Source organism: Nuphar pumila, chromosome 4 (assembly GCF_984573655.1).
Source record: "Nuphar pumila chromosome 4, dmNupPumi1.hap1.1, whole genome shotgun sequence".
Lineage (NCBI taxonomy): Eukaryota > Viridiplantae > Streptophyta > Magnoliopsida > Nymphaeales > Nymphaeaceae > Nuphar > Nuphar pumila.
The window spans coordinates 34039946-34152201 of record NC_143252.1 but is presented as its reverse complement, the minus strand read 5'-3'; the positions used below and the strand labels follow the sequence as shown (position 1 = coordinate 34152201).

Sequence of the window (112256 nt, the reverse complement as noted above, 5' to 3'; positions counted from 1 at the left end):
ATGATCCAACAGTTGATTCCTTGCAAATGGTCCATGCCGAATGCATATGAAATATGAAAGTCTTGATTCATACCATCAAACATATTTGGTTGGTAAATATATTTCAGTTTCGCTTATATAAATCAACATATGTATATATTCATATACATGCACACACAAACACTTTTATAATTTTAAAAGGTTATATTATTTTTTAAGAAATCAAAATTATATTATTATTATTGTTATATATATACTTTTTGAGAGGATTGTCAAACACACTTATATGTTTTTTATGACGAGGAACCTTCGCCAAAGCGAAGAAAACCTCAGGTGGGGCCCCACAACCATCCTGCCTTACGTGGCCCACCTCTGAAAAGCCATGGAGTTAAACACACTTCTATGCTGATTGCATATTTATCATTTAATGCATGTATTTTTGTAATATAAATTGCACATTTTTCATTTATTTTAATAAATTAATTAAAAATCATGATTAACCATATAAAATTTGGAATTTATGTGCAAATACATTTAGATATGTATTCAAAATTTATAAAACAAGTATGTTTTGAATTTATGCTTAAATGTTAGGTGTTAATTTAAAAATTACATTGAGTGACAAATTTTAAAGGCCAAGCGTGTAGTTGAGTTATGTAGATGTTATTGATGTGCAAGAAAGATGGACTAATAAAGACTTCCTCACTAGGATGTCCACCGATGGGGTTTGGGTTGGATCCGCTAGTTGGTTTTGGTACACTGCCCTATTACTAATAGGATTTGGATTTAGTCGATATTTTTATCAAGACTGATTAGTATCCAAGTTCATTTATATGAAAATTACATATTCAAATCTCTAATCTGACGTTTACTAATTAAGGAAAACCTTCGTGTTTGAGCAATTCTCATTATTAATGAAAATGTCCCCCACTTTTGTTAAGACATTTGAAAATGCCACGTCATGTACTTCAAAACTAACTGTAATTATTTTTAATACCATAATCAATTCCCTAAACAAATATCATAGTCGATTAATAGTTTCTCAGTTAGACTAGATTTACCAAAATGCCCCCAATGAACTTTGCAACTAGGGATGCATACCACCCGGGTTCGAGCCGACCTTGGGCCGACTAGGTTCAGCTCGAGAAGAAAATTTTGATTGTTCAAGCTCAAGCAAAGCTTTGCCCAGGATCGGTTCGAGTCCAGCGGGAGCAAGGATCTCCTCGAGTTGAACACCTTTAATTTGAAAAAGATTTTCAAAGGTTTTGAATGTATAAAAGCCTCTTAAAATTATAGGAAAACTATGAGATTTAAACCCACACCACTTTCAAAAGTGAACAATGTTTTACCCATTAAGGTAAGATTTCTTTTTCTTTTTAAAGGCAAAGTGGGGTTAGGAAGACCCCTACCAGTTATACAATTATATACCATTGGGTTTTGAACCTGCATCGTTCTAACCTAAGGTTAGGTGCACTAGCTGCTCCTACTTGACAAGCGGAGCCCCCACATTGGTAGTAAGGTAAGATTTCTCTTTGTGTTCATATTAGGAAGAAAGTGCATACATATATAAAATCTAAATTTTTTATATAACTATGTGAGCAGAGCTTATCTGAGATGGACTCTATTAAAGCTCGGTTTGTTTATGTGTACCGAGTTTGAACCCTTGTTCAAGATTGGCTCATTTATTTTTTTAAATGAGTTCGAGCTAAGCTTAAATGGATCAAGCCCAAGTGTAAAAACCACATTTTTCGAAAAAAAAATATTTGAACCCGGGTCGGATACGGATCTGACCCAGACCTGCTAGGGTTATCGGGGGCGAGGGTTTCTTTAAAACCTTCTGCGCTGCACTCCCCCCTTCCCCCTCTCGTTATACAGGGAAATCCACGAAGGATTTCCCGAATTACCCCCCCTCCCCACCTTGGTGCCTTTAAGAGCACGCAAGGGTGAGGGAGGAGCCCTCACCCCTGCGCTCTTCCCTCTCCTCCTCGTCCCTCGCTCTCGATGTGTGACCGATCCCCCAGTGCCAATGACCTCATGTCTGATGCCTCTTAGGGGAGTCGACACCTCCTCCTCCCTCATTTTCTGATCAACGCCGCCGCCATCGCCAATGACCTCACAGGTACACCCTCCCTCTATTCTACTCTCCTTCCTCGTTTCTTCTTCCTTTGTCTTCTTCTCCCTCTCCCTCTATGTTATCGGAGGGCCGACAGGAGGTCGATAGCCTCTGTCGTGCCCTCCCTCACGCTCTGTGTGCAAGAGGGTTGGCAGGCGGCCGACGGCCCCTGCCGTGCCCTCCCTGTGCATCGGAAGGTCAGCAGGGAGCCCCTGCCTCGCGCCCCCTGTCGCGCCCTCCCCCCTCTCTTTTTGTGTTCATCGAAAGGCAGACGGGAGGTTGACGACCCCCTGCCACGCCTTTCCCCTCTCTTTGAAGTTATTAGAAGGCCGACAGGAGGTCGACAGCCCCTTGTCTCCCCTGCTCCCTCTGTTGTCGGCAGGTGGTCGACGGGCCTGTCGTGCCCTCCCTTTCTCTTTGTTCCCCGTCCCTTTCTGTTGCCGGCAGGCAGGGGCTCGCCCCCTGCCGCCTTGTGGATTCTCGACAGGCAGGGTTTCGCCCCCTACTGCCTCTCTTTTCTGGCCGACAAGCAGATGTGATGCCTCTGCCTGATTCCCCTTGTTTGGCAGGGGAGTTAGTACACACCACCTTATGTCGGGACGTTGCAAGTTCAAAACCGTATGTTACGTCGTATTGGGGGCCAGCTTAACCTCAACTTTCGGGTTAGTCAGGTAGGACCCACTCATGTCGCCCCTACTTCCTTTGCATGGAGTCGAACTTGGTCAACGCTTCGTGTATTTTAATAAGCACTTTTAATTGTTTGCAGTTCGTACAACAGATCTCGCTCATGATTTACAGCCCGAGTTCTGTATCACCTACGCTCGTAGGCGCACACAGCGATGCAACCTCCCGAGGTAGGGAAAAGTTGCACGAGGACTTTGGATGAATTAAATAAAGTTGTTGAATCCTGAGATAAGAATAACTGATATATTTTCATGCATGCGTAAATATGGATGAATATGACTTGTGATAGCCTGCTCTTTACTTGACTTTATTTATCAGAAATTATGTGTTTCCTCTAGTCGCCACGTCTTGTATGCATAGTATGAGTTCTGGAGTTAGTTACTGCAAGTAATCTTTTCTGCTTGCTTCTTGTTGTCGTCATATTGCATGTCTAGATTGGCTATCACATTTTGTTCTTGTTGTCGCCCTCAGGCAAGCCTCGCATGGTGTGCAGGTACGTGTACCATATTTTGCACCTTTTAGAAAGGTGAAATTTGTGTACAGGAGCTAAGAGCTTGAGATGAGGTGCTTCCTTGTGCAAGGCCAACTTCTCGAGAACAAGAACCTACTTATAAAGCTTGTGTTCCATTTATGCGTTGCTATATGCAACTAATTGTACCTTGAGTCGATTACTCAGAAGGAATGATTGGATCCACGATGATCCCAAGACTTGGTCGAGATTTTCATGTTTTGTAGTGATTATGCATGCCAAGTTATATTATTGATTTTATGTCATACGAAACACAATGTTGGGGTTATCCTTTGTGAAACCCATGATCTACTGTCATCGCCAGACCTTTTTTTTTTTGATAAGTACAGCATGTTCACTACAATGAGTAGCATAAGAGGTTGTTGAGAACCTCGAGCTGTGCAATAAGCACGTTATTGAAATAAATAAAGATAATGATGTTCGCCTCTACTGGCCAAATGCTGAAACAACAATACATGGCAAGTTTTGAACTAAATAGATTGCAACATATTGAATGTCACCCTTTTATCATAGTCGTACCTTTGGACAAGTACGATCGTAACTTTGAACAGATATATCTAGTTTATGTTATGATGATTGGATGATGAGGTTGTGACAACCTCGAAATATGCAAATAGCACAATGTTGAGGTCACATAAAGGATGATCATTTGCCTTCACAGGCAAGATGCTCGAGTTGGTTGAAAGACCAGAGCATGTAGAATGAGACGATGGTTAAGAAACTTCTATTGTGTTCGTTCGACACGATTCCGTCAAAAGAGAGGATGAGAAGGTACAAAACTTCGATGGAAAGACCTTTTAATGGCAGTTATGGGCAAAAGACTCAGATTTTTCAGTCATCAGGGTTAGGAAAAATGGGCTACAAAAGGTAGCTTTAGACACTTCTGCAGAAGTTGGATGTATTCTTTGGAACAAGTGGAACAAATGGCTTTTGGAAAATTCTCTCTCGATCACCGACCGTTCCCTTAGGAGCGGACTCAACTAGCTATTTAGGGTATTGAAAATACATGGCATAATAGACCCCCGAACTAGTCTCAGTTGTTTCTACGATTCGTGTTTTGTGTGTACCCACAAGGTCAGCTAATATCGAAACATAAAATTAATTTGTTCTCATTGCTAGTCTAACTATTTATGCCTATTGTGGCATTACACTTGTTAGTTAAACTATTAACGTCGTTCTTTACTTGTAATAATTAGCTACTCAGGCTAGCTAACTGCTTATAATGATACTTACACCTTGTGTTGTACATGTCCTTTGGTTTAGTTGTTCTTTGCTTATGTTGCTCATGTCAGAATAGATGTAATTCCTCGCAATTCAATTATACATGCTACCACTATCTTTAATGAAATAAACTGCTTATTCTTATGAATGTCATGCTTTATTTATTCTATATTGTCTATTTGTTCACCTACCAGTTTTGTTATGAAACTGACCCATTTCATGGGCATGTGGCAAGTAGGGCTTTACAGACAGCCGATATAGCGATGCAACATGGCTCGAGATCACCCTCTTTCTGCTGGCATCCTGAATAATCTTTGTAAGTAAGATTGGTTTGTAAGCTAATGTGCTCATAATTATCAACTTCTTTTTCTCTCTAGAAGAAAATTCCTTCCGCTTACGATTTGAAAGATCAAAATCTTGAACTTTGAAAGGTTTTTTCTAAATATTTTCAAAATTACAAGTTGAAATTTTGGGGAGTTATACCAAGCTAGCTCGCAACTAAGTACTTAAGAGTTTTAAAATTTTGAGTGGGTTTGGACCATATAAATTTATATGAGTCAACTGTCCAAGCCTCATATAAATATTTTTTTTCTTTGAAATTCTTGGGGGAGGAGGGGGGCTTGACTGCTTCTGCCCCTAGATTGCAAGGTGAACTTAATTTTCAAATTTTCAAGATGGTCATGGGATCATCTCCAATTTAAATTAGTCTTCTTTTGGAAGTCATCTTTGAGAGAGGCGATGACAGCAGATTTGACAACAACATCCTCACAATGAATATTGTTGAAACCCATCCAACATCATTACAAGGATGCACAAGAAGAAGAAGAAGAAGGCTCAGACTAATTTTCTTAGAAACATATGGCTCACCTCTAGGGATGGCAGTGGACCGGGGCAAGGGCAGGGGACAAGGTCTTCATGTTATGGATTTTGGTATGAATTCAGTGTGGCCAAATGAGTCTCATATAGAACCCAATGACTCACTTAGTGGGCCATTGAGATATGCACCACCAGAATAATGGTGGAGCCCATTACACATTGGATTCTCAGCATATTTGGGAATCCAATGGGATAGTTAGGACTGGATAATGGCTACCCAGGTGAGCTTACTGAAGAGGTTCATGGATCTTCCCCTGATGCAGGTCGTTAATCAATCATCAATGCTCTTCTCCTCGAGTCTTCCTTGTGCACACCCCATCCTAAATCTATCAGTGGTATCAGAGCCAAGTTCTGGTGTGCACAATGGTGCCCTACAGATGTTAGACTTTTCAATATTGTCTACAAAAATTGACAGCATAAGTGAAATTGGGCAGCAAAAGAGACTGCATGCCCTGAGCTGCGAAGGATACCAGTGTGGGCTCGTCAAAGTCGAGGGCGACCTCACTGCCAGTGTTGATTGACATCAGAGTTCCAGTGTACACAACATGATCCTAGCTTTTTCGGTGATTGGCAAACATCCAGGTTCATCACCAAAAATCACTGAAGTCTCATCCGATGACACAGAATCCACCATGTTCTGATTTCTACATAAAAAAAGGGGGGCTCACAGAAATCAAAGGGGTGAGATAGATAAAAAAAATCTTTTCTTTGGGTTGCTGGAGGTCGTCGAACGCTGGAGAGGGAAACCTCATAAAGAGGGAAGTACTGTGAGAGAGAGGGGCTACATCGAAAGATTTGTGTGTCAGAGGAGGAAAGTAACCCTCGACGAAAACTGCCGACTGGCCATCCGAAAGAATCACACCCGAGAATGTCTTTCTCTTCGCAAAAAAAAAAAACAAATCAAGTTGTGAAGGTGAAATTGGCTAGAATAACACCCACTAAGGCGTGAATCGATGCTCGTAGTGGTCAGACCTCATCGCCGACCATTGCAACCACAAACCGACCCACGGATTCACTAAATTTTGTCAAGAATCTCAGTTTTTGGCAGTTCTCCCAAACCGCCACATTGTCAGAATCTTTCTGCCTTGACGATTTGATTGTGATGCTCCCTATCGATGAGCTCTTCTCTGATGAAAAGATGATGACATTGCAGATGCTCCTTCCAGCATTGTCTTTGTCGTCGTCCTGCCTAACATCGGTAGGGCCGATCTGCGAGTCTACCATGCCTAAAAAGCCTCGCTATAGATCGAAGATCAATATGCTAGAGTTTTGTGTGCTTTCGCCGACGACATCAAGGTGCTCCAGCTGGTGGTGGGAGATCCTTGGCCTGAAGTGGATGCAGAGCCCAAATCCACTAGTGACGGCATCCGCATCGAAGATCCTGACGACGGTGACATCAATGACAAGGGCTCTAAGGTCGCTGAAGTAGGTCTTTATCGAAGGGCTCCAGGAGCTTTCGGATGTCCTCTGCACTGATCCTTTCGAACCCTAGCAGTGACAATGGCTATGGCCATCGCCCCCTCTTTTTTTTTTGTTTCCCCTTTTCGTAAAAAAAAAAGGGGAAAAACCCTAATTTCTTATGTTATTTCAGGCCTTCTCTCAGTGATGTCGTTGAGGAGCGATTATGACTCAACCTAGAACCTCGAGTCAGAGCAGCGGTGTTGCAGCTCATTGATGGCACAGATGGCAATGGGACGGTGGTGCGAGCCTCGTGCCCCGATGAAGTCATCACCCTTTTTCGATAAGGTGGAGGATCTTCATAAAGATGAGATCATCGCAGGAGGTGGCCGGCGAAGTAGCCAATGCTGCTACTGAGAGGCAGTTGTTGGGCTACCATCATTGCCGGCAGGAGGCTGCTGGCCTGGTGCACCCAAAGCACAACGCTCTGGTTGTCCTCAAACGATGGATACAAAGGCCATGGCGAAGGCGTTGTCACTTTGAGTAGGCAGAGGTGGTGAAGACCCCCTGGCGGAGACACCACTGGTGTTTTCTTTTTTTTCTTTCTTCAGGTGAGGTGGTGGAGAAGGCTTCATTGAAGGGGCATCGCTGCCCCACGAGACGGGTGGGTGCCGGGAACCGCGGCATAGGGCGACCATCGTAGAGGTGGAAGGAAGCTTTGTTGTCGGTTGAATCGGTGATGGTGGCCACGGAGATCCCCACTAGATGCTCGCTCGAAACCTCTGGCCAGAAGATGGTGGAGAACCCTTATTTTTGTGAGGTGGTTGCACCGGCCGAGTGTTTGTCGGATCTTCAGGCAAAGAAGGCAGAGGCGAGGACGAGATCCCCCAACCAGCCATGCGGTTGCCGAATTTTTGGTGGAGGCAGCAGCAGAGACGACAGTCGTCCCCCCCATCCTTCTTCCTTACTCTGGTTTTCCCCTTTTCTTAAAAGGTAAAACCCTAAGAGTTACCCTTTTACGAAAAGGATGACCTCTAATAAAAATAAAAATAAAATTTTCAATACCGCTCAGGCTCTTCCCTGCTTATTACGCATGTGTCTTTCTGGTTTTCAAAATAAGGGCTAGCTCTACTTTTTGGGTAATTCTAGAAGTAGGTTGTTCTCTGAATATTATCCAAGACAGAGTTGCAGTATTTAATTTTTTCAAAATAGCCCCAATTTTTGTAAAATTACTGAAAGTTATCTGAGTTTTTTGTTTAAACTTAGGAAGTTTCAAAGTAAATATTTCTGACTTTTCTGATTTTGCAGAAAAGTGGTTCTGGTTAGCGGAATACCTCAGATAGGTTTGGATCTGGATTGAGTCAAGTTGTTCAGGTTGCTTCTTATAGACCTTGGTTGGATCCGGTAAAACTTTCTAGACCCAGTTATGATTTATATCTCTACACTGATATTTTTTTATCTAGAAATATTATGTCTGTATATGTTTTATTATATACATTAATATTCTGTTTATGTTATATCTGGATCTAGTATGGTTTGATCCAATTTTCTTTATATAGATTATGCTTAATTATAAGATCTATTAAATATAGTGTATGGGTCAAGATTGGATCTGATTGGTATTAGATCAGATGTTTAGATCTAGTAAGATGACACAGACCTTGATTTGATCCAGTAAAATATTATGAATATAGTTAAATATGCATAGATCTAGATAGTTCAAATTATTTGGATTTAGATCCAGCTGAATTAGTTTTTTTTTAATCTACATTTGATCCATATTTTGGATCCAGTTAAGTATATATGGATCTAGTTTGATCTAGATTGGATCCAGTTGAGTGATATGCCAGGATATGGAATTTGGATATAGTTTGATCCAGTTTTGTGATGGATCCGAATAAGTATATATGGGATATGGATCCAGAATTGATTCGCAGACAAATCTAAATAGATATGCATATGTGGATTGAGATTTGATCCAAGTTTTATGTTGAATCTTGATAGTATCAGATCAGATATTTGGATCTAATAATGATATATATTTTTGTATGGATTTGAAATTTACACAGTTAGATTCAGAGAAGTAGAATACTGGATGTGTAATATAGATCTATTGGCATTTGAAATATATGGTTTTGGATATGAATTTGGATTATGGTCAAATCTTGAATGGTCCATGGTTTTATTTAAGCTTGTATGAAGATCCATTTTAATATGGATCGTGTTGGACTTGATAGATAACATCTCAAATCGGATTTGGATATAGAATCCTATAAATCCAATAAATTTGGATATATATATATATATATGTGTGTGTGTGTGTGTGTGTGTGTGTGTGTGTGGATCCGGTAATGTTTTTGAAATTAAATGTTCAAACTTATGGTTTGATTAAAGGTTGATAATTGGCTTATTATATTTGGTATATCTAAATAATATAATAAATCTAGTGCATATCCAAATTGGATTTGGGTATGGGATTTATGACTTACTTCATGATGGAAAAACAACCTAGTTTGGGAATAACATCATGATAGAGATATATCATGAAGAAGAAATCCAACTAGTGTGTATAAAATCACATTATGTCATGGCTTAATGCAAATATTGCTTAAATGTAATGCATTAAAAAAGTGGGAGCAGAATTATAATTTTACACATGTATGTGAAGATATTTATGCGTATATAATAATAAATAATAATGCTCCCTATGGTATGTTTATATAAATATATGAAAAATATTTTATTTTTATACATAAAATTCTAAAGGATGTTGATCACTCATATTTATAACTATTTGGATCTGGATATACTGATCTAAAATGATTAGGTAGTGATCAACATGTGATAATGCACATGAAAAGTGAGAGTATAAGCTATGGTAAAAATTTAAAAAGTATGCGTATTTGCTATGTTTGGCAAATCATATATTTATAAATTAATAACTTTTATATTACTCCACTAGTGTTCATGCTTATGGTATATTCATGGAAGAGCCAAAGAACCCCATGACTATGTGAGACCCACATTACGATGTATTCATTTTACTCTATGGACTACATGACTTAGTATGCAGTGAATGGTGAATACTTGAAATTTATGACATGATGGAAAAACTACCTAGTTTGTGAATAACCTCATGATAGGGATATATCATGAAAGAAAAATCCAACTAGCGTATGTAAACCTCATAATGTCATGAGTGCAATACATAACGCACTGGTTATGATAAATGTGGGTATTTGCCCTATATGGCCAAGTGAGAGATATTGGATCTTGGTATGGATCTAATGTGGCCAAATGAGTCTCACATGAAATTCAATGACTCACTTAGTGGGCCATTGAGATATGCACCACCGGAATAATGGTGAAGCTCATTACACATTGGATTCTCTGCATGTTTGATAATCCAATAAGACAATTAGGGCTGGATAACGGCTATCCAGGGGAGGTTAAATTCTTCAGCCCCTGCCTCTGCAGAGCATACTGAAGAGGTTCATGGATCCCCCTGATGCAGGTCGTCAATCAATCATCAATCCTCTTCTCCTCGAGTCTTCCTTGTGCACATCCCATCCTAAATCTATCACTTCACCCTCACCCCGTCTCAAATTTTTTCTCTCCATCCTCACCTTCATCCGACATAAGTTTTGCTTTTAACCTCCAACCCTGGTCCATTCTCCATTTTATGTCCTCCATCTCTGATCTAAATGGGGCGAGGCGGGGCAGAGCCTTGCTTTTCCAGTCCTTTAACGATTGTCACCTTCCGCCTTTAGAGGAAGAAGATGAGAGAAATAAAAGCTTGTGTAGCTCGTTAGAGGAAGGAGAGATTCGAGAAAGGGTTTTATATTAAGGTTATGAATATATAAGGGTATAATAATAATATTTTAATGGAAAGCTGGGACGGGACGAGGTGGGGTGAGAAGAGACAGGCGCAAGAGTAAGTCCATCCCCTCACAGGTTTTGATTTTAACCTCCATCCCCAATCCATTTTTCGTTTCATGTCATCCATCCCCGGTCCAAACGGGGTGAGGTGGGGCAGGGCCCGTTTTACCCCGGTCAAACCGTGTTTTCAACGGATGGAGACAACTATCACAGCCTAAACGAACTCCACTGGAATGGATCTTTCCAAGACACAGCCCATCATATTGACATGTTTGCATCTCTTCTTTATGATTTGGTACAGTTTGACTTAAGATTCACTCTCCCGCGTTCACCTATGTCAAGCTTTATTTTCATCCAACGATCTGTTTCATTGAACATGTCGATTTCACGTTAACGATGTGTAAAGAGTGAAGCATAGAAGCAGAAGGGGAAGTGTTTGGAAACAATTAAAAATGGTACTGTGGTTTTTCTAAATGGACTGGATCCAAATCAGGTCCATTTACCTTATTGAGCCCAGCCCGAGCTTGTCCTGTCACTGGCCGAGTACCTGACAACCTGTCCAGTATCCAGCCCAATGTCCACTCCTAGTTTTGATTATATATATTGTCCACCAACCACACATAACTACCTCCTTCCACTATACCTTGTTCTCCATTAAATACTTGGGAGTGATAATCTCTCTTAGCATACATCTGCACCATGTTGGTCCTTTACTTGGTGTTGCAATGATGAACAATGGAACCCCCAGTTAGTGGGAATTCCATTAACTTCCATTAGTGGATTGGTAGGTGCATTTAAACTCTAGAACCTTACTGGAATCACCATAGTTAGGGTACTTTTTTAAGTATAAAAACCTACAAGAGGTGCACTACATTGTCAGAGAGAAGAAAAATGGCAACCTATGACTGATTCCTCTGCTTTCTTATCATCCTACTGACTTTTAGTGTGGGTAAGGGAGCTAATGAATGTGGTAGGGCTCCTGTGGAGAGCGAGACTTTCAAGATGGCTCCTTGTGCCAGTGCAGGCCACGACGAGAACACCCCGGTTAGCAGTTCATGCAGGCTTCAGGTGAAGAAACTGGGCCAGAATCCTGCATGTCTTTGTGCAGTGATGCTGTCAGGTGCAGCACGGAGTGCTGGAGTCCAGCCGGAGGTCGCGATCACCATCCCTAAGCATTGCAATTTCGCCGATAGGCCCATCGGATACAAATGTGGAGGTTGGTTGCTGTACTAATGCTCTCTTTTTAAGCAAAATGGTGCCTAATGCATAATTCAATTGCGAACTGGGTGAGCTCAGTTAGTACTCAACCAACGGGGCCATAAACAATGTTTGACCTTGGCTTAGTCAAGTATCTGATACAGTGGGGCTAATGCACGCCCACTGGCCAGAGTTACAGCTATGAGATTCGCTGTGGCCAAGTTCATGAAATCAAATGTTTCTATTGATAGAAATGACAGACTTCATGAACTTGGTCATGTTTCAAATGGTGCCAAGTGTACTTCAATATCACGAACCAATAGATATCAGTGAGTAATTTAAGCATGATGGTTAATCATGGCATGATTCATCAAGCTGCCTAGACAAGTCATGGAGTGGTTGTGATCCACTTTTGTTTCATGCATGTTCAGACTTCAGATGCAGTACTTTGTTATAGCCAGGATAATGCTTTAGCTGTTTCAAGAAACAAAAAAAGATCTTATCCTCTGACATATGATACAGAGGATCCTATCTTGATGCATCTGGACAGAGGTTCAGTCCACATCCAGCTGAGAATGCGAACTAATCCTAACCGTTGGTTGGATGGCTAAGATTGAATGTAGGATGGATTCCATCATATGTCAAATCATGGGGTCCATACTCTTTCAAGAAATCCACATGCATTGTAGTCATAGTACATGATCAGTTCTAAGTTATAATCACTTTTTTTGATATGTTGAATTGGTTTGTGCAGCATACACCCTGCCCTAATGACAGGGTTGATCAATGTTTCCAGTCTATGACTGAAAGGCTCTCTGCTCCGAGTTTAGCAAGCGTTGTTCTGTCAACTTTATAGCAGAACATGTAAGCAAACGCTATGCATGGAAATCAATTATAAAGAAAGGAATCTCTCTCTCTCTCTCTCTCTCTCTCTCTCTCCACAGCTTCCAAAGGCCACATGGTTCCTTGTGTTCCTTGCAACAAAAGCCTAAGAGACAAGATCCAACTTGAATGTGCATTCCAACACGCTTATTGGTCCAACATGATCCAACTTATTTCCAGTTACTAGCCCACCCAAGTTGAAGCAACCTCTGTTCGAAACAACCAAACTTAAGATGTTGAGTTTCTGGGTGAAAGGGATAGATCTACATAAAGTCAAGATCTATGTCACACAGACACTGAAAAAGGGCACGTAGCATGCCATTTTCACATAATTTTCCATTAATAATAGTATATAAGAGGACATGACATGAGAGTGAATTGGAGTCGCTGTGAAATAGTTCGGGATGTTTTTGAATGCTTTGGATCTCAGATTCAAGTATTGCAGCTGATGTGAGGCTCATGCCAATTGAAATTTACGTCTGCTCAAGGCAAACAAATGCATCCTTGAAGAATCACTAGCATCCAACACTAATTGGGCTTCAAAGATTGTACGCTGAATATGGCTGGACTAGGGTTAAGACAGATTGTGATCACATCACTCAGACATTCACATTGGCCACCTACTGTAATGGGCGACTAAAGGGTGAAGCACAATACAGGGATAGCATTTCAGGAAAGTAGTATTATACATAGCATATCTAGGACCCAGACCAAAGCGCATAGCGTGGAACTATGTTACAGGGACATGCTACATAAGTTCCTGTTTCGAGGTGACACAACACAACACATGGACACATTACAACATGTCCATTCTAGTTTTCAGGAAGTGTGTATTCGTGCCCTGTATCCATATCGAGTCTGCATCTGCGTCTGCTGCGTCCACACGACATAGCCACATAATCTAAAATTACATTTCACATTTTCATGCAATGATGCCAAAAAGAGTCCGTGTTCCATTAAAAGAAGGGAAAAGAAAAGAACAAAGGCAAATAACAACTTACAGACTAGCTGAAATTGCCCATATTCTAGACTATGATTGCTGTAGCTTAAAAGCTCAAACCATATTAAGGATATAGTTTCATGCCAAAGACTTGAAGTTTCTAGACATATTGCAGGAAAGATTTGATGAAGGAGGGCTTTCCACCCTAATAATATTAGTACATAATTTCCAAGTTCAGCATGAAATCACAATGGGAAAAGAAAGGAAAAAGAACCTAGAAAAATAATACAATTAAATGACCCTCTCAAATGATAAAGAATACAGTGCTTTCAAACTTTGAGCAGCTAACCATGACCCTGCATTCCTGGTGATACAAATAAATTTTTGTAGTTCAAATGAACGCATCCCCATAAACTAGGGTCTTTTGGCCTTCATGATCCACAAACAATGATCAGAAAACTTTGGTCATCATGGAAAAAAAGCTACCCCTCGCCTTTTTTTTCCTTTTTTTTATGAGGATGTGTTATTGCAAACTAAACTCACAAAAGCAGTCAGGCAAAGCAGATCCTCTTCCCATGACATAATCATCTCTATGAGCATTCCACAAAGATTCAACCAGCTTCTCCCCTTCCATCCCCTTTGCAGTACATTCAGAATACAGCTTCCTGTTCAGGAAAAGTGTTTTTGGCTTCCCATTCAGTGCTCTCATTGCAGACACCATCTTATCCATGTTCCCAAAATATGTAGCCACATAAGCTTCACTATTGATTGAGACAAAATAATCCAGGGCAGCTTTAGTATTCCCATGCATGCTTGCGAAATCCGCATCATTAAGAAGGGATGATTTCATGTAGACGTTAGTGTAGATACTCGTTAAACCTTCAACTTCTAAGAGACCATCACCAGCTGCCAGATAAATGGGTGTATCTTTTGGTATGCCTAAGGACTGCAGGATGAAAGCTGTTTCATTGGGAGTAAGTGGACACTTGCCACGGTTTCTCCACACACGAGCAGCATCGCCCATCCAGGGTTTTCTATCGCCACGAGCAGCATCAATGGCATCCATAGAAGCAGGAGATAGACCTGTATACTCACACTGGCTATAAGCTACCATGTCTGGCTCAAACCTAAGGTGAAGGGACAGGAAAGAATTGGGCAATGCCCTCATCAGCTGAAATCCTTTATCTTCTAAGTGTTTCTTGAGCCGCAGTGCCTTGTAACAAGCTTGACAGAGAGCAGATTTCGCATAAGCAGGATACCTATCACATTACATATATTAGTTGTTCACAGACTATATTCTGACTCCAAAAAACAGAAGCCATAAGGACTTGGTCCAGTGGTAATCCACTACCGCAGCTATATCTGATATAGAACTCAACAAGCACAATAGAATTCACATCCAAATACAACTCTTGAAAGCAATGAAGTTCATAGCAAAGGAAATATGATCATGCACAATAGTAAATGACATATCCAGAACAGTAAATGACATATAACTCATTGTTTCTCATATTAAATGTTTGAAACTTATTGTGGCAAACATAAACTATTTCAGATACAGAATCATCTGGTTTTTCCATCATAGTATGTTGACACTGCATTTCTGAATCTTTACCTAAAAGGGATCAGAACCTTTACTACACTCCCCTTTCCCATTTACATAAATGTTTTTAACTAAGATCATGCAGCTCTGACATTTTGGTGTCCTTGCAGAAGAGGCAGCTCAAATTTGTTACATAGGTTGTTCACTCACATAAGCCACTAAGGGCCAACAAAAACACACTTAAAAAAAAAAAAAAAAAAATATATATATATATATATATATATATATATATATATATATTATTGAGAGAGGAATGCACAAAGAATGCATTAAGAAAAAACATAACAGGACAAGAGGCCCCTATTTATATACAAACAAGAGGGCCAAGAGGACCCATGTAACTGTTGGGAAAGGCCCCAACAGCTATATTGACTAAAAGACAAAAAAGTCAGTTCTGCCCCTGAAGGGCAGAGCCTATTACATGTACAGAATTACCATTCTGCCCAGTGTTGTGAAAAGCGTTGAGGCGTAGGAGGCACTCCACCAAAATCTGAGGCGAGGCGTAAGCCTCGAGGCGCAAAGCGTAAGCCTCAATTTTTTTTTTTTAATTGTACATAAATTATAGTTACTTCTTACAATGATTAAAAACTCACTTTATAAGAGGAAATTCAGCATATCACACTTTGAAAACTTCATGCAAATCAAGCTTCTTAAAAAGTGAAAAATATTGTTTTCCTAATATAAAAATGGATTCTCCTGATGTGGGAAATGTGTCTTTCATGCCAAAAGAATTGTACTTTGGTATTTTAATTGTATGTTTTTTACATTAAACTTATGCATGCAATGATTTTTTAAAAAACAAGTTTTAAAATAATAAAGTCTTTAACTGCATTTTATGCATTCCTTACATTTATTTTCTATCACTACTGAATTTCCATTACTTTTCTTAAATGCTTCACACTTCACGTACATTCTTAGATTCTCGCTTCTCACTTTGCAAACAGCCTCATGCATTGACTTATTCCTACGGTAATAAAACAACGAAATGTAAGGATGTCAACGGGTCGGATCTAGGTTCGACTTAATCGGAACTGACCTAGTGGAATTCGGATTCAGATGAAAAATAGTGAGGTCCATCCAAGTGACTGGCATCTCATTGGTACAGGTATTGGATGTCGTCCATCTTGAGATCAACGGCATCCAGAAGTGCTCTGACGGAATACCGTGAGCACATTCTGACCTGATCCTCTCTCGTCAGTGGGTCAGGGTTGGGCCGTTGGGTGGCATGGACTCTAATTAAAATTGCGTCGGATCGGTTCGGTTCGGGTCGTCCCCATGTCCCACAATATATGAGTGTGAAGAGGCAACTCGAACGTGCCAAAGACCTCAAATGAAAGAGGAAAAACGAGGAGCTGTGTTCCAGCTTTCCAGGTTCTCTCTCTCTCTCTCTTAGATTACCAATATTCTTGCAAACAAATTAACATGAGCCCGTAAACCCCACTTCTGCTTTTTATCCGCTTCAATTTTGGCTATTCGTTTAGTGAGAGAAAGCAGTAATTTGTGCGTTGGTGCTGCTCCACTTGGGTTCTGATTGTTACAAACAATGAGAGGATGAGAAAATTAACCAGTGGGTTTTGAGATTCAGCAATTCTATCACTAATAGCACATGAGATATAGCGTTGCTGAGAGACGAGAGAGGGCTTGAGTGAGAGACGAGCGAGATCTGAGAGACGAACAGTGAATGAGGGTTTGAGGCGTGTACGCCTCACCTTGAGGCGCACCTCGCTCTGAGGCGTATGCCTCAAAGCGTATGAGGCGTACGCCTCGGGGTATTTACGCTTTTATATTGTGCCTCAAGGCACAAAGGCCCTCGCCTTGAGGCGAGGCGCGCTTTTTGTGCCTTGAGGGGCGTTTTTAATAACATTGATTCTGCCTCTAATGGGCAGAGCCTATTACATGTACATAATTACCTACAGGACAAACCCTATTACACGATAAAATTACCAAAATACCCCTAGTGGGTATTTTCTATTGCAAGGTAGAAAAAAAATATCATATATATATATATATATATATATATATATATATATATATATATATATATATATATATATATATATATATATGTGAATACACACATATATATACATGAACATAAAAATATGTACATAACAATATGCATATATATTACTATATATATACATGTTACATATACAACACAACAACAACTACGCCTTCATCCCAAAACAATTGGGGTCGGCGATATGAACCAAAAAAGAAAATCATTCTGGGTCTTCCACATGAATCCTTCTCCTCCAATCATTTCTATCCAATGCCATGTCCTCGGTGAGGTTCAAAGCATTCATATCCTTTCCTATCATCTCCATCCATGTCTTCCTAGGCCTACCCCCACCTCTTTTAACTAATATATTTTCCCAACATGTTACATATACATAAACATATTTTAACAGGTTGATGCCATCTGAATCATAAGATTAAAGTATTGTTGTATTAAGAATGAAAGCTTATTCAAACATAATTGCGTTGTTTCATTAACACTTCTCTTAACATATCTTCTTGAGTTAGGTTCACTCATGATTGTTTTCAAACTAATCATTATCGAATCTAGCCGAATTATGATCTAGCTATTTGCTTAGGATTAATTGGGTAAATCTCATATTAACATTTGGTGAGTATGATGACAACTAATGCTTCTAAATATAGATGTGAAACTATGTAACATGGACACTTCTAAAAGGGCAACACACCCATGTCAGACCCGCACCACTTGCATACAACTTAAGGTGCCATCAATCACACCAGGGTCCATTTTTGTCTGAAACTGGACTCAGTTAGCGCTAACCAAGTCCAATTATTTATAAATATGTACACACACATGAAATTGATGTGTTGGACTCTTCGCACCTGCACCCATGTGACATGGGTGCGAAAGTAAGACTTGGTTTCATCTTGACTTGCTCTAGATTCCAGCTTGGATCATTCAATCAATAGTCAGTCAATCTAATCAACAATTTTGCAACCACAACCATCATGGGAAGAAGTGGTAAAACCATTTCATGTCAACTCCAAGGTTCTTTTAACAGAGAAAACGACGTGAGGGATAATACTAATTTAAGTCCAAATGTGAGTGCTGCGGCATACTGGGGCATAAGCTTTGCAAACACAAGTTACAACATTTACATGATATGGCTGGAAAAAATACAAAAACATTTTATATTTCCAGTGAGAGATCATCCACAATTATGGAACAAGGGCTTCAACTTATGAAAAATAAGTTACGACAAAACCAAAATGATTCAACTATCCTTGAGACCCTATGAACAAGATGTAACCATAGACCCCTGCATAAGTATAGGATGGTATAAACAAATAAGGTTCTCTGCAACATTTAAAAGAAATTTATTCTGATGAAAAATACCAGAAATTAGTAAAATCTAAAAGAAGAAAAAGAGTAAGCACTGAAGAAATTGAGAATATTTGAGGTTAAAAAAAGATGGTAATCTTTGTGAGAATATCATGAAATCCTTGTGCCTTACGTTTTTATTTTTCTTCAAAAAAAACTCGAGTTTAAAATGAAAAAAAGAATTTATTGCCTATATAGATGAGTGTTGATATGACATTCTGCAACATGACTGTCACAAAATATGTAGAAAAATAAAAGAAAAACCACAAAGGGCTTACGATAACACAAACACAATGTGCACATGCACAAGTCCACCGTGAGATAATACAAGGTGCCAACTAAGGGGCAATACTATGCATTAAAGCACAAAAGCAAGAATAAAAATAATAACATTTTATTCATAATATACTCACAAAGTAAGTTAGAATGCTTTAGAAGAACATTGAAGAACAAGAAGGGAGTTCACCCTTTTATACACAAGAGGTAGTTCCAACAGCTCTATTGACTAGTCAACTTTATGTTGACTAGTCCAAAAAGAACCCAACAGCTCTATTTGGTCTTTGACTAAATAGTCTCTATAAAAACAGAAAAAGACAAAAAGAACAAAATAAAGTAAAAGAATTAAAGTACCCCTAATGGGCACAACCTATTACAATATTGTAAAATGATGAAAATACCCCTAGAGGGTATTACCTATTACATCATTATAAATAAAATATATATACATATATATGTATAATATGAAACAAATATATATATATATATATATACAACTTAACACTCCCCCTCAAACTTACTGTGTGATATACCGAAAGTTTGGAAATACAAAAAAAAAATCAATGGGGAGGATCTAAGTTTTCAAGTATCTTCATTGAGAGTCTCCCTTCATCTTTATGACACATCAGAGAATTTTGCAAATATAAGTCTTTGAATGTCTTTATTGGTAAATGCCTTCATCGGCTATCTCCATCTTCATGATATGATATATCAAAGATATTCCTTTTTCAATCTATCGCATCTTTAAGAATCTACAGACAGAATAAAACACAAATTCCAACTACACAAAAAGAAGATATCCTAACCAAATAGTTATATAGTTTAAAAACAAACTAGTAGGTATATTTTGAACAAGAATAACACTAAGTAGAACAAAGTAATAATTTTAAGATTTTTAGAAACATTAGTAACAATTCAAGCAAGATAAGAGGAGCATACCTCAGATATAAAATTTATAAAAACAATTTTAGACAAGCATAAGCCTATAATCAATATATTTTTCAAGAAAACATAAATATTGATCACAAAAAAATTTAATCACTTAAAAACATTTAAATTATCAAGAAGAGATAAACAATCATGTATTAATAATATTCCAAATTTTTAGAAAAACACTTCAAATAAAACAAATCATCAATTTATACTAAAAACAATATGCATATAAAGTATAACACTTCAAAAAAGAACCCTCAAGAAAAGAGAAAACAATAATGTGGACAAGATAATCAATTAGAAACATATATATATATATATGCAATATATTTAATGCACATAATAATGAATGAGAGCTATCCCATAAATCACAACCCATTAAAATTCACTCACACATCCCAGAATGAGTTTAAGTATAGAGGACCAAATAACAATTTTAAAACATATATATGTTATCCATTAAATGCATGATATTTTATAGATAAACATTTTTTCATACAAAGAAAAACAAGTAGTAAAAGTTTAAAAATTTCATGAAAAAATTTTAAAAAAATCCCACATAACAAAGGGAATGATATATGCAAATCAACACTAATTTGCGAAAGATATGAAGATACTTAAAAATCCCATAAATATCAAGAAATGATATTTTGCAAATATCAACAATAGTTCGACCACCACAAGCAATCACCTCACTAGACCTCCAAACTTCAAAAATCAAGTGTATAAGCGATTAGAACAAGAGCATAGACATAATATCATTAAAGGGCGAAAGGCAACACGAAGGTGTGTATAAACATCTCTTGTCTACATATAATGACATTCAAAACAAGTGTATAAGCGATAAGAACAAGAGCATAATCACAATATCAATGATTAGCTAAAATCACACACGAAGGTGTGAATAAACACCTCTTGTCTACATATAATGACACTAAAAAATCAAGTATATCAGCAACTAGATCAAGAGTATAATCACAATGCCAACAATAGGCTAAAAACACACATGAAGGCGTGAACAAACATCTCTTGTTTACATATAATGACACTTAGATGAGAAGTACAATAGGAGGAAGACACGGGGTAAGAGAGCTTGTAATGAAAACAAACTAATGTCATCAAGAAGAATAAGATTATTAATTTTAAGAATCATTTGAAACACCATGGTTTCAAAATAGATAGTCATCATAGATAAACATAATTATAAGCATTCATAATAACAATGGCCAAATAAACAAATAAGTGATACAACACACCCACAACATCAGAGATCAAACAATCATCAATTAGAGCCAAACTTTAAGCTGACAATCTAAACTAATAAAAAATTGAGGTGCACACAACTCACCCCAACAAACAATTCTAGTTCAACAACAAGGCTAAAAATAAATGAAGCATCATATAAAAATCTGTGATGGACAAAACAAATGTCATAAGAAGGCAATACATACTCACGAAAATCAGTTTCCAAATAAGTGAGTTAATATAAGAACCAATTTGAAAAAACAAAGTTTCAAATCAAATCCAATAAAGGTAGATGAAAACTTTAAAATGAGTATAGTGCAACCATATGCATAGCAAGATATCAAATGATGCAATCATATGCAATTATATGCATGGTCAATATAAGCAAGTCTACTATGAGACAACAATGACATACAATATTAAAGATGGCCAAAAATATATATAGAGAGATTTTTAAAGAACCATATGGAAAACCACGAGTATACACAACTAATCATGGATACTCACAAAGAGATCAAAATTCATGTATATGCAATAATCTAATAACTTTAAAGCCACAAAAAATTACGAAGGAACACATAAGATATGCATATGAACACCATGATTTAACATAACATACTAACATACCCAAAATATATTTTGAATTTTCATGCTTACGCAAGAGCCAATAAAACAATAGCTCACTTAAAAAAGGGATTTTTAAGATAAAACTAATTTCAATTTAATTTAAGACCATAAAAGAATACCCAAAATATCTATTTTTTAAACCCAAAATACCAAAAACAATTTTGAAATGGCACATAAAACATGCATAGACATATGTCCACATCACATAAATATGAAGATATATCGATAGAGCAATCTCATGAGAGCATACAAAACATCCATGGCATGACTAATGAACTTAAAATCATGAGGACTCAAGATATGAAACATACAAGAATTTAAAAATGCTTAATGATCACATCTCAATGAAAGCACCAAACAGAATTCAAAGAACATGTTTTGACACTGTGTATAAAATCACCAATAATCATAATGGTGTCCAAGAAACCCAAAATAAATATATATATATATATATATATATATATATATATATATATATATATATATATACACACGAGATCATAAAATTATATATTTTTTGTATTAAAAATAATAATAACATGGAGAACTTACTATAAGGAGCTCAAGAGTAGACTACTTATGAGTTAATGCCAAAACAAACAAACACAAGAGCCATTAAAATAATATTTCATTAAAAGGCATTTCACAAAACTCTAATTCTAATTTATTCAAAAAACATATTTTACATACCCAAGAAATAACCATAATATTTTAAACAAAATTTGAAAAGAAAAGAAAGAAAATATATATTATAAATACCTTTTTTTAATTAAACAAGAGATACATACCAAAATACGAGAGCCTCGAGTCCAAGCCATATATCAATCCAAAATTTTCTTTCAAAGCACGAACTCGAAAAAGATACCAAGATCAAGAATCCCTTGCTCTGATACCATGTCACGAAATATGCAAAAAAACAAAAGCAAGAACTACAAAAGGCTTATGATAACACAAACACAATATGCACATGCACAAGTCCACCATGGGATAATACAAGGTGCCAACATAGGCAATACAAACAGCCACTAAGGGCAATACCATGTATTAAAGCACAAAAGCAAGGATAAAATAAATAACATTTTATTCATAATATACTTACAAAGTGAGTTAGAATGCTTTAGAAGAACATTGGAGAACAAGAGGGCGGTTCACCCCTATTTATACACAAGAGGTAGTCTCAAATAAAATTGTTGGACTGTTCCAACAGCTCTATTGACTAGTCAACTCTATTGACTAGTCCAAAAAGAACCCGGCAGCTCTATTTGGTCTTTGACCAAATAATCTCTATAAAAACATAAAAAAAATAAAAAGAACAAAATAAAGAAAAAAAACTAAAATACCCCTAATGGGCACAACCTATTACAATGTTGTGAAATGATGAAAATACCCCTTGAGGGTATTACTTATTACATCATTATAAATAAAATATATATACATGTACAACTTAACAATGACAAGACAAACTGGCAATGATTAAGCAATCAAATACCCAGCAGGAAGAAAGTGTTTGAAGTGCAGAAACTCCCATACCTATCCCTTCTTTGGCTCATAGCAGGTGTGATTGATATAAAACGATGTTTTTTGAGAAAGGGAAGAAGATATACAATGTAATCAAACTGCCCTTTGCGCTTGCTGCAGTCCACTCTGAAAGGTTCCCTTGATTCTAGATTTGTCGGTAGCACTTTCAGAACTTCTATGTAACCTTTCATTTGATGAATGAAATAGTCGACATCAAATATATCTGCAAAACCACTGCAGCAACTCAACCATCAGTCTGCTGCTGACAAATTCATGACATTAAGCTTCTCAACGTGGAGATGATGAGTATCAAAACAATGTTTGGTTTTGAGTGGGGTAGATACTAGAGTTAGAAGTTAGAACTATATCAAGTATTATCATAATGCAGAAGAAACAATTGGATGAAGCAACCTAGATACCAAAAACCAGAGCATTTCCAATACCAAAAAAGCCAAAGAAAATTGCATAATTATCATCATCAAGGCTTATCCATACTACATGTAATCTGCTAAGGCAAGAAAAATGAATTTATTGGTCACTTATAGCACACTCATAAATTGCTAGCCCTTAAAGTAACACCTATTTTTATAGAAGTAGAAGTTAAAAACTAAATAAACAATAGATTTAAGACAAACAAGTCATCTTTTTGATAAGCTAAAGAAGAGTTGGACAAAACGTGTATTGGCAGCTTAAGCAAAATTTGATAATGAGGTGGTTTCCCTTTTCCAATAACTAATGTGGACAACTAATGGGCCCATCTGTTTGGCTAAATACAGTAGTATACTAAGATTATTTCTGCAAGATAGACTACACAACCTTATAACAAACACTAAAGGCACAACTCCCTTAAAAAATATTGCAACAGAGGCCTCTTGTGTATCCTACCAACATTTATTTCTCATGCTTTCAGTTAAAGTGATAACAAGTCTAAATGACTGCACTTTTATTACAATAACATTTACATGGACAACTAAAGGTGCACACGTCATCAACCTAAAAAAGTGACATCATTGCAGAAGTTTACAGAAAGAAGTAGCAACTTGCCCTGAATTTCATACGGATGCAGTCCCTGCTCTATACTGATGAAAAAATCATAAACATCAGAAGCATAAAGGAACACAGTATACACATATAATAAAAAATTTCTCGAGTCCCATATTTCCATCCAACAAAACGTCATCACCTACAATACACACATATCAAGCTTCCAACCAAATGGTCTATAGACTCAAAGTCCCACATCACCTATGTAGATTTCTCTTTCTGCTTCCTATACTTATTTTTCACACTTTTTAAGGTCGCCTTTTTCTCTTCTATCATTTCTGAAAGAGCTTCCAGAATGAAGCATATACATGCACTGTTCGTTTCTCCATGAAGTGAATTGCAATATGCTCTCCAAATTTGCCACCTTATTTTCCGGTGGAATGCAGTATATAAAGCAACAAAAAATACTCTCCCCCAATACATGTACCATGACAAAATGTACTACATCTGGTCTATTAAGTAAGTTCTAAAAGTCCACACAATACATATAGCATGACAGGCCGAAAAGGGGAAAAAAACAAAGAGGCTCTAAAATTTTAATCAAATGCATGCCCATATCATTTAGAGGGAAGATACCATTCAGTGAGAAGGATCACGATTGGAAACAACTGATAAATTGCTGATGATACAATTGGCAACTCCATCTTTCATTACTCACAATGACAAAGTAATCATCTAATAAGAGCAAATAATAAAGGGTACAAGGAGAGATACCTTGTCTCGTTCCAATAGGCAGCAACCTCAAATTTTGGCAAAACTAGAGTCGAATTTAGCAACCGGGCGATACCAACACCATCACAGAACTGCATATTCCAAAAATACACCTCAACCCATAGGCAAGTAATTCACTTCCTACATGAACAGAAAAGGGAAAAAACTGGGAAGAGAAAAAAAGAAAAAACAGAACAACCCACATGGATGGAAGGAAACAAGTTCAGTATAAATGTTCATACATCACGTCTCATCTGATTAAGACCACCATAGCAATCCACTCTTATATAACCGTTGGTCTCCACTGGTAGAGCTGCATCATTTGAAGCCACAATTTTTTAAGTTTCTGCAAAAATCAAGATAAAAACTCAAAACAAAACAAAAATAATAACCAAAAAAATTGAAAAACAGATTGTTGGTATTTCCTCCTCAACCTAATAAGGGACCATTCTTCCACCACTCACAAGGCCTCCACTCTACAAGACGAAGGACATCCCATATGACTTCTTTTCTCTGCACAGACAGAAAACTACCAAAAACAAACAAGCCCCAAAAAGAATGAGCTACAATTTAGGAGTGTTTTAAAAGCAGATCACTAGACATGAATCAGAAAACGTACTTCTTGGTGGTCATAGAAGGTCTTGACGGAAACAAAAGGATGACCAACAATGTGATGGGAAGAACCAAAAGAGCCACCGTGAAGAATTGCCGAATAGAAGCTACCATGGTCGCACCACCGTCGATCTTCTTCAACCTCTACAACGTTTTTGAAGAACGCCAATCCATGCACGGATCAACAGAACAAGAAGCCACGAAGAAGATCTGGATCTTAGCCAAAATCGGCCCAAAATTAATAAAAAAAAAAAAGCAACCAAACGGGATGTAAAAGAACAATTTACAAAAACCTGTTTGGCATGACCTAACCTTTCAAAAATCACATTTAATTGCTTTATATTTGATAGTCGGTGTAATCGGGTCGGGTCGGGTCGGGTCAGACCGATTTCAAATCGGGTCTAAATGTTAGACCCAAAATCAACCCGATCTAATTCGGATCCGGGTCCAGATATGGCTAGAAAATGTGTACTCATATGGGATACAGGGTTCGGGTATTCCTCTGGTTATGGCTGGGTCTTCAATAGACTGATTTTGATTTATGTTGGTTTGGGTCTGGGTATGACTGAAAAAAGTAAACCCATATAAGTTACAGGTTTAGGTGTGATTCATTCGGGTCTTAATGGATTCCGGGTTTCGCTCCGGTCTCAAGCTTTCTATGGTCTGTCTCTTCTTATTTGTAGAGTTTAGATTTTAAAATTTTAGATGGAAAAGGAGGAAACGCATTGAGTAAAATAGTAGTTTATATTTATAATTTTATTATTATTATCATTATCTTGGTATAAGGCATGTTCGGTTGCCTCTTTTAGAATCTTTCTCCGGGCCCTGAGAGGATGATTGTAAAAGAAGCTGAAAATCTCATGTTCAACCAAATATAGGGATGGTCGTGCTCACTCCACCTTGCGCCCTTTGAATTGAGAATAAAGAACCTGAAACATAGATGGAGGTGGGAATGAAAGTTAAAATCAAAACCAGTGAGAGGATGGAGGCGGGGATGGACTTACACTTTCCTCAGACTTACCCTGTCCTTGGTCCCTGCCTTGCCCAGCCCGTCCCGATCATTTTTTTAGAAATGGCAATGGACCGAGGAGAAATGGGCTTCACCCTGCCTCGCCCCGTTTAGACCAAATGAAACCAAGATGAAGGCAGAAATGAAGGTTAAAATGAAAACCGGTGCAAGAATAAAATCGAGGATGAAAGGTAGGTGGAGACCCTGTCCCCCACCCTGATCCACTGACATCCCTAAGGGTATCTCTAAGGGTATGTTTGATCATTTGTTCAAGGTTGGACAAAATGAACAAAAGGAATGAAATAGAACATTGGTTCAGTTCGTTTTATAACAATTGTTCCAAGTCCAACGTTTGTTTAGATCATACTTAAATGTTATGTTTCAAACGTCCGTTGTTTTGATGACGATGTGCAAATTACTTGGACAGTCATGGATAATGGATCAAATTACTTCGTTTTGGATTGTATGACTCGATCTGTCCACCATTTTACATGTTTTAACAAATTTATTATGGGTTTTTGTGCGAATATAGATCCAATTACGAAATTATATTTAAAATCATAATTTTGGCTTGCGCTCACTGGATTACCAAACCATATTTGTTGATAGATGGGCTTGAGACAAACAAATGGTAAGTTTGATTTTGGCACCTCTGTCAAGGAGGAAATTTTGAATAACTAAAAGCATTACACAAATCATTTTCATCACCAGGTGGTGCTGCTCATTGACTTTGGGCTTGAAATGAATAGTTGAGTGCTTACTCTTGGGCCTTCATATAGCATTTAGGCAAAGGAAGCTAGTCATTTGACTAAGGTTTTTGAAATGTTTATGGTTGGCAAGAATGGCTGACAATGCTCTAGCATTAGTGGAGGTTGTAAATCAAGAATTACTTAAACAAGGCACTCACATAGGACAGTACTATATGTGGAGGTTGCCCATTATTGTTACCAGTATTACGATTCACTTGTGCCTCCGCTAAAAAAAGACCATCCAAATCTTTATTTATACAACAACAACTACGCCTTCATCCCAAAACAATTGGGGTACAATGAATAAAAAAATTGAGCACAAATACTTATGAATCCAGAGAAAACTCCTCAACTAGATCTCCCCAAATCAAGCCATAAACCGCCAAAAAGACTCTACAGTTCATGAGATTCAACTCCATTCATCACGATTCACATATCCGAATGCCAGAAAGCGAAAAATCTACAGGTAGTATTTTAGATCCAAGCAGATCGTGCATAGAGTAACCCTAGTTCAAAAAGACTACACACACCAGACCTCTTTTATGGAAAAAAGCGAGATCGCCAAATCTCACGAAAACATCGGTATTTTGGAAAACAACAAGAAACGATGAAGATTCCGGCGAGATTGCAGTAATTCCAAAGGAGAATTCTCATTCTTACCACCGTGGAAGCCCTGACACATAGGCGGAGAGAGAGAAAAAGAGTTTTTCATATGAGGGATGAGATGAGAGAGGGGAGACAGCAACATGAGCCCACACACTCACACACGATTCCGTGATGCAAATAGATGTATCCACCAGAGATCCCAAATCCTCACCGTCCGACGACGAGAAAGTGACGAACAAGGACCACATAGAGAAAGAGATAGAGAGAGGGGAGAGTTAGGTTTTTTTTACCATTAACGAAGGGTTTCCAAGGAGAGTTGGAGAGGGCGGTGGGCGAGGAGAGGAGGCCTCCATCACGTCGTAAGTCATCGCCAGTCGTCTTCTTCACGCCGCCATCGTCGCTGGACCACCGCACGCAGCGTTAGGGTTAAGCAACCCCATCGTCATCGCTCAGAGTGAAGAGGAGGAAATCCCGTCCAGCGAGTCACACTGAGAGAGTGTGTCAGGCAAGAGAGGCGCCCCCATCGAGAAAACTTCGTTCTCTTCATCCCTGTTACTTTTGTAACAGAAGGAGGGTGGAACGAAAATAACAAGGATTAATGGACGCGGCGGACGCACGAAACACCATCTGTCACGTCCAATGTTTGTTAAAAAACATGTTCTCAACATCTATTTTGTCTCTTGCGACACACGGAACGAACTATCAAACATTCCCTAACCGAACATAAGATTTTTGTTACAGGTCTATATTTTTGACCCGACGGAACCCACGGGTCCCTTAATCGTGTAGGGTTGGGTATAATCCGTTCGAACCTTCGGGTCGGGTTTGGTATACCCGACCCACTTACACCCTGACGACAAGTATGTAATTTCCCGAGATTTTCCCCCAAAAAAAACTTCTATAATTTATCGCGAGATTTTCACGAGAACGAGCCGGGTAGCCCCCATCATTGCTCGTCCTTTCTCCTCGATGGGTCGAGAAGGATGCAGAAACCTCTCGATTCTCTGATGCTGAATTCTTCGCAGATCATCTCTAGAGTATTCATAGATCGCTTCTCTATCGAGAAGCTTCAAGAGTCCTCTTCCCCGCTCTCTATATAAACCTCACCTAATTACCATCGTCCTCAACGCAAAGAAAGAGAAACGAACGCGAAGAAATCACCATAATCAAGAGCTCTGCAACGCTACCAATCGTTTTCGAACACACCCATCTTCTAGTTTTCGCCTTCTGAAGAAGAGTAAGAAGAAGAGGTAGAGAGAATGTCGATCATTCCGAGCTTCTTCGGCCGACGCAGCAACGCCTTCGACCCCTTCGAGGCATTCCCCTTCCCCACCCGCTCCTCCTTATTCGGCGTCGGAGATGGCGAGACTTCCGCCTTCGCCAACGCCCAGATCGATTGGAAGGAGACGCCCGAAGCCCACGTCTTCAAGGCCGACCTCCCGGGGCTCAAGAAGGAGTTGGTGAAGGTCGAGATCGAGGAGGGGAGGGTGCTCCAGATAAGCGGAGAGAGGAACAAGGAGGTCGAGGAGAAGAACGATCGCTGGCACCGCGTCGAGCGCAGCCGCGGAAAGTTCCTCCGCCGCTTCCGGCTGCCGGAAAACGCCAAAGTCGACCAGGTGATGGCCGCGATGGAGAACGGCGTCCTCACGGTGACCGTCCCCAAGGAGGAGGCCAAGAAGCCCGACGTCAAGTCCATCGAGATCTCCAGCTGAGCGTCTTCTGCGACCTCCGACCATTGAATCCGTCGCCTTCTCAGGTCTGATGTGAAGTTGTAGGATGTTGGTCTGGAAAATCTTGGTGGGGTTTGCTTTGTTCTTTGATGGTTAGTGTTGGGTTCTTGGTATGATTGTAACAAGTGGTTTTTGTATCTTCTGTAGACGTTTGTGTATGCTGTAAGCCGCACTCTGTAGTGTTGAATACTTGAATATAATGGAAAACTAGTTGTTTGGAGTGACAATGTAACTCCTGAATTTTGCCCCTTTCTGCTTATGAATTTGCTTAATTTTTTTGATTTTTTTCCCACTTTAGTGTAGGTTGTAGCAGTCTGTTGATTACTTGTTTTGCTTCATATTGTTTGTTTTCACTTCATAAGATGGGTATTCCGTAGTAATGCATTTTCTTAGGTGGTTGATGTACTTCAGGTGGGGACGCCCTGTTCTTGATTATGTCTTGTTTATTACCATCCTCATAGCCAAAGCCTTCTTTGCGTACTACTTCCAGTGAAGGTGCATTAACATGCCTATTGCTGTGATTTAATCGGACTGATAGAATTTTAGTCTTTTCCATCTTGGGTGTTGATGAATGCTTGATCTTCTTTGTGGTTAAATGTGTCTCTGAATATCTGATTAATGGAAAGGTGACTTCTAGAACATAAAGCTAACATGAATGGAGCACATAGTGTCACCAAGTTTCTGTTGCTTTCCAGCCATAAATTTTCTGTCTGTTTGATGTTGATGATCTTGACCGGCATAAAATATCGAGGATGATGTTCAGGGAGATGTTTAGAGGTTTGAATGTGGGCATAGTCTCCTGGTTTTCCAATTTTCTCCAGATGTCGGTACTTATCTGTTGCTGGTGCCAGTGTTCAAATTTTCATTAGTGCTGAACTTTCCTTGATATGTGGCTTTGTTACTTATCTGTTGCTGGTGCCAGAGTTCAAATTTTCATTAGTGCTGAGCATTCCTTGATATGTGGCTTTGTTATTCGAATTATGAAGTTGGATATGTTTTGTATTCAGAATGTTGGAATTGCTGTTTGAAATTGTAGTAGTTATAAGAGCTATAAGAGCATACTAGGGTTGTATCTGTATGCTGCAGAAAGCCCTTTCTGCAGAAGTGCACTCGCTGCGGATGTTGCTGCAGGCGCCACTGCGCCAATGCTAACACATGGCTCTATTTCTCCACGGGGAAAGAGAGCCCTGATTTGAATGGGAAACCACTCGGTGGGCAAGGAGCAGTGGATGCAGTTGTGCGGGAGGTGGACTTGAACAAATTCAGCTCAGAATACCGAAGCTATGTCACCTGGGTACGAAGGTATGTCACCTGGGTGTGGGTACGGGTTGTCCCTAGGGGTGGCAATCGGGTCGGGTTGGCGGGTCGGCATACCTCAACCCGAACCCGACCCGTTCATTAAACGGGTCGACTGTGGCAAACACTAACCCGACCCATTTAATAAACGGGTAACCCGACATGACCCGCCAACCCGTTTAATAAATGGGTTGGGTCGGGAAAACGGGTTGGCGGGTTGGTGGGCGGGTTGGCAGGTTGGCGGACGGGTTGGCGGGTCGGTTAGCGGGTTGACCCGTCCGCCTAACCCATTTATTAAACGGGTCAGCCGGGTTGGCATACCCCCAACCCGACCCGTATAATAAACGGGTTAGGCGGGTCGATCCTTTTATTAAACGGGTTGGGTTAAGCCCAAACCTGCCTAAGAGGCGGGTTGGCGGGTCGTGTCAGGTTTTGCCACCCCTAGTTGTCCCCATGCAGATGTAGACAGTCCTGTCCAGACTAAAAGAGTAATGGTCATCGTTTCTCATATCACTTGGATTGATCCTCAGATGATACTTTACTGGAGGGGGGGGGGCGAAATACAAAGCTCTCACTGTGGCTTGCTCTTCATCTTTGAGAGAGCGTACTTGCACTGGGAGATGCTGACCTTGTCTGATTCATTTATCAGTTCTTAGCGGGATGGAAAAGAGACATACTAAAGATGTCAGGGTAATATTCTAAAACTAATGATGATGGTGGTATAAGGAGGTTGTTTGTTGTTATGACTGGTAAGCAAAAAATAGCCGATTCAGGTCAGTATCGTATCGGTTTTCTGGCTAGCGGTATGCACCGATACTGACAACACTGGCATAGATCTTGCCGGCAGATTGCGCAGAGTAATGGAAGGCAAGGAAAACCCAAACGATATTCTGAAAGGAATTTTGAATATTTTGCTTAGTTTTGACAGTTTTTTGTAAACCAGATTTTTTGGCTAAAACTTTAAAGAAATTGGCTAGGCTAGATGGTAGATGACCAGGATATGGAAGGATCACCCCCCGGATTGGCATCCTCTCAAAAGGAGGTGAGTTTACTGTATAATGATCCTTTAGGGCACGTTTGATGGAGCATCTCGCTTGTCATGCTGGATGAAAAATACAAAAGTAACGTAAATCGCAACAAACGTTGGATGCGGTGGACGAGTGGAACGCGGTCTGCCACGTCCATTATAACATGAAATTTTCATTTTACCCGAACAAGGACAGTGAGAAACAAAATAAAAAAAAAAACAGATGCATCGATGGGCGCATCTGTTGCCCGTCTTTCTTTCTCTCTCTTTAGTGATGCTATCCTGTGCAGCTAGAAGTCTTTCATTTTGTCCAATCCTGAAAAAGCCATCAAACATACTCTTAACATACCATTAAGGCAGGGGCGTAGCTAGGATTCATGTGAGGGGGGTCAAACAGGGGCGTAGCAAAAAAAAAATTATTTGTGTGATAGTCGGGGGGTTCGGGGGCAACGTCCCCGAAAAAAAAAATTTAGATAAAATAAAAAATGACTACAATTATTAATAAAAATCTATTTCATATGGACAAATCAAACTATTTGCTGCAGTCAGGGCTGGGCTAGGACTGGGATGGGCTATAAAAATGGATAAAAATCTATTTCATATGGAATCAGGGCTGGGCTAGGACTGGGCTTTTAAAAAAAAAAAAAAAATTAAACTGTTTCGGGAGGTAGGACTGGGCTACAGCCCAGTCCTGCCCCCCCCCCTAGCTACGCCCCTGCCTTAAGGTATTTAATGAACTGGTAGGTCTAGGTTCAAATCTCATAGGTGTCAAACCCTACATAAGCCAAAGCTTGGCAACTCCTATGGGTTGAGGGGTAAGCCCTCGGAGTTTTAGGCCGACATAGACAGGCTATTATTATGGCAGGCTGAGCCAGCACAACTAGGTTTTTGTGCTTCAGGCGGTTTCTTTGAGGATAAAAAAGTATCAAAATGACAAGAAAGGGCACGTGGCCAACACAGCTACCAAGCGACCCTGCCAATGCCACACTCCTTTATGATTTTCAGTTTGCTTTTATTCTTATTAAGAAAGTTCAACAAGTATATATTTCGGCTTCAGAGGTCATTTATTCCATGCACGCGAGTTGTAGTCCTTACTTCGTGTTAAAGCTTGATTTTAATAAAGCATATGATTCTGTGTACTGATCTTTTCTTTTGCAAGTGATAAATGACATAAGATTCGGTAGCCATTTTTTCGATGGGTATCAGAGCTCCTTATCAATGCACAAGTCATTGTGTCTATTAACAGGGTAAAGGGTGAGCAATTTTTATTGTGGTGCGGCCTACGACAAGGATGCCCGTTATCTCCGCTTTTGTTTAATACAACGGCAGAAAGACTTGCGGTGATTCTTAGATGCGCGCAAATAAATGTCTTCCTACAGTCGTTGGATATCCAAGGGTTTTCTGAACATAATATACAATATGCATACGATATGATAGTTTTTTAAAGGGCTTCACTACAGCAGATGCTTCGCGTTAGGCTTCTTCTCATGTTTTTTCAGCTTTGTTCGGGCTGAAGCTCAATGGAAATAATTGTTCGGTCACGCTACTAAATGACGATCCGACCAGTCAAAACGCGATGGGAAAATTTTTCAACTGCGCTTTAGGGACATTGCCGATCAAGTACTTGGGGCTCCCCCTACAAGTCAAACCAACCTCTAAAGTGTCATGGGCACCGGTTGTTGACAAGGTGTGTCTTAAGCTTCAATCTTGGCGTGCCAGATATTTGTCTATTGCAGGCAGAATTACTTTGATCAGGCATATTTTGTCTACGATTTTAGAATTTTTCATGTCAGTGTGTGTCATGCCTGTCAACGTTGAGCATCAGCTTAAGCGAGTCCTGTAGAGGTTTTTGTGGCGTGGTGTAAATGGACCTTATAAGAGGCACTTGGTGGGATGGGGCTCCATCAATATGCCAAGGACTATGGCTAGCTTAGGAATCTTTGCTTTGCTTAAAAGGAGTGTGGCATTGGCTGTGAAGCAGTGTTGGTTGGCTCATACTTCACAGGATGCATGTGCAAACTTTCTCCGGCTGAAATATGGTCAAATTGATTCGCTTGCAGTTCGTCGGGAGGCTCGTGGACCGTCTATATCGCATTTGAGGAAAATATGGTTTAAGGCATTGCATTTGTTTCTCGACAAAGATTTGGATGTGAGGGTAGATGGATCTTGGCTTCAATGGGTAGTCTCTAATGCGGGAGTTTTCCAAGTCTACAGGGTCTACCGTTCTCTTTTACCTCCAGGGCCGAGCTGGCTCCCCAACAATACTTTATGGGCAAAGGGACCATCTTTGAGGACCAAGGTATTGGCTTGGTAGATTCTTCATGACCAGATACAGACCCATAACAATATCAAGAGGATGGGTTTTCAGTTTCCCAGTTGGTGTGTGCTTTGTCGACAGGCTGAAGAAGCTACACAACATCTTTTTTGGTCATATGCAGTGTTTTGAGAATTGTTTTCTAAAACTTGGAGGAGTCCTTCAGTTGTTGTGCAGAAGGGTCACTTTGCGTTGGATCTTATCCTCGGCTCTGCTATAATTAGATGTGAAAAGAAGTGGAGGACTATTTGGAGAGTTTGGTTATTTACAGTGTGGTGGTTCATATGGATGGCAAGAAATGATGTTATTTTTTGGGATGTCCCGTTCAACCTTAACTGTCTGACTCATAGGGTCTTGGTTGATGTGTATGTTATCCTTCGCATATACCTCAAAGACCAGCCTATGCCACCAATCGATCCTCATTTAGATGTCTGTTGTCCTTGATGAGTTTTCTGTTTGTGTTTGGGTTTTTTTGTTTATGGTGTTCTCATGTTGTTGTTGTGGTTATGCTTGTGGGACTCGATGCTTTGTTGAATTTCACTTTTAAGTAATGTTGATCACTTTTGGGCAATACCTTGGGCTCCCTCTTCATCTTGGAGTGTCATGTCTCTCTCATTAGACCCCGCTTGTGTGCATGGTTCAAGAGAAGGGTTCACTCATGGTCATCTAAACCCCTTGTGATTGCATATCTCCTTGTGGTGAGATGGTGCAGGTTCAAACCCCAGTGGTAGGTTTGAATAATAACTGGTGGGGGTGTAAGGCACATAAATTTTCTGAGAAAATTCAATACATGATGAGAATTTTTAGAAATATTTTTGAATGCCTACGTGAATCTTGACGCGCACGCGCGCGCACACACACACACACATATATATATATATATATATGGATGCAAAACCCTAATATATATATATATATATATATATATATTTTTTTTTTTTTTTACACACATATTGAGATAAATATGTATATATATGCACATTGTATTGCAATTTTAATCGAAACCCTAAGTTTCTTTCAAATCTCATAAAATTAATCAAATGGCAAATCAAAAAGTTTAAATGATTTAAAACCCTTTCATTGTACATAATTTGGCAACGAATGTACTTCTAAAAGAATTATGGGTTTTACAGAAATTGAAATTGAGCATTTCAAAAAAAATTAAATATATATATATATATACAATAAATTTAAGAGTAATTTTTTATAAAGCCAAAAATCGGATTTAAGGGGTGTTTAGGCTCAACTTGGAGAGCTCGAACACAGACCCAGTTGGGCGTGTTTGACCAGCTGGGCGGTGGCCCAATTGTAAATACCACAAAGATTTTTAAAAGGAGCAAGTGCTCATTGGCCATAGGGGCGGCAGCCCCATGGCACTTTTGAAAGGATTTCAAAACCAAAAGCAGGCTAAGAGCCTATTGGTCACAAGAGGCGGCAGCCCTGTGACATGTTTTAAAAAAATTCTAAAACCAAAAGGGCATAAAAGACCTAAGGCAATGGCGCTTTTGAAAGATTTTTAAGAAAATTCAAATAGAGGATTCCCATAGAGGGCGTGGGAGGCATGTTTAAGAAATAACAACCTTGCCATGGCCTAGATGGGCGTGAAACAACCCCTAACCATTCATTTTTATGAGATTTAATCACAGCAACACGTTTGATTAAACCCTAGCATATATAAGTTTTGAAGGAAGAGAGAGAAGACCATTTGTAAGGGGCAATTCTCTCTCTCTCTCTCTCTCTCTCTCTCTCTCTCTCTCTCTCTCTCTCTCTCTCTCTCTCTCTCTCTCTCTCTCTCCAAACGTGCAACCTCCATTTCCTTCATCCTCTTCCCCTACCTTGTTAACGTGTATGGTTGGGTACCATCCGAGACTCTCCTCTACACGACCAAGCAAAAAGGGAATTTGTCATTCGTGGTTTCGGAAGAATAGCAAGGTGAGAATATACCTACTATTTCCTTTTTTATTTAGTTTGAAAAAAGAAAAAATGTATGTTTCATATGTTTTGACCAAGCATGAAACCGATTCCTACTATCCATGTTATGACATGCATGATGGATTTTGGTGGATTAGAAGAATAATAGCAGTTCTTTTTGTGGTGTGCTATCTCACGATTTTGACTCACACATGCCCACATTATATCTTTATGTGCCTTCAAACTGGTTCTTTGGTTTTTCGCTTAGCTCAAGCTCACCAGAATTTTGTTTTGGCCGTTTGGCCATGTGATGAGGTCTGGCAGCGTGAGGAGTAGGTTGGCTAGGCTTTTGGCCAAATCCCTGCAGCTTTGGGTGCAAGAGAGTCTGGTTCCAGCACCCCCAGCTCGCTGCCATGCAGGCCCAAACAAGCCTTTTTTTTTAAGTCCTTCCTTTTCTTTTGTTCCCAGATTCGAGCTTCAGCTAGGATACTCTGACCAGGGTCTGAACCACATGGTTCAGACATGGACTCCTTGCTCAGACCAGCAAACCCTTGGTCTGGTCCATTTGGACCAGACCTGGGCGCTCGTGTGGTCAACCACACCTCACCCGGCCACCGGTTGGCTGCCGCATGGTGGGTGCACCCACTCGGCTGGGCCGAGTTGGGTGCAGCCAAACTGAGACCCCGAGCAACCCGGCACACTGGGGTCTGCTCAGTTGCGGAGCTTCCCACACAAAAAAAGGACATTACATATGATCAGCATGCCTCGGGTATTCAACATTTTATTTTTAAGAAAAAAAATAGACGCGTAGGCATTCAGTTGCCTTCTTCCCTCTTATTCCTAGACCTTGAGTCTCAACTGGGAGACTCAGACCAGGGTATGAACCATGTGGTTCAAACTCGGTCAGTTCTTTGGGACCAGCATATCCCTGGTCTGAAACCATTCGGTTCAGACCAGGGCTCCTTGTTGTTCCAGTTTAGGTGGTTGCCGCATGGCAGGTGCACCACTCGGCTGGGCCGAATTGGGTGCACCAACATGCTGACCTTAGGCCAACCCTACTGCCTTGTGGACATGCTCAGTCCTAAGGCCTGCCAGTAAGAGTAGGCTGCAATTGGGTATTACAAAAAAATCTACAAAATATGAAATAACAAAAGAAAACAGAAAGGGGAAGGATCAGGTAGGTTTAGGCAAATCGGTTTGCATGCAAACCGATTTGTAGCTTTTGATTCTTGGTGTTTTGTTTGCGTTGGCTGAGTGGGTGAGCTCAGACCAGTTGGTTAGACCGAGTGGAGGTCTGCCCCTACTTGCTGCAGCCACTAGGTGATGTGGCACCAACCTATCCTCTTACGAGCTACGTCGGCAAGGGATTCGGTTGACCTTCCTCCCAACTACTGTGGTAGGACCTTGCATGCTGCCATACCTTGATAATTTACTTTATCACGTGAAATGAGCATTATGGTATGTTTCAAAGATCATATACAAAAAGAATTTATGGTTGTTTGTATAACAAAATTGGTTGCTAAGGTACGTTTCACAATTTGGCACGATCTTGATGTGAAACATGTATGACACGCTTAGTTGGTATAATTCACGTTTGAGTACGTTTAAGAGATTGTCAAAAGCATGCTGATGGAATCAAAATACTTGCACAAGCACTTGGCTCATGAATGGTGTAAATGGAATTAACACACTTTTTGAAACACACGCGATTATGCCATATCACACGTGCACTACTTGACATAACTGTAAGATTTCTATCATATGCATGATATTCAACATTATGGTATTTTTGAATTATGCTTAATGAAGCACCTTACATGGCATAGTTACAAATTTTACATTATAAGCATGATGATTCAAGTCTCGTAAGTTTTCATAACATGTCGTATGAATTATAAAAATAACAATATGATTCTTGATAGTTTCATGAGCACTTTGGCACATCATGTCACAAAACTAAAATGTGTTGAATTAAACATGTCTGTATATCAAGTGTCTTATTATTCAAGATGTTCTTATCATGCTATGAATGTTTAATGGATTTGCGTGCATTTATAGTTGACACATGATGCACACTTGACACTTGATTCATCCCGAATATGCAAAGGGGACATGGGGTACATAGTAGGGGTATGAATGTCTTTTGAGACAGTTGTATGTTGTAATCTCCGTAGCGAGCTATGTGTGGGCATTGGACTCACCTCGTGAGTTGAGCTTACTTGTTTAAAATATGTCATACATCCCTTAAAATGATAATGTTGATGAATGTCGCCTTCATCGGCGAAGTGCTCCTCTTAGCTTGTTTGTGCTAGAGCACGTGAATGAGCAGGCTAGACCTTTGAGTGAATTTGTGTTGCTTTGTGGGGAACATAAGGCCAAATGGGCTTAAGTACCTCGAAATGAGAGAATATTTACTAACTAAAGCCCTAAAAAGATAAACCACCCGGTCGCCCATTCACAAAATGGTTCACCTTGGAGAGGGTGGATGGTACAACGCTGAGTGACCGGTCGATTTTATGACACATTTTAATGAGCAAAGGCATCCTTTGACCTCCAGTCACTCAGAGTTAGGGAAGTCGAGGTGACCATTTTGAGGTGCATCAACTACTGCAGTAGTGTGGATTGTAATCTGTCACCTATGCGAGGTTTTCTCTCGACTACGGACTGCTCTAATGAGGTTTACTCGGTCTGTAGGTACCCCAGCTATCACATAATATAGAATAATAAAATGCTGACGGTATTTTTCACAGAATATGAGGTTCCTTCGCGTACACGAAGGAGTAATCAAGACAAAATAATTAAACTAACTTGCTAACTAGTAACTTATGAATTAATGCTTATGTCATAGTTCAATTCTTAGTTCTTTAACTACTTAGTTGTTTAGATGCTTAATTTCACTGTCTCAGCATGCTAATTACTTGATGTTATCGCCTATTACTCCCGTTGCTTACTGTCCTTTACTTGTTATTGTTGCACTTGTTTAATTATTGCAAATGTTTCTTACTGTTCCATCATGCTAAGATTACTTATGATAGTTAGCTTGTTGATATTTGCATTCATGCTATTACTGCTTGTGTTTTCATAAATGGATAGTTGTAGATATTATCTCACCAACTCGCAAGAGTACTGACCCCGTTTCATGAGGATACATGTGATGATTGCTAGAGGTGCGATCGTGACGGCTGAGCGGCAGAGACTTTTGACCCACACTTTGGACGTACGCGGTCTTGGCAGATGGTTTGAAAAGAATCTTCTACTTTTGTTTCGAGAGACCTTTTTGTAAATGAATTGATGTGCATTTTTATTGGTCTCATTTTGTAAATCAATTGTGAAAGAAAGTTTTTTTTTGTTGATCACTCTGTAACTTGCTCGCTCAAACTTTTCCAACTGATTTCTCTTATAGTTTTTTCGCTTATGTAATGTTTTCAAAAAAAAAATCTCTAAAAAAATCCAAGAATTTTACAAGTTGGGAATGTGGGGCGTTACAGATCTTGGTATCAGAGCAGTGTTTAAAGTGTGGTTCAAGATTCTGTGTGCATCGTCCATCGCACTGCAAGTATACTTTACTTAGTAAATTTTGTTATTTATTATTGATTACTGCTTTATTTAGCTCATCATGCATACTTAGAAATGTGGTTTGTTAAATGTCGTCGGAAACGAGAAATGAAAAGATTCTTGGAGCCTTGCATGATTTGGTTCGAGGCATAGAAGCTCAGGACTGAGCAATTCATCCGATAGTGTGAAGCGCTCAAGTGATTGCACATCAAGCACCTCCGTATGCAAGATGCAAGCTGGAACATGTGGAACAAATTTGTCCCCATGAATTGAGTGATTGCTCTTACTGTGGCCTTAGAGGGCATATTTAGGTCGAGTGCTTGCATAAATTGGGAGATAAAGTCTGAAAAGGTAATGTTGAGACCAAAGAAGATGTAGCTTCTGAGACCGGTCCGACATCGCTAGAAGTTGACTCTGTGGAAGATTTGGGCACTTTGCCAAATTCTCCTCAATGCTCGCTAGCTTCTTACTCTTACTATGTTTCCCCTCAGTACATGTCAGCTCCTCCTCTATCTCCAGTGTGGAATGAAGTTCCTGACGTAGGCCCTGAGATAGCTCAGCGTACTTCACCAAATTCCCCTGAGTACACACCATCATCTCCTTCTCGTCCGAAGCGGAGATGGTGTGGGAACCAAAACGACTACTGAGACTTTTACATCAGTAGGAAGTGAAGATGATCGCCTTGATATGAGCATTTTGTTGGAACACTGAGTCAATGTTCATTTTTGTTTTCCAACATGGTTGGATATGTTTTTGTAACCTTGTCATAGTGAAAAGGGTATTTTGGCTTTATATGTAATGAAATGCATGAACCTTTTACTTTATAAATAGAATTTGTGTTTTGGAATTGTCCTTTCGCTTATACGAGCCTTTTTCTTATTTAAGATAGCCTGACGAGAGCGTTGCAACGACATCATGGATACACTCAACAACCTGGCAGAGGTTGTTGGTCATCAAGCGAAGACAATGCGTACAATGGGTGACAATCTTCAGCAAGCCACCCAGGGATGTGAGACTCCTACTCCGACTCTAGTTACAGATGTACCATACAAGCAATTCATGAGTATAAACCCTCTGTCTTTTGATGAGAAGTCGACTCTCGAGGTAGCAGAAGACTGAGTCTGAGAGATCGAGTGGATCTTTCGTGTACTACAAGTCAGCGATGATCGAAAAGTGGATTTCAGAACATATCGACTCTGTAAGGATGCTGAAAGGTGGTAGGCGACTACCTTAGAAGTCGAATTCGCGAATGAAGCAGTCACGTGGAAGCAGTTTGTGGAGATTTTCTATGCAGCATACTTTACGATGCATGAACGGAGTAGGAAGATGCAAGAGTTCCTAGACCTTCAGCAAGGGAGCTCTACACTATCTGAATATGTTACAAAGTTCAGAAGTTTAGAACGTTATTGTCCCAATGTCTACGTTACCGAGAAGGACCGAGCGATGAAGTTTGCTTGCGGATTGAAGCTTGCCCTTCATATGAAAGTTTACACTCGTTCCCCCACGACACTAGATGAGGCCCTAGAGACGGCCACTCTTTTGGAGCAGGATTGGTCTGAATCCCAAAAGACCCAACAGTTTAGAGGAAACCAACATTCAGGCCAAAAGAGTTGGCCTAGAAAGAGACATTTTCAGAAGAACTCCGGTGAAAAGAAATTCACTCCACCAGCAAAGAAAAAATGACCCCAAGGCAACAACAATCATCATTAGCAACGTCAGCACCAGCACCATCAGTAACAACAGAAGTCAGTGGCAACACCAGGTTGCCTGAAATATTTTGTTGACCATCCTGGCTGACCGTGTCCTTACGACACCAGAGGATGTCTGTATTGTGGTAAGATGGGCGACTATATTAAGGACTGCTGGAAGAAGCAGTCAGATGATTTGAAGAGAAACACCCCTGGAATATCACAACCAGCGTATCAGTGACCGCCTCAGCAGCACCAATCACATCAGCATAAGGCGGGCAGTCAGAGAACAGTGGCGGGGCAAGCCTACACAGCCACTATAGAGCAGGTGACCAAGAGAGAATTGGTCTAAGGTATCGTTCTAGTCGCTGGATAAACGACATTCACCTTATTTGATTGTGGTGCTTCCCATTCATTTATTTATGTTAGATTTGCTAGAACTTTGCCTATAGTCGTTGAACCGTTGAATTACCCATTGGAGGTTCGTACTTTGACTAGTGATCAGTCATTGTGTGTTTCTTATATTCTGAGCATTGAGGTGTCAGTGACAGGACAGAACTTGCCAACAGATGTAATCCTGCTAGACATGACTGAGTTTGATGTCATTCTAGACATGGATTGGTTGTTTGAGTATCACGCTCAAGTTTTGTGTAGAGAAGGAAAGGTGATTTTATATCAGCTCGATCATCCAGTTTTGGAAATCAGACTCTCTCGACCTATTCAAGACAGTCATTTGATTTCATCTTTCAAGACCCAGAAGTATATACGTAACGGGGGTACTGCGTTCTTGGTCAGTATTGCCCCAGTTGAACCAGAGATAATCTTTATCAAGAACTTATATGTAGTTCGGGAGTTTCCTTATGTGTTTCCTGAGAAACTGCCCGGATTACCTCCGAAGCATGAGATCAAGTTTTGTATCGAGTTATTTTCTGGAACTACTTCAATTTCTAAGGCATTGTATTGTATGGCACCACTAGAACTCAAAGAACTGAAGCGTGAGTTGCAAGAGTTGATGGAACAAGGTTTCATGAGACCTAGTGCATCTTCATGGGGTGCACCTGCATTGTTCGTGAAGAAGAAAGACTGATCTATGAGGTTGTGCATTGACTATAGAATGCTCAACCAAGCGACGATTAAGAACAAATATCCGTTACCAAGAATCAAAGATCTTTTTGATCAGTTGCAGAGAGCAAATATATTCTCGAAGATCGACCTCAGATCGGGTTATCATCAACTCTAGATCAAGGAGGGAGTTATCTCGAAGATAGCATTTCAAATGAGATACAAGTTATATGAGTTTGTAGTGATGCCATCTGGGCTCACTAATGCACCAGCAACGTTCATAGATTTGATGAATCGGATTTTTCGTCCATTTATGGAAACCTTTGTGATCATTTTCATTGATGCTATCTTGATCTACTCAGAGAGTTTTGAGCAGCATTAAGAGCATTTACGTATCATTTTAGGAGTATTTTGGGATCACAAATTGTTTGTCAAGTTCTCCAAATGCGAGTTTTGGCTCAAGCGAGTCACGTTTTTGGGTCACGTGATATCCAGTGATGGAGTGTTAGTTGATCTAGCAAAAGTTGAAGCCGTGTTAGATTGGAAGCAGCCTCAGAATGTTTCTGATATCTAAAGTTTTCTTGGACTATCTGGGTATTACCGATATTTCATTCAAGATTTTTCTAGAATTGCGCTACCAATGATGAAGCTTTTGCGTAAGAGAGTCAAGTTCGAGTGGACTGACTCATGTGAAGAGAGCTTTCAGATTCTGAAGATGAAGCTGACGACCTCTCTAGTGTTAGCTTTACCTTCTGGCAGAGGTGGTTTTGTGGTGTACACAGACGCCTCAAGAACAGGATTAGGATGCGTGCTAATGCAGCACGATAGAGTTATTGCGTATGCATCGAGATAGTTGAAGGTTCATGAGAGGAATTATCCAACTCATGACCTGAAGCTAACAGCAGTAGTGTTCGCTTTGATGTCTTGGCGACATTATTTGTATGAAGATACATTCGAGGTCTTTTCTGACCACAAGAGTCTCAAGTATTTATTTTTTCAAAATGAATTAAATATGAGACAATATCGTTGGCTCGAGTTTATCAAGGATTATGAATCCACGTTGTCTTACCACCCTGACAAGGCGAACGTCGTGGCAGATACACTTAGTCACAAATTGAGTAGTGTTCTGGCTAGTCTTGTGTGAAGCCAGAAGTTGATCGAAGATTTCGTGGCTTGGAAGTCATTTTTGATTAGAGGCAGAACTATCAGATTGTCTGGTTTGACTATTCGATCAGAATTTTTGCCTAAGATCATCGAGGCACAAAAGCAAGATGCATGTTATGAGAAGTTTGTAGAGCGATCACGTGAAGATGGCTCAGTTTTTTGTGTTGATGATGATGATGGTAGTATCCGTATGAAGCATCGATTTTGGGTGCTAGATGACCCTAAGTTGAAGAAAGAAAATCTTGATGAGGCACATCTATCGAAGTATATAGTTCATCGCGGTGGTACTAAGATATTCAAGGATCTTCAGCAAAAGTAATGGTGGAACGGTATGAAGCGAGAAGTAGCAGCATACATATCGAGGTGTTTGACTTGTCAACAAATCAAGATCGAGCACCAACGTCTTGGAGGTTCCATGCAAAGGATCAAGATTTCTCAATGGAAATGGGAAGATGTTACTATAGATTTCGTGGAAAGTTTACAGCGAACCAGACGAAAGCATGATGCAATTTGGGTAATTGTGGACAGACTCACCAAGTCTGCTCATTTCTTACCTATCCAAATCAGTCAGTTGCTTGGGTAATTATAGACAGACTCACCAAGTCTGCGTATATTCAAGAGAGTATATGATTACATGGTGTATCAATGTCCATTATTTTGGACCGTGATCTCAAATTCACGTCGCGACTGTGGAAACAATTGCAGTCAGCTTTAGGAACAAGGTTGAAGTTCAATATTGTCTTTTACCCTCAGACTGATGGACAGTCAGAAAGAATGATTCAAACATTAGAGGATATGTTACGAGCTTGTATGCTTGATTGGAAAGGTGAATGGCATATGCACTTGTATTTAGTCAAGTTTGCCTACAACAACAGTTATCATGCTAGTATCGGGATGGCTCCGTATGAAGCCTTGTACGAGAGAGCTTGTCGATCACCATCTTATTAGGATGATATCAGCGATAGATCCAGTGAATCACCGATTGTTCTTCAGCACTACACTCAGCAAATGCAGAATATTCAAGAGCATTTGAAGGCAACTCAAGATAGACAGAAGAGTTACGCCGATAAGAGACGACAATAACTTTATTTTGATGTTGGCGACATGGTTTTTGTGAAGGTGTCACCGATGAAGATGTCTTTCATTTTGGAAAGAAAGGAAAATTGAGTCCTAGATGCGTTGGACTATTCAAGATTCTCGAGAGAATTGGAGAAGCAACATATTGGGTTGAGCTACCTCAACAGTATGCCTAGATTCATAATGTTTTTCATGTGTCGATGTTAAGGAAATACATTTTTGATCCATCATACAATATCTGATATGAAGACGTAGAAGTACAAGAGGATTTGACGATAGCCGAAAAGCCTTTCAAGATTGTTGATTGTTGAGATCAAGTTTTGCGTACCAAGCCATTTCATTGGTTAAAATGCATTGACAATACCATGGCATCGAAGAATGCACATGGGAGCCAGAAGCGAGCATGAGGGAGAAATACCCTGATTTCTTTGTTGATTGATGTTTGTGATTTCGCACATGAAATCCTTTTTAAGGAGGGTAGGATGTAAGGCCCGCAATTTTTCTAAAAAAAATCAATACATGAGAATTTTTAGAAATATTTTTGAATACCTACGTGAATCTTGGCACACACACACACACACACACACACACACACACACACACACACACACACACACACACACACATATATATATATATATATATATATATTGAGATAAATGTGTATATATATGCATATTGTACTGCATTTTTCATCGAAACCCTAAGTTTCTTTCAAATCTCATAAAATTAATCGAAAGGCAAATCAAAAAGTTTAAATGATTTATAACCCTTTCATTGTATATAATTTGACAATGAATGTACTTCTAAAAGAATTATGGGTTTTACCGGAATTGAAATTGAGCATTTCAAATATATATATATATATATATATATATATATATATATATATATATATATATATATATATATATACAATAATTTTAAGAGTAATTTTTAATAAAGTCAAAAATCGGATTTGAGGGGTCTTTGGGCTTGACTTGGAGAGCTCGAACATAGACCCAGTTGTGCATGTTTCACCAGCTGGGGGTGTTTGACCAGTTGGGCGGTGACCCAGTTGTAAATACCATAAAGATTTTTAAAAGGAGCAAGTGCTCATTGTCCATAAAGGCGGCAGCCCCATGACACTTTTGAAAGGATTTCAAAACCAAAAATAGCCTAAGAGCCTATTGGTCACAATGGGCGGCAACACTGTGACATATTTTGAAAATTTTCTAAAACCAAAAGGGCATAAAAGACCTAAGGAAATGGCGTTTTTGAAAGATTTTTTAGAAAATTCAAATGAAGAATTCCCATAGGGGGGCATGGGAGGCATGTTTAAGAAATAACAACCTTGCCATAGCTTAGATGGCCATGAAACAACCGCTAACCATTCATTTTTCTGAGATTTAATCCCAGCCAAACGTTTGATTAAACCCTAGTATGTATAGATTTTGACGAAAGAGAGAGGAGACCATTTCCAAGGGGCGATTTTTTTGCTCTCTCTCTCTCTCTCCCTCTCTCCAAACCATGCAACCTCCATTTCCTTCATCCTCTTCCCCTACCTTGCTAACGTGTAGGGTTGGGTACCATCCGAGACTCTCCTCTACACGACCAAGCAAAAAGGGAATTTGTCATTCGTGATTCCGGAAGAATAGTAAGGTGGGAATATACCTACTATTTCCATTTTTGTTTAGTTTGAAAAAAGAAAAAATGTATGTTTCGTTTGTTTTGACCAAGCATGAAACTGATTCCTACTATGCATGTTATGACATGCATGATGGATTTTGGTGGATTAGAAGAATAATTGCAATTCTTTTTGTGGTGTGCTATCTCACGATTTTGACTCACACACACCCACGTTATATCTTTGTGTGCCTTTAAACTGGTTCTTCGGTTTTTCGCTTATTTCAAGCTCACCAAAATTTTATTTTGGCCGTTTGGCCATATGATGAGGTCTGACAACATGGGGAGTAGGCTGGTTGGGCTTTTGGCCAAATCCTTGCAGCTTTGGGCACAAGAGAGGCCAGTTCCAGCACCCCCAGCTCCCTGCCATGCAGGCCAAAACAAGACTTTTTTTTCAGTCCTTCTTCCTTTTCTTTGGTTCCCAGATTCGGGCTTTAGCTGGGATACCCTGACCAGGGTCTGAATCACATGGTTCAGACCTGGACTCCTTGCTCAGACCAGCAAACCCTTGGTTTGGTCCATTCAGACCAGACCTGGGTGCTCATGTGTTCAGTCGCGGGTTGGCTGTCGCATGGTGGGTGCACCCACGCGGCTGGGCTGAGTTGGGTGCAACCCAGTTGAGACCCCAAACAGCCCGACACACTGGAGTCTGCTCAGCTGTGAAGATTCCTGACAAAAAAAAGTATAGTACATATGATCAGTATGCCCGGGGTATTCAACATTTTATTTTTAAGAAAAAAAATAGGCGCATAGGCATTCAGTTGCCTTCTTCCCTCTTATTCCCAGACCTTGAGTCCAAGCTGGGAGACTCAGACTAGGGTCTGAACCATGTGGTTTAGACATGGTCAGTCCTTTGGGACAAGCAAAACCCTGGTCTGAAACCATTCGGTTCAGACCTGGGCGCCTTGTTATTTGAGTTTGGGTGGTTGTTGCAAGGCAGATGCACCACTCGGCTGGGCCGAGTTGGCTGCACCAACATGTCGACCTTAGGCCAGCCCTACTAGCTTATGGACGTGATCAGTCCTATGGTCTGCCAGTAGGAGTAGGTTGTAATTGGGTATTACAAAAAAATATACAAAATATGAAATAACAAAAGAAAACAGAAAAGGGAAGGATTGGGTAGGTTTAGGCAAATTGGCTTGATTGCAAACCAATTTGTAGCTTTCGATTCTTGGTGTTTTGTTTGCATTGCCAGAGTGGGTGAGCTCAGATTAGTTGGTTAGACTGAGTGAAGGTCTGCCCCTCCTTGCTGCAGCCACTAGGTGATGTGGCACCAACCTATCCTCTTGCGAGCTACGTGGGCGAGGGATTCGGTTGACCTTCCTCCCAACCACTATGGTAGCACCCTGCGTGCTGCCATACCTTGATAATTCACTTTAGCACGTGAAATGGGCATTATGGTATGTTTCAAAGACGATATGCAAAAAGAATTTATGGTTACATGATATGAAGCAAGAACTAGCAGCATACATATCGAGGTTTTTGACTTGCCAGCAAATCAAGATCGAACACCAACGTTCTGGAGGTTCCATGCAAAGGATCAAGATTTTTCAATGGAAATGAGAAGACATTACAATGGATTTCGTGGTAGGTTTACAGCGAACCAAACGAAAGCACGATGCAATTTGGGTAATTGTGGACAAACTCACCAAGTCTGCTCATTTCTTACCTATCCGGATCAGTCAGTCGCTTGAGAGCTTAGCCGACTTGTATATTCAAGAGAATGTACGGTTATATGGTGTATCAATGTCCATTATTTTGGACTGTGATCCCAGATTCATGTCGCGACTGTGGGAACAATTGCAGTCAGCTTTAGGAACGAGGTTGAAGTTCAATATTGCCTTTCACCCTCAGACTGATGGACAGTCAGAAAGAATGATTCAAACATTAGAGGATATGTTACGAGCTTGTATGCTCGATTGGAAAGGTGAATGGGATATGCACTTGTATTTAGTCGAGTTTGCCTACAACAACAGTTATCATGCTAGTATCGGGATGGCTCTGTACAAAGCCTTGTATGAGAGAGCTTGTTGACCATCGTCTTATTACGATGATATCAGCGATAGATCCAGTGAATCACTGATTGTTTTTCAGCACTACACTCAACAAATGCAGAAGATTCGAGAGTGTTTGAAGGCAACTCAAGATGGACAAAAGAGTTACGCCGATAAGAGACGACAAGAACTTCATTTTGATGTTAGCGACATGGTTTTCGTGAAGGTGTCACCGACGAAGAATATCTTTCATTTCAAAAAGAAAGGAAAATTGAGTCCTAGATACGTTGGACCATTCAAGATTATTGAGAGAATTGGAGAAGCAACATATCGGGTTGAGCTACCTCAACAGTATGCCTAGATTCATAATGTTTTCCATGTGTCGATGTTAAGGAAATACATTCTTAATCCATCACACATCATCCGATATGAAGACATAGACGTACAAGAGGATTTGACGATAGCTGAAAAGCATATCAAGATTATTGATCGTCGAGATCAAATTTTGCGTACCAAGACCATTCCATTGGTTAAAATGCATTGGCAGTACCATGGCATCGAAGAATGCACATGGGAGCCAGAAGTGAGCATGAGGGAGAAATACCTTGATTTCTTTGTTGATTGATGTTTGTGATTTCGCGGACGAAATCCTTTTTAAGGAGGGTAGGATGTAAGGCCCGCAAATTTTCTAAAAAAATTCAATACATGATGAGAATTTTTAGAAATATTTTTGATTACCTACATGAATCTTGGCACACACACACACACACACATATATATATATATATATATGCACATTGTATTGCATTTTTCATCGAAACCCTAAGTTTCTTTTAAATCTCATAAAGTTAATCGAATGGCAAATCAAAAAGTTTAAATGATTTATAACCCTTTCATTGTATATAATTTGACAATGAATGTACTTCTAAAAGAATTATGGATTTTACCGGAATTGAAATTGAGCATTTCAAAATATATATATATATATATATATATATATATATATATATATATACAATAATTTTAAGAGTAATTTTTAATGAAGTCAAAAATCAGATTTGAGGGGTGTTTGGGCTTGACTTGGACAGCTCGAACATAGACCCAGCTATGCATGTTTGACCAGTTGGGCGGTGACCCAATTGTAAATACCACAAAGATTTTTAAAAGGAAAAAGTGCTCATTGGCCATAAAGGCGGCAGCCCCATGGCACTTTTGAAAGGATTTCAAAACCAAAAATAGCCTAAGAGCCTATTGGTCACAAGGGGCAGCAACACTGTGACATATTTTGAAATTTTTTTAAAACCAAAAGGGCATAAAAGACCTAAAGCAATGGCATTTTTGAAAGATTTTTAAGAAAATTCAAATGAAGAATTCCCATAGGGGGCGTGAGAGGCATGTTTAAGAAATAACAACCTTGCCATAGCCTAGATGGCCATGAAACAACCGCTAACCATTCATTTTCCTGAGATTTAATCCCAGACACACATTTTATTAAACCCTAGTATGTATAGGTTTTGAAGGAAGAGAGAGGAGACCATTTCCAAGGGGCGATTTTTTTTGCTCTCTCTCTCTCTCTCCATCTCTCCAAACCATGCAACCTCCATTTCCTTCATCCTCTTCCCCTACCTTGCTAACGTGTAGGGTTGGGTACCATCCGAGACTCTCCTCTACACGACCAAGCAAAAAGGGAATTTGTCATTCGTGATTCCGGAAGAATAGTAAGGTGGGAATATACCTACTATTTCCATTTTTGTTTAGTTTGAAAAAAGAAAAAATGTATGTTTTGTTTGTTTTGACCAAGCATGAAACTGATTCCTACTATGCATGTTATGACATGCATGATGGATTTTGGTGGATTAGAAGAATAATTGCAATTCTTTTTGTGGTGTGCTATCTCACGATTTTGACTCAAACACGCCCACATTATATCTTTGTGTGCCTTTAAACTGGTTCTTCGGTTTTTCGCGTAGCTCAAGCTCACCAAAATTTTATTTTGGCCGTTTGGCCATGTGATGAGGTCTGGCAGCGTGTGGAGTAGGCTGGCTGGGCTTTTGGCTAAATCCTTGCAGCTTTGGGAACAAGAGAGGTCGGTTCCAGCACCCCCAACTCCCTGCCATGCAAGCCCAAACAAGTCTCTTTTTTTTCAGTCCTTCTTCCTTTTCTTTTGTTCCCAGATTGAGACTTCAGCTGGGATACCCTGACCAGAGTCTAAACCACATGGTTCAGACCTACACTCCTTGCTCAGACCAGTAAACCCTTGGTCTGGTCCATTCAGACCAGACCTGGGCGCTCATGTGCTCAGCCGCGGGTTGGCTGCCGCATGGTGGGTGCACCCACTTGGCTGGGCTGGGTTGGGTGCAACCCAGCTGAGACCCTGAACAACTCGACACACTGGGGTCTGCTCAGCTGCGAAGCTTTCTGCAAAAAAAAAGGACAGTACATATGATCAGTATGCCCGGGGTATTCAACATTTTATTTTTAAGAAAAAAAAAATAGGCGCATAGGCATTCAGTTGCCTTCTTCCCTCTTATTCCCAGACCTTGAGACTTAGCTGGGAGACTCAAACTAGGGTCTGAACCATGTGGTTCAGACCTGGTCAGTCCTTTGGGACAAGCATAACCCTGGTCTGAAACCATTCGGTTCAGACCAGGGCGCCTTGTTATTTCAGTTTGGGTGGCTGCTGCAAGGCAGATGCACCACTCGACTAGGCCGAGTTGGGTGCACCAACATGTCGACCTTAGGCCAGCCCTACAAGCTTATGGACGTGCTCAGTCCTATGGTCCGTCAGTAGGAGTAGGTTGCAATTGGGTATTACAAAAAAATATACAAAATATGAAATAACAAAAGAAAACAGAAACGGGAATGATCAGGTAGGTTTAGGCAAATCGATTTGTAGCTTTCGATTCTTGGTGTTTTGTTTGTGTTGGCAGAGTGGGTGAGCTCAGACCAGTTGGTTAGTGTAAAACCCGTGAAATTTATGAAATTCTAAATGAAAAAAAATGGATCTGTTATGTGAAATAGTAAGATTTTAAGTTAGACAGTACAATTTTTATGACTTGTGGTTTCTAGAACGAAACTGATAACAAACTCTCACAAGTGGTTTTGGATCCGGATCTTGGCGAGATCCGATGATCCGACCCGGTTCACGAGTCCAAGTAAGGAAACCCGATGCTTTTGGGATGATAGCGTGAGATCCAAAGCACATTTAAAGTAAGTGAGTGCAAGTTTAAAACCAACGAGTGAAAAATCCACTTGAAAATGGAAGAAATCCATCAACAAGGAAAAACGTGCCAATATGACATAAAAAGAATATTTTCACAAAAGTAAACAATAAGTGGTGAAGTGGAGTTATGGTAGGACGCACAGTGTTGTAGAGTTGCAACCCAAGTTCAAAACCCCCTGTGCACAAATTTATTTTTTTTCAAGAAAGTGATGATTTCTACCTTGGTGAAAAGGGTAAAAACGTGGGCTCAAATTAAACCCTACCTTTTGGTCTTTCTCCACCAAAAACGTGAGCAACTCCTCTCACCTTACCAAAAATAGAGGGGAATCCCATGCATCAGGGGATGAGGGGTACCACAATAAGGAAAAAAGAGAGTGGAAGTTGAAAAAAATGACACATGGAGTAAAGGGCAAAATCGGAAGAGATGCTATCCCAACAAAGATCGTGGGATTTGGAGGAGATTTTTTTTAGGGTTGAGTTTTGAAACTCCACCTAAGAAAGAGGAGACAAATCAAGAAGTTTTTCTTTTAGAAATCGTGAAACACGATTTTCTATCTCTCTCTCTCTCTCTCTCTCTCGGTGGTGGTCGACCTCCATTGGTGGACGGTGTGGACCTCCCTTGCTGAACGCGTGAATATTCATTATCGACGAGGGGTGCCGCTCTAACGAAGAGAAGGGGTTGCAGCCTTGCCGTCGTGAGACTCCAAAGAGGTAAGGAGCATTGCTATTTGTATGTAAGTGCTTGATGCCTTGTTGCACATCTATGTTGCAATAACATGGAGTTTACGCGACAAGCACCACCTATATGTAGGTATGTTTAGGGCCTTGAGACCCAGGTGGCATGAGTTGAAACACCTACTTGCCAATAGGTCAATATGTAGTGGTTCAGCCAATGGTTCTCACCCTTGGCCAACGTTGGGGCACTGTGGTGTTCTTTGTAAGGGCATTTTGTTTCTATATGTGTGCCTGGTAATATGTAGTACTCATATCAAAACCTACAGTTCGAATCTATGTAGGAAAATGCACATATTTTTGGTGTGGGTGTTAGCCATGACGGATTCAAGATCGAAACAAAAATAAAGTAGGCAAATGGCGTGGAACCTTAAGTATCTTGGATTATTATTCATGAAATTATTGTTTGGTTGTATTTTCTTGTTCAATACACCTTTCCTACTTTGTAGATCGAATGGTTTTAATCAAGTCTGAAGTTATGTATACGTGATTGCTATTTCACATCATGGTAAAATAAAGATATATTATTCCTATTGGGTAATTCGATTAGATTCGATGTTTTTGAGTGTGGAATGCACTCATATTTATAGTTGAAAGATTCCATACATTAAGGATGAAAGGGGTGGCAAAAAGAGTTCATTTAGAATGATCAAAATGTTTGAAAAATAAAAAGATACGCCCTTTTAAAAAGTTACAGAAAAACGGCAAAATTAGTCGACTGAGACAATAGTTAGTCGACTGATAATATGTTCAGTCGACTGATAAAAACCTTCAGTCGACTATTGCAGAAATTTCCAGAACACAGACATTCTGTTTAGTCGACTGATGCTAAAATTTTTCTAGAAAATAGACATTCTGATCAGTCGACTGATAAAACCTTCAGTCGACTGATGCTAAAATTTTTCCAGAAAATAGACATTCTGATCAGTCGACTGATAAAACCTTCAGTCGACTGATGCTAAATTTTTTCCAGAAAACAGATATTCTGATCAGTCGACTGATAAAACCTTCAGTCGACTAATGCTAAAATTTTCAGAAAATTGATATTATGTTCAGTCGACTGATAAACCCCTCAATCGACTGCTGCTAAATTTAAAAAAAAAACGGACATTCTGTCCGGTCGACTGATAAAACTTTCGGTCGACTAATTTTATGATCAGTCGACTGATAAACCCTTCAGTCGACTGCTGCTAAACTTTTCCAGAAAACAGACATTCTGTCCGGTCGACTGATAAATTCTTCGGTCGACTAATTTTACAAAAAAAAATAATAATAATGTTTTGCTTAGAAGATTTGAATCCAAAAGGGTTGGTCGACCGGTGAGCCTATTGGTCGACTAATAATCATGAAAATTTGAGTAAAGAGTTTTCTAAAAGGATTTTCATGAAGGGGTTCTTTTAGAAAAGTTTTCTAAAGACTTTTTAGGCGAAATGCAACTGAAATATCTATGAAAAAAATAGTTTTGATGGTAAACTAAATAAGTGATTCACATATGGACTTTAAGATTATGTCCAATACATGAAACACAAATGATAAAGTTGGATATTGCCATGTTGCGGCATAACCAGTGGGGGTACGAAACGTACACTCGAGCTTATAAACAAAACTGAAAATGCCGAATGTTTAAGTACTCGACACAAAGTTGAACCAGAATTATGAGAAATTGTTGTCGGTGCCTTTGAGGCATTCGATGGGTAATGTGCATATACTAAGACCAACCTGAGTATGAATTGGGGTTTTGAAAGTCCCCTGTGGTGCAAAGACTTGCATATAAGAATAAATACACATTAAATATGGGATTCTGGGTATACCTGAAAGATGGTATATGTTACTGGTTTCCCAGGGTTCTAGGTACATCTGAAAGAAGATGTATGTTACTGGATCCAAACAAACAAGAATGAAAATTTATACACATATAAATTAAATATGGGATTCTGGGTATACCTGAAAGATGGTATATGTTACTGGTTTCCTAGGGTTCTGGGTACATCTGAAAGAAGATGTATGTTACTGGATCCAAACAAACAAGAATGAAGATTTATACACATATAAATTAAATATGTGGGATTCTGGGTATACCTGAAATATGGTATATGTTACTGGTTTCCCAGGGCTCTGGGTACACTTGAAAGATGGTGTATGTTACTGGACCCATGGTCTACCTTGGAGAGGGTAGGTGGTACAAGCTTCGTGGACATTCTTGTTCTTGTGAGAGCTAGGCGTCTCACCCTGTCCCCAGTCCACGAAGTTAGGGGACCAGGACTACCAGTATGTCCTAGGTGGTAGATCCAAGTCTTCTGCAGAAGTACAGGGTGCATCCTAATTTTTGTTCTAGCCACTGGGGAGTTCTCTCTCGGTCACTGACCGTCCCCTTTGGATATCCGTACGGCTAGTCATACGGGTTATTAAATAATAGACCCCCGTATGGTCTCGGTCCGCTACGAGGTCTATGCCTGTGCGTACCCACAGGGTAAGAGTAAGATAAGCATTAAATAAATTAAGTTGACTAAAAACTTATCTCTGAAGAATTACATTATGTTGAGTTGACTTTAGTAAAACTTGTGGAATCTACAGCTTGTATTAATGTGGATAAATATACATCTAGTTCAGTCATCCTTTGCACTGTATCATGAATTAGAAAGCATAATCATCTTCTTAGAATGTTATAAACTTTCATGCTAGTTATATCTGCAGTACTTGCACATATTTGTACACAGGTCACTGAGCACCACATATAAATATAATGCTTCTTACGCAGACAGGGGAGTCTGACCCTTCTGCTTTAAATGTTTTTCAGGTAGCAACTAATTGGAGCATCGGGGTGTCGTTTTGGATAAAGCCAAGAGATCTCATTTATTCAGTATTTTATGTTTGAACTCTGATTAGTAGATTTACATTTCTGTTATGGGATGTAATTAATGACATTAATGTTTCAATTAATGAATGGCATGTTTAGTACTTCTCTGTTTTACCCTGTAATGCGCCTGACTTGTGTTTTTCGCACTTTCGCTATTTCAAAAAAAAAAATTTTACTCCAAAATTTTTACTATAAAAAAAGTTGGGGCGTTACAGCTTTGGTATCAGAGCAGGACTGAATAATTTGAGATCTTGGCTCTTCCAACGACCGCGATGACTCTGTAAGTATGTAGAAAAGTTGTTTTGTAATGTAGAAACAAGAAACATATGAGTGTGTACGATTAATTCACAAAAATCATAACTCATGTTATAATGAATTTTATTTGCTCAAATAGATGGCGTGGGCAAATCGTTGCAACAATATTATGGAAACTCTACATAACCTGGCTGAAGTAGTAGGCCAGCAAGCTATGACAATGCAACAGATGGGCGACAATCTACAACATGTGGCCCATGAGAAGAGTACAAACGGTGGGACTATGTCCTACAAGAAATTCATGGACATGGATCCTCCTGCTTTATCCGGAAAGACGGATCCTGAAGCTGCTGAGAGTTGGATCCGGGAGATTGAACGTATCTTTCGTGTACTGGAGGTGCCCGAGGAGCGTCGGGTAGACTTTGGGACTTATCGTCTCAAGGATCATGCTGAAAAGTGGTGGGAAACCACCTGGGCGGTCAAGTTCCAGGATGGTCCTGTATCTTGGACGGAGTTCGTAGAGGTTTTTAACGTTGCCTACTTTTCGAAGCACGAGAGGGCAAAGAAGATGCAGAAGTTCTTGGACCTACAGCAGGGTGAGATGTCCCTCGTCGAGTACATCACTAAGTTTCACAGTTTGGAACGATATTGTCCAAATGTATATACATCGGATGAGGATCGAGCAATGAAATTTGCTCGAGGCTTGAAGGCGGGTTTGAGGAACCGTCTGTACACTAGAGGGCCCAAGAACCTCGATGAGGCTATCCAGGTAAAAGATCATTTCTTTTCATGGTATAAGTTGCATCAAAGTTTACAAGGTACCGTTAACCCTTAGATTGTAAAGGATTGTTCCTGTCTGTCTCGGACATACAGGTGGCGACTCTCCTTGATGACAACTGGAAGGAGGGACAAAAGTCGCAAAAGAACAAAATCGGGGTTCAGAAACCCGAGTTCAAGAAGGGGTTTGGTGGAAAACGTTTTAACCATCAAACCAAGAAACCAAGGCATGACGGAGGTACCCGACACATGCCAAGACAAAATCAAAGGTGTCAGAAGTGCAACCGTTTTCACCCCGGACAACAATGTCCCCGTGAGACAGGAAGATGTCTCTACTGTGGAAAGATGGGGCACTACATTAAGGAGTGTCGGAAGAAGCTGGCCGATGATGCACGGCGCGGCACTGGAGGACAACAGCCACAACAACATTGTGCACCACCACAGCCTCAGGCGGCCCCACAACGCATGACAGGACGTGTGTATGCTACTACAGTTGACCAACTGGAGAAGGGAGACCTTGTGCAAGGTACCGTACTTGTTTCGGGTCAAGCTGCCCTTGTCTTATTTGACTGTGGAGCTTCTCATTCCTTCATTTTATTATATTTTGCAAAACAACTTAGAATCCCCACAGAATCATTGAATCAAGAACTAGTAGTGTATAACCCTATAGGATTCAATGAAGATTGTGTGAACTATATGCCAGAAGTAGAAGTTATTTTAGGAGAACACAACTTATCTGCCAACCTAATCATACTTGATATGACCGAATACGATGTCATACTGGGTATGGATTGGCTCTTTGAGCACTATGCTAGAGTCCTCTGTAGAGAAGGAAAAGTAATTCTGTCTCGACCGGATATGCCGGAAGTGGAATTCCGATTAGCAAAGCCTGGAATCAAGAAAAGGGTTATTTTGACCCTCAAAGCCCAAAAGTATCTACGTCGGGGAGATATGGCTTTCCTAGTTAGTATGATCGGAGGTGAAACAAAACTAACTCCGCTTGAGGATTTGGAAATCGTCCGCGATTTTGCCGATGTATTTCCAGAAGAACTTCCTGGACTTCCTCCTCAGCGGGAAGTCGAGTTTGGGATCGAACTAATGCCAGGTACAAAGCCAATATCAAGAGCACCTTATCGGATGGCACCAGCAGAGTTAGAAGAACTGAAGAAGCAGTTGCAAGAACTGATGGAAAGTGGTTTTGTACGACCGAGTACGTCTCCATGGGGAGCACCGGTCCTGTTCGTGAAAAAGAAGGACGGGTCTATGAGACTATGCATAGACTATAGAATGTTGAACCAAGCAACTGTGAAGAACAAATATCCTCTACCCCGTATCGAGGACCTATTTGATCAATTGAAAAGAGCAAAAGTCTTTTCTAAGATTGATTTGAGGTCAGGTTATCACCAGTTGAGAATAAAAGATGAAGATATCCCAAAGTCAGCATTTCGAACCAGATATGGGCATTTTGAGTTTGTGGTAATGCCATTTGGACTCACTAATGCCCCAGCGGCATTCATGGACCTGATGAATCGGGTATTCAGGCCATACTTAGACTCCTTTGTCATCATCTTCATTGATGACATACTGATATACTCGGAAAATGTGGAGGAACACAAAGAACATCTGAAAATCGTTTTAGAAACCCTTCGGACACATCAATTATACGCAAAGTTCTCGAAATGCGAATTCTGGCTTGAAGAAGTCATGTTCCTTGGACATGTGATCTCGAAAGATGCAGTTTCAGTAGATCCTGCCAAAGTTAAAGCTGTGATGAATTGGTCACAACCAAAGAATGTCAACGAAATCCGAAGCTTCCTAGGATTAGCTGGCTACTATAGGCGATTCATTCAAGACTTCTCCCGAATTGCTATGCCAATGACAAAGCTTCTACGAAAAGGGGTAAAGTTTGAATGGAATGATAAAAGTGAAGAAAGTTTTCAAACCCTTAAAGCTAAGCTTACCACAGCTCCAGTGTTAGCCTTACCGTTTGGAAGCGGAGGATTCGTGGTGTACACGGACGCTTCTGGTACTGGACTAGGGTGTGTACTGATGCAGCATGGCAAAGTCATTGCCTATGCATCACGACAACTGAAGATTCATGAGAGGAACTACCCCACTCACGACCTGGAGTTGGCGGCCGTGGTTTTTGCTTTGAAGGTTTGGAGACATTATCTATATGGAGAGCAGTTCGAAGTCTTCACTGATCACAAGAGCTTGAAGTATCTATTTTCTCAGAAGGAACTTAATATGCGACAAAGAAGGTGGCTCGAGTTCATCAAGGACTACGAATTTACAATCTTGTACCATCCAGGGAAAGCAAATGTTGTTGCTGATGCCCTTAGTCGTAAGGCTGGGGGAAATCTTTCTAGCCTGGTAAATCTTGGATGGAAGATGATTTCTGAGTTCACAGAATGGAGACCTTTCTCAGATGATCACGGCGTACTTAGGCTGTCTAGCCTGACTGTACGATCAGAACTACGAGAGCGGATCATGATTAAGCAAAAAGAAGACTCGCAGTACGGAAAGATGGAGGCATTGGCGTTGCAAGAAGACACTGCTTTCCAGCGCAAGGAGGATGGAAGTATATGGTTTAAAGATCGACTATGGGTACCGAGTGATCCAGAGACCAGAGAAGAGTTATTGGGAGAGGCACATAAGAGCAAGTATACCATTCACCCGGGCAGTACCAAGATGTTCAAAGATCTTCAATACTGGTACTGGTGGAATGGTATGAAGCGCGACGTTGCAAGGTAACCAATTCACGAGAAAAAATTATGTGTTCTAATTAGGTTGTTCTTTCTATGATATAAGATCGAGATTATGCTAATTCTTGCTATCATTCTAAATACGTCGCAAAGTGCTTGACATGTCAACAAATCAAAATCGAGCATCAAAGGCCAGGAGGAACGATGTAGCTGATGGAAATTCCTCAATGGAAATAGGAACATATCACGATGGATTTTGTGATGGGGTTACCGCGAACCCGAAAGAACCATGACTCTATTTGGGTAGTGGTTGACCGACTCACTAAGTCAGCACATTTCCTACCGATGAGGAAGAATCAGTCACTTGAGAGCTTGACCGACCTGTATATCCAGGAGATAGTACGACTACATGGGGTGCCTGTCTCGATCATATCTGATAGATACCCTCGGTTTACCTCACGACTGTGGGGGCAGTTACAAAAGGCATTGGGAACTAAGTTGAAGTTCAACACTGCCTTTCATCCACAAACCGATGGACAGTCAGAAAGGACCATACAGACACTGGAGGACATGCTACGTGCCTGTATGTTGGATTGGAAAGGCGAATGGGATGCTCACGTGGTACTAGCAGAGTTCGCCTACAATAATAGCTACCATGCAAGTATTGGCATGGCGCCCTTCGAAGCACTGTATGGGCGGCCTTGTAGGTCACCAGTATATTGGGATGAAGTTGGCGAAATAACAGTTGAGTCACCAATGGTACTTCAACATTACACTGAACAAATACAGAAGATACGAGATTGACTTAGAGCAGCACAGAGTCGACAGAAAAGCTATGCAGATCAGCGACGCAGAGAGCTTAGCTTCGAAGTGGGAGATGCAGTATTTGTCAAGGTATCGCCGACCAAGAGCGTTTTCAGATTCGGAAAGAGGGGAAAGTTGAGTCCTAGATATGTCAGACCTTTCCCAATATTGGAGCGGATCGGCGAAACTGCTTATCGAGTTGAGTTACCATCTCAACTTGCCAAGATTCATAATGTATTTCACGTATCAATGTTGAGAAAATACATTCAAGATCCGTCACACGTGATTCAGTTTGAGGACATCAGTGTGCAAGAAGATCTGACCGTAGAAGAGAGACCGGTCGAAATCGTAGATCGCAGTGAGCGGGTGATGCGAAACAAGATCATCCCACTAGTCAAAGTGAGATGGAGACATCATGGCTTAGAAGAATGCACGTGGGAACCGAAAGCAGCAATGAAGGACAAGTACCCTCAATTGTTTGATTGATATGTATTACAAATTTCGCGGACGAAATTTCTTTTTAGAGGAGAAGGATGTAAAACCCATGAAATTTATGAAATTCTAAATGAAAAAAAAGGGATCTGTTATGTGAAATAGTAAGATTTTAAGTTAGACAGTACAATTTTTATGACTTATGGTTTCTAGAACGAAACCGATAATAAACTCTCACAAGTGGTTTTGGATCCGGATCTTGGTGAGATCCGATGATCCGACCCGATTCACTAGTCTAAGTAAGGAAACCTGATGCTTTCGGGATGATAGCGTGAGATCCGAAGCACATTTAAAGTAAGCGAGTGCAAGTTTAAAACCAACGAGTGAAAAGTCCACTTGAAAATGGAAGAAATCCATCAACAAGGAAAAATGTGCCAATATGACATAAAAAGAATATTTTCGCAAAAGTAAACAATAAGTGGTGAAGTGGAGTTATGGTAGGACGCACAGTGTTGTAGAGTTGCAACCCAAGTTCAAAACCCCTTGTGCACAAATTTATTTTTTTTCAAGAAAGTGATGATTTCTACCTTGGTGAAAAGGGTAAAAACGTGGGCTCAAATTAAACCCTACCTTTTTGGTCTTTCTCCACCAAAAACATGAGCAACTCCTCTCACCTTACCAAAAATAGAGGGGAATCCCATGCATCAGGGGATGAGGGGTACCACAATAAGGAAAAAAGAGAGTGGAAGTTGAAAAAAATGACACATGGAGTAAAGGGCAAAATCGGAAGAGATGCTATCCCAACAAAGATCGTGGGATTTGGAGGAGATTTTTTTTAGGGTTGAGTTTTAAAACTCCACCTAAGAAAGAGGAGACAAATCAAGAAGTTTTTCTTTTAGAAATCGTGAAACACGGTTTTCTCTCTCTCTCTCTCTCTCTCTCTCTCTCTCTCTCTCTCGGTGGTGGTCGACCTCCATTGGTGGACGGTGTGGACCTCCCTTGCTGAACGCGTGAATATTCATTATCGACGAGGGGTGCCGCTCTAACGAAGAGAAGGGGTTGCAGCCTTGCCGTCGTGAGACTCCAAAGAGGTAAGGAGCATTGCTATTTGTATGTAAGTGCTTGATGCCTTGTTGCACATCTATGTTGCAATAACATGGAGCTTACGCGACAAGCACCACCTATATGTAGGTATGTTTAGGGCCTTGAGACCCAGGTGACATGAGTTGAAACACCTACTTGCGAATAGGTCAATATGTAGTGGTTCAGCCAATGGTTCTCACCCTTGGCCAACGTTGGGGCACTGTGGTGTTCTTTGTAAGGGCATTTTGTTTCTATATGTGTACCTGGTAATATGTAGTACTCATATCAAAACCTACAGTTCGAATCTATGTAGGAAAATGCATATATTTTTGGTGTGGGTGTTAGCCATGACGGATTCAAGATCGAAACAAAAATAAAGTAGGCAAATGGCGTGGAACCTTAAGTATCTTGGATTATTATTCATGAAATTATTGTTTGGTTGTATTTTCATGTTCAATACACCTTTCCTACTTTGTAGATCGAATGGTTTTAATCAAGTCTGAAGTTATGTATACGTGATTGCTATTTCACATCATGGTAAAATAAAGATATATTATTCCTATTGGGTAATTCGATTAGATTCGATGTTTTTGAGTGTGGAATGCACTCATATTTATAGTTGAAAGATTCCATACATTAAGGATGAAAGGGGTGGCAAAACAGTCCATTTAGAATGATCAAAATGTTTGAAAAATAAAAAGATACGCCCTTTTAAAAAGTTACAGAAAAATGGCAAAATTAGTCGACTGAGACAATAGTTAGTCGACTGATAAACCTTCAGTCGACTACTACAGAAATTTCCAGAAAACAGTCGACTGATAAAACCTTCAGTCGACTGATGCATTTTTTTCAGAAAATAGACATTCTGATCAGTCGACTGATAAAACCTTCAGTCGACTGATGCTAAATTTTTTCCAGAAAATAGACATTTTGATCAGTCGACTGATGCTAAATTTTTTCCAGAAAACAGATATTCTGATCAGTCGACTGATAAAACCTTCAGTCGACTAATGCTAAAATTTTCAGAAAATTGATATTATGTTCAGTCGACTGATAAACCCTTCAGTCGACTGCTGCTAAATTTAAAAAAAAAATGGACATTCTGTCCGGTCGACTGATAAAACTTTCGGTCGACTAATTTTATGATCAGTCGACTGATAAACCCTTCAATCGACTGCTGCTAAACTTTTCCAGAAAACAGACATTCTGTCCGGTCGACTGATAAATTCTTCGGTCGACTAATTTTACAAAAAAAAAATTATAACGTTTTGCTTAGAAGATTTGAATCCAAAAGGGTTGGTCGACCGGTGAGCCTATTGGTCGACTAATAAACATGAAAATTTGAGTAAAGAGTTTTCTAAAAGGATTTTCATGAAGGGGTTCTTTTAAAAAAGTTTTCTAAAGACTTTTTAGGCGAAATGCAACTGAAATATCTATGAAAAAAATAGTTTTGATGGTAAACTAAATAAGTGATTCACATATGGACTTTAAGATTATGTCCAATACATGAAACACAAATGATAAAGTTGGATATTGCCATGTTGCGGCATAACCAGTGGGGGTACGAAACGTACACTCGAGCTCATAAACAAAACTGAAAATGCCGAATGTTTAAGTACTCGACACAAAGTTGAACCAGAATTATGAGAAATTGTTGTCGGTGCCTTTGAGGCATTCGATGGGTAATGTGCATATACTAAGACCAACTTGAGTATGAATTGGGGTTTTGAAAGTCCTCTGTGGTGCAAAGACTTGCATATAAGAATAAATACACATTAAATATGGGATTCTGGGTATACCTGAAAGATGGTATATGTTACTGGTTTCCCAGGGTTCTGGGTACATCTGAAAGAAGATGTATGTTACTGGATCCAAACAAACAAGAATGAAAATTTATACACATATAAATTAAATATGGGATTCTGGGTATACCTGAAAGATGGTATATGTTACTGGTTTCCTAGGGTTCTGGGTACATCTGAAAGAAGATGTATGTTACTGGATCCAAACAAACAAGAATGAAGATTTATACACATATAAATTAAATATGTGGGATTCTGGGTATACCTGAAATATGGTATATGTTACTGGTTTCACAGGGCTCTGGGTACACTTGAAAGATGGTGTATGTTACTGGACCCATGGTCTACCTTGGAGAGGGTAGGTGGTACAAGCTTCGTGGACATTCTTGTTCTTGTGAGAGCTAGGCGTCTCACCCTGTCCCCAGTCCACGAAGTTAGGGGACCAGGACTACCAGTATGTCCTAGGTGGTAGATCCAAGTCTTCTGCAGAAGTACAGGGTGCATCCTAATTTTTGTTCTAGCCACTGGGGAGTTCTCTCTCGGTCACTGACCGTCCCCTTTGGATATCCGTACGGCTAGTCATACGGGTTATTAAATAATAGACCCCCGTATGGTCTCGGTCCGTTACAAGGTCTATGCCTGTGCGTACCCACAGGGTAAGAGTAAGATAAACATTAAATAAATTAAGTTGACTAGAAACTTATCTCTGAAGAATTACATTCTGTTGAGTTGACTTTAGTAAAACTTGTGGAATCTACAACTTGTATTAATGTGGATAAATATACCTCTAGTTCAGTCATCCTTTGCACTGTATCATGAATTAGAAAGCATAATCATCTTCTTAGAATGTTATAAACTTTCATGCTAGTTATATCTGCAGTACTTGCATATATTTGTACACAGGTCACTGAGCACCACATATAAATATAATGCTTCTTACGCAGACAGGGGAGTCTGACCCTTCTGCTTTAAATGTTTTTCAGGTAGCAACTAATTGGAGCATCGGGGTGTCGTTTTGGATAAAGCCAAGAGATCTCATTTATTCAGTATTTTATGTTTGAACTTTGATTAGTAGATTTACATTTCTGTTATGGGATGTAATTAATGACATTAATGTTTCAATTAATGAATGGCATGTTTAGTACTTCTCTGTTTTACCCTGTAATGCGCCTGACTTGTGTTTTTCGCACTTCCGCTATTTCAAAAAAAAAAAAATTTACTCCAAAATTTTTACTATAAAAAAAGTTGGGGCGTTACAGCTAGACTCAGTGGAGGCCTACCTTTCCTTGCTGCAACCACTAGGTGATGTGGCACCAACCTATCCTCTTGAGAGCTACGTAGGCGAGGGATTCAGTTGACCTTCCTCCCAACCACTGTGGTAGCACCCTGCGTGCTACCATACCTTGATAATTCACTTTAGCACGTGAAATGGGCATTATGGTATGTTTCAAAGATCATATGCAAAAAGAATTTATGGTTGTTTGTGTATCAAATTTGGTTGCTAAGGTACATTCCACAATTTGGCACGATCTTGATGCGAAACATGTATGGTGTGCTTAGTTGATACAATTCACGTTTGAGTACGTTTAAGAGATTGTCAAAAGTATGCCGATGAAATCGAAACACTTACATAAGCACTTGTCTCATGAATGATGTTAATGGAATTGACACACTTTTTACAACACACGCGATTATGCCATATCACACGTTCACTACTTGACACAACAGTGAGATTTCTATCATATGCATGGTATTCAACATTGTGATGTTTTTAAATTATGCTTAATGAAGCACCTTACATGGCATAGTTACAAATTTTACATTGTAAGCATGATGATTTAAGTCTCGTAAGTTTTCATAACATGTCGTATAAATTATAGAAATGACAACATGCTTCTTGATAGTTTCACGAGCACTTTGGCACATCATGTCACAAAACTAAAATGTGTTGAATTAAACATGTATGTATATTAAGTATCTTATTCTTCAAGATGTTCTTATCATGCTATGAATGCTTAATGGATTTGCATGCATTTATAGTTGACACATGATGCACACTTGATTCGTCCTGAATATGCAAAGGGGACATGGGGTACATAGTATGGATATGAATATCTTTAGAGACTGTTGTATGTTGTAATCTTTTTAACAAGCTATGTGTGGACATTGGACCCACCTCGTGAGTTGAACTTACTGGTTTGAAATATATCATACACCCCTTAAAATGATAATGTTGATGAATGTCGCCTTCACCGGCGAAGTGCACCTCTTAGCTTGTTTGTGCTAGAGCACGTGAATGAGCAGGCTAGACCTTTGAGTGTGTTCGTGTTGCCCTATGGGGAACATAAGGCCAGATGGGCTTAAGTGCCTCGAAATGAGAGAATATTTACTAACTAAAGCCCTAAAAAGATAAATCACTTGGTCGCCCATTCACAAAACGGTTCACCTTGGAGAGGGTGGATGATACAACCCTGAGTGACCGGTCGATTTTATGACACATTTTAATGAGCAAAGGCGTCCTTTGACCTTAAGTCACTCAGAGTTAGGAAGGTAGAGGTGACCCTTTTGAGGTGCCTCAGATACTGCAGTAGTGTGGATTGCAATCTGTCACCTATGTGAGGTTTTCTCTCATCTACGGACTGCTCTAATGAGGTTTACTCGGTCTGTAGGTACCCCAGTTATCACATAATATAGAATAATAAAATGCTGACGGTATTTTTCACAGAATATGAGGTTCCTTCGCGTACACGAAGGAGTAATCAAGACAAAACAATTAAACTAACTTTTTAACTACTAACTTATGAATTAATGCTTATGTCGTAGTTCAATTCTTAGTTCTTTAACTACTTAGTTGTTTAGATGCTTAATTTCACTGTCTCAGCATGCTAATTACTTGATGTTATCGCCTATTACTTCCGTTGCTTACTGTTCTTTACTTGTTACTGTTGTACTTGTTTAATTATTGCAAATGTTTCTTACTGTTCCATCATGCTAAGGTTACTTATGATAGTTAGCTTATTGATATTTGCATTCATGCTATTATTGCTTGTGTTTTCATAAATGGATAGTTATAGATATTATCTCACCAACTCGCAAGAGTACTGACCCTGTTTCATGGATATACATGTGATGATTGCTAGAGGTGCGATCGTGACGGCTGAGCAGCAAAGACTTTTGACCCACACTTTGGACGTACGCGGTCTTGGCAGATGGTTTGAAAAGAATCTTCTACTTTTGTTTGGAGAGACCTTTTTGTAAATGAATTGATGTGCATTTTTATTGGTCTCATTTTGTAAATCAATAGTGAAAGAAAGTTTCTTTTTGTTGATCACTCTGTAACTCGCTCAAACTTTTTCAACTGATTTCTCTTATAGTTCTTTTGCTTGCGCAATGTTTTCAAAAAAAAAAATTCTAAAAAAATCCAAGGATTTTACAAGTTGGGAATTTGGGGCGTTCAAGGGGGTCTGCCTAACCCCAACTTGCCTTTAAAAAAAAAACACTTGCTATTGCTGGACGTGTTGCGCTGGTCAGACACTCTCTCTATGGTATGCCTTCTCGCTATATGCAAAATATTTTCCATTCCCAAAAAAGTAGAGAAAGGCTCATAAAAAAAATTTCAGCATTTCATTTGGGTTGGTGCACCTGAGGGGAGATCCAATAATCGGGTGAGATGGACCACAGCGGGGGTCACCCGTGTGGCCATTGGAATTTGGGGGTGGTTGTGAGGGTGCTGAGATGAAGTTTCCGCATCAAACCTCACTGGAGCCCATGGGTTTGTTCGTAGCTTTCAGAGGTGGGCCACTATGGCAGGGTGGTCGTGGGGCCCCACCCCAGGGTCTTCCTTGCTTCGGCTTCATAAAAAAAAATTCTGGTAAGATGGGATTGTGTCTCTAGGCATAAAGGCTTTGAAGCATAGGCGGAGCTGGACTGGGCTGTAGCCTAGTCCTGCCTCCCGAAACAGTTAATTTTTTTTTTTTGTAAAAGCCCAGCCCTGATTCCATATGAAATAGATTTTTATCCATTTTTTAGCCCAGTCCTAGCCCAGCCCTCACTGCAGCAAATAATTTGATTTGTCCATATGAAATAGTTTTTTATTAATAATTGTAGCCATTTTTTTATTTTATCTCATAATACACTTTTTGGTGGGTTCCACAACTTGCACAGGAGACGGCGGGATTGAAACAATGAACAGTTGGGATATCAGATCACTTTTCACTACAAAAAATGGAGAAATAGCAACGGGTGGCAGTTTGTGGCTATTGCATATTGCATTGTGGTGAGGGTTCTGCCCGTTGTTAAAAACACTCACTGAGAAAAAAAAAGTGAGAGACGAGATTTCAACCGGTGTCGGCTTAACCAAAGCAATTTCATTTCAACCCTTCAGACCCACCCCTATGGGACTAGAGTGCTCAAGAGAGGCTAGAAAACTCTAAAAGTAACTTGGGATGCCAAGCAAGGAAGGATGGGGGTATTTTATAGCTTTGGACCCTCCTTCAAAGCCTTAAAATCATGTCCCCACGCTCCCTAGAAGGCATTGCCGCCGGCCCCCAAGAGGGGCTGCATGGCGGCAATAATGGGTATTGCACCTAGAAGCAATACACATATTGCCGCCAGGAGATGGTAGTCTATACACACAATTGTTGTCAGCCTTGGTTGGTTGTGCCCTTCTTCGGGTGTGGTGTTCCAGCCATAGCTCCCAAACCATGCATTGCGTGGTTAAGTGTGTTGTTAACCTTTTCCTTTTAAAAAAACTCTTTTTTTGAGCTTAGAGTCAAAATCGGCCATTTGGTTAGCAAAAATTGATTTGAAGTGATTCTTATTTTTTAAAATTATTTTTTGAAACTAAAACTTGTTTTGCTCGTAACTTTTTGTAATGTTTATTGGGAGGTGTACTTTTGAAAACCAATTACCGTAAAATCTAAATTTTAGCAAAAAAAATGCTTCAAAATATGTTAGCATTCATTGCGAGAGTTTTATAAAAAAGGTTCTCTCTCATTATTCAAATAAATTGTATCCAAAGTATTGATCAACCTTATGTAAAACGGATCATTTTGCGAAGTATATCTCGCTCCTTGCATGCGATAACTCTTTCAGTTCACATCAGAAAGCTTTGGAGTGTGAACAAGCCATCCCATTTCCGGTTAGTCATAGTGGTGACTTAAGTCACCCATAAAATTCTGGGTGTCAACAATATACAGTGGATAATTATGCTAAGTAATTGATGATTTTTTTATGGTTGAGAGACTGACCATTTTAATGAATAACTGTTGATACGCTGAAAGAGTCCGCGCTGAACAACATTTCAACTCAACTCATTAGTGGATTTCTTTTTTTTTGAGGGAACACTCATTAGTGGATTTCATATTGCATTTGTTTGGATAAACATAAATGTGTAATCACCACCATAGTGCACTAAGTAGGCCTAGGGGTGGCAAAATCTGACACAACCCGCCAACCCGCTTCTTAGCCGGGTTCGGGTTTGGCTTAAACGGGTTCATGTCGTAAATGGGTCGACCCGCCTAACCCATTTATTAAATGGGTCGGGTTCGTGTTAGGAGTATGCCAACCCGGCTGACCCGTTTAATAAACGGGTTAGGCGGGCCAGTCAACCCGTTTACCCAAACCCGACCCACCAACCCGTTTACCCGACCCGACCCGCTCACCAACCCGTTTACTCGAACTCGACCCGCCAACCCATTTACCCGAACCTGACCCGCCAACTAACCCGTCAACCCGTTTACCCAACCCAACCCATTTATTAAATGGGTTAACAGTGTCGTGTCAGGTTACTCGTTTAATAAATGGGTCGGGTTCGTGTTTGCCACAGCCGACCCGTTTAATAAACGGGTCGGGTTCGTGTTTGCCACAGCCGACCCGTTTAATAAACGGGTTGGGTTCGTGTTGAGGTATGCTGACCCGCCAACCGGACCCGATTGCCACCCCTAAGTAAGCCCACCCCTATATGCACAATTTTTGAGTAATTTATAGAAAGCGGTCTAACTTATTGGATATGTACAAAAAGTTGTCCCATGTTGTTACGTTTAAATAGGGGTGGGCATAGGGGCCGGACCCGCTTACTATTGGGCTGGGTTTTGGCCAGGTGCCCGACCCATAATTGGCCCAATGGGCCAATAAGCGGGCCAGCCCAATTTTTAAAATGTATACATGCTTGCCTGAAATTATAAGTTAATGAGATAATAGTAAGTTTTTATGCAACTAATTCTTAATTAGTGCAACAAATTAGGTAAATAATAATAATTAACAAATAGCAAATTTTCATACAGGTAAATAATAATAGTTATCCAAGTTACTAACGGCTAGTTAATTTTTAAAAAATTTATATTATTAAAAAATAATAAATAACTCAGGCCCATAGGACTGGCCCGATAGCACGGTCCAGCTTGAGCCTGACCCACGTATATAACGAGCTGGGTTTCAGCCTGGTACTTAATGGGCCTGGGCCTAAAATCATGGCCGAAACCTAGCCCATGGCAGGCCGGGTCGGCTTGGCCCATCGGGCTTTTCGGCCGATTGTACCCACCCTTACGTTTAACCGTCCCTTTCTTTAAACAATTCATCTTATGTAGTCTAGTGAGTGTTTATGCATTTGAAGAAGTAGCAGTTGCCAAATCTATGATTTAGTATAAATACAAAGAAGACAGGGCTTCACTTCCCATCCCAAATGCATAAACGCCCTTCCCTGCATCAAGATTCAAAACAAGGCCACCAAGATAGTTTGACCAAAATTTTACCTGAGAGACCACCAAATGCATAAACGCCCATCCCAGCACCCAGATTCCAAACAGGACCTTAAACAAATAGAAATTGTGGGCATTTCAGTCAATTTCTTGAAGGCAAATAACTTCTTTTAAGGCTACACGTCTTTGAATTATAATATATAAAAAGCAAACAACTAAAAGTAATAATGAGAGCAGTAGGCTGCTTTTTGTGAATAGCTCATAAGTTGACAGTTTTTTGTAAATTATTCAATGATTTTTTCATCACCCATTTTCAATAAATCTTTTTTTTTTCTGTTTTTGTTAGTTAATTAATTTCCTGACAGCGTGGACTTCTCTCATGAAAATTGGTTGAAATAAATAGGACCTTAAAGAAATATTTATACTAAATATTATAGTAAGATCTTAACTGAATCACATGTCAATAATCTATGCCAACTGCACAAAACCAATTAATATTAATTTGGTCAATTATCAGGAAAGATGAAAGTATTTTGTTCTTTGGGGGTGAAAACCTTCAATGGAGCAGGACACTACGCATTGCAGCAGTTTAGTTTTTTCAAAGCAACAAATGGGTCTCAAGTTCGAAGTTCGAAACCCAATAAGGGCGTCCTTTGCTGCAAGGTCCAAGCTGAAAGATGGGTGTACTTTTTGATGGGCAGGGGAACCTCGAGGTTTTACCAACCGAGGCCAGTCAAAGTACAGTCAGTAATGAGAGGGTTTTTCCTTTTTTCTTTTTAAATTTATAACCCGCAGAAACTGCACCCGGCACAAAGACCTAGTAGTGCTGGCTCAACCTGCCATACCTTTTTTTTCTAAATCAAGGCAGAGGGTTTTTCCCTTGATCTAGCAAAAAAAAAAAGTGAGTAAAAAAAATCAATACTTATATTAAGAATCATGCCACTATGTCTTTTGTGTTACTTGGTGATAGCACTACCGTAATCGGATTAAAGGAAAAAAGATCTTCACTTTTAGTTGGACGCAGGGATGGCAGTGGATAAGGGAGAAAGGGGGGGCCGTCTCGCCTAGCTCTTTTGTATGGAGGTCATGAAATGGGGATGAAGGTTAAAATCAAAACCTTTGCGGGATGAACTTACGCTTTCCCTCGCCCCATCCCTCCCTTGTCCCGTCCTATTCCCAATCCTTCTTTAGGGATGACGATGGATCGAAGGGAAACTGGGTCCCACCTCGCCTCGTCCCGTTTGGACCAGGGATGGCAGACATAAAATGGAGATGAAGGTTAAAATCAAAACTTGTGCAGGGATGAAGGCGGGATGAAGGTTAAAATCAAAACCCATGCAGGGATGAAGATAAGGATAGAGGGCAGGATTTTGAGACGGGACAGGGGTAGAGACCTTGTTCCCCACCCGGGTCCACTGCCATCTCTAGTTGGAGGATGAACTCCGCAGCAGTGTTGTGTGTATCGGTGAGTATGGGCCGGCAGAAAATTGATACATTTCACTCTTGAATGGCTATTTTTAATAAATATAAAATACTTAAAAAAAAAAATATTATTTTGACAACATTGCTCTGCAGGAAAACAATGTCCCTCGGATCTTTCTTAAAGCTGGCTTCAAGAACCACCATGAAAGTTTTCTTTTTTCTTAAAAGAAAGAAAAAAAGCTTCCCACTTGATAGAAGGACTTTGAATTGGTCTTTTGACCGAGGAGCTTGATGTGGTCAAGATTCGTTTTAGATCTTGTGACTAAGTCGAGCTTAATCAGCTGAGCACAAGCTGACTTGTGTAAAAAAAGAAAAAATTATCGCGAAAACGGCAAAAAATTGTTAAAACTGAATACATTATTTGAAAGGTTTTGCATTAAAAAATGGCTGAAAATGGTATAAGAAAACGAGTCGAAAAAAGGTCGGCAAAAAATACATATGAGTTTAATTCGGCTTTAATTTTATAAATTGGAGCAAAAAATTTGACATATATATGAGCTTTTTCATGAAAAATAAGTTAGGTTACAAGAACTATGAGATTCGAATTGAAGAATGGTTATGATATGAATCTAAGATCTGATTTAATTGGATCAGTAATTGAGTTATTTTAAACAATATTTTGTTTAAATGTAGATTTTCTTGTTATAAATGATTCTTTTAAAAAGAACACATTTTTTTGTTGATGTTTTGAAAAGACGGAATTCCAGTTTTTTTTTTTTCAAAGTTTTATTGAAATGAACCTGTTTAAACAGAGTTTTGCTAACAATGGCTGCATGTTGGGTTAGGTGATATGATTCATTCATCTTTTTTCTTTGGGGTTAGTGAGTAATTTGTTATTTGAGTTTTATTTGTAGAAGTTGATATTAAAGGGCATTTTATTTTTAAAAGTTTTGCACATCCATACTCTAAGACCCAAAGGTGTTTTTGGGAGTGTTTGACATCAAAAATCTTAGGTGGTGAAAGTACATTGTGGCAGTATCTTTTGGTGGGATTGTTGATTGTATTTGTAGGGTGTTGGGCCTTCATTTGATTGAGAATGTAAGGTTGTTGATCCTTCGTTGTAATTTCCTTGTGATCTCTTTATTGGAATCTTGTTTGCAGGTTTTGCCTGTGGATGTGATCCTTTGTGAGTGAACCACTTAAATCTTGGTGTGGTAATTTATGCTTTTTTGTTTTTTTATCTTCTTATTGTTTTTGTGTGCATTTGTTTTTGAACGGTCTGGTGGGTTGTTTAAATTTGTTGAAATCAAATTTGAGCAATTAGATTCGTGGTTGTTTAGCCACAACACTTCAAGTAATAGGACTTGAACTCTACACCTTTTGAGTTGATGTCAAACTGACTTGTTTACCAAAAGATACATTGATCAAAAGTTAACAACAATGGAATTCGAACTCTACATCTACTGTTTGTAAATGAAACATTAACTCTATGATGTAAAGCTGGCTAGAGCATTTAACCTGTCCCATGTGGTTAGCTTATCGAGTCTATTTTATGAGTTCAAACAAATTCTTTGCAAACTATACAGCAACTTGTTTACCCACTCTATGTTTCTCTTTCTCCAAGTTGATTGTCTGTTTTCAATTTATGGGTCCTAAAATGAGATCATTATCAAGTATACAATTGGTTAATATTCATTAACTTATCCTGTCTTTGAATAAATTATAGTTTGGTATCCCAAAACTACAAGATAAGATTCGGAACGAGGAAATACGTAAGAAGGTAGGCGTTGCATCCATTGAAAATAAGATGTGAGAATCGTTTACGATGGTTTGGGCATATTCGGCGAAGGCTTAATGATGCTCCGGTTAGAAGGATGAAGAAATGGAAAAATATATTAGCTAAAAGAGGTCGGGGTAGGCCTAAAAAGACTTGGATGGAGATGATAAGAAAAGATATGAAGTATTTGAACCTCACCGAGGACATGACATTGGATAGAAATGATTGGAGGAGAAGGATTCATGTGGAGGACCTAGAATGATTTTCTTTTTGGTTCATATCACCGACCCCAATTGTTTGGGATGAAGGCGTTGTTGTTGTTTCCCAAAACTACAACCCATGTAAATATAGATTTTTTTGCAATTTCAAGGACTCCAACAAACATCTACCTAGAAGTAGGGATGGCAGGGGGCAGGGCAAGGTGGGGGGATCAAGGACTCAGATGGGGCGGGGGAAAGCGTAAGTTCATCCCTGCCTCCATCCCCTCATAGGTTTTGATTTTAACTACCATCCCCGCCTCCATCCATGTTTCATGTCCTCCATCTCCGGTCTAAAAGGGGCAAGGTGGGTGCCGTTTCCTGCCGATCCACTGCCTACCTAAAAGGAAATAGATCAACCTTTTTTAAGCTGTTCAAATTCCTTCTGGTTTCATAAATTTAAGCTCCATCTGAACACAATGAATGAATTAGTTTAAGCTCCATGTGAACACAATGAATGAATTAGTTAGGAATTGATTCCCTTGACCAATAACTACCTAATACCTTTTTTTTTTCTTCTCAACTAATCAGTCATAAAGAAACTTTGTAATCTAACATCTGTCAATCTTATGATTGCTATTTAGTAGGTTAAGAAAACCATAAGAAAATTTAAAATCTTGTTATAACCACCATGTTGTTATCCAAATGGTGAAGTATTCTTACAAATATATTATATGCTAAAATCATTAGCATTGTCAATTGTCGCGTATATTTGAAAAAAAAAAACTTTTTTGCAAGCTCTTAAAAAACTGGTTCTGTAATTAGGGATGGCAGTGGACCGGGGCGGGGGACAAGGTCTTCTTCACCTTCGCCCCATCTCAAAATCCTACCCTCCATCCCCACATGGGTATTACTTTTAACCTCCATTTCTGTTTCATGTCCTCCATCCTCAGTTCAAACGGGTCGAGGTGGGGCAAGGCGGGGATCGATGATGGAGATGGGGCGGGGCGGGAGAAAGCGTAAGTCAATCCCCGCCTTTGTCCCCGCAAGGGTTTTGATTTTAACCTCCATCCTCGGACCAAACCAGGCGAGGCTGGGTGAAGCCTCGTTTCCCCCCGGCCCACTCTGTAATACAATCAGACATATAATACATACTTTTGACTAATAAACTATGTAAATTATATGCACTATGCTTGCTCAAAAAAATAAGAAAATGCCAACAAAACAGGTGGCGTCAATTAAAGTATGGTGCAATCTAGTTAATTTTTCCTTAAATATAAAGTTGGTAATAAGTAGGTCTCAAAGCCGTTTAAAGATACGGTTGTTGGTACAGGTACTTGCTTCGTTTCATATTATTGAAACGCCTAATCATTGTTTTTTGAAAGCTTTAAAAATCGATGGCCCACAACGCACTAGAATTTCATGATCCACATCTTGTTTTGACATTGAAGAATACAGTGCAAAGTGAGATGTGAGATCCGGGAACCAATGTTGTCAGTATCGGAATCGGACATGTATTGTTTGGCCAACGATTCAGGTGAATCAACCGAAGTGAATCATTTTGAATCGGCCAAAAAATGCAAAAAAATATTACCTATCAATCAGAGCATAGCCATTAAAATAATATTTAAAAAATTTAATTCTAAGCTATTTTTTACATTTATTAAAAAAATAATCGATTCGGGTCGATTTTCGGGCGATACTATACAGCACCGATACTGACAACCCTGCCGAGAACTAAGAAACAATGTCGAACACATTCATGGGGACAAAGCTTGCACCCATGATTTGCAGCTAGATAGGATAGTTAGGTTAGCCTAATCCATCATTAGCATTTTAAAGTTGAATTAAAAAAAACCCTCTCTCTCTCTCCATTTTGTTGTTTAAAGATAATCAGAGAAAAACTACCTTGCTCACCGAGTTCATTAGTGTAAATCCACGAGTTCATTAGTGTAAATCCCGTCAACTTGGTGACATTCACAAATCACCCCTATAAAATGAAATGAGTGGAGCCCTCATGGGCCAAGGACCCTCTCCATTTTGGTCGCCTTCTAAAAGATGAAGATCCGCTTGGCCCTTCTTTTTGAATGAAGCTCCAAAACCCCTTGAAGACCAAGTCCAATTCAGCACGCTTTTCTTCACAAGTTGGGTTTGGTTTAGGGATGCAAATGGGTCGAATCCAGAATGAAGGTTTTGCAATTTTTAGCTGTTCTGAATCCAAATCCTCATGCATTTAGCTGTCATGAATGCGATCCGTTTGCACTCCAAGCTTGGTTTGACCAGAAGAGCTCTCGAACCCAATTCCGAATCTAGTATTTCATGCCTAGATTTTGAACCAACCCACTTGAATGGAAATCCAAGACAAACCAAGCATTTTAAAATGATGAGACCAGACCAAGACACTTTATATATTTTTTTTAAAGGCAAGCTGGGGTTAGGCAGACCGCAACCAGTTATACAACGGTACCATTGGGATTCGAACTTGCAATGTCCCAACACAAGGTGGCGTGAAGTAGCTGCTCCTATCAGACAAGCAGACTAGGCCAAGACACTTTCTGTCCGTTATCTCGGTCCGGGTATGGGTCCTTAAAAATCCGAATCAGTTTGGATCCACTCATGTCCGTCCCTTTTTACAGATCAAGCTGCTCGTTTTTCTTACCCAGAAGGTCCAATTACAATCCGCCACGTAGCTTAAAACCCTTGTTTCTGTGCACTTCGTAGAAATATTACATCCTAAAGTCAAGCCACATCCCAAATCTTCACCACAGACGACGCCAAGCTCAACGTGTCAGCAGAACACAGGTGTCCTTTTTTTAGACATGACCGCGTGACTACGATTGTCCAAAAAACTGTGTAATTTGCAAAATTCCGGTACCTACTTTTGTAATTTCTGTTTCAACGGTACGCTTGGTCATATCTCATTTTTTTTAGTCCAACAAAGATACTAAAATGCTCCAAGTTGACACAAAAATTATTTTATTTTTACCAAAATGTCATTTTAGACTTAGGGGCTGTTGAATGTAATAACACAAACATTATCCAGCTTTTCTACAAATAGCTGATTTTTTAGATCAACGGCCCTCTACTTTCTTTTTTGTTTACCCCCCAAATTATTTTTGCAAATAAGTGCCGAGAATTTTTATTGATTTTTAGATTAGTACCTGACATTTATTCATTTGCAAATCAGTAAAGCTGCCTTTTATTAACTCTTGCAAATTAGTCTATGTGATTAAACGGAAACTGTTAAGGACAGATAAATAGACGGTTCTACCCTTATGGATGACCATTTTATAAAATACAAGAAAGGTAGGGTAATTTGCAAAAAACTGGAAGAAAAAGACTTCTGCTTTGGGACGATGAATGGTCATATGAAAAGAGGGCTGGTATCAAACAGCGCATTGAACCCCCCCTTTTTTTTCACTCAGGACGGCGAAACCACTCTCAGAATCAGAGACCTAGTCGCACCCAGTGGGGCACCCCTTGCCCTCACTAAACTATGGTTAGTTGACAGCTTATTAACGAGAGGACTAATAGGCATTAACGTAGGACAGACGACGACTGATTTGTAAATGAACAAAAGGTGGGGGTTAATCTGTGAATAAGTGAAAAGTCAGGCACTAATTTGCAAAAACACACTTTCAAAAATTTCATAGAGAAAAATTTACTCAAGCGCGAAAATATTTTTGGTTTTTGTTTTTTCTCTCTCTCCCTCTTCGCAGATGCCCGAAACGGTTTCGGATTTGGCGCTTCGTCGCCCCACTTTTTTAGCGAAAGAAATGGACGATTGAAGGCGTCTTCTCTTCTCTTCACCTTCGCTTCCTCTTCCTTAACCGGAAAAAAATTCAAAAAAAGGAGATAACAGAGAAAACGTTCCTCGATCGTCTTTCGATTCTGCTTCTTCGCTCTTCTAACAAACTGTAAGAAATCTCTCTCTTTCTTTCTCTCTATCTCTCTCTCTCTGGGAGAGGAAATTTCGGATCTTATGAATTAGGCAAAAATTTGGTGTTTTTAGGCTGCGAGTTTTGGTTTCTGTTACTTTTCGGGTTTCTTTTCTGTTTTTTGGATTTTTCTGAGGGATTTCTTCGTTTCGTTTTTCGTTTTTGTTATTCTGTTTTTCTGGTTGGATAGGCGAGTTGAAGAACAGGCGGTGGGATGGCGCATAAGGTTGATCACGAGTACGATTACCTCTTCAAGATCGTCCTCATAGGCGATTCTGGCGTGGGAAAATCCAACATCTTGTCGAGGTTCACTCGGAACGAGTTCTGTTTGGAATCGAAGTCGACCATCGGAGTTGAATTCGCGACAAGAACTCTTCAGGTCTCTCTCTCTCTCTCTGTATCTGAGGAAGAACTTGTCGATCATTTTGTTCGAGGAGAATTATTGAATTATTTTGGATTTTTGTGTTGAAGATTTAGTTTTTAGGATCTTTGTGTGTATTTCTGTGCAATCTGTGGAGGCATGAAAACTGTCTTATTAATTTCTTAGCATTCGTGCTTCATTTGATTAAACTCTATGTGGTAGCCCTAAGGTTGATTTGTTTCCGTTTTTCACTCTGTCATTTGGTCCTTTATCTGATTAAATATGTTATTTTCGAACGGAGGAGTTACTTTCATTTTGTCATCCGGAGACAGTATATATTAATTTTGTATAGATTTCAGAAAGCATCTTTATGCAAGCCTGCAGCTTTTCAGACATTTAAATGTAACATGTTTTTTAATTGCTGAAGATAACATTTTTCTAGCGAAATTAGGAATTGTGGATTCTATTATTGAAGTTCCTTTTAATGAGACGCTCACAGATTGGTTAGTCTAATGAAAGCTTGTGTAGCCTTCGGATTTCTGCTGTTTTGATGTTTGGATAGTGGTGCAGCTTTTGTCAAAAATGTCTGTATTATTCCTTGGTATTTTTTTTCCCGTTTGGCACTGTTTCTATTCATAAGTGAATAGTGAGCTATTGGTGCAATCGTCTTTCTTGGTTGTTTGTGTTGCCAGTGATATTAGAATATTCACTGCTTTGTGACTTTTTTTTTTGGGAATGAAATTGTGCTGCTAGTTTACTGGTCAACTCTAGCATTGTTTTTACTTTGCCGTTTTTTGAGGTGCTGCAAGGCGGGGAGGGGTTGGGGTAAACGGGGTTTGCACACTCATCCATAAAAAGTGCGAGGAATTGGGATATTCTATTACAGATAGGGATGCAAACCAGTTGGTTTCATATGGGACATGTGCAGTACTTAATCCGACATAAGCAGATATGGCTTAATCTGATTTGTAGTTGGATTCAGATGCAGGTGGGAAAAGCTGTTTAGCACATCTGGTTCCAGTTAGCTGTTAAGAATCAAATACACTTTTTCGTGCATTCAGATTTGGATTTTTGATGTAATACTCTAAAGCTGAGTCCAGGGCACTTCCATATCTTGATACAAGTAGCTTCCTCTTCAACATCCTTGTTCATGGTGTTCCACCAGATTTTCTTGTTGTCTGAGCCAAACCCAATCCTTTGACATCCATCATCATGGTGCATAATACAATATTCCAACTTTATTACATTCTTTGGATAAGTGGACGCAATCAGACAACTATGATAATGTTTATTGGATTTATATGTTTAATTTGTTAGCTTTTGCAAACATTAGGTAATTTGTTCTTTTTGCCTAACAGACTACAAATGGCATTACTTCCCTGCTACTGATGTGCATAATCTGAATGGCTTGCATGTGATGTCTCTGTGGATGTCAGAAACAACAAAAATTCTGAAATGCACAAGCAAAACAATAACTACAAATTGATATTAAAACTTATTTGTCTTGTTTTATTTGCAAGTTTAGGTTATCTTAAATGATGACAATGCTTACACAAGGCTGGATAAATCTAGATCATTAGTTGTCCCATACTTCCAATTTTAAGTATTCCTAAGGCTTGCCATGCATCATCAGTGCCATGAATTTAGAATTGTATCACAGTTGTATGATATTCATCATTGCATGGCCTGGAAGATTTATTTTGTCGAGAGTAATATGTTTTGTTCTGTAGTCTGAGTAAAATCTTTACTTGTAATAGAAGTCTGTTTACTTTAATATTGAACATGTATAATATCTGAAACCATCCAGTGTACTAATGAATTATGAACTTCTCAGTTTGGCCAACTTGCCTAGCTGTATTTAGTGCTGGCACCTTTTAAATTTATTGTTATATTGCTTCATGTATCATGTATTTCTGTGAAACTTAACATTTCAATGAATACCTGAACGATGGGACTTTATTAATACTTGTGAGGGAGAATCCACTTCAAATTAAGTGGACTGGTATTGACAGTTTCAACTAAGGACTTGCATAGCATGGATAATATGATCCTTGTCTATTCAAATGAATTTCTACTTTATGTTTTATTATATTTTAGATCTTACTCTTAATGTTTTAGAGCTGTTGGGATTGGGTGGTCAAAGAATCATCCCTGACATGATGTTGGGTCTCATGTTGCAAGGATACCAGGTGATGGGACACAGGTGACTGTGCCACCATTTGCTGGGGCGCATGCACATGTTCCATGTAGATGGGACAAGGCTGGGTGATGTGATGATTATGATGATCATGAAGACAAACATAGTATAAATAGTATATAATCATGTTGTAGGATTGTAGCATGCTTATATCTTCTGGTGCCATTTTAGTAGTAGAAAAAGGCTGCATGGGGGTTGAGGGGGTGGGGTGGGGTGGGGTGGGGCAGGGGAGGGTATCATGCAAGTGAACTCCACCCCAAAATTTGAGATGCTTTCTTCAGTATTTTGTCCTTGATGAGGCCAGAAACTGGTTGTGTGTGTGTAACCTGAATAATCAGGTTACAAGGTCAATATGCTCCTCTCTGTAATGAAATATGTGGAAATACAAGGCCTCTAAGGGCTTACATGATTATAAATATAAAACCCATAAAAAAAATTTAACTTGGTTTCGGGTCGGATCCAGACCCGGACCCAACGGAGGCACCGCTTCTCGTGCCTTCTAAAGACAACGAGGCAAGGGTTTCAAAGAGAACCCCCCCCTCCCCCTTTTCCTCTCTCGTCTCTCTCTCTCCCCCGACTGCCTCTCCCACTCTCCTCGCGTCTGCCGAGTAACCGCCACCGGCGACCCTCTCCGGCGAGCTCTCTCCGACGACCTCCAGGTACGCGGCACCCTCTCTTCTCCTTTTCTTTTCTTCTCTCTTTCTCCCTGCTCCCTCTTCTCTGGCGTCAGGCAGGGGCTTCGCCCCCTGCCTGTTTGCGTGTTCGACAGGCAGGGGCCAAGCCCCTGCCTGTTTGCGTATTCGGCAGGCAGGGGCGAAGCCCCTTGCCTCCCCCCTTGGTAGCTAACGGGCAGGGGCCTAGCCCTTGCCTCTTTGCCTTTTGGTTGGGAGGGGGGGTAGAGCCTCCTTCCTCTCCCCCGACATCAGGCAGGGGCTTCGCTCCCTGCCTGTTCGCATAATCGCCAGGCAGGGGACAAGTCCCTGCCTCCTTGCATGCTTGACAGACAGGGGCGAAGCCCCCTGCCTCTCTGCTACTTTGTCAGGCAGGGGCGCAACCCTGCCTGCCCTCGCTTTCTGAGGGCAGGGGTGCAACCCCCTGCCCCCTCGTAATTTGTTGACAGCAGGTTAGCAGGGGCTCGCAACCCTTGTCCTTGCTTTTTGCGCTGATAGTAGGTGCGCAAGGGCACGATGCCCCTGCCTCTGCTTCCTTCAACTCAGGTCAGCGGCAATGCCCTTGATCTTCTATTTTTTGGTGTTAGCTTGCTAAGACTGTCGCTTTTGCAGCTTGTACGATAGATCCCGCTCGCGCTCCGCGACCCGAGCCGTCAATCATTTACACCCGCAGGCGCCAGCAAGCTTGCAACTCCTCAAGGTAGGGGAAGATTGCACGGAGGACTTGGACAATTGAATTGAGTTCAATTAACTAAAAAGGATAAATAAATAAATATATATGCATATATATTTATACGAGTACGCATTTAACTCAAGGACGCGGTTTCGCGATCCTTGTCCTTTACTTTCTGTCATGTATTTACTTTGCCGTCGAGCTTTGTGCCCAGGCTCTTGCTTTTGCAAATGTTTCGTTACTGCCTTGCCATTGCAGATGACGCTCAGGTTTTCGCTCATTGCATGTGCTATAAAGGCATCCTCGTGGAGGATGCAAGGGGCATTTACCATTCTCCCTCTTGCGACAAGAGTTGAGTCGGGAGCTAGTGATACATCCTCGTCTAAGGAGAGAGATCCCTAGCAGGGATCCTGACTTTTCGAGTGAGCAGTCCTGCATAGTAGACTTGAGAATTTAGGGAGGTGCGCAAAAGTATCAAAGACTGCCCAAATTGAAGTATTTGGAAGGATGTGATTGGCTAGTTCTGTTCGTCTATTCGATATATCTCGGGTAATCCCGAATTGAGGCTTGAGCAAACTTCTTAGCAGGGTTCTGTTGAGAATCATATCCCGTCTATCGAGGCTGATATCGAGTCATGCGAGGCATGTAGATACCACGATAGCGGATGAGATTCTAGAAAATTGGATGCCAAATGTGGCACAAACTGTTGGCTGTTTCAAAAGATAAAGAATGTCAAAAGTAAAGTTTGAGAAACATTACATCTTTGTGAAACACTTCTATTGAGGCTCCTATTGAGGAGCTATACCCCTTTCATCCTAGAGTACTTGTAGTCGTGCACTACACGCTAGTACTGCGATGATCGGATGAGACGGTCGTGCAACCTCGAACCGTGCTAAATGCACAATGCTGTAAACATATAAAAATGGGATCACCTTCACAGGTAAGATGCTCATTAGGTCAAAAGACCAGAGCATATAAAATGAGTCGTTAGTTAATTTACCCCTGATGCACTCATTCGCCCTTGTGTTTCTGTCAAGGGAGATGATGGATTGGTACAAAACTCCAATGGACAGGTTGTTAACAACCACCCCACGAGCAAAGAATCGGCCTCCCTAGTCATTGGAGTTAGGAGAAGGAACTACCAGGCATTATCCTAGGTGGTAGATCCCATGGACTTCTGCAGAAGTTGGATGCATCCGTTGCCAAGTACCTGCCTTTGGGGAATCCTCTCTCGGCTAAAGCCGTCCCCTTAGGAGCGGACTCAACTAGCTATTCGGGTTATTGAAAATACATAACATCAGTTGTTTCTACATTTTGTCTGGGCGTACCCGCAGGCCAGTAATATCGAAACATAAAGTCTGTTCATACTAGTTGATGGGTCATGAGACTTGCTTGTTGCGTGATAGTTCACAACTTACGATCAAATGAATCGTCATGTTGCGTTTGACAGTTGCACTGCTTACATGCTTTGAACTGCTTACCTGTTTAACTGCATGTCTGATTTAAACTGCTTAGCATGCTGAATTAAATGCTCTTAATTCAGTTTCCTATAGTCTTTCATGTGCACCTACTAGTTTTTCGCGAAACTAACCCATTCTATGGGTACAAGTGATGATTAGGTACACCACGGGCGATGACGCGATGACAAGATGACTTCAAGACTTTCTTTTTCCTGCTCTTAGCTCGCGTCCTGAACGTTTTTGAGTTTTGTAATGGATTTTCCTTGGATATCCGAATTTTATACTATTTGGGAAACTTCTTAAATGAAAGTAGCTTTTCCAAGTGTTTTGCGAGTAACATGGATTGTGCGTTTTGGTTCTTTTAGCTAACGTGCCCAAAGTCGTCAGCTTGCCTTTCTGAATTTAACAAAAGAATAGTCTTCCGCTGATTTCATAAACAAACTCTGAAGTGAAGAGATTTTTTTTCTAGTCTCTGGCCTGTTTCCTGAAAGGTTCAAAAGTTTGAAATTTTGGGGCGTTACAATAAACACAAAGTGCACATGCACACACAAGTCCAACTAAGGGACAAACAAGAGCACTAAGGCACTACATCAACACTAACTGCATCCAAGATATTAAGTAATTAAAAAGAATACAAGAATGTAAAAAAAATTACATTTTATTGAGCATGACTGCTTAAGATAAGCATTAGAGAATAAAGTGGACAAAGCCCTTATTTATACACAAGTGGCCGTCTCAATAGAACTATTGGACTGTTTTGACAACTATAGATATAGTTGTTGGACTGTTTCAACAACTCTATTGACTAGTCAACTCTAAGTTGACTAGTCAAAAATGTACCTAACAACTCTATTTGGTATTTGACCAAATAGTCTCTATAACAAAAAATAAAATAAAATAAAAAGAATAAAGTAAAAGTACTAATGTGCCCCTAATGGGCACTTCCTATTACAATACTCCTAGAGGGTATTACCTATTACATCATTATAAATAGAATATATATATATATATATACATGAATATATATATATACAATATGTAACAAATAAATATATATATATATATATACACACACAACTTAATACTCTCCCTCAAACTTATGGTGTGATATACTGAAAGTTTGGAAATACAAAAAAATCAATGTGAACGTTCCAAGTCTTCAAGTGTATTCAATGAAATTCTTTATCTTTTTGACGCATTAGAGATTTTTTATAAGGCACTAATAGTTTTATTTTGCTCACGCCGAGTATAAACTTGAAGGTTTTTAGAATTATCAACGATGTCATCATTACTTAGTGATGTTTCAATATTAGAATTTTCATAATGTGTATCATCTATTATTGCAAAATGATTCAATGAATCATCATTAGGATGCTTATCTTTTGTTGGGGAAAGATCATACAAAAACATATAATCAATTTCATCTTTCTTATCAAGACTTTCAAAACCATTTTCATCTTCTAAGAATGTCATATTTGGAAACATAAAGTTTGTTATTTTTGAAATCAAAGCATCTATATCCTTTTTTATTTTCACCATATCCAAGGAAACTTAGAAAACACACTTAATCACTTTTGGAGACAACTTATCTCTTTTGTGTAAAAGTACAAAGCATTTGTAACAAAAAACTCGTAAGCGATTGAAGTATGGTGCCATGTTGAGATGTTTTTCATAAGGAGAGATATTTTTCAAGGTGGATGATGGCATACGATTTATTAAATAAGTGGAGGTTAAAACGGTTTTGGCCAAAAAATTTTTGGGGATATTTTTAGAAATAACCAATGTTCTAGCTGTTTTTACAATATGCCTATGTTTTCTCTTCGCTAGCCCATTTTGTTGTGGTGTTGTAGGACAAGATCTTTGATGACAAATTTGATTTAGCTTTAGGTAATTTTGAAAATCATTAGATAAATATTCTCTACCCGAATCAGATCTAAGAATAAATATATTGCTTTGAAATTGATTTTTAACTTTTATGCAAAACTCTTTAAAAAAAAAGAAAACTTTTGATTTAAAATTAAATAGATCCATACATACCTAGTAAAGTCATTGATGAATGTTATATAATACGAATAACCACCATTAGACATAACCGAAGATGAACCCCATACATCCGAGTGCACCAATTCAAAAGGTCTTGTTGAAACAAAGGTTCTAGTTGGAAATGAGATAGATTTCATTTTTCCAAGAATACAATCTTTGCAAGTCATGCCTTTTTCTTTACAAAATTTGTTTCCAAAAGGAAAAAGATACATTTTAGAGTAGTTTGGATATCCAAGTCTTTTATGCCAAGTTTCAATACTCTTATCTTGAACATATGTACAAAATGAGTTTGAAGGGAGAGTCAAATAATCCATAAAGTAAAGGTCTCCCTTACTATGACCTTGCCCAATCCACTTCTCGAATTGAAGATCCTGCACAAAGCAACCATTAGATGAGAAAGATATTTCACATCCATGGTCTATAATTTGAGAAACCGAAAAAGGATTTAAGTTTAGTTTTGGAACAATTTTAACTTTTGGAACAATTTTTTTTAAGAATTTTTGGGATCTAGTGTTCCTATACTCTTTATTTTTAAAAAAGTTTTATCGGCCGTAGAGACACAAGATAGTTTTGAATTGGTGCATATATCAGTTAAAGCATTTTCATAGAGAGTCATATGAAAAGATGCTTCCGAATCTAAAATCCAAGAATATGTACCGGGTGAGGATGTAGAGACAATGGCAGCATCCGATGTAGAGGAGGCTGTTTTGAGAATTTGTTGAAGAGCTATAGAAATTTGTCCCAGAAATACCTTATGCTTGAAAGTTCTATTCAATTTGGGCAAGCGGGTTTAATATGACCCATCTTATTACAATGATGACAAACAATCATCTTTCTACCTCCACCATAGTTGTTATTGTTGCTATAGTTACCTTGCCTTCCAAAGTGTGAAGGTTTATATGTTTTAACATTGTTGCCGGGTTTAGACACGGCTAAGACCCCATCAACACTCTTACTCGTGTCAAGCCGAGTTTTTTCTTGAATAATTTCAGCAATAGCATCTTCCAAAGGAGGAAAAGTAGATCTATGCAGAAGAGAGGATCTAACTTGCTCAAATTCGATACGAAGCACAAATAGAAATTGAAAAAATCTTTCATGTTCAATTTGTCTTTGCCTAAGTTCTACGTCCTCAATGGCAACCCACTTAGGCTCTAAGAGTGCTAATTTATCCCATAGAGGATTTAAAGCACTATAGTAATCTTGAATGCTCAAATCACCTTGTTTGGTGGTTTTCTCTTTTTCTTGCAATAAATATGTTCTTACAAGATCTTTTGGGTATATATACCTTTCATAAAAAACCAAGCCTCATTGGCTTTGCGAAATTTGACAATGTTAGCACATACCTTGAGTTTTACATTGTTCATGAACCATGCAAGAATCATTGCATAATTGCTCTCCCAATCTTTCACCATTTTTTGATGTTCTTCAATGGCCTTGAGGTGAGCATCTCCCTCAAAAGCTTTTTCTTGATCTCCTTCTATCTTGGTGAGCTTAAGTTGAGGTTCGGGAATAGAACCCATTACATAACCCCAAAGCTTTTTTCCTTTGATATTATTCTCCATTGCGGATGCCCACATCATATAATTCTTACCATTGAGCTTGAAGGAGAGATCAATCTTGGATTTCATTATGCGGACAAGATATGGAAGGAGTGAAATATGAAGGGCGTTGTCACGACTTCAACTCCAAGAATCGTATGACTCTGATACCATGTAATGAAAAATGCGAAAATATAACCCAAGAATGCAAATGCATTTACAAAGTTCAATAATGGACAAGCACGGAGGCACAAGAGAGAAATAAGAAAGAAGTCCATTATGGGACAATACAAAAGAGCCTTTAAAAGGCTATACAACCAAGTAAAAAGTTAAGAACTTTTATTCAAGAGAGCTCACAATCCTAAGAATACAAGGAGAGAACTCCCCTATTTGAATACAAAGAAAAGGGGAAAAGGAGAGCCATTAGGGGCTCCCACATAGTATCATTGGGAGCCCCCAACGACTCTATGTGGGACCCCCAATGCATAATAAAGAAAAAAAAATAATAAAAAAAAATAAAATAAAAAAAATAAAATTAAGTCTACCCTATTTGAAATAGTTGTTTCTAGAAACAACTATGTAAAATACGCCTATTGAGTATTGTACATATATTTTAACACTAGGCATTTTGTAAATTATTCTTGCATTTATTTAATGATGTAAGTGTGCAGTTCTAGGTGGTAATGTTCTCTACTCAAGAATCCTCTTTTGAAACTTAGCAATGTTTTGGAGAAGAGCTGTTAACATAGACATTGCTAGGGGATACAATCCTGGAGAAGTTGACATGTTTATCAGGAATCAACTTGTGATTTGATTTGGGGGAACTTGTAATTGTCAAGGCCAATTGGTTAGTAGTTCTGCTGTTTGGGTTTCTGTTATGTTAAAATTTAGTGCTGTCCACGTGCTTCTATTTGAAAAACTTTGCTGGTACTTGTGAGAGTAAATGCCACCTGGATTGAAAAACTGTGACTTGCTGGTAATCTTACTAGTATAAGATTTATGCTGACATGCTAATTACTTGGTTTGCAGGAAAGAAGTGCTTAATGTTAGCGATGTGTTAAATTTGATTATTGTGTAAAAAATATTGGAATCAATTGAATTTCTTCTGATATTTTCTTAAACAAGATTACGGATGTTCAAACTTTGCTTTGATATTGAATACACATGTACATCCATCCAGTGTTGTATGCACCGTATCGTATGATATGGTATGATACGTGTCACTACTTTGGGCCTAATCGATACGATACACCCCGATACAGGGTGTATCTTGCGATACACAATTAGTGTATTTTATGTTGCACTCAATTCATTTTTTTTCCTGTTTTTTTTTTAAATATATAAGAAGACTCCTTAAGGTGAGTTTGTGTTCACTCCTAAAGAACTTGAGAATGATTTAGAGCTTGATTTCTTGCAAGAAGAAGAAGTCTTCGTTTTTGTTTGAACTTAAAAAAATTTGGTTATGTAAAATTTTTAATTATTGAAAAACACTTGGGGATTTTGTTTAATTTTTATGTAAACATGCATGTTATGGATCTTATGACTTGTTAGCTTAGTGTTGTTTATTATTTCACAATTTACATTTTTCTTATGAGATATGCATGCAATTCATAGCAGCTCATGGAGACATAAATGCTTCATGTGTGATTTTATGGTTGTATTTTGTGCAATTCATCATTGTTTCATGTGATAATATTTTTTTAGATTTTTTGCTATTTTTTTCTGATTTTTTATTTTATTTTTTATTACAAATTTATGATACGATACGACTGTCACCAATATTGCCGATATTTTGAAATTGTAACGATAATATTGGTATTTAATGTCTGCCAATATTATTGGCAATATATCACCATATTTTCAAATTATCATGATAGTATCATGTTATTTTTGGGGGAAATTTTATGTTTTATATTTAAACTTATATTTTCTATTTATCCTTTCTTTTATATTTTAAAACCTTTTAAAACTTGTTTCTTTATATTTTTGCAAGAAAAATAATGCAAGACTTATTATTTTCTTATGTTTTTATTATTATTATTATTTTTTATTTTTGTCAAAATTTTTAAACTCCTGAGTTTTCCCCCCAGAAAAACCAACTTTTAAAAATCTCTCTGAGAAAAACGCTCGGTGAGAAGTTACTTTGAATGATACAGGTGGTTATATATATAATGTATATTCTAATTTGAAGCTATATGTGTCAACTCTTTGAAGAGCATGCTTGTAATTATATACAATGTTTAGATTGCTTGTATAATGCCATTGGTGAGTGTGATTACATGGTGCTAGTTGTTGAATATTTTTATTTCTTGTGGTTTTATCTTAATTCTAAAATAAAACTCTTTTTCTTTCTTTGGACAACAATTATGTGTTGTTATTGCTCCTAATATGACAATGGTGGATAATTTGTTATTGAGTGCACTTGAGGAATCTGAGCTATTTGAGCTTTGTTCTAATTGTGGATGTCGTGCAGAATTGGTTTTGGGAAAGAGATTGTTAATTTAGATGCTACTGTGAGCTTGGTTTAGTAATCAGCTAATTTGTCAAAAGTCATGCCTGTGTAGGGCTGGTAAACAAGCGGAATTAACCAAACAGAACCTGTTCTAGCTTGGCTTGTTCACATCTGGACCCAGCTTGGGCTGGGGCTTGTGGTGAACCAAGCGAAGCCCAAGCTGTCTTGTGTGACAAAGCTTAGCTTGCACTTTTGTTTTGGAGTGCAAACAATGGAAATCAAACATTGAACCTGATCCGTGCACGCGATGCACACTGACCGCTTGTCCCATATTTTCTTTTGTATCATATATTACAGTTAATCTATCTATCTACACACACACACATAACATATATATATATATATATATATATATATATATATATATATATATATATATATATATATATATATATATATATATATATATATATATGAAACATGATAGCTGCCTATCATTTTTGAGCCTACCGGCAGCCTACCACCAGTAAATAGGTGTCTTCGGGTTGTTTTTAGCAAATCTGACCCTGCAGATGTGTTCGGCATGATCGATTTGCTAGGAAATGACACTCGGATCATGTTTTTTCGATAAAAAGTGAATTTTTAGGCATTGAATATTTTTGAAAATTATTGACTGTCTGATCTTTAAATCTTATAAAAACCTACCAGTGTGTCGGAATCAGATGATCCAAGAGTCGATGCCTATAAAATAAATCATGTAGATCACATCTGTATGGTCAGATTTTAGAAAAAATAGAAAAAACCCTTTCAAAGCCCGGTAGGCTGGCGGTAGGTAGCTACCATCTATTCTCTCTCTCTCTCTCTATATATATATATATATATATATTGTATCTGTAGAAGCTCACACAAGTCAAGCCGAGCTGAACACCACTATTTGTGTTCAAATTTTTTATGCTAAACAAGCTGCTCATGACTCGGGCCACCTAGCTCTCTTAATGAACATGAATGAGCTTTGTGTGAGCTGAACTGAGCTGAACCACAAGATGCTTAGTTCATTTACCAATCCTATTTCTGTGTATATGTATTTGTTGAGAAAATTGAAACTCTTTCTATACTTCTGATAACTTCAATGGCATATCCATGCATCCAATCATTTTATGACGAATTAAATTTCCAACTTATATTCTCAACTACTAAATTTTAAACATGTTTTTTTGAATAAAAGTCCTATCAAGCCAGAGAGTGTTTCCTTTATGAAACTTGCTTGAGCCAGATTTTTGTAGAATGTGACCAACTGGTCAAGATGCTCAAGTTTGTGACCTCTGGCTGGGTCATTGCAAGTTTCAGATTATTATGGAGGTTGTTTGAGAGAAGGTTGACAGTATCTTTAGGATCAAAACTCGAACCCATTTGAATAACCTTATTTTGGTAACTTTAAATTTTGTTCCGAGAGCTGGTTTGTCATGCCAAATTTAATTTTTGATGATTGTGAAATGAAGTGGTTGTCATATAATTAATGAAGAAAATGTGGACATATGTCTGCTTGTGGCTATCCATCAGCTGTTGTCATGGTTACGAATATGCACAATTGGAATTTTTTCATAGATTGACATTATATCAAGTTGTTTTGAAACATGGTAATTAACTAATTTTTGTTAAGATATCAGTTTACTGTCAAAGAGAAATACACAATAATTTCATATTTTAGTTCTTTTTGGTTATTCAGCAAAACTTTATTCAATCCAAGTTCAATTATGTATTTTTTTACTTGTCCAAGTATGCACCTTGTCAGGAATATCCCAAGGAAAAGAATTATTTAAATTACTTTGTTGAGATATTGCAATACAATACCAGTGACTACTGTATTCTCCATCTAAAACACACTGCTGATTGTTATTGATGAGCATCAATTCATAAAATTCGCATGATTTAGAGATATTTGTTTGATATTTTTATGGAACATGAAAACTGTCATAGATTGTAGTATTTGCACCAGGCTCGTTGACATCTGCATGTACTTTCAATGACCAACACACACTTTTTTTGTTTTGCATCGGTTGTAATAGTGGAGTCCTTGAACCACCAACCATCTTATTGTATAAGATCCTAAAATCAGGCTGTTGTAATGTTGCATTATAAGGTATTCTCTGTTTGCCCCAACATGTTTGGTGTAGTGGAGGAGGCCTTGGACACTAGGTGGGTGGTCAGGGTTCCATTCCCATGAGTGTCAGCCCCCTTGCATTAGGGCAAGGGATAAGCCCTTGCTCAGCCGAAGCTTGGCGACTCCCTGGGGGCATGTGGTGCGCCACTGGTTTACACCGTCGGGACAGCGACTGTAAGTACAGAAGGCTTAGCCAGCGCCACTAGGTCTCTGATTCTGAGGGTGGTTTCCCCATCCTTCATGGAAAAAAGAAAAAGGTATTCTCTATGTTACTGTGGGACTACAAAGTAGTTCGTGAGTCCTCTACTGGTTCAAAATATTATACTGTTCCAAATATTGCAATGCATCCTGCTCCAACCTTAACCTAGTCAGTTCATTACCCAGCAAACTTCTACACCATGCACAATGCTCCAAATTACTAGTTTTCTCTCAATAAAGTAATTTATTCCTCATTTTATCCCACCTTCATGTAAATCTATTTAGTATAGGAGATTGGGAAACTTTATTCGATTATTCCTTTCTCGGAAAAGAATTGATCTAGCTACCAAATTAATAATTAATTAAGCTCCAACTCTTCCACGTCTAAAAATATTTGCAGTGTCTCCCAAATTATCTTTTAGATGATTGAGTCAATTATGTGAAGTTTCTATAGCACCAGCCTGATTATGTAGTAGTCCAACTTTGGTAAATGAGTCTACATTTCAATACTACATGAGATTTGAAGATTGAATGCACATCTTTCTGAGCTTGTACTTTCTGTAAGAATGAGTATGTATGATCCTTCTGTTACCATGAATGGCGTATCTTTTGTGCAGATAGATGGCAAGACAGTCAAGGCACAGATATGGGATACAGCTGGGCAGGAGAGGTATCGTGCTATTACCAGTGCTTATTACAGAGGTGCTGTTGGTGCTCTGTTGGTCTATGACATAACAAAGAGACAAACATATGACAATGTTCAAAGGTGGCTTCGTGAACTTCGCGGCCATGCAGACTCTAACATAGTCATCATGATGGCTGGAAACAAGTCAGACTTGAAGCATCTGAGAGCTGTCTCTGAAGAAGATGGTAAGGTTTTAGCAGAAAAGGAGGGTCTTTCTTTCCTTGAGACATCTGCATTGGCAGCAGTGAACATTGAGAATGCATTTCAGATCATTCTCACAGAGATCTATCATATAATCAACAAGAAGGCACTCGCTGCTCAAGAGGCAGCTGCTACAGCTGGCCCTCCTATTCAAGGTACCACTATTAATGTTGCTGATACCTCACTGTCAAACAAAAATTGCTGTTACTGATTATCATTGGACCTTTCCTTTTGCTTTTCCATGAAATAACTCATCATTGGGAACAAGTGTAGAGTACATCTAGTTTGTTAGAGGTGTGGCTAGGCATTTAGGTGTACAATTAATATGCTTATAAAAATATAGGCAAATTTGGAAAGATATGGCTCATCTTTCTCAGGTTCTTCACCAGCCTGTAAATGAGTGGAGCCACATGAATTGATTCTTGTAAAAGTATGTCCCTGTCTTTGAATTGTTTCTAAATTGTAATAATGCTTTATTACTCTAGGAGAAAATTTGATTGCCTGAAACTCGAATTTTCTTGAAGCCCAGAATTCTTACTTTCTTGATGAGAACTTATTTCCGACAGAATTTTACATACTCTGCTGTATTGGTATTCCTTTTTTCCTTTCTTCCCTTCCCACATTTATTACGGATATTGGCTTCCTTTTTCTTTTTAACTAGATCAGACTTTTTCTTGTTTGTTGTAGATTCAACTCCTAAGCATTTTGTGTTCATTTACTAATTTTGGATTCCATCCCTCTGTGAGAACCCTTTTCTGACACTCATTGTCTGACATGTTCATGAACAAGTGTTTTACAATCCAATAATATTCGATTTCACGCAAGGAACAAAAAGCTAATTTTGGCCTTATTTATGGCAAAAAGAAAAAACTGTACCATGGATTTGAATGCCAACTCTTGTTGACTTGGCTATGGCTGGCAATGGCTTATGCCCAGGTACTGTGAATGTGCTACTCCTGGCTGGATTGAATCTCCTGAAAACTTTGATGGACCCTTCCAGGGTCGCTTCCCCTTGCTTGGTTTTGATCATTGTTGTCATTATCGGTATCCCCCCTGAATCATTTGGCCACTGATTCAGCTATATCCGATACTCAAGGGAATTGTTCTGTATCGGCCCAAAAATAAATTTTTTTATTACGTGTCAATCATAACGTGACATATGTTAAAATCATTCAAATGAAATTAAAATATTATTTTTTGATGATTTTTTTACATCTATTAAAAAATAGTTGATTCAGGTTTGCAGCGCATCAATTTTTTGCCGATGCGTATTGGCCGATACACACCGATACCGATAACATTGGTTTTGATGCTCGAATTTTGATGTGTGAGACCATGTCATACTTGGATATCATTGAACTAAGCGTATCATAGTGCTGTTTTGGTTGGGCAAAGATGAAGTTTGGTAAAAGAGGCAAAAGGATATATGTTCATATGAAAACTTTAAATCTGAATAGAGGCAAATGAATGAGAGAGCTTTTTATGCTTTTTTTTTCTCATGAGGAATGGGGAAAGCACCCCGAGGATCAAAGACCTAGCCGTGCTAGCTGTGGCTGCTGTGCTTAAGGTCGCTGTTATGACGGTGTAAACCCATGGTGCACCACTTGCCCCAAGGAAGTCGCTTTGTTTTGGCATAAGCAAGGGACATGATACCTTTACTCTTGATACTGCAAGGGGCTGACATCCATGAGAATGGAACCCATGATACCTCTACTCTTTTTTTTTGATAAGCAACCTGGGGTTAGGTGGACCCCCTACCAGTACCACAGCCATCCCATGTGACATAGGGATTCGAGCCTGGGCCTCCAGCTTGACACAGGACTCCCCCTTACCACATGGGATACCACCTCGTTGGTATGATACAATGCAAGGGGCTGACATCCATGAGAATGGAATTCTGACCACCTGCCTAGTAGTCAAGCCCCCTTCCCACTGTGCCAAACCCCTGGAGGCTGCTTTTTATGCCTTTTGACATAAATAATTTTCTATCGGAGGCCTTTTTTGGTTATTTTAGTCACGCCTGTTCTATCATACACATCAAAACTCAATTCAAGGTCAAGATTATGGGTATAATAGCCATGGTTGGCATTCTTGGGACTCGGTATAGGATCAGCCACATGCAACTCGGTGAATCAGGCGAGTCAAGCATTTTTATTTAATTTATTAAAAATAAATAATAAGTATATAATTTATGATAAAAAATAAAAATAATATATTAAATGTGTATATGGTAATAAATATAACTTCCAAAATTATATATATAATGACAAATATTAAATATATTTTTAAAATATTAAAAATAACATTTTCACTATTTGAAATTGAAAATAGTGTGTTATTTGCAAAATATCATAATTTACTTGATAAAACGTAAATATCACATTGTAATCATGATATTTTATATTCTAAACATAAAATTTTCAGAAAATGTAGATAATTGCATGAGAGTTATTTAGATGCATTAAAATAGTATTATTTTGATAAAACACCTATTTATTATCATTATTTCAGTGTTAAATATTATCATTTAATTCATCCTCTCTCTCACTCTTGAATGCTAATAAATTCTCATCCACCGAGTACCAACACCATATGCAACTTTGGAAAGTAGAAATCTTTTCAAATTTAACTTTAGAAAATTGAAAGCTTTTATTGCTTTTAGTTAATTTTTGAATTTTTAGCAAAACCTTTAAGTTTCAACATGGTAGCCTTAACTCGTCAGCCGAGTTTAGTCCTGACTAAGTTATATAACTTTTTGTAACTCGGTTAGGACCTAATCTGAACCAACTCGGGCGAGTCACAAGTTGACTAGCCGAGTTTGCCAACTATGATAAATAGACTCAGCCCAGATGACACAGACAAACAATCTTAACTCTGCTCCAGAACATGTTATTGGGGAAACAAAAGAAAGAGGAAGCAACACAACCTAATAAATTAACCAACGCTCTCATATAGTGAAGTTTTCATGGAGTCAACGATTGAACTTGCCATTGTTTAAACTCATAGTAGACCGAAGAGGCTTATTTGGTGGTGCATACCCAAATGCTTTTTAGGCTTCTGCATCTCGAAGTAATGTTCGCCAAAACCAATGGGGGCTCAGCTGGTCTGCCAGGAGCAGTTAGTGCATGTCACCTTATGTAGGGATGTTGCAAGTTCGAATCCCAATGGTATATGATTGTATAAATGGTAGGGGTCTGCCTAACCCCAGCTTTCTCTGTCAAAAAAAAATTTGTTGCACAGAGAGTGCTACTGTGGGAACAAAGGGCACGTTTGTGTGCCACATAAAATGGGAGGTTTTCGCAGAAATGCATGGAGCCACATGCGTTTCCATGAGCCCCACTGTGGCCACAAACAGAGGAACCTCTTCCCGTAAGGAAAGAGACACTATCTGGAGGGGGTTTCTTTGAAGAAAACTCTTCCCTCGTTTGTGTGCAACACATTGTCCCCATAAAAAAAGTAGTGATGCAAATGGGTCGGATTCAGAATGGAGGTTTTGCAATTTTTGGCTATTTCAGATCTGGCTCCCCATGTATTTAGCTGTTCTTGACCAGACCTATTTTACATCCCTAAAGATCAAGTCCAGATCAGGTGCAATATGATGGTACAAAAATCTGTGCTTAATGCACCCATCGCCCTCCATCAGGTATTGGGGACCCACGCCTGACAGGCCCTATCCCCAAGATAGAAGGTGATGAGGTGCTTAATGCACAAATATTTGTGCAATCATATTGCACTCGATCTTTTCACCCAAGGGACAAGTTCTCTTTTAGGGTATGTTTGATGGCTTGTTCAGGGTTGGACGAAATGAACAAAAAGAATGGAACAGAACATTGGTTCTGTTCGTTCCATAACAATTGTTCCAAGTCCAACGTTTGTTTGGACCATACTCAAATGCTATGTTTCAAGTGTCCTTTGTTTGATGATGATGTGTGGACAACTTGAACAGTCATGGATAATTGATTGATTTACTACATTTTGAATCGTATGACCCAATCCGTTCATCATTTTACATGTTTTAATCAGTTTATTATGTTTTTTTGCCTGGATATAAATCCAATTGCGAAATTATATCTAAAATCATGAATTTTTGCCTTCAATATGGATTTGAAATTGGATTTTTGCCCCGAATATGGATCTCGAATGAAAATTTTTTCTCGAATATAGATTTTTGTTCCAAATAAGGATCTTAAATTAATTTTTTACCCCAAATATGGATCTCAAATTGGATTTTTGCCCCAAATATAGAATTTTGCCTTGAATATGGATCTTAAATTGGATATTTGCCTTGAATATGTATTTTTGCCTCGAATATGGATCTCAAATTGGATATTTACCCTGAATATGAATTTTTGCCTCGAATATGGATCTCAAATTGGATTTTTGCCATGAATATGAATCTTAAATTGGATTTTTGCCTCGAATATGAATTTCTAATTGAATTTTGCCCTGAATATGGATATCAAATTGGTTTTTACCTCGAATATGATTTTCAAATTGGTTTATAGCAGCACGAGATTGTCATCAACAACATTTAGTGTTCAGGCGGGTAGTGGAAGAAAATACATGTAGTCATGTGTTTGCCCCACATAGATCGATGCATACAAACCCCTGAAAAAAATTATGAGAAGTAGTTAGCCATGTCATATTAAAATATTCTGCTATACAAGAAAATAAAGGTAAGATATGGATGCAAGTTATGTATTGCAGAACATATTTCCAATCATTAGGAAGGCAATTCCATTGCACTCTTTGATTTTTCTTTTTAATTTCTAATGATTGGATGCTAGTTCTGCAATAACATGCCACTCTTGTCTATTGTTGAAAAGAAGAAAAACCTAACAAACGTGTTCATATCCATCCATTTAAATGGTGTGGTCATTAGGCTTTCAACATGTATAGTGGGGTCCAAGCCCACTCCAGCCCGAATTAAGATGAACTGGTCGGTTGTTGCTAAGAAAAAACAGACATCAAAACAAACAAATTTTAATAAAAAACTAAATTGGTCGGTTATTGCTAAGACATAAGATGAAAGCCTTATGGGTGCCAAAGGGGCCAAACTCTAACACCTCAACCATTTGAGACCAAAAATACCACTGGACAACATATCTCTGGCATCTGATAAGACTGGCAAATATTTTTGGAATAAAAGGGATACAATGGCCAAGGCTTGTTTAGGATCTACATGCTCATGTCATATGATGACAATCATGAAGCACGGATAAAGGGGCATGAAAGAATCTTAGCTTAGAAGTATCTCAAATATGTCTAACAAATATTGGCATGTATTCTAGTTAATACCCAAATCAGTTACCAACTAAGAACTTAATCTATAGGTTCATTGAAACACTTCCTTAATGAAGAAAAGCAATGTCGGCCATGATCTTGAATATACTTGTAATACATTTCAGTCAAACAATATGTTGATACTATGTAAACAGGGTAATTACCTGTCATATATGGTGCCCAGTGCTGACTAAATATGAATTATCTGTAGAAGCAAACTATTGTACAACCTCAACACTTTTAGCATAAAATCCGTAATTTAAGAACTCACTTAAGATAATAATCAATTGCTAGCAGGAGGTGCATGAAACCCCACAACTATGTTTACCACAAGAGAATCAAGGAGACGTGATTATCGGTCAAAGTTTAACCTCTAAGAACAACTTCATCTCTACATTATGAGTTTTATCAGAGACCTCCCTTAACTGAACAACCTACAAAATGACAACAAAAAATTACCTCAAGAAAAATATCCTCAGGCTTGCCTTAGAACACACACATGTATATATATATTATAATGTTAGTGGCACCCCTGCACCCATGTGACATAACTCTAATGTGTCTCAATCTAAACTGGATAAGAAAGGCTAACTATAAAATGAAAAACTTTTCATGTAGTTATGAGTCTATTCTTGTAGAAGAGAATAGTTGGTCCTAAAGCAAACATCAAATTTCAACCGTTCTTGAAGAAGATCAAAAAATACTTTATGAAAATGAACCTCTACATAAAGTTATTCTAAAGAAACAGAACAATAAAGTAATGTGAGGGAGAAGTTTTTCCAATATGAAGTTAAGTTGTAAGTGCTACTAAGAAAAAGGTTCATGCAAGCTGCCCTTGTTTACATATTCAATAGTCAAAGCTGCTCTTGGTACGTAGTAGCAAACTAATGCCTAACAATCTGAAAAAGAAAACCACAGATTATACTAGACAAGATTGTTTAGCCAGTTACACATGGATTCAATCAAGAGTAAAGACTATATGCAATTAATCATGAAAGAAAATACTCGACTAAAGTATCAACTCTTAAGCTATACACACATGGAAGAACAAACCAAGGACATAAGAAAACTAAGATAGTTTATTGAATTTGCAACTGTTCCAACCTTAAAACACCAATATTTAATCCTAAACACCAAAAACATCTTGAGTTAGCAATCATTATCCTTCCTACAACCCAAAATACCTTAATTAGTATCCAATAATAGGTATCTAAAAAGAAGCTGCACAACCTTCCTAAACTGAACTCAAATATTATAATGAAAACATATGCCACACATATATGAGTGCTATTAGGTGCCATGACATGAGTATAGCTGGTATCACAGTTTCTTTTAAAAAAAAGAGTTTGAGGGTGAGGCTGATACAACATGAGTATGGCGGGTATAACATGGTTGTTTTTCAAAATAAGAGCATAAAGGTGTTGCAAAAGAACCACTCTAAGGGGTTCAAAGAATGTGTACTGATCGTTGGAAAATTTTAAGACTCAATAGAGATACTTTGTTCAATAATTGAATTGTAGAAGAAAGCCACCCTTACTCCATTTGAAGTCTCCCCCTCCTACAATACCAATAATATGTGCTTAAGAAACAAAGTTACAAGTAAGCAAATAGGAGAAGCATAGTGAAATGAGTCTAACTACTAAACCAATAAAGTTTCACACATTTAATTTGTTCCATCATGTACTCACAAGAGGATATATCTGTTCTTTTTGAAAAATGCCTATTGATGGTATCAAGTCACAAAACTATGCAAGCTAGAATCACGAAAATTCCAAAGTAGGATAAATGCAGTATTCAGAATGATGACTTGATTAAATAACGTACCACATGCATGCCTTGCACTGATCTAAACAGTTAAACACAATAGATTTGTTCTCATGATAAACCCCAAGAAATTCGTCACAGATACAAAAAACATAACTCCTATTCTTTTTAAGAAAATTTGTATCATAAAAACCTTATATCGACAAACTTCAAAGAGCTCTCCATCTCACGCATCACACCACAAACAAAAATGCATACTCACGAACCATGTAATCGGTGTTGATGAAGGGATCATTGTCGACAACAAGCTTGACACAAGAGCGATGAGATGCCTGATCCTTCCGAACCCTGTATTTCAACAATCCATCGATCGATCCATCCATCATTTCTCAACAAAAATAAGAACCTCGCCGGTGCAGATTAGAACTCGACAAGAGGAGAGGGTTCAAGCAAAACGAGCAGCGATCTTTCGGTGTCAGCGCCACCACCCAAGCAACCTTACTAGCGCCACCACCCAACACACAAATATCGAGAGAGGGTTCCTTTTGAATCCACTCAGCACCACCACCCAACCTACCTCGCCGGTGCTGGCATCCCTCCAAAGAGTGAACCCACCACGGTCGGCCGAACGATCAAGCCACAATCTTCCAACAAGGTTGGTTGGGTGGTGGTGCTGAGTGGAGGTGGATCGAAAAGAGAGAGAGAGAGAGTCGGTGCCCCTCTGCCTTGCTCAATCGATAGAGAGAGACACATCGACGGGCGTAGTGCGCCCGTCAATGTTTTTTTATTGTTCTCTTTGTTCCTGTTCCTTTTGTAACAGGGAGAGGTGGATAAAAAATTACACATAAAAATGAATGCGGCGGACGCGCGGAACGCCATCTGCTGTGTCCAATGTTGGTTGAAAATCATGTTCTCGACGTCTTTTTCATCCCGTGCAATGCACATGATGAGCCATCAAACATAACCTTATGGACAAAAGGCCTTTCCAACCATAGGCAAAAATTTCCTTAGTATTGACCACAGATCAGATGCAATCACATTGCACACTTTAATGTGCCACTACACCTGATCTGCCTCTTTTGTTAGGCCCCATAGCTCACAGGCTTTACACCAGAGATAGGGCAAAGCAGGTTATATGTTCTGCCCCGAAGAGGGCAGTTAGCTACATCTTGTGTTCGGGGGTCTCAATGAACACCACATATTTAAGCATGTGCGTCTTGTATCCCCATGTTTGTCAGCATTAATTAGCGTTGGAGTTTGATGCGATTGCAAAGACTTAAGTACCCTCTCCTCCATTGGTGCAAAAAAAATGACGATTCTAGAAAAGGAGTGGTTGTAAAGACTTAAGTGCCCCGAAGATGATTATTTAACACCCAGCCTCTGCACTGCAGGATTATCCGAGAAAGAAATCTCCCCTGGAGGAGGCCATGAACATCAACCCTCTCACTCTCTCTCTCCCTTCTCTTTATGCTTCTGTGCACATCCAGCAGAAGATCCTACATTTCTCCATCAAGCACCGACTGACCTGCACATTGACTGTTGTGGAGCCTGATTCAGAGTTTTTACCCTTACAGGAGGAGGGTTTGGGGGCTTCTCCCAGCATGAGTAGCATCATTCAACTAAATGAGTTGTGGATCCTGATTCAGAGTTTTTACCCTTACAGAAGAGAGGTCTAGGGGATCCACCCAGCATGGGTAGCATCATTCAACTTGAAGAGTTGTGGCACCTGATTTAGAGTTTTTACCCTTACAGAAGGGGGGTCTAAGGGCTCCTCCCAACGTGGGTAGCATCATTCAACTTGATTCGTTGTGGAGCCTGATTCAGAGTTTTTGCCCTTATAGGAGAAGGGTTTGGTGGCTCCTCCCAGCGTGGGTAGCATTGTTCAACTTGATTCGTTGTGGAGCCTGATTTAGAATTTTTGCCCTTACAGGAGGGGGGTCCGGGGGCTCCCCCCGGCACGGGTCCCGGGTGTCATGGTCAAAAAATGCACAGGGTGTCGTGGTGAGAAAGACATATGTTTGTTCCAAGCAAGGTTGGAAGAAATCAATGGAAAATCCAACAAGGAGCATGCCAGAATCAAGATGTGAATGTCAAGCGAGAATGGTGTTGTGCAACTCAAATAACACAAAATAATAAGGGTCTGGTTTTTAGTTAAAATGGGGAATCAAATGACAATAGAAATTGCTTAAAATTTACAGGAATAAACTAGACTCAATAACGAAGACACCACTTTTTACGAATTTGGAATATGACCTCCGGTTAAGGAGATATGGCCTTGACAAGTTGGTCCTAATTCGGGTAGCGATTTACAACGATTTGCTTACTGAATAATACTACAAATCGCTATAGTGATTTGCAGAAGACACTACAAATCGCTATAGTGAGATCCAAAAACACTATAAATCGCTATAGCGATTTGCGGAAGGCACTACAAATCGCTGTTGAAAAGCTGGATAACACTATAAATCGTTGTGGGGCTCGTTGGAGACCCAAAAATACTACAAATCGCTGTAGGAAAGCCCAATAATACTACAAATCACTGTTGGAAGGCCCCAAAAAAATTTGGTCCGGAGGGATCCGCGCTGGGGGGAGCCCCCGGACCCCCCTTATGTAAGAGCAAAAACTCTAAATCAGGCTCCACAACTCATCAAGTTGAATGATGTTACCCACGCTGGGAGGAGCCCCCAAACCCCCTCCTGTAAGGGCAAAAACTATGAATCAGGCTCCACAACTCATCAAGTTGAACGATGCTACAGTCAGTGTGCAGGTCAGTCGGTGTTTGATGGAGTAATGTAGGATCGTCTGTTGGATGTGCACAGAAGTAAAGAGAGAAGGGAGAGAGAGTGAGTGAGTTGATGTTCATGGCCTTCTCCAGCGGGAACTCTTTGCCTCCCTTGATTTCTTCTCTAGAGAGAGAGAGTTTCACAGTGTTTTACGGAGAAGGAAGAAGAAGAAGCTGACGATGAAAAGTTCAAACAAACATTTTTGATGGCTCAGGTTTGTTTCGTCGGATGACCATCGGATCGCCGACTCACTATCGGCGAAACAATTAAGGTTCGTTTCGCTCTGTAGGCTTTGAAGAGTCAACATCATCCTCGACTTTTTGGATGAAGGACATGTTTGTCCTTTTTTTGAATTGTTTGTTTTTTCTTTTTTGAATGAAGGGCATTTTTATAATTTTTTCAAACCATCGCTTTATGAGAAGAATAGCAAGAAAGAGCACTTAAGTCTTTGCAACCACACCAGACTCCAATGCTAAGTGATGTCAACATACACGGGAATACGAGCCCCATGTGCTTGTATACGTGGTGCTCATTCAGACCCCTGAACACAGACGTGGGATTTAGTGAATCATCGGGGGAGAACATACACCACCCTCTCGAGATGGGGGGCAGTCAGGTGCAGTGTGCACGCTAAAAGTGTACAATGTGATTGCACCTGATTGTCCCTCTTTAATATTTAAATTTGAATTTGAAGTTTCTTTTTTCTTTTATGAGCGGGAGAGCTTTGGAATTGATCCCTAACTCTATCGCTGATCACTCGTTTATTCTAATTGAAGTTATCTGATTATCATCGTCAGACAACAATGACAAATCTAGTTGACTGCATTCTTTAATTCTTCTTGCATAACTGGGGTTTTTCAATTCATAGTCACAAATCTCGTTATCAGGATTGTTTTGGCTAACAAAAATCTCATGATATATAAATTAAACAAATTTGTTTTTCTTGAAAAAAATCTTGGGATCACATACAGACAATTCATAGTCACAAATCTCATTTTCGGGAACTTCTTGGCTAACAAAAATCTCATGATAAAAAAAATCTCAGAAAAATCTTGAGTAAATATCAGTATATTTATAATTTTAAAAAATATATAATAAATATAAAAAAATAATATTAAAATATAAACAGCACTTTAATAACACACGTTTTTTCAGGATTATATCATTTTTTGAAAAAACTCAGGAAATTTTCAAAAGATGGCCAATATTTTGTGACTATCCTTCAATTCATCTTGTCACAAATATCGGTTATATCTTCAAAATATCACAAATTTAACTTGATATTAATGTGACAAAACCCTTTTCTAGTATTTTTATATTTTATTTATTCTTTACACTTTTCTATTTTGAGATATAAACAAAATTTTTAATTTATCCCATGACTCCAAACATTCCTCACCCCTCAAGCACCAGACCCACCCGAGGTTTGTGCCATCGAATTCACCTCTCTTATTCTTTAGCTAATTAACAAGTACTAGGAGCGAGCGAGCGAGCGAGCGAGAGAGAGAGAGAGAGAGAGAGAGAGAGAGAGAGAGAGAGAGAGAGAGAGAGAGATCTTTCCTTTCACCATGTGTAACACACCAAGCAGGTGTCTCTGCTACGCATGGAGAGAATATTTGTACAATACCATCACATCCAACAAGCACCATCTTCCTGCACGATTAGTGAAAGTTGGTTTGGAGTATAAAGAGATACAAAGATGAGCATTGAATGGTCCAACGTTAAAATCATGCAGAGAATGAGATGCTGTCCTAACTATTTGCTTAGCTTTCATCTTGAATGTTAATGTCATTACAAGGACTGGTGACGCTTTATGCATAGCTAGGCCCACTGCAAAAAACAGCTTTTTCAAACTTTGCTCAATTCACAAAGACTCTTTAGGATGCTTTCCTGCATGCTTTCTTCATTTCCTCCACCATGATGCACCTTCCAACTTAGCTTTTGCATGTGTTTTATCACTTGACAAGATCCCACTTACATCAATCTTCAAAAGTAAGCATGTGTCACCCATGATAGTAAAATAGCACGAGCCACTAAATCTTTGACCATCATTGAGAGAGAGAGAGAGAGAGAGAGAGAGAGAGAGAGAGAGAGAGAGAGAGAGATCCCACACAATTTTTTGAATTCAAATTCTCACCCGAGTATGTGGGAATTTGAAATAGGAAAATTCTAGAGAGAGAATTTTCAAATTAAACGGCTCCCAAGCTTATTGAACAACATGAGAATTTAGTTGCATGAGAAACTGAAGGTTTTTCTCTAGATATACATTGTATCCAAAAACATCTTTATGGGTTTAACAAGCCAAAACTGGAAACTGGCAGTCGGAGGGAGTTTATGCATTAGGTAAAAATCTGGGGTGGTACTTATTTGGAAGAACGAGGTTGAGAAGGTAGTTTATGCATTTGAGAAAGGAGGCGAGAACCTCGCCCCTTTGTTTTGTATTAAAAACTGGATTTGGTAACTACCACCTCCTAGATGCAGCTGCCGGCTACTACTAGTTTTCAAACAAAGCCTTAATTACAATGAAACCTGAGAATTTCTCAGTCTAAAAGATGTTTATTTTCTCTTCCTATGTACTTAATTTGCTCCTTCAAGCCTCCATTAAATTGCAGATTAATCTTGTTTGTTGTGTTCTTAGTTTGGATAACATCTTGTTATTTGATTGAGACATTAGTTAGATATAATGCTAACCACTTTGCAACAAAATAGTGTTATGGAAGTTTTAAGGGAAGAAATTTGGAAAAAGCTTGTGAAAGCATCAACAGATGAAAGGGTGACAAAGAAAAGAAACAGTAGTCAAGATGAATATTGATGCCATGTGTGACGTGAAACAAAACCAAGATCCAGAGTACAAATATTCTTGCTAGTTGTTGGGACATTAGATTCCATAAACTTAATCACATTATCTCAAACTAAAAAGAGCATAAATCCTGTGACTTCTAAGTATATTTCCATGCATGGATTTTATCTGGTGTTGGCAAAATGTGTTAAGGCAGTTTCCCTCCAACTTTAAAAATTCCCAAAAATATCATGAATAAAAATTGGCCCTTGTTTCCCTTAAAAGTAGGATTTTCAAAAGTATAAACCCTTCACAATTGCAGCTATTATTGATATTTCCCCTGATGAAAAGCTTTGTCACAAACATGCAGGTATGACTTCGCATGCGAGTTCTAACATTTTTTGAAAAATAAGATACTGTGATGCGGATTTTTTAATTTCAATAGTTTTATATTTTTTGATATTTATTATATAAAATAATATGTTTATTTAATATTATAAAAAGTAATAATATAATATTTGACAGGTCAGATCATGCCCTCTAGAGGGCGTGACTGACATAGAATAAAATTAAAAAAAACAATTTTTATCTTTTTTTCTATAGGAAACCAGAAAAATTAAACAGCCTTGTGCACCAAGTGCATTAGGGTAAAATCCTTAGCCAACCCGTCACCCCTACCACATGAATGGAGCCAATGTGGACAGATCACTGCTTTTAAATTTTAATTCATTAGTTCAGATAAGAATGGCCAATTTGATTCACTGGAGAAAGGCATCCATTAAAAACCCAGTAGGTGTACTTAATCTCTGAGCTTTGTGGATCATTTTGCCTATACCTATCTGTAAGTGCCTTGGTATTTGTTCCATGAATGATGATTAAATTTACACGAACATAGAGGCATTGGATTGTAAATCCACCGAAATAACTAAAAGGACCGATTTACATGTTCTCGCTAAACTATTGAAATCAAATCTTAAAACATAACTTAATGCGGAAGTGTACCTCAATCCATAAGCGCTCCGGTATATCGTTGATGAGTATGATATTGCAGAACCTGTATACGTGACCCTATTTCTTTCTCTAAACCTTATGAGATGGACTAAATCTCTTATTGGTTATGGAGAGCCTCAAAGAGAGGGCCATTATATAAAGTTTGGGGACCATAACCTAATGTGTATATAATTAGGAGTCTGTCTCCAATTCAACCAATTATAAAATTGTAGACAGAACAAGTCTCTTCACATAGTGTATCGTACCATATGAGATATCATATGACCCAACCGGATTAGATCAAATAAATCGGGCCTGAACCTAAGACATTCTATAATATGTGGTTCAACGTATGTAGGTCCACACGATTTTCCTAATAATCTCCCACTTGGGCCATATATGTTACCTTATAATCACACATTATAACCTTATGAACTAAAAAAAATACTGTCTTATAAATTGATATCTCTACCAATCCGGTCCATTGATCATGTCAACATAGAACCAAAGCGGTCTTCATTACAAGTAACATAATTGGACCTATCAATGATCACGTATATTGATATAATAAAATAACATGAATCATGTATGGATGTAAGCCATTAAAATTACATGTAATGTGATCAAACATGCCTATTTTCAACTGGTTCTTCTTGAAAACTTTAGTGAGATCACAACATAATGAGTACAGAATGAACTGAAACTTTAACTTTATACCGAAGTGATAAAAGAAACTTTATTATATCATAGAACGTCTAAATATAAACTCTCACTAAACTAGCATATCATGAAATGATAAGACACTCATTCGAGCAGTATGCTCGTGAAAGACCTTGGGTGGCAAACCTTTAGTAAGCAAATCCGCAATCATGAAATTTGTGCCAATATGTTCTATTGATATCTAACCATTCTGCACTCTTTCTTTAACAATAAGGAACTTAATGTCAATATGCTTTGACTTCGAGGAACTCTTGTTGTTATTGAAATATATCACTGCTGAATTATTGTCACAAAATAACTTTAGCAGTCTTTCAACATTATCCAAAATCTGCAACCTTGGGATAAAATTACGTAGTCATATTCTATGATTGAATGCCTCATAATAGGCTACAAATTCTACTCCCATGGTGAAAGAAGCAACAAGTGTCTGCTTGACATTCCTTCTGGAAATAGCTCTCCCAACCAACAGAAAAATATAACCTGACATGGATTTGCAACTATCTTGGCATCTCGCAAAGTCAGAATCAGAATACCCAATGATTTCCAATTGTTCTGACTTCCTGAATGTGAGCATGTAACATTTTGTTCTCTGCAAATACTGCATAACTCATTTGACTGTTTTTCAATGAACCTTACCTGGGTTACTAAAATATCTGTCTAATATCCCAACAATGCACTCTAAATCCGGATGCATACACACCTGAACATACATAAGACTCCTCACAACAGATGCATACAAAATCTATTCCATATCCTTAATTTCAGATTGGTGTTTAGGGCACTGAGCGAGACTAAATTTGTCTTCTTTAGCAACAGGAGTATCCCCTGGTTTGCAATCCTTCATGCCATACCTTTCTAGAATCCTTTTGATATAGTTCTTTTATGATAATTTAATAATACTTCAAGAATGATTTTGATATATTTGGATCTTTAATACAAAAGAGGCGTCTTCAAGATCTTTCATTTCAAGTTTTTTTTGTCAAAAATCTCTTGCTTTTGTGCAGTATGCCTATATCATTACTGACAAGCAATATGTCATCCACATACAAAATGAAGAAAATAAATTTACTCTCACTAACACTACAAGAAAAATGCTAACTAGTGACGAAAATTTGTGATGGATTTTTTTCGTCACAAATTGGCAACAGATTAGCGTGAGAAAACTATCCATCGTTAAAATAAAAAATTAGTGATGGAGTAGCGACGGAATATTATCTTCGCAAAACCAGTCACTAATTAGCGACAAATTAGAGAAGGAAAAATTCTACCGCTAATCCGTCGCTAATTAACGATGGATTAGTGAAGGAAAAATTCCGCCTGAAACTCCGTCACAACTTAGCGATGGATTTTTTCCATCGCTAAATAGCGATGGATTTTTTTTGTCGCTAAGCCATCTCTACTTTTCGATATAAAATGGCTCATCTAGGGCACGACATTGTTTCCCTGCTCTCTCTCTCCCCTCTTCTGCTGATCCACCGCCTTTTCTCTATCGTCGTTCGATCCTCCTCTCCGTCGGCCATCCTTCGAGCAGACGCCGATGACCGAAGCTGCCGAACACCACCACTGTCTCCTTCTTCCCTTCTGCCACCAACGACCACCGACCGTCGGTCACCTTGCATCACTTTCTCTCTCCCGCTTTCTTTTTCAACCAATCGAACGTCAACAACCATACCATCGCTGCTTTCCTCCCTCCCTTTTGCTCGTGTTTTGACACCCGACGTCAGCAACCACAAGAACACCCTTTTCGTCGCTCACTCCTGCAAGTTTCGGCGATGAGACCCTCCTACCTCTCTCACAGGTAACCGCTACCCCTCATTGTCTTCTCCCTCTTCGTTCCTTCCTTTTCGGCATGCCGGTAAGGGCGATTCCCCCCTGTCGCTTGTCTCTTTTCGGCTGGGGCGACGCCCCAACCATGTGTCCCTTGTCGGTAGGGACTTTTGCCTCCTGCCTTTTCCCCCCTACGATAGGCAGGCAGAGCAAGGCTCTGCCTACCCTCACTCTGTCAGGCAGGGGCTTCTGCCCTTGCCGCACATTTTTCTAACAATACGGCAAGGGCAACATCCCTGCCCTTCGTGTCGTTTACGATAGGCAGGGGAAAGGCCCATGTCGCCTTTGGATTTGTCAGCAGGGGTGATGCCCTTGCCCCCATCTCTATCTCACTCTTTCATTTTGGCCGGCAGGGGCGATGCCCCCGCCATCGTTGGGGTTACTTCAGCAGGGGCTTTGCCCTTGTCCTTCTTTTTCCCTTGGTAGACAGGGGTTTCCCCCCCTGCCGTTGTGTTTAAGCAACACCGACAGGGGGATCCACCCCTCCTGCCATTGTGTTTGCTTGACCAACAGGGGCGGAGCCTCTCTGCCGCTGGTATTTTTTGGCAGGAGGCCCTCCTGCCCTTTTTTAAGCAACAGCGGCAGAGGGATCCTCCCTGCCGTTGTGTTTGCTCGGTCGACAGAGGGCCTCACACCCCTAAGCAACAACGGTAGGGGGATATGCTCCCTTGCCATTGTGTTTGCTCGGCCGGTAGGAGGCCCCACCTATGTCTTTATCTTTGGTCGACAACCTGTTTTCTTCTGCTTCTTCTTGTGTCTTTGTCTTTGGTCGACAAGAGTAATGTGCATTGCAGGTATATAACAGAGTAAAATGTGCGATGCTTAATGCTAAGCATCACATGCAGCTTAAAATGCTATGCGAAAAGAAACAAGCAAAATGCAAATCGGGTAAATACCTGTGGTGAGTAAGTGATGCAGGCACATCACATGTTATTTACTTTCTTGGATGCAACATTTTTTTGTTCACGCACTCACTTAGTTGTGGATATCTAGGACTGCTTTACAGGAGGTTGGAGATCATGATGAGCATGATTTGAATGTATGAAAATAGAAGTGCTCTTATTTTTGGATTTCGGATTCCATGCTAGTCATGGTTGTAGTTAGCAGGATATTGGAGTGTGTTTGTTGTAGGTACATATTTGACATTGTTGTGGTATGAATCAGTGATTGTATTGTCATATTTGATGTGACTGTATCCATGCTTGCATAAAGTTATTTTCAATTTGATTATGCCTTTCATGTAAAATTGTATCATGAAAACATACTTCAAATGAATGTATCATATTGATGAATATGATTTCACCATTCTAAATATCCTTGTGATGAGTGTAAATATGATGTGATGATTTTGCACATAAAAATATTAAGTTATCAATGCATGCATCATAGTTTGTGTGATTGAATGACATCATATATATATATATATATATATATATATATATATATATATATATATATATATGTTTGTGTGTGTGTGTGATATATCAAATCATTACATCCACCATGAATGCATGATAAATTAGATATTTTATTCATCATAGCATTCTTATGATTCTCTTTTAACTGGTTAGGATAGTATCCGTAACATCCGTCGCCCAAAATGGCTGCAAACTGTGAATGAATGTACCGTAGGATAGTTGATAATGAGGTATCGCTTGAATATATGGATGGTGTTGATAGTTTTATTGAATTTGCAATGACAAGTGTCAGTACAGTGGATCCCACAGGTCAGATCAGGTGCCCATGCACGATGTGTAAGAACAATCAATTTGTAGAACCTCATGACATTAGACATCACCTATACAAGAATGATTTTGTGAGTGATTATCAGAAATTGAATGCTTCATGGTGAAGAATTTTAGAATAATTTTGATGCACGAGTGAATGTGGTGCATGATAATCCATATATGAATTTGATATTTGATGCCGCAAGACCAGAACTGGGTTCTGCTATGGGTCCTAGTGATATACCAACTGGGGTAGAGGAAGAAGCAACAAACGATGCAACTAGTAGATTTTATGATTTACTTAAAGATGCTGATGAGCCACTTTAGAAAGGTTGCGAGAGTCATACTATCTTGTCTGCAGTTCTTTAACTAATGAATTTGAAGTTCGAGTATAATTTGAGTCAATCATGTTTTGACCGTCTGTGCTCTATTGTGAAGACTATGTTGCCCAAAGATGAGAAATTGCCATAAAATTTCTATTGTGCGAAGGTTATGGTCAACACTTTAGGTATGAGGTATCAAAAGATAATTGCTTATCCAAATCACTGCATGTTGTATTTCAAAGATCAAGAAAATAACAGATCATGTTCATCTTGTGGGCATCCTCGATTCAAGCCAAACACAAGAGGCAATGGTAGCACGAGGTCAAAAGAAGTGTCATACAAGTCGCTCTGCTACTTCCCTCTCACCCCTAGATTGCAACGATTGTATATATCTTCGAAGACAGCTAAACACATGAGATGACATGCAAATAAAGTTCGACATGATGAAGACAAGATCACACATCCTGTTGACGCGGAAGCTTAGAAGCACTTTGATCGTACTCATTAGACCTTCACAATGGAAGTGAGAAATGTTAGGCTAGGTTTATGAACATATGAATTTAATCCATTTGGGGGTAGATCAACTCCATACTCATGTTGGCCAGTATTTGTCACCCCATACAACCTTCCTTCAAGCTTGTGTATGAAGCGTCAAAATCTTTTCTTGTCTCTATTGATCTCTAGTTCAACCTCTCTAGGCCAAAATCTTGATGTATATTTAAGGTCATTGATTGATGAACTGAAAACACTGTGGGATGACTGTGTTCTCACGTACGATGCCTACAAAAAACAAAACTTCAATATAAAAGCTTCTATGGACAATTAGTGACTTCCCTATATATGATATGTTATCTGGTTGGAGCACACATGAGAGGTTGGCATGTCCGTACTGCATGAAGGATACAAAATCTTTTAGATTGACGCATGAAAGGAAGCCATACTGGTTTGATTGTCACCGTCAATTTCTATCGAGCGACCATCTGTTCTGACGACAAAAGTATATTTTGAGTAGGCACAACTGAAATGGAAGGTCCACCTACAAGGTTGTCTGACATAGAGATTTTAAGCCGATTGTGATACTTTCCATATAGACTGACAGATTCCCGTAGTCCAACGCCCTTCCTTGGATTTGGGAAGGGTCACAATTGGACAAAGAAATCTATATTTTTGAGAACTACCATATTGGCCGACCTTATTGATTTGACATAATTTGGATGCGATGCATGTAAAAAAAAATATGTTTGATAAAGTGTTCAATACGATAATGAATGTCAAAGAAAAAATGAAGGATAATCTGAAGATCCGTATGGATTTAAAAATAATATGTAAAAGACCAGAATTGGAACTCAAAGAGTACAATGGCAAAATACTGAAATCAAAGGCAAGATACGTGCTTGGACCAGATCAAGTAAAGCATGTATGTCAATGGTTGAGACAGTTGAGATTTCCAAATGGATATGTCTCTAACATTGCTCGGGTTGTGAAGATAGACGAGAGATAATTATATGGGTTGAAGAGTCATGATTGTCATGTCATTATGCAGCGGTTGATTCCCTTAGCATTTCATGATATGTTAGATAAACCTATATGGGGGTATTATCCGAGTTGAGTAAATTTTCTAAAACATTGTGCGCATAAGAAGTTGTAGTAACTGAGGTAAAGAATCTTGAGGATTCTGTCGTCACTACTATTTGTCAGCTAGAGAAGATATTTCTGTCAGCATTTTTTGATGTTATGGAACATGTAATCATACATTTGCCATATGAACTTAGAGTTGGTGGTCCTGTGCAATATTAGTGGATGTACCCATTTGAAAGGTATATATTTTTTTTTATATTTTTCTCTTTAATGCTATTGGGAAATTAGTGTATTACGAGATGTATATTGTTAAAAGATGCATGTTTGACCTAAAAAAAGGTTTAGAATAAAGCAAGAGTGGAGGGTTCTATTTGTGAGGCGTACACTTTAGAAAAAATTTCAAATTTCTCATTTATATACTTTAAACCTTACATTCCAACACATTACACTTGCCCACCTCATAATGATGATGAAGAACAATTTACTGTAGCTGACAAACTGTCGATATTTAAACTACTTGAGCATGCCTTTAGTAGTTGCCGATCAAGACTCTTGAAAGATCGAGAGCAAGACACAATACAAATCTATATTCTTTTTAATTGCTCAGTGATCGAGCCCTACATCGAGTAAGTATACTTAATATGTAATACTAAGTTCTATAT

The 112256-nt window shown here is 39.1% G+C and overlaps 5 protein-coding genes across 6 annotated transcripts; 4 read left to right on the top strand and 1 right to left on the bottom strand.

Annotated features, from left to right (window-relative positions):
- Positions 1 to 7539: 7539 nt before the first annotated feature.
- Positions 7540 to 11912, top strand: LOC149839928 (uncharacterized). The gene is made up of 2 exons (XM_090004955.1): positions 7540 to 7702; positions 11587 to 11912. The coding sequence occupies exons 1-2, from the start codon at positions 7540 to 7542 to the stop codon at positions 11910 to 11912; spliced, it is 489 nt and encodes a 162-aa protein (XP_089861081.1).
- Positions 11913 to 13879: 1967 nt separating this feature from the next.
- LOC149839927 (O-fucosyltransferase family protein) lies at positions 13880 to 25886 on the bottom strand. Of its 2 annotated transcripts, none has more exons than XM_090002909.1 (6): positions 25639 to 25886; positions 25454 to 25548; positions 25262 to 25332; positions 25023 to 25111; positions 23277 to 23498; positions 13880 to 14957 (listed from the first exon to the last, which is right to left on the bottom strand). In XM_090002909.1, the coding sequence occupies exons 1-6, from the start codon at positions 25743 to 25745 to the stop codon at positions 14222 to 14224; spliced, it is 1320 nt and encodes a 439-aa protein (XP_089859035.1). In that variant the 5' UTR covers positions 25746 to 25886; the 3' UTR covers positions 13880 to 14221. The 2 variants fall into 2 exon arrangements, with proteins under 2 accessions (XP_089859035.1, XP_089859036.1); XM_090002910.1 differs by having other exon boundaries at positions 25262 to 25365; positions 25639 to 25675.
- Positions 25887 to 29103: 3217 nt separating this feature from the next.
- On the top strand, positions 29104 to 29949 carry LOC149839926 (17.8 kDa class I heat shock protein-like). Its single transcript, XM_090004278.1, has one exon. It carries the CDS (start codon positions 29255 to 29257, stop codon positions 29705 to 29707), a length of 453 nt encoding a protein of 150 aa, XP_089860404.1. The 5' UTR covers positions 29104 to 29254; the 3' UTR covers positions 29708 to 29949.
- A 25903-nt stretch (positions 29950 to 55852) lies between these two features.
- LOC149839925 (uncharacterized) lies at positions 55853 to 72458 on the top strand. Its single transcript, XM_090004953.1, has 3 exons — positions 55853 to 56314; positions 56419 to 56560; positions 72430 to 72458. Exons 1-3 carry the CDS (start codon positions 55853 to 55855, stop codon positions 72456 to 72458), a joined length of 633 nt encoding a protein of 210 aa, XP_089861079.1.
- A 4579-nt stretch (positions 72459 to 77037) lies between these two features.
- On the top strand, positions 77038 to 92327 carry LOC149839924 (ras-related protein Rab2BV-like). The gene is made up of 3 exons (XM_090004277.1): positions 77038 to 77159; positions 77371 to 77559; positions 91552 to 92327. Exons 2-3 carry the CDS (start codon positions 77395 to 77397, stop codon positions 92029 to 92031), a joined length of 645 nt encoding a protein of 214 aa, XP_089860403.1. The 5' UTR covers positions 77038 to 77159; positions 77371 to 77394; the 3' UTR covers positions 92032 to 92327.
- The last annotated feature ends 19929 nt before the right edge of the window (positions 92328 to 112256 follow it).

Excerpts from the sequence above, each read along its gene's own strand:
- LOC149839927 (XM_090002909.1), bottom strand. The coding sequence starts at position 25,745 with ATGGTAGCTTCTATTCGGCAATTCTTCACGGTGGCTCTTTTGGTTCTT. Across the intron at positions 25,112-25,261 it reads TTAATCAGATGAGACGTGAT|TTCTGTGATGGTGTTGGTAT; the intron begins GTATGAACATTT and ends TGGAATATGCAG. Across the intron at positions 14,958-23,276 it reads ATGAGCCAAAGAAGGGATAG|GTATCCTGCTTATGCGAAAT; the intron begins GTATGGGAGTTT and ends GTAATGTGATAG.
- LOC149839924 (XM_090004277.1), top strand. The coding sequence starts at position 77,395 with ATGGCGCATAAGGTTGATCACGAGTACGATTACCTCTTCAAGATCGTC. Across the intron at positions 77,560-91,551 it reads TCGCGACAAGAACTCTTCAG|ATAGATGGCAAGACAGTCAA; the intron begins GTCTCTCTCTCT and ends TCTTTTGTGCAG.
- LOC149839928 (XM_090004955.1), top strand. The coding sequence starts at position 7,540 with ATGGTGGCCACGGAGATCCCCACTAGATGCTCGCTCGAAACCTCTGGC. Across the intron at positions 7,703-11,586 it reads ATCCCCCAACCAGCCATGCG|GATTCCTCTGCTTTCTTATC; the intron begins GTTGCCGAATTT and ends CAACCTATGACT.
- LOC149839926 (XM_090004278.1), top strand. The coding sequence starts at position 29,255 with ATGTCGATCATTCCGAGCTTCTTCGGCCGACGCAGCAACGCCTTCGAC.
- LOC149839925 (XM_090004953.1), top strand. The coding sequence starts at position 55,853 with ATGGATCCTCCTGCTTTATCCGGAAAGACGGATCCTGAAGCTGCTGAG. Across the intron at positions 56,315-56,418 it reads ACCTCGATGAGGCTATCCAG|GTGGCGACTCTCCTTGATGA; the intron begins GTAAAAGATCAT and ends TCGGACATACAG. Across the intron at positions 56,561-72,429 it reads GAAACCAAGGCATGACGGAG|GTTTTGCCTGTGGATGTGAT; the intron begins GTACCCGACACA and ends TCTTGTTTGCAG.